The following is a 144,179-nucleotide window of genomic DNA, read 5'->3' as shown; positions in this document are numbered from 1 at the left end:
CTTGTTTACCCCCGTAACGGTTGTGCCACTGTGGCACTACTGTGCCCATCTTGCTTGGCTGTTCAGTTGTGTTACTCACTGCTGATTTAAGACTGTTGATGAGGGCTGCAGACATGGCTCAGCGGTTAAGGCACTTGCCTGCAAAGGCTAACGACCTGGGTTTGATTCCCCAGTGCCCACGTAAGCCAGACGCACAGAGTATTTGGTTTGTAGTGGTTAGAGGCTCTGGCATGCCCATTCTCTCTCCCTCTCTCCCTCTCTCTCTCTCCTTGAAAATAAATCAAGTATTCTTTTTTATTCATTTTTTATTTTTATTTATTTGACAGCGACAGACACAGAGAGAAAGACAGATAGAGGGAGAAAGAGAGAATGGGCGCGCCAGGGCTTCCAGCCTCTGCAAACGAACTCCAGACGCGTGCGCCCCATTGTGCATCTGGCTAACGTGGGACCTGGGGAACCGATCCTCGAACCGGGGTCCTTAGGCTTCACAGGCAAGCGCTTAACCGCTAAGCCATCTCTCAAGCCCAAGTGTCCTTTTTTAAAGAAAAGACTGTCAGTAAACTTTCCAGCACTGTCACAGCTTAGCCAGCAAGGAAGAGCCTTCCAGTTCAGCTCCAGCCTGATTTCTCAGTGTCCTGCAAACACAGTATGTGTGGCCACCCTAGCTTTTATGATCCCTTGGAACTGCTCCACTTTAAAATTATTTATTTATTTATTTATTTGAGAGAGCAAGAGAGAAAGAAAGAGAGAGAGAGAGAGAATGGGCGCTCTAGGGCCTCCAGCCACCGCAAATGAAATCGAGACACATGCGCTGCCTTGTGCATCTGGCTTATGTGGGTCCTTGGGGAATCGAATCAAGGTCATGTGGCTTTGCAGGCAAACACCTTAACCGCTAAGCCATCCCTCCAGCCCAACTGCTCCACTTTTGAAACCTTAACCTGCCGTAAGAATTTTTTTTTTTTTTTTTTTTTTGGTTTTTCAAGGTAGGGTCTCACTCTGGTCCAGGCTGACCTGGAATTAACTCTGTAGTCTCAGGGTGGCCTCGAACTCGCGGCGATCCTCCTACCTCTGCCTCCCGAGTGCTGGGATTAAAGGCGTGCGCCACCACGCCCGGCTTGCTGTGAGAATTTTTAAACTAGTCTTGACTTTTTTTTCTCTTCGAGGAGATAGTACATCTGTCAGCCTCGCTCTAATGGCAGTGGATGGAACAGGGAGCGTTAACAGTGTCTAGCCCTCCATTACCAGCTTTTACTTCCTGGGGGTCAAACAAGATAACACACAGAGTTGACACCATGCGGCCACGTGGATTCTTTTATCTTTCATCAAAGACCTCTTAAAGTTATTTGAGACCAACTCACAGAATAATGGCGTGGTGGTATAGGCCATAACCCCAGATCTTAGAAGGCTGAAGGAGGTGGATTGGAAGACAAGCCTGGGGTACGCAGTGAGGGACAGGTAAGCTGGGGCTACGTGGTGAGTTCCTCGTAAGCCTGGGCAAGATCTTGTCACCTATCTCAGAGGGAAAAGAAAAGTAAAATCAGACCCAAACATCGTGATTGTGAGAAGAACATCGTTCAGGAGAAGGATCCCGAATCATCCGACGGGAGAAGTCACTTCCAAAGCCGGGCTTCCATGCGCAGAGGAGCGCCTGAGCGGGCTGGGCAGGTAGAGATCTTTTGTACCATGCAGTGGCCCTGGGACGTGGACTTCCTGACCCAAGGACCCAAGAATGTTGGGCACGGAGCAGGGAGCGATGATGTGTTTAGGGATTTTCTCCTCCATCCTTTTGGGGCTTTGAATCCTGCCTCTGGTTTAGGCTGCTCTCCATCCTCCTCTCTCCGTCCTCCCTCCTCTCTCCCCTTGCTCACTAAATGTCTCCACTTCCAAAAGCCCCTCTCCCCAGCAAAGCCAAGGCCAGAGAAACCCAGCTGACCTAAAGCACTTTGCAGAAATGTCAAATACGAGTTCTTTGTTCTCGGGCTGGCTCCTCCTTCTAGAATGAGATGCTCAGGATCACGTGGGTTTCGGCCAAAGTGTTAACATGCTTCCAAAGGGACACGGCTTGCCGGCGGGGCATCTGAAAGCCGTGCAGGATGAAAGAGTGCTGAGGGCAAGTAGTACGTCTGCTTCAAATGATGTTTTTTTTCCAGAATGTTCTAAAAATACTTCTCGATGCTGGCCAAAAACACATCTATTCTTGGGTTCATAAACATGCAATCCATGTGAAATATGTAGGAAGGGGCGTGCACTCTGGCAAAACACATCGACCAAAGGAAAGAGAAGGCTTAAATAAATGTTTAAAATCTTATATGAAAGGGGAAAGGACGAGATGGGAATGGCTCAGCCTTGGAGGGTGACGGGGAAAACAGAACTGAGAAGGCTTTGTCTTTGGAGAGAGAAAAGCGCCTGGAATCAGGCTGCCCTCCATCTGAAATGGAAAATTTTGGGTTTCTTGTCAATACTCCCATATGTCAACAGAGCAATATATTTAGGGTGCCTCAGATTCTTGGCTTATGAATTTAAAGAATTGCAATCCATAGAGCAGAGGGTTAGGTTTAGAGAGACTTTCTTAGGTTAAAAGCAGGGAAGAGAAAGTGCAGAGAGCTCCTGACATGTGGAGGGGGGAGGGGGGAGTAGAGAGCCAGGGTGAGAGGAAGGGGTGCAGAGGGTTACCAGGAAGGACCCGGAAGTCCAGGAGAGAGGAACAGGTAGTAAAAAGACAGCTGACCACTGGTACGTGTCTATTTCTCACCTTATTGTGGGGCGGGGGGGGGGGGCTTACCTTCAGGCCAAAAATGCCAAATTTGGGGGGGGGGCTGAGCTTAACCAAACCACAATGTCAGGATCAGGCTTAAATTCTAAGAAAGGAGAACTGCATCCCAGGAGGGGCCTAGGTTGTTTATGGCAAAAGAGATCTAAGGTGGGCTGGAGAGATGGCTTAGCGGTTAAGCGCTTGCCTGTGAAGCCTAAGGACCCCGGTTCGAGGCTCGGTTCCCCAGGACCCACGTTAGCCAGATGCACAAGGGGCCGCACGCGTCTGGAGTTCGTTTGCAGAGGCTGGAAGCCCTGGCGCGCCCATTCTCTCTCTCTCCCTCTATCTGTCTTTCTCTCTGTGTCTGTCGCTCTCAAATAAATAAATAAAAAATTTAAAAAAAAAAAGAGATCTAAGGTAACTCCCTTCGGTCTCCCAAGATGGAGTCACCAAGGTCAGCAGAAGGGTGACAGAGGCATAGGAAAGTGGATTGCCCACATTTCCCAAGAAGCCACCTGGTCCTTATCCCCTCCTTGCCTAACAATGCCCCAGGTCAGGGTTTCCTGGCCCTTATCTCGTAAGTCACATGGTCGCTGCTCTGGTGTCCTGCCCTAGCTGTTTTACATGGTTAACGTAATGATCTCCCCTAAAGGAACTTTTCTGTTCAACTTAACAGACAAGTTCTTTTCCCTTCCTCACAGTCCCCCCACTAAAGAAGCCCTGAAAAGCCCACTACCTGAAAACTCAGGTGGGCTGCACCCCTTTCTCATCAGTCAGCCTTGGCAGCTCCTGCCTTTCCCCAGTAAAAGCTTTCCTCTCTGCCTCAGAGTGGTGTGCGTGGTCTTACACTTCAGTCAAGAGATAAGGAGAGAAGCGATCCTTCTCTGATCTCTAGTAAAATGGAGATTGTAAGGACCGACTTAAGACATTTCTGCTTTTCACATTCAGGGCCCAGTCACCCCAAACTACCTAACAGAGCTATCTGACTGCCTCTGACTTTCTCCTCCTATCCCGGGAAGATGCCGAGCGACTGTGGACCAGAACGCCTGCCTCAGGCCACTTTGGAGTGAGTCGTAAAGCCAGAGAGGAAAGGCTCCACCCCAGCACAAGGCATAGTCTCCATGATCTTTGTAGTGATTCTTTTTTTAAAATTTTTTTTTGTTTTATATATTTATTTGAGAGCAACAGACAGAGAGAAAAAGAGGCAGAGAGGGAGAGAGAGAGAGAGAATGGACGCACCAGGTCCTCCAGCCACTGCAAACGAACTCCAGACAAGTGTGCCCCCTTGTGCATCTGGCTAACGTGGGTCCTGGGGAATAGATCCTCAAACTGGGGTCCTTAGGCTTCACAGGCAAGCGCTTAACCACTAAGCCATCTCTCCGGCCCCTGAGGTGATGCTTAAAATGTCTGTAATGAAGAACCAAATTTATTGTTCTTTTCAGTTCATAGTAGGCCAATACTTATGCAAAGGAAAAAAAAACAACATAACAAATCACTAAGAAAGTAAATACAAATGACATGTAAAAATGAATTCCCATTTTAAAAATTGTATCAGCACTTTGCTGGGTTTTGATTCTCCTTTGTAGACATTTACATCTGCAGAAGGAAACTTCTCTACAATGAGAGAGCAAGAGACTTTTTAAAAAAAAAATTTACTTATCCATGTATGTATTTATTTGCAAGCAGAGACAGACAGAGGGAATGGACACATCAGGGCCTCCAGCCACCGCAAACGAACTCCAGATACATGCACCACCCTGTGCATCTGGCTTACGTGGGTTACTGGGGAATCGAACCTGAATCTGTAGAAAAAGATCTGGATCTTTGCAAGCAAGTGTTTTAAGCGCTAAGCCATCTCTCCAGCTCTGCTTAATCCTATTTGAGTAGTATTTTCTGAAGTATTTTTGTGTGAAGATTAAAGTGCTTGACAAAAACCAGGGTGAACCAAAACCCATGCACGCGACAAGATGGCTGACTGCCCATCACGGGAGGAGCCCCTCTTGAACATCAGCCAGGGTCCAGGTGAGGCTGGAGAGGCAATGTCAAGATAGGCGTGAGCGCTGCTCTCACTGCCAGCCTGACAGCCTGCACTGGGGGATGGCGACAGACACTCACAACTCATTAAAGCAGGAATCCAGAAGTTGCTAAGAGTTCCACATTAAAGCAGACTGACCACCTGTGAAAGCTCAGGGGGCCTTGTGGAAGAAGGGCAGAGAGACTGGAAGAGCCACAGAGCGAGAAGCAGCGTCCAGATGCTTTTCCCTCCACAATGACTCACCGCTGCTCTTAAAACACAGAGCCCCATGCTGGAGGCCAGGAACCCCTCTGAGGAGGGCCCTCCGTGGAATGGGGGCACCAAGAGGGGATAGGACAGGACGGCACATGGGGAATGGGACCAACACGTGATTTGTCCATGCAATGAAGTTTCCAATTATTAAAAATTTAAGGGCTGGCGAGATGGCTTAGCCATCAAGGAACTGGCCTGCAAAGCCAAAGGACCCAGGTTCGACTCCCCAGGACCCAAATAAGCCAGATGCACAAGGGGGCGCATGCATCTGGAGTTCATTTGCAGTGGCTGGAGGCCCTGGCACGCCCATTCTCTCTCTCTCTCTCTGTCTCTACCTGCCTATTTCTGTATCTCTCTCTCTCTCTCAAATAAATAAATAAATAAAATATTTTTTTTTTAAATTTAAAAATAAAAACAAGCCACCCTGAGACTACATAGTGAATTCCAGGTCAGCCTGAGCTAGAGCGAGACCCTACCTCAAAAAATAAATTAATTAATTAAATTAAAATTAAAAACGATTAGGCTCTTGAACACCTACCTTCAGGAGGTATCTCCCATAGTTGAAGCCAAGTGCACAGCCAAGAGGTGGGTCACTTACAACCCACAGCAAATGGAAGACGCCATAGGGTCACACAGGTGGACTGAGAGGTGCCAAGTGTTCGTGAGCACAATAACACAAGAGACTTCTCACAGCCAGTCTCCCAGATCTTTTATAAACCACTCGGTGGAAAGAAGCTCAGGATAGAGCTATCATTCCCCCATTTACAAATGTGAAAAAACAAAACAAAACAAACCCACAGCTCAGAGCGTGACTCTCCCAAGGCTACGTGGGCCTCAGCTTTCCAAGGCTCTCTGGCCATCCGGAGGCCTTTTTCTCTGAACCAGCTGACCTGATCCATCCCAGAAATTCAGGGAAGGGTGTCCAAGGAGCAAAAGTCTTGGCCAAAGAGTGGGAAGAGATGACATAATATGTTGATTCAATAAATTTTCCTCTGCAGAGAAAGTTGTTTACAGCTTTTGGATTTGGTCAGAAATGATTTAGTTTAAGTTGAAAGCATGCAAACTTTTATAATGAGCCTCTCATGCGCAAGTGTTCCTCTAAGGCGTTTCATACATTAACTTCCACAAGAGCCAACAGAGTAGATACCATAATTACTTATTGGGGTGTTTGTTTGTTTGTTTGTTTGTTTGTTTGAAGTAGGGTTTTGCTGTAGCCCAGGTTAACCTAGAATTCACTATGTAGTCTCAGGCTGGCCTCGAACTTACAGTGATCCTCCTACCTCTGCCTCCCGAGTGCTGGGATTAAAAGGGAGAGCCATCTCGCTTGTCTAATGCTCACATTTAATGGATGAGGAATTCAAGAACAGGGGAGAATTGCATTTCTAGGAGGGAATTCAGTCCTGAAAGTACTCTTCACAAACTTTTCTCACCCAGGCCTCAAAAAAAAAGAAAGAAAGAAAAGGAAAAACAACCCGAAGGTATTCCTGTCTCCATTTTCAAGGATGAATAAAGTAAATCTAAGAGTTTAGATAACATAGGCTTGATTTCAGAGCTAATAGGTGATAGATACACATTCCTGGTTCTACCCTCAGGAACCCCACACGGCCAGTTTGAGAGAATTAGCTTTTACATGTAGGTGGGGCTTTCTGAGAGATAGATGTTAGCCTCAAACTCCAAATACCTCTTAAGTTATTTCTCAGAATCACAAGTCTCAAGACAGAGGCACGTGGCTAGCCATCCTCATGCTTTCTAGAGACGTGTGAGTCACTAACAGTTCTCTGGACTTTAAAAAACAAGCAAACAGCTGGGCGAGCTGGCGCACGCCTTTAATCCTAGCACTCGGGTAGCAGAGGTAGGAGGATCACCATGAGTTTGAGGCCACCCTGAGACTACATAGTGAACTCCATGTCAGCCTGGACTAGAGTGAAACCCTACCTCGAAAAATAAAATAAAATAAAATAAAATAAAATAAAATAAAATAAAATAAAATAAAATAAAATAAAATAAAATAAACCAAGCAAACAAAAAAGAGGATTTAGTGTCATTCTAGTTAAGCTGCAACAACCTAAAACATCAGAGTAATACTTAAGTAAATAAAAAAATATTTGTGTTGGGGCTTGGTGGGGAACGGCTCAGTGTATAAAATGCTGGCCGCACAGGCATGAGGACCTAAGTGCAGATCCCCAGCACCCATGGAACAGCTGGGCATGGGGCTAGGGAAATGGCTTAGTGGTTAAGGCACTTGCCTGCAAAGCCAAAGGACCCAGGTTCGATTCCGCAGCACCCACGTTAGCCAGATGCACAAGGGGGCGCACGCGTCTGGAGTTTGTTTGCAGTGGCTGGAGGCCTTGGAGCGCCCATTCTCTCTGTCTCTCTATCTCTGCTTCCCTCTCTCTTAAATAAATACAGCCTCCAGTCCACTGTTGGTCAGGAAGGCCCATGAGACCCCAAAATCAAGAAAGGCCATTGTCAGAAACACTTGGATACACACCAGAACCAGACTATAGGACCCTATTGCTGAAGACATCACAGGTCGAAGTGACAGGACATTTAGAAATCAAACGGGAAAGGAGATCGTGGTGCAAAGAGCTATGCCAACTGCTGGGCTGTAAAAGTCACCAACAGTGTGAAGTAGCAGTGGACCCTGCAAGCTACCAAGTCCACCAGCCAGGCAAGTTGTACCCACCAGGGCCACAGGGGGTCATCAACTGCCCTCTGACTGGGCATGAGGCCCTCTCAGGGAAAGTCGAATTCATGCCTGGAACTGAGAAGCAAGTTAAAAGCCTATGGTTTGAAAGGTCACGGACCCTAGAGAGAAGCTTCCATTGTTCTCTGGCTAAATGGAGGCATTATGCACATCAAATTGTCTATGCCCATCCCCTCCGATTAAACTTGCTCTCACTTTTGGCTAAAGAATCTTGTTTTTGTTTTGTTTTGTTTTACTCTAGCCCAACCTGACCTGGAATTCACTATGTAGTCTCAGGGTGGCCTCGAACTCATGGTGATCCTCGTACTTCTGTCTCCTGAGTGCTGGGATTTAAGGCGTGCGCCACCACACCCGGCTAGAATCTGCTTTTTATAGGTGGCAGTGCAGCCCAAGGAGCCCCAAGACTCCTCATTAAAATGAGAAGAAAATCCGAGTGCCTAACTGCAAACATGTCATTTCCATCACACAGCGAGGGCCCGGAGAACATTGCAGAGAAAGCGGCATGTTGAACACTAACGCTTTCTCACTGCTAGCCAAAGAACTTTCCTCATGGAGCCTTGGGTTACGCACACCTGGGAGACTCAAAACTCCTCATTTAAGCTGCTGAGAGCTTAATAATAGAGAATATTTCTTTTGCCTTGGTTTTTCAAGGTAGGGTCTCACTCTAGCCCAGGCTGACCTGGAATTCACTATGTAGTCTCAGGGTGGCCTCAAACTCACGGCGATCCTCCTACCTCTGCCTCCCGAGCGCTGGGATTAAAGGCGTGCACCACCATGCCCAACAGAAAAGAGTATTTATCTATTTTTTAAAATTATTATTCATTCATTTATTTATTTGACAGAGAAAGAGGGAGAAAGAGAGAATGGGCATTCCAGGGCCTCCAGCCACTGCAGACAAAGTCCAGACGCGTGCGCCCCCTTGTGCATCTGGAGTACGTGGGTCCTGGGTAATCAAATCTGGGTCCTTTGGCTTTGAAGGCTAATGCCTTAACCGCTAAGCCATCCCTCCAGCCCTATCCCAGATTTTTATACAGACCAGTGTGACATTGTGCCAAGTGTCAGTCACGGTTCCAGATGCTAAATACACAGTAGATTCCATCTGTGCAGGGTGCCCAGAGGGGCTGAGACCACAGACATGGAAAGGCTATGGTAGTTGCCAAGGCTGGGAAGGTGGAGGATGAGGGAGTTAACATTGAATGGCTACAGAACTTCAGTTTTATAAGAGTTCTGGATTTGCATGACATCAAAATAAAAGAGAGACTGATTGAGAGGGGGATGGGATATGACGGAGAATGGAGTTTCAGTGGAGAAAGTGGGGGGAGGGAGGGCATTACCATGGGATATTGTTTATAATCATGGAAGTTGTTAATAAAATTTTAAAAAAAGGGCTGGAGAGATGGCTTAGCGGTTAAGCGCTTGCCTGTGAAGCCTAAGGACCCCGGTTCGAGGCTCGGTTCCCCAGGTCCCACGTTAGCCAGATGCACAAGGGGGCGCACGCGTCTGGAGTTCGTTTGCAGAGGCTGGAAGCCCTGGCGCGCCCATTCTCTCTCTCTCCCTCTATCTTTCTCTCTGTGTCTGTCGCTCTCAAATAAATAAATAAAAAATAAAAATAAAAAAACCTGAAGAAAAAAGAGTAAAACTCAATGGGAATATGACCAACATGTGATAGGCTCATAAAGAGCACAATTAATAAAGTAAAATAACGTATTTAATAAAAAAAGAATTCTGAGTTCTGGATTTGGATGTTTGAGACACAACAATGTGAGTATCTTAATGCCACTGGAACTGACTAAAACAGTAAATTTGGGGCTTGGGAGATGGTCTAGCAGTTAAGGCTTGCCTGTGAAGCCTAAGGACCCAGGTTCGATTCCGCAGCACCCACGTTAGCCAGATGCACAAGGAGGCGCACGCGTCTGGAGTTCGTTTGCAGAGGCTGGAGGCCCTGGCGCGCCCATTCTCTCTGTCTCTCTTTTGTCTCTCACTTTCTGCCCCCCTCTCTCTCTCTCTCTAAATAAATAAAATATTTAAAATAGTAAATTTCATGTTTCGTTTTAAAATCTAGTGCTTAAGTGAATTGAAAACTCCTAAGCGTTACATAACGCAGTGCTCTCGGTGCAAGTTCAGAAAAGAGGCCGCGGTGCTGGTACACTGTGGGACGGTCCTGCCCCTCTGCTTTCCCATGGCTTAGGATGAACGCGGTGCGCCCTCCTCTGTTGACCACCTCTTTGTGAATGAAAGGGAACGGAGGCAAAAAAAAAAACCTCTCCCATGTCGTTAAGTGGATGCAACGAGACAGCGGGAGTCAGTGAACTTGACCTTTCTTCTCTCTCCTCAAATCCAGTCTTTCTCAAACATAACGTGCTGGATGTTCACTTTCTTTTTTGTTTTTAATATTTTTTGTTCATTTTTTATTTATTTATTTGAGAGTGACAGACACAGAGAGAAGGACAGATAGAGGGAGAGAGAGAGAATGGGCGCACCAGGGCTTCCAGCCTCTGCAAACGAACTCCAGACGCGTGCGCCCCCTTGTGCATCTGGCTAACGTGGGACCTGGGGAACCGAGCCTCGAACCGGGGTCCTTAGGCTTCACAGGCAAGCACTTAACTGCTAAGCCATCTCTCCAGCCCTGGATGTTCACTTTCTAGAGCCTTCTCCACAGATGAGACCTGATGTATGCATTCCTAGTTCATACCTCAACTCTTAATCCATAAACCCAGCCTCTGGGCTCTCTGGTAGCTACGATTTAAATCCACTGCAGAAAGATTACATGTGATACATTTATTCATTTATACTTTCCTTCTTCTGTGTTTTGAGACCTCAAAAACGTGTCTGTATAGATAAAGGAATTGTCATTAGATAGCTATGAAAATAACTAAATGCTATAACCTTTAGCTATTGTTTAAAAAACAAAAAATAAGCCAGGTATGTTGGCTAGTGTTTTGTTTGTTTGTTTGTTTTAGGTTACTCCAGGTAAGGTCTCACTCTAGCCCAGGCTAACTCTGGAATTCACTCTGTAGTCTCAGGCTGGCCTCGCACTCACAGCGATCCTCCTACCTCTGCCTCCCGAGTGCTGGGATTAAAGGCCTTTGCCACCACGCCCAGCATTGGCGGCTCATGTTTTTAATCCCAGTACTAAGGAGGATCGCTGTGAGTTTGAGGCCAGCCTGGGCCACAGTGTGTCTCCCAGGTCAACCTGGGCTAACGTGAGACCCTGTCTTAAAGTACCAACTCCTCCTCCAAAAAAAAAAAAAAAATCCCACTGAAAGTAAAAATCACTCTAGAAATTTCCAGATATGTGGAATTAAGCTTTGGTTTGCTGTTGTTCAAAGTTATCATCACATGGAATAGACAATGTTCACATTTCTTGGACTGCCCATATGGGAGTCAGTAGAGAATTATGCCAGGAAACACATCTTGAAAAATGGTCTTTCACCTCATAGGCTTTCCTTGAAGTATATATTTAATTCATGGATATATATATGTATGTATATATATATATATATATATATATATATATATATATATATATATATATATTGTATTGCTTTCTCTTGAAGATACTTTTAGCAAATTAAGTTAGGGTAGTTACAGTGGATCATAGGTTTGTTTCTTCCATCTAGAACACGTCCACACCTCTCTTTCTCAATAACACACTGCTTCCCTGCCCCAAAAGGCTTACTATCTATCTGGTGCAGCACAATGAACTGTGAAGGACCCTGTGGTTTAAAAGCACACATTATCTACTATCGCTCATGGGTGCTGTGAGTCAGGGATTCGGCCGGGGCAGAACACAATGGTTTGTGTCTGTCACACAATGTCTGGGGCCCCTGCAGGGAAATACTATAATCATGGGAAGGCTCGTTGACTCCTATGTCTACTGGCTGCTGGCCAGAGCACCCGCATGTTCCCTTTTTGTGTGGCCTGGGGTGCCTTGTGACAGGAAGCTGCGATCCAAAGATGACCGTCACAGGAGCACTATAGTGCATATGTGTGTCTCTGCCTCCTTTTGACACCCTGGCCTCAAAAGTTACATGTCATTAAACCATAAAAAAGGAGGGTGTCTGTGATGGCACATGCTTTTAATCCCTGCACTCAGGAAGCAGAGGTGGAGAACTGATGTGAGTTCAAGGCCAATCTGAGATGACAGAGAGAATTCCAGGTCAGCCTGGACTAGAGGGAGACCCTACCTCAAAAAAACAAAAAACAAACAAACAAAAGTTACACATCATCATTTCTCCAGAACTTTGTTAGCTCAGGTTATCCACAGCCTGAGGCTCAAGGAATCTCACGGTGAGAGAGGCATCAATGACATCGTGAGCAGAACGTATGGATGAGAGTGGACGCGCCCACGTGGCTATCCTTAGACGACACTGCCCACCACAGTTGGACGAAGCGGAGTCAAAACAAGTATTTCTCCTGGGACTCTGGGCCAATGCTGGAAGGTGAGGCGAGAAGTCAGAGGCTCCATCACTGTCCCTCCAGCATCTGGCTCCATCACCAGCCATGGTGAGCACTCGGCCATTAACCATCGAACGCATAAACGAAAAGTCTTTGCACCCTCAACACATTCAAAAGTCGATAATAACACTTAAATTATAAGTACAACAACCCTGGCAATGCTTATTGCCCTCGGGCACGTTCCGTTTGTCTATGTGTTTCCCTGCTTGTTGGATCTAGAGTCACCCATCGGTCCAGCATCGACCGCAACTGGATCCCCTACGCAGCCTGGACACGACAAACTTGTTCATTTGCATGGAAGCCAAGATGCCCTTCCTAGAAACAGCGGTCTTGCTCCAGATTTCTACAAATAAGGTATTTATTCGGGTGCTTGGCACCTCTGCCTGGTTTTGCATCCCTCTGTCTCTTAAAAATGGCTGTCTGGGGCTGGAGAGATGGCTTAGCGGTTAAGGTGTTTGCCTGCAAAGCCAAAGGATCCCAGTTCAATTCCCCAGAACCCACGTTAGCCAGATGCACAAGGGGGCGCATGTGCGTCTGGAGTTCATTTGCAATGGCTGGAGACCCTGGTGCACCCATTCTGTCCTTCTTTCTCTCTTTCTCTGTGTCTGTCTCTTTCCCTCTCTTAAATAAATAAATAAATACAGTTTTTAAAATGACTGTCTTTACCTTAGCGATGTAGATTTAAGCCTAAAGTAATCTCCCCCATTCTTAAAGGGAGTCCTGAAGTTTAGGACAGCTGAGAAAACCAACAAATATGAATCACTACAAAATGTTGAAAACGCCATGTGAAGGCCTTCGTTGCCACGTGCAGAATCGGAACACTTTTGCTTAAAATAAATAGACAGAAAGGAATACTTGGGAGGTGGAAAGGAGGTTCAATGATAAATGCACTTCTTTTTTTCTCAATTTTTTTTAATTTATTTATTTGAGAGTGACAGACACAGAGAGAAAGACAGATAGAGGGAGAGAGAGAGAAGGGGCGCGCCAGGGCTTCCAGCCTCTGCAAACGAACTCCGGACGCGTGTGCCCCCTTGTGCATCTGGCTAACGTGGGACCTGGGGAACTGAGCCTTGAACCGGGGTCCTTAGGCTTCACAGGCAAGCGCTTAACCGCTAAGCCATCTCTCCAGCCCTTTTTCTCAATTTTTATTAACATTTTCCATGATTATAAAAAATATCCCATGGTAATACCCTCCCCCCCCCACTTTCCCCTTTGAAATTCCATTCTCCATCATATCCCTTCCCCATAAATGTACTTCTTGCATAAACATGAGGCTCTAACACTGCACCAGTTTGAATCTCCAGGACCCATATAAACACTGAGTGTAGCCATGCACACCTGTGACACAAGTCCTGTAGGGGAGGAGAGATTCAAGATTCACCAGAGATCATGGGGTGGGGGGGGATAAACTCCAGAATCGGTCAGGGTGTCCAGCTCAAACAAGAAGTGGCTAAGGCGATTGCCTGCCAAGCCTAAGGACCCAGTTAGTTTGCAGTGGCTAGAGGCCCTGGAGTGCCCATTCTTTCTATCTGCCTCTTTCTCTCTCAAATAAATAAATAAAGTTAAAGAAAGAAAGAAAGAAAGAAAGAAAGAAAGAAAGAAAGAAAGAAAGAAAGAAAGAGAGAGAGAAAAAAGAACAGCCAGGCGTGGTGGTGCATGCCTTTAATTCCAGCACTCAGGAGGCAGAGGTAGGAGGATTGCTGTGAGTTCAAGGCCACCCTGCGACTACATAGTGAATTCCAGGTAAGCTTGGGCTAGAAAGAGACCCTACCTTGAAAAACCAAAAAAAGAAAGAAAGAAAGAACAGATGGAAGGGTGATAATGGGAATCTTCTTACATGGGAATCTCCTTATATTCTGTCTGGCCTCCACAGTCAAGGAGTCGTGTATTGCATGGGGTATCACAAAGGCATGTTCATGTATATGACACACAGAAACACACATCCACATCACATCACTCACACACACACAGATACACAAGCCAAAAATAATAAGCTATACTCAGGTTTGACATAGCAATTATTACTTTAATATGTACTCAAGAGCCCCCAGAAGTAGGGTACTTGGAAGTAACCCGTACATCACCCTTGATGAAACACTCTTGGTGCAAAGTTTCCAGGGACTTTAAACAAATCTCTCTCTCTCTCTCTTGCTCTCGCTCTGTCTTTTTGGTAGGGTCTCACTGTAGCTCAGGCTGACCTGGAATTCAATATGTTGTCTCAGGGAGGCCTTGAACTCACAGCAATCCTCCTACCTTTGCCTCCCAAGTGCTGAGATTAAAGGCGTTCACCACCATGCCCAGCAAGTCTCCCTTTTTAAAAAAATATTTTATTTATTTGAAAGAGAGGGAGGGGGAGGCAGATAGAAAGAAAGAGAATGGGCACTCTAGGGCCTCCAGCTGCTGCAATGCATGAGCCCCCTTGTGCATCTGGCTTAAGTGGGTCCTGGGGAATCAAACCGGGGTCCTTAGGCTTCACAACCAAAACGCCTTAACCACTAAGCAATTTCCTCAGCCCTGAACAGATCTCTTACCCTTTCCCTTCCCGATGCTCAAGCCAAAGGAGCAGATTCCATCATCCGCACTGGGCAAGGGAAAAGTCCCCTGTGTCTCCCGCAGGACGGGGCTGGGAGCCCTTGGAGATGGGGTGCTGAGAAGCTGGCCTATTGCCTCGCCAGTAGAGACCATATGGGGTGAATATGATCCACTTTCTCCTTTTTCCCCTTTCCCCTACAGGGTGAGCCTTCAGACTGAATTCCAAGTGTTCCGTGTTCCACTAAGGAGACTGTGAGGAGATGAATGTGAGGCCAGAAACGGATTCTTGGGCAGCAGACACAGCCGGAGCGCCAACTTTCCAGGGTGACTGCTGAGGGGTGCGGAGAGGGATCGTGGCCACCAGCTGGCTCTAAGCAGGCAGAGGTAGGAGGCACAAATTCCAGAACAGAAACTACAAGAACAGATCTTTTAAACTTCAGCTTTCCTTTTCATCCTGTGTGACTGGAAACAAGCCAACTGGGAAATAGACCTTTTAAAAATTTATTTATTTTGATGGAGAGAGAAAGAGGCAGAGACAGAGAGAGAAAGAGAGAGAGAGAGAGGGAGATTGGGCACACCAGGGCCTTCAGCCACTTAGAACGAACTCCAGACACATGTGCCTCCTTGTGGTGGATGTGTGATATTACATGTTTGTATCACTGTGTGTCTGGCCACGTGGGAACTAGAAATCGGAACATGTTTTTAGAATTCACAGGCAAGGTCCTTAAGTGCTAAGCCATCTCTCCAGCCCCAGACCTCCCTCCCTCTCCCGCCCCCGGTCGGTTTTTTGTGTGTGTTTTTCGAGGTAGGGTCTCACTCTAGCCCAGGCTGACCTGGAATTCACTATGTAGTCCCAGGGTGGCCTTGAATTCATGGCAATCCTCCTACCTATGCCTCCCAAATGCTGGGATTAAAGGCATGAACCACCATGCAAGGCCCAACCTTTTTTAAAAAATAATTTTTTTAAATTTACATATTTGAGAGAGTGAGAAAGAAATGCAGATAGAAAGACAATGGGCGTACCAGAGCCTCCAGCCACTGCTAACAAACTCCAGACACATGCGCCACCTTGTGCATCTGGTTTATGTGGGTCCTGGGGAACTGAACTGGGATCCTTTGGCTTTGCAGGTAAGCACCTTAACTGCTAAGCCACCTCTCCAGTCCAACTTTTTTTTTTTTTTTAATTTCCCTCTGTAAATGGTCAGTGGAGCTGCAGATTTAGAATAAGTCTAGCAGGCTGTGGGTCTCTTAAGGTCCTGCAAGAAGTTTTTACAGCTGAGAAAGGGAGTTTTCTGTGTACTGGCTGAGCTTGAGAGGAGTCTTGACATCATCGGAGCTTCTAAGCATCAGGAAAAGCTCCACACCCTCTCCCAGGACTCAGAGAGCCCCTCCCATTGCACCGTGGCTTTTGTATTCAGTTGCAGAGCCTTCTGGAAAGTACCAGCATTCTTACTCAGAAAAAGAGAAACTACTGGGGGCTGGAGAGATGGTTTAGCAGTTAAGTGCTTGCCTGTGAAGCCTAAGGACCCTGGTTCAAAGCTCGATTCCCCAGGACCCACGGAAGCCAGATGCACAAGGGGGCGCACGCATTTGCAGAGGCTGGAGGCCCTGGTGTGCCCATTCTCTCTCTCTCTCTCTCCCTCTCTCCCTCTTTCTCTGTCTGTCTGTCACTCCCAAATGAATAGAAAAGAAAAAGAGAAACCATTGCAAGGGATGGGTGGAGCCCAGCAGGGGGCTGGGAAGAGAGACATACCTTTATTTTTTTATTTTGGCTAAGCTGACTGAGGGAGCCCAAAAGACTTTGTGGTGGCTGGAATTTGGCATCAGACTTTTGTTTCCATCTCTGTTTTGAGCTGATTGAGGAAGTTTCTTTTAAAAATAGGAATGTATTTTAGATGTGTAAAGTCTGGCCACCAGATTCTAGTTGCTTCCAACGAACTTCAAAAAGCCCACGTTGTTCTAAATTGTGCCAACTTGTAGACCACCCAAAATGTCAAGTTTCCCAAAAATTCACAACTGGAGAAGAAAAGATAATTAGATCAGAAAGATGTACAAGTGGAGGTGTTTCTTTTCTTTTTTTTTTTTTTAACAGCAAATGGATGCTCACTGGATAACGAGAATCGAACTTGGCTGGGTCACAGTGCTGGCCAGGCTGTTCCCACACAGAGATTTGAGCTTACTTCAGTCACCCTGTTCTTTCTGCTCCTGGCTCATCACTTTTCTGTTAGGGATCACCCACTAATATGAGTTACTGTATCTAACCCTAGCAAATCGTTTAATTGGCTAGGCACTCCATTTCCTCCTTGTAAAACAAAGGTGACAATTTCTGATACAAGATGATAGTGTAAATGTTAATGAGACCAGACAAATGTTATTAAACATCCAGGAACAGATGAATGGGATTATAGAGGGACATTCCAAGCATTGCTGGGACCTTATAAATCGTACATGCAGATGACTTTTATAGACTCCTCAACCCTGTGGAGAAATGGAAGGACCCAATTCGACATGTTACAACGGGGTAAAAGACATGCTAGTGCGAGCAGACCTCGTTTCTTTTCATGGCTTTTGCTTTTTGGAGCTCACACATCTAGGAATTTAACATGGTGTCCCTGCCTCTGGTTCCCTCTCATCTCATGTTACTTTGTTCCCTGCATCAAACAAGAAACAACTCGATTCTTCAAGCCAAGAATGGACCTGTGAGACCATCCTCTCTAGCTGGTGGAGACGCTGGGAGAGGAAACCTTGCTGGAGCAGGTGTATCATGGGGGAAGACCTTGACGTTTATTAGTCTAGCCCCACTGATACTGATGGCTAGCTCACTCTTTCGACTTCCTTCCTGCTGCTGTGCGGAGATGTGACGTCTGGCTGTTGACACGTTGCCTCCCCTCTCCACTCACCATCATGAAACTTCCCCTCAAAACTGTAAGCTGCAACTAAACCCTTTCCTTCTATAAAATAAGCTGCTTCTTGGTTTTGCCCCAACAACAAGAAGGCAGCTGCGACAGACTTCCTTTTTTTTTTTAATTTTTTTTGTTCATTTTTTATTTATTTATTTGAGGGCGACAGACATAGAGAGAAAGACAGATGGAGGGGGAGAGAGAGAGAATGGGTGCGCCAGGGCTTCCAGCCTCTGCAAACGAACTCCAGACGCGTGCGCCCCCTTGTGCATCTGGCTAACGTGGGACCTGGGGAACCGAGCCTTGAACCGGGGTCCTTAGGCTTCACAGGCAAGCGCTTAACCACTAAGCCATCTCTCCAGCCCGACAGACTTCCTTTTTGTCATCAGTGAAGCTGGCTTCTTCTTACACTGTGATATTCTCAGTGGGGCGTGAAAGAAGATTCAAGGAGTATAAAACGGAGTTGTTGCCTCCTTTCCACCTCCCCAGGGTCGATGCTTGCTTCTTGCCACCTGCGTTCCAAATGAGGAGAGCCAAAGGGAAGTTTTCCGAGAGTGGGCCAGCGTCACACATACCTGCCCTGAATTAATGCCACCCTGAAGGACTTTCCTACCAAACACTTAACGCTGTGTTGCCCTTAAAGAGACGAGACTGGTGGAGAAGATTCTGAGGGTAAATCTTCAGTCACCGGTGGCATGACCCTTTCTGAGTAACTCCTGAACAGAAAAGACGGAATCCTTTTAAGGGGTGGGCACTGAAATCTTCACCAACAACAGTCCATACCCAGGCAGTAGACAGCCGCCTCTCCTCACCAGGACTGGACACATACATGTATATACACACGTGTCCTTCCCCCATGACAACACTCAGGTAAACGCTGAGGATCTGTTACCTGTACATTTCAGCTAGCATAGCCTCACACGCAGGGTTTTTTTTTCTGAGTCCCAGAGCAATGTCTCACACTCTAAAGGGGAGAGCTGGGGGCGTTGGTAACCAGTCTCCAAGGTGGGCCATCAACAACTCTTTCCCCCTGGCGTCCGCATCGGTAGTGAATCGGTTTGAATGTTTTTAGCCTGTTGAAGTCTGTTTGCAGAACACTCTGTGATCCTGCGGACACCGTGCGTTTAGAAGAAGGGCACCTGTGACTGACCCTGGAGTTCTGGGAGCGGTGTTTGCAGCGTCCGTTCTCCAGCTCTTAGGGAGGTCTAACGTTCATCTATAACCTCAAGGTACCCCAAGATGTCTGCTGCTTCCGAGATAGGGGAGTTTCTGTCTACTTTGTTTTGCAGAAGCCGTTACCTGCATAAACTCTGCAGGAACGCTGCACACGGGGCTTTTCTAGGGAAACGACCACAAGCTGCTGCCACTGGGCTCCTGGGCAGCAGAAGTCACCTGGGGTCCCCTGGTTCTGCTGGCGTCTCAGCCCAGCTCCTGGGCACTCAGTCAGTGGCCGCTGTCATTCAGGACCTGGCAACGGGTTCAGTCGGCTCCAGCAGGTGACCACGCCAACAGGATTCTTCCTGTCACCTAGATCGTGAACAACCGTGGACCCCACCCTCTGATGCATCCTTTCAGCCTTGTCCGAAGCTGCGTGAGATGTGGGTGTGCCACCCAGGATGTGTGTCAGTGACTGTCCACTGGGAGGTGTCTCTGAAACCAGACCCCAGCAGCTGAAGGGAAGGGACACACCCACCCAGCCTCCGTCAAATAACCAGGCTGCTGTGGGCACACCAAGGCTTTAGTGCCAAGAAATACAATGACATCATGGCCGGTCAGCCAGGATTCATCAGAGGGCCAGCAGCCCACTCCCAAGCCCCGAACCACCCAGAGATAGCCACAAAAGTAGCAGCCCAGCCAAGAGTCTGTCCTGCCTTTGTCTCCTCTGTCTCACCGCTGGAGCCACAGATGTACCCAGCCGGGGAAGGTAATGTGGGTTTCCAGTTCCCCACAAGCTCGCTGTAGTTGGAGATATGAAGTGGGGAGACCAGAGGTTTCATAGAGAAGTGACAATGGGGCAGTTCCTCCTGTCAGTTTCTGGCGTCCCTGTGGGAAGAGCTGCAGCTGTGCGCTGGCCACGTGGCTGCAACCCACCCCTGGGTGCACAGACAGCTGAGGGAGCTCATGGGCGCTGCCTGACCCGGGCTTCTCTCCCTGGGGTCCCGACTTCCCAGGACAATGGAAGGGAGATTCAACCGGCAACTGTCTTTCTTGTTTCAGCCTTGGCACCCCTGCCGTCTCTCAGCATTTCTACATCTGAGTTAAGTAACAAATATCCCTTGGATAAACACCGGGTTCTCTTTGATTTTTCTCCAAATGATGCAGTCATGGCACACTGGCTCATTACGTCCAACTTATCTAGAAGTTTGGGGACCTGGGCTTGTGAATACAGGTTGTCTAAAAAGTCACCTTCTGGGCTGGAGAGAGGGGCTCGGAGGTTAAGGCTTGTGCCTGCAGAGCCTAACGACCCAAAAGACCCGGGTTCGATTCCCCAGTATCCACTTAAAACTAGATGCACAAAGTGGCATATGCAGCTGGAGTTTGTTTGCAGCGACTAGAGGCCCTGATATGCCCATTCTCTCTCTCTCTCTCTCTCTCTCTCTCTCTCTCTCACACACACACACACACACACATACACACACACCTTGAAAATAAGCAAATACACAAATAAAAAGAAACTTGGCATTTGTTTTTTTAAATTTACTTGTATTTATTTATTTGAGAGTGACAGAGAGAGAGAGAGAGAGAGAGAGAGAGAGAGAGAGAGAGAGAGAGAGAGGGAGGGAGAGAGAATGGGCACGCCAGTGCCTCCAACCACTGCAAACTAACTCCAGATGCATGGGCCACCTTGTGCATCTGTCTTAGGTGGGTCCTGGGGAATCAAGCCTCGAACCAGGGTACTTAGGCTTCACAGGCAAGTGCTTAACCACCAAGCCGTCTCTCCAGCAACCCCCCCCCTTTTTTTTTTTACAGTGAACTCCTGAAACCTGTGTGGCTTAAGAGAGCCATGGCTTACTTCCTACTCACATGAAGTCTCATAGAGGTTGGGAGGATTTTCTGCATCTTGCCTTCATCTTGTAGCTGTGAAAAATGTTCTACCTGGTCTAGTGAATCACTGCAGGTATGGGGAGAGAGGGGGAGGGACTGAGGGCCACTGATCTAAACTCACTAGCCTGGAAGATGCATGGGCTCCTGCTCACAGACCCGTGGCAGGGTGGTGGCGGGATTCGAACCTGAGCCCAAACAAAGCTGGGGAGTGCCGGGGGTGTACCCAGAATGGAGAGCCCATGCCTACTGCCTGCCTCAGTCTGCTCTGCGTCCCTGGGGGCCTGACTTCCCAGAAGATTGGAAGGAACATTCAACCAGCCATAGCCTTTCTTGTTGCCGTTGCGTATTCGTAATAATTGGAAATGCTTGTGAAGATTTTTTTTTAAATATTTTATTTATCTGCTAATTTAAGAGGAAGAAAGAGAAAGAGAAAGAAAGTGGGGAATGGGCACATCAGAGCCTCCAGCCACTGCACAAGAATTCCAGACGTGTGTGCCACCTTGTGCATCTGGCTTATGTGAGTCCTGGGGAATCGAAACTTTGGTCCCTTGGCTTTGCAAGCAAGTGCCTTAACCACTAGGACAGCTCTCCACCCCCGCCTAAAATTTGTGAAATTTTTTAAGAGTAGGAGGGCAGGGCCATAGAAAGAACGCTTGCATGGCACCCAAGCCCAGGGCCCCAGAACCACATCTGTCACTAACTGGCAGAATCCTCTGCTCTTCCGTGCTCCTGCGTCCTCATCTGGGAGATCGCACGGCCTGTGGCGTCCTTCCCAGGTCGAAAAGACAAAATTCTATGAGACTTGGCTTTGTGAAGTCAACACTGATATTCTTTCATTGTTCCCCAAAGATGCCACATCAGGAAAGACCCAACAGATAGGCAGTGGTGGCTTCTGTCCTTTGCCTGGTGCCTGTCACTTAAAAAAGATATTTTATTTATTTATTTAAGAGAGAGAGAGAGAGAGAGGAAGAAACAGATAGAGAGAAAAAGAGAATGGGCACACCAGGGCCTCCAGCCACTGCAATCAAACTCCAGATGCGTGCACCCCCCTTGTGATCTGGCTAACGTGGGTCCTGAGGAATCAAACTGGGGTCCTTAGGCTCTGCAGGCAAACGCCTTAACAGCTAAGCCATTGCCTCAGCCCCTGTCACTTTTGGAGTCACTCAAGGGGCTCTCAGTTCTCAGGAATTAGACCTTTGCTGAACCTAAACTCGTTAGAAATTCACCAGGAAACTGTAAAGGGCCTCAGATTTTAAGGTAAGAACATTGACAGATCTCTCCTCAAGTTGCGAATCCATGTGGCTCCAGGGGTTTCTGCTAATTGCAGAGCCTGTACACGCATGCGCTCACCTCCTCTCTGCTCACAGCGCATCATGAGCACATGTTCTCCCTTTGGAGCACACGACGATGTTCAGGCGCGAACATGGACTTGTTCCGTCTTCCTGCTGTGGTCCCTCCAAGGTGGACACGGTAGTTAAGAACCCGAGGGACCAGATGGCCCCGGCTCCAGCATGGTCAAAGCTTCTATTCAAGAACAGAGTCCAAGCCGGGCGTGGTGGCGCACGCCTTTAATCCTGGCACTCGGGAGGCAGAGGTAGGAGGACGGCCATGAGTTCAAGGCCACCCTGAGACTCCATAGTGAATTCCAGGTCAGCCTGGGCTAGAATGAGACCCTACCTCAAAAAACCAAAGAAAGAAAGGAAGAAAGAAAGGAAGGAAGGAAGGAGGGAGGGAGGGAAGGAAGGAAGGAAGGAAGGAAGGAAGGAAGGAAGGAAGGAAGGAAGGAAGAAAGAAAGAAAAGAAAGAAAGAAAAGAAAGAAAGACAAAAGGAACAGACTCCAAGTCAAAGTTCAAAGGCCAGTAGATTTAACAGGGAGTCTTCCTGGGAAAGAAAAGAGGGGCACAGGGTTGGGCAGAAGGAGAAGCTGGGTTGCAGGGCAGTCTTAGAAAGACCCGAGTCAAGACCATCCCCCTTGTGCCCCGCGGGGAGTATGAAGCCAAGGTGGACCCCCAGAATTATCCTCTGATGGAACAAGGGGCCGGCTGGCTGAGCCTTCATGCCTATATGATTCAACTGTTGGACTGTGGGCTGCCGGGGAAAGAGCCGTGGGCCTCTTCAAACAAGGTCATTCTCAAAGAGGACCGACTACTGACTGCTGTGGTTTCTCCGCCAGCACACCCCAACAGCTGGAGTCATATGTTCTTCATAAGGAAGATCTAGGGGCCCCGCCACCACATTTCTCTAAGGGTCCTGTTTATAAGACCTTGAACGAGTTAGCCTCTTGAGATAACCTTTACAAATGAGAATCTACGCCATGGAGTGTTTGCGATCTTTTTTCTTTTTTAAGATTCATTTTTATTTATTTGCGCGAGAGAGACACAGAGAGAGAGAGAGAATGGGCGAGCTAGGGCCTCTAGCCACTGCAAACAAACTCCAGATGCATGCGTCACCCTGTATGTCTGGCTTACGTGGGACCTGGAGAATCGAACCTGGACTCTTAGGCTTCGCGGGCAAGCACCTTAACCACGAAGCCATCTCTCCAACCCTTGTTTGTGATCTTTTAAGAAAACTAGCATCTGACTCATAGTTTGAGTATGGAATGTCCCCCGTGGTTCAAGCGTGAATACTTGGTCTCCAGCTGGAGGTGCTGTTTTAGGAGGAGGGGAACCCTGGGACTCTTGGCCTTAGCTAGCGTGCGTGAGCCGCGGGGGGCGAGGGGCGGGTAATGTAGGTGATTTACACCTCTCATGTCAGCCTGAGCTCTCTGCTTCCTGAGGCTGTAAATTCTCATCATCCTGGGCCAAGCCACTTCATCGCATCTCCCTGCAGTGATGGGCCAGCTGGGTTCCCTGAGACCATAAGCCAAAAGAAATCCTTCCTCAAGGTGCTTCTGCCGGGTATTCTGTCACAGTGATGAGAAAGTCATTAATTAGCTTCACGAGAACAGAATTGTTCCCACTTTAGGAGTTCAATGGGACTGCTACACTGTTTTTCTGCTGCACAGAAAAGAGGGTTTCAGTCTGTTGTTGGTTCCCCAGAAAAACAGATTCCTAGCTAAAAGGCCCATCTCCCACCCCTTCCTAATGTCACAACCAGGAAAAGGCACAGGAAGAGCTTACTATTGTAATTTCACCCCAAATATCTTTTTATTTGTAATTTTTAATCATTTTAAAATATTTTATTTATTTATTTGCGAGCAGAGTCAGAGAGAGAAAATATGGGTGCATCAGGGCCTCCAGCCACTGCAAACAATCTCCAGATGTGTGTGCCACTTTGTGCATCTGGCTTACATGGGTACTGGGAGATTGAACCCAGGTCATTAGACTTTGCAGGCAAGTGCCTTAACTGCTGAGCAATCTTTAATCTTTCCACAGCCCTTTTTAAACATTCTGTTGACAGCCTGCACCCATATATGCAATGTTCTCTGATCATAACCCCATCCCTCCATCGTCCATTGTCTCCCCTCCCATACTTCTCCTCCACTGAACCCCTTCTTTTTCCAATTAGTTTCTCTTCTATTTTGATGCCATCACTTTTTTTTTTTTTTTGTCCTCCTATTATGCAGGTCTTGTTTGCTTAGTGTCAGCCACTGTGAGGTTACAAATGCAAACAGCCGTTTTATGTCTGGAAGACAGGAATGTAAGCACTCCTCCCCTTCCTTTGGCTCTTGCATTCCTTCCCTCACCTCTTCTGCAATGGTCCCTGAGCCTTGGAGAGTGTTGAGAGAGAGGTGTCTCACTTAATGCTGAACACTCCTCTGTCACTTCTCAGCAATAACGGTTAAGTTTTGAGTTACTCCAGTGGTCACCACCATCTGAAAAGAGAAGGTTCTCTAACCAGATGTGAGGCTAGTATTAGTATACGGGCATAAACATTAATAATTAGAGGCCAATTTGATGGGCATGATATATCCATTTAGCCAAATAACAATAGTTGTTCCTCCCCCCCCCCCCCCCCATCCCCAGGATAATGACCTCCTCAGCCACAGGCTTTTGATTACATTTTCAGTACCAGGCAAGAATTCCCTTCTACGGAGCAGGCCTCAAGTCCAATCAGAGAGCAGGTGGATTCCCCCATAGCAGACACACCGCCATTGTTCTGGTGAGCGCATTGTGGCTGGCTGGCCAGCCGTGTAGTTTGCAGGGTCCGCTCCTGGTTAAGACGGCTGATGACTTTCTTCCCTCAATAGCCTGCGTAGGTCTTTCCAGCGTCCTGACAGCCAGTCAGCGGGGAGGAGGCCTCCAGCTCTGCCCCAGTTTGATTTCTCAGTGACCTGTAGCCCAAGTATGGGGAGCCTTCTGCAGGAGGGTCTCACCATCCCGTTCTGGTGGGCAGTGAAAGCCATGGCGATAGCCTGCATTTCTGCGGGAGACATCAGAGGCTTCCCTAACCAACAACTCGCTGGAATGTGACCCACCCGTAGCACTGAAATTCTCTCATTACCCACCCCGATACAAGGAATTTTATCTCGCTGCTGTAATGGGAGGGAATCGTTTACATTTGGAAAGGCATCTAAGTGCCCTGTCTTCTGAAATTAGTTATCAGGTTCTCTGTATTCTTCGAGGTTCTGGAGAATGTATGGTCTACTGGAGAGCCCCTCTCCCTGTCTGATTAGAAGATACACTGCTCAACTGGAGAGATGGCTTAGCGGTTAAGGTCCTTGCCTGCAAAATAAAAGGATCCAGGTTCGACTCCCCAGGACCCCATGAAATCCAGATGCACAAGGGGGTGTATGCATCTGGAATTTGTTTGCAGTGGCTGGAGGCCCTGGTGCGCCCATTCTCTTTCTCTCTCCCTGCCTATTTCTGTATCTCTCTCATAAATAAAGAAGATCCTGTGCTTACAGATAGACACAATGTGAGCATGGGCCTTGCTGGCAGAGATGTCACTGGCATCTGCTTGCTAAGCAAAATTATGATTTGTGAAGAAACTTTAGGGCAGGGCTGGAGAGATGGTTCAGCAGTTAAAGGTGCTTGCTTGCAAAGCCTGATGGCCTGGGTTCGATTCCCTAGTACCCACAAAGAGCCAGATGCACAAAGTGGCACAAGTGTCTGGAGTTCCTTCAGAGGTGGAAAGAGGCTCTAGTGTGCCTATACTCACTGTCTCTATTTGCCTTTTTCTCTCCATCTCTAATAAATCAATGAAAATAGTGGGTTTCGGGCTGCAGAGATGGCTGAGCGGTTAAGCACTTGCCTGTGAAGCCTAAGGACCCCGGAACATTCTAGTCCTCCTGGTTGAAGCTGAGCCAGTGACTGGGCAGTTAACAGGACACTCCTTCTGAAAGCTGAGAGTTGCCACTGCCTGTGTCTTGCTCAGACCTCTGAGAAATCTATTTCTACTTGTAAAAATTTTTTACTTATTTATTTATTTGACAGAAAGGTGGGGAGGGGAGAGAGAGAGAGAGAATGGGCGCGTCAGAGCCTCCAGCCACTGCAAACGAACTCCAGACACATACATGTGTCCCCTTTGTGCATCTGGCTAACCTGGGTCCTGGGGAATCGAACCTGGGTCATTTGGCTTTGCAGGCAAACGCCTTAACCGCTAAGCCATCCCTCCAGCCCTCTCTTTCCATTTCTTAAGATGGCTGCCTCGAACGGACCTGGAGAAGAGGTCCCAGCTGGCTCTGAACTAGCCTTGTGACCTCCTGGTTCCTTGGCCCCTGTGGTCCCCTTAAAATCTCACAGCTTTCCTAGTCCATGGTCTATTTTGCCATCAGAGCAGGGCACACTGAATTGGAATTTATCTTGCATGGAAACAGCAAACACATTTCCTTTCCTCTAACCTACAAACCTTGTCCGTCTGTCCCCAGACCAACTCCTACCTTGTCCTCCCCTTGCCTAGGCTAGCCCTCTGCTCAGGCTGCCTGGTCACTTGCCTGTGCTGGCTCCAGCGGCCCCCTTTCCCCCCAGTTCTGTTGAAGCTGGCCAGAGGTTTCGGATTACATTCCAAAGTACAGCAGAGAATTCTCAGAACTCTTCCTGCTTCTCAACTGACCGCAGCAACAGCAGCCTGAAAGAAGAAAACGCCTTCCAGGAAACATGGGACCTCACCAGAGATCAGCGTGGGGCTTCTTTTCCCATTGCAGATGCACACAAAAAAATTTGGGGGTGAGAGGGGGTGGGAATCTTCCTGCGTCTATTAGAAAAGGCTGTCCCCACCCAAAGGTCTCGATGGCAAAGCAGGGATCTGAATGAAGGGGTTTGTGAGGTAGACTCCGGGTTTGTAGGACTGGGAAGAAACCCAAGGAAAACACAAGAAAACACTCAAATCTTTCTCCTTTGAAGACTGTGAAATGAAGGCCAAAATAGGCTCCTCATAGTTTAGTAAAATAAAATCAGTGAGACGTATTTCTTTATTTTTTATTTTAAGTTTTAATTTAATTTAATTTAATTTATTTGAGAGAGAAAGAGACAGAGAGAGAGAGATAATGGACACACCAAGGCCTCCAGCCACTGCAAACGAACTCCAGATTCATGCACCCCCTTAAGCATCTAGCCTACGTGTGTCCTGGCGTCCTTTGGCTTTACACACAAATGCCTCAACCACTAAGCCATCCCTCCAGCCCTTGTTTTTATTTTATTTTATATTTTATTTTATTTTGGCTTTTCAAGGTAGTGTTTCTCTCTAGTCCAGGTTGACCTGGAATTCATTATGTAGTTTCTGGGTGGCCTCGAACTCACAGCGATCATCCTACCTCTGCCTCCCAGATGCGGGGATTAAAGGCGTGCGCCACCACGCCCAAAGGTTTACAAAACTGTCAGCTGTCCCCTGTGTGCCTGCAACATGAAAATGAGGAGATGGCCTTGTGATGAAGTGGAAAGATCATAGAGAGTCAAGTTTACAAACCACATAGAGATTCAAGGGAAGGGCATAGAGATGCAAGTCAAGAAAGTGGGCTTTGAACCCCCTTCAGAAGCAGGTGTCTGCGTCTGTCTCGAGCCAGACATCTGCCATGTCTACCCACAGCCCCTCCATCTGCCCTTCATGCCGCTGCCTGACCTGGGCAGCTACTCATTAGGGATTAAATCGGGGACAAGCAGTCTCTGCTCTCTGGCCGGATTAGAAGGGAGGTGGGCAAGATGGGAGGATCGGCCTCCAGACACCCTCTCTCCAGCATTCCGGGCCTCTGTCTACGAAGGCCACAGGCCCCACCGTGTGACCCCGGCTGGCCGCTTGGTTCCAGGGATAGCAATGACGCTATGCCTTCCGTACTCTTCCCAAGCTCTGCTCTCATCTTGATCAAGTCTGTTATTAAATGTATCTCAACTACCAGCCCAGGCTGACCTGGAATTTACTGTGTGGTCTCAGGGTGGCCTCGAACTCACAGCGATCCTCCTAGCTCAGCCTCCCGAGTGCTGGGATTACAGGTGTGCACCACGACACCCAGCTGTTTATATCTTTTTTATTGACAAATTCCACAAATAATAGACAATATACCATGATTATAAATAATCCTTTCCCCAATCCCATCTCCTCTGAATCCCTTCTTTCCAACTAGCGTCTCTTCTGTCTTGATGTCATCATTTTCTCCCTCCTGTGACACAGGTCTTAAGCAGGTGCTGCCAGCCACTGTGAGGTCATGAATGTCAAGGCCACTTTGTGTCTGGAAGGCGGTGTGGTGGGCACTCCACTCCTTCCTTTGGCTCTTACATTCTTTCTGCCTCCTCCTCTACAATGGTCCCCGAGCCTCGGAGGGTGGGATGGAGATGTCTCACTTAGTGCTGCCCACTCCTCTATCACTTCTCCTCAGCACTCTGGTGAGTTTTTAAGTCACCCCAGCGGTCACTGCCATCTGAAAAGAGAAGCTTCTCCAACCAAAACTAAGAAGGGTGTGCTACTGGCGCACACCTTTAATCCCAGCACTCAGTACTCAGGAGGCAGAGGTAGGAGGATCACCTTGAGTCCGAGGCCACCCTGAGGCTACATAGTGAATTTCAGCTCAGCTTGAGCTAGAGTGAGACCCTACCTAGAAAAACCAAAAAAAAAAAAAAAAAAAAAAGAGCAGCGGGGGCTGGAGAGATGGCTTAGCGGTTAAGCGCTTGCCTGTGAAGCCTAAGGACCCCGGTTCGAGGCTCGGTTCCCCAGGTCCCACGTTAGCCAGATGCACAAGGGGGCGCACGCGTCTGGAGTTCGTTTGCAGAGGCTGGAGGCCCTGGCGCACCCATTCTCTCTCTCTCCCTCTATCTGTCTTTCTCTCTGTGTCTGTCGCTCTCAAATAAATTTAAAAAAAGAATTTAAAAAAAAGAGCAGCGGGTACAATATTGGCAAGTCTGTTGTGGGGGAAACCAACCGCTCTCTAATTGGACTGAAGACCATGGGAGGAAATACATGCCTGATACTGAAAATTTTACCAGGGGAGGACATCATCCCTAGGGGAGTAATGCATGTTATTGTGTTGATAAATGCATATATTATGCCCACCAAACTGCCCTGTAAGCACCCATATGTTTTTTAAATTATTTATTTATTTGAGACGAGAGAGAGACAGAGAATGTGCATGCCATGGTCTCTAGCCACAGTAAATGTACTCCAGATGCATGCACCATCTTGTGTATCTGGCTTACATGGGTACTGGGGAATTGAACCTGGCTTCATAAGCAAGTGCCTTAATCACTAATGCATCTCTCCAGCCCAATGCCAAAGCAGATAGAGAGAAGGAGAGAAAGGGCGTGCCAGGGCCTCCAGCCATTCCAAACAAACTCCAGACGCGTGCGCCCCCTTGTGCATCTGGCTTACGTGGGCCCTGGGGAATCGAACAGTGGTCCTTAGGCTTCATAGGCAAACGCCTTAACCGCTAAGCCATTTCCCCAGCCCATATGGCTGCCTTTTAAAAACACAAGCTCTAATATGGTTTTTCTGAAATTCTGGCCATCTGTCGTGCATAATTTCTTTGTGGGCGCATTCATTTTGCCATGGTCAGGCAAATGCAACTTTTGTTCTGATATTCACTTCCTTTTTGCTCATGCCACAGGAATCCAGCAATCCCCTCGCATCTCTGTGCCCCGTAATACCCTTCTCTTTGACAGGACCTGAAATGACCCGTGCCAGCCTGCCTGATGAGTCCCCAGATGGTCCACAGGACATGTCCCCATATTCACTCGTTAGCCTCACAGACTCTAGAAGAGTCGGCCTCCTGTCCCATTGTATGCCATCAGATGGAACGTTCCGTCCACCCTTTAAATGATGCTGTCCTCACATGCAAGGGACACACATTAAGCACCCTATGTAGGCTTCTTGAGGTTCAGGTGTTTAAGCACTCCAATCCTTTCCTTTTCAGAGTGGTGGTGGGATGGTACTTATAGCAAAAGATTTTTCTAAAGCTGGGTGTGGTGGCGCACACTTTTAATCCCAGCACTCGGGAGGCAGAGGTCGGAGGATCGCCGTGAGTTTGAGGCGACTCTGAGACTACAGAGTGAATTCCAGGTCAGCCCGAGCTAGAGTGAGACTCTACCTCGAAAAGCAAAAATCAAAAAGACAACAAAAGATAGATTTTTCTAGGCCGGGCGTGGTGGTGCACGCCCTTAATCCGAGCACTTGGGAGGCAGAGGTAGGAGGATCACCATGAGTTCGAGGTGCCACCCTGAGACTACATGGTGAAACCCTACCTTGGGAAAAAAAAAAAAAAAAAAAAGATTTTTCTGAAGGTTCCCTCCCCCACAATTCTTGACTCTTCTATACCCAAAATGTGAATGGGGACTGTCCCAGCCTGTTTTCTACCACTTCCTTTGGAAATATTGCACCAGGGTGAAATTCTCTGAGCTGAGATTATCCTGGTATGGTAACAGAATTTTTTTTTTTTTTGGCAACTTGTAATGCTTGCATATCACATCCTTATGTTTTGGAGCTTGTGTGATACTTCTGGACTCTCGGCTTAAACCACCTAACCTCTGATGCTTGTGTGTGGTGGGCGGGCCAACGTCAGGGGCAGCCACAGGAAACAGAAGAGCCTGACTGACTCCATCAGCAATGACTTGGTTAAGACTCTTTGCTCAGGAGTCTTTTTATTTTATTTTATTTTCAGGAGTCTTTTAAAATGTCAGATACTTTCCTTTTTTATATTTATTTGCGAGAGAGAGAGAGAGAGAGAGAGAGAAAGAGAGAGAGAGAGAGAATGGGCATGTCAGGGCCTTCAGCCACTATAAACGAACCAACTCCAGACACACATGCACCACCTTGTGCATTTGGCTCACTTGGGTCCTGGGGAATCAAACCTGGGTCCTTTGGCTTCGCAGGCAAGCGCGTCAAACTGCTAAGCCATCTCTCCGGCCCTCAGCTACCTTTCTACATACCATCCATATGCTACACCAAGACAATACATCTCTGCCTCGTCTCCGGAGACTCAAACATGCTAAAGCTAAAACATGCTTGGCCGGGAGGGGAAGGGGGCCGATGTGGTGTTGACAGCTCAGTCCCTGCGCAAGACAGAGAACGATCAGGGCCCTCGGAACCCCAGCCTGCTCCCGGGAGCGTTCCTGGCGGATCTCTTGTCCCTTCATCCATTTTCTTACCAAGTCTCCATGTAAGGATACGTGAAAAGAGCCTTTCTAACCCACAGCTGGAGCATTTGGAAAATATCTTCTTTTCTTTTCTTTTCTTTCTTTCTTTTTTTTTTTTTTTTTTTTGAAGGGTCTCACTCCAGCCCAGGCTGACCTGGAACTCACTCTGTAGTCTCAGGATGGCCTCAAGCTCACGGGGATCTTTCTATCTCGGCCCCTTGAATGCTGGGATTAAAGGCGTGCGCCACACACACAGCCAGGAGTCTATTTAGAACACTTCCCCTACCCAGATCTAAACCACACACCGAGGATCACACAGCCTCTGGCTTGCTTAGCGACTCAATGTCTTAGTTCTCCAAAAGGACACTAGAACCTGAAATTAAAAAAAAATTCCTTTGTCACAGTTCGTACACAGTGCCTGGTGCCCTGAGGATGCTATATGAATGTTATCACCCTGCTGTGAACATGGGGTGATTATATCACTAAATCCTAACAAAACACAAACACGTGGGAGCTAATATTATTGTTCTCACTTTTCAGGGTAGGTGAAGTTGCATAATCACTCAAAGTCACTGGGGTGGTTTTTGAAAATTATTTTTATTTTTGAGAGACAGAGAGAGAGAGAAAGAATGGGCACACCAGGGCCTCCAGCCACTGCAAACAAACCCCAGATACGTACGCCCCCTTGTGCATCTGCCTAACGTGCGTCCTGGGAAATTGAACCTGGGTCCTTTGGCTTTGCAGGCAAGTGCCTTAACCACTAAGCCATCCCTCCAGCCCCTGTAGTGGTTTGAATTAGGTACTCCCCCGCCCCCATAAACATATGTGTTCTGAATGCTTGATTCCCCAGCTGATGGCAGTTTGGGAATTGGAGCCTACTGGTGTTGTTGAAGGTGGACTTATGGATGCTATAGCCAGCTTCACCTTGCCGGTGTTGGGCACACCCTCCTTCTGCCGCTGTCCACCTGACGTTGGCCAGGAGGTGACGTCCAGCCTCTGCTCATGCCCTACTTTCCCCTGCCATCACAGAGCTTCACCTCCAGTCTATAAGCCAGAATAGACCCTTTCCTTCCATCAACTGCTCGGGGCCGGGTGCTTTCTGCCAGCAACGAGAACCTGACTGCAACAGTTAAGACTGTCAGGAAATTAAGCACCAGACCCCCAAAGAGACGCCAGGTCTGTTTACTTAGTCACTCTGCTGCACTGCTAGGATTGGCGGGAATGGGAGGAAGGCACACGTGCACAGACAGGCAGCCCAAGGTTGGACAGAGCAATGTGGAGGTTGGTGGGGACACCTCACAGTGGGCCAGTGTGTACCCCAATTCCTTCTGTGCTACTAGATGGGCAGTCTGAGTACTTCAAGGACAATCCCAAACCTTTTCTAAGTTCTTGCTCTTTATTTTTTGGCTTTTTGAGGTAGGGTCTCACTCTAGCCCAGGCTGACCTGGAATTCACTATGGAGTCTCAGGGTGGCCTCAAACTCACAGTGATCCTCCTACCTCTGCCTCCCGAGTGCTGGGATTAAAGGCATGCGCCACCACACCCGGTTTGCTCCTTCTTTCTTTCTATTTATTTATTTGAGAGAGAGAAAGATGGAGAGAGAGAAAGAGGGAGAGAAAGAGAGAGGGAGAGAATGGGTGCTCCAGGGCCTCCAGCCACTGCAGACGAAACTACAGAGGCATGTGCCACCTTGTGCATCTGGCTTATGTGGGTCCTGGGGAATCAAATGGAGGTCCTTTGGCTCTGCAGGCAAGTGCCTTAACTGCTGAGCCATCTCTCCAGCCCAGGAGTTATCTTTTATTTTTTAAAACTGATAATAACTAGAATATCTGAAACGGAGATCTCTGAAAGATAGAGGAGGTAGGTTACCCAGTCCTGTCCCAGGTTCAGAGGGTATCATCTGACACATACCATCACCTAACATTACCTCCAAATGTGGACAGTTTCAAGCTCCACAGATCTAAAGAGCCAGAGAAGGTAAGGGCACTCCTGTGCCGTGCCCACCAGACTGTGAGGGAGTTTATCAAAGAGGGATCCCTAAATGCTAGCACCGGCTAGCATCTCCTGACATGAAAAAATTATCTTTCTCTCTCTCTCCTTCTCTCTCTCTCTCCTTCTCCCCCCCCCTTTCTCTGTCAAATAACTAAATAAATGAAAGAAAAACACTTTTTAAAAAGTTGGGCTGGAGGGATGGCTTAGCAGTTAAGACATTTGCTGCAAAGCCAAAGGACCCAGGTTCGATTCCCCAGGACCCATGTCAGCCAGGTGCACAAGGGGGCGCACATGTCTGGAGTTCGTTTGCAGTGGCTGGAGGCCCTGGCATGCCCATATTCTCTCTCTCTCTCTCTCTCTCTCTCTCTCTCTCTCTCTCCCTCTTTCTCCGTCAAATAAATAAGTAAAATAAAAATATTTTAAAATGTATATAGTTGTGGGAAGTTGAGGGGTAAAAAACGACCCTCCACTCCAGGCTCACTCTCCATTCTCATAGGCAGAATGAGCCACTGTTCTGATATTTGCCTCTGGGACACCTTATTACTCACATTTATTTGTTAACCATTGAATTCATTATGGCAAAGAGTTAAACTTACTCAGTTATAGCCTTGCCTATGGGAGAGTCCATTTCAGACTCATTTCCAATTTCCAAAAAGCCTCAGTGTGCAACACGGAAGGAGGCCTTGCCAGAACATTTTATTTCATGCTTTTCTGTGAGCTGGCACCGAATGGCAGACATTGTTCCTTTTAACTGAATCCATCTGCAAAAATCAGTATTCCAGGGGCTCTGGAAGCGAACGATGCAGACCTTGCCTAGTTAGTTTCTGGCTTCATCAGCGAGGTTGGGCGTGCGGATGGCGCGCACCGTCGTGGCTCCAGCTGGCACGCTTGCAACAGAGGGCGCAAAGGATGCTGACACCTTCCAGGATCGCAAACTTCACAGGAGGAGAGACGGAAGCGCAGGCTTTCTGTTTGGCCTGGCTGGTAAACCTCGTTCCAAAGGTCTTAGAGCAGATGCAAAGGAGACGCCAGGGGACTCGGCGAGCCAAGGATAACCAACCGGCTGTGCCACGAAGACCTGACACCGCCCAGCCCGGGAAGAGCAGAATCGCCCTCGCTGGATGCCAAGATGGTCCCTGGCCTGCGCCTGCCTTGGGGGTGCGGAGCTCAGCGCGTGCGCCCTGCTGTTCCTGGGCTGAAAACTCAGCTAAGACGAAACTCCAAACTACATCCAGATCAAGCCAACCCTTCTTGCTCCTTTAGAAAACAGCAGAGCTGGGCGGGAGAGATGGCTTAGTGGTTAAGGCATTTCCCTGCAAGGCCAAAGGATCCCAGTTCGATTTCCCCAGGACCCACGTTAGCCAGATGCACAAGGGGGCGCACGCGTCTGGAGTTCGTTTGCAGTGGCTGGAGGCCCTAGCTCTGCCTCTTTGCCTCTCTCAAATAAATAAAATATTTTTTAAATTTATTTTTAAAAAAGAAAACAGCAAGCCAGGCATGGTGGCGCACGTCTTTAATCCCAGCACTTGGGAGGCAGAGGTAGGAGGATCGCCATGAGTTCAAGGCCACCCTGAGACTACAGAGTTAATTCCAGGTCAGCCTGGACCAGGGTGAGACCCTACCTCGAAAAACCAAAAAAAAAAAAGAAAAAGAAAAAGAAAAAGAAAACAGCAGCGGTAGAAAAGGGCAATTTATAATTGAGAATTTCACAGACACATGGGAGGGAAGCGCTTTTGGAAGGAGAGTAGAACAGTTTTCTTTGCCGCTAGCTGTCCATTGTCAGGGTTGAAGTGCAAGGGTCTAAAACAGCAGTGAGGGCTGGAGGGATGGCTTGGAGGTTAAGGTGCTAGCCTGAGATGCCAAAGGACCCAGGTTTGATTCCCCAGGACCAACATAAGCCAGATGCACAAGGTGGCACATATATCTGGAGATCGTCTGTAGCGGCTGAAGACCCTGGTGTGCCCATTCTTTCTATATATCTGCCTCTTTCTCTCTCTCAAATAAAATAAATAAATAAGTTTAAATAAATAAAGGAGCAGTGAATATTGGGGAAGTGTCTCTTAGAGGAAATGAGAGCAGGCAAGAAACATGTCTTTTCTATCAGAAGCTCGCAGAGGCACCACACCTCTGGACCTTGTCTATGTCTTTGTAAATATTTTGTTTTCTCCTAAAGAGTTCTACCTGTTCATATAAGGCAGGATCTTTTTTCCTAGATAAACAACACATAAAAATGATTTTGCTGGGCTGAAGGGATGGCTTAAGCAGTTAAGGCATTTGCCTACAAAGCCAAAGGACCCAGGTTCAATTCCCCAGGACCCACGTTAGCCAGATGTACAAGGAAGGGCACACATCTGGAGTTTGTCTGCAGTGGCTGGAGGCACTGGTGCACCCATTCTCTCTCTCTGTTTCTGTGTCAAATAAATAAATAGATATAAAATATTAAAAAATGATTTTGCTAACAAGTTTTCTGTTTTTTTTAAGGAATCATTTTTTAGTATTTTTAAACATTTTTATTTAGTTAGTTAGTTGAGAGAGAGAGAAAGAGAAAGAGAGAATGAGCACACCAGGACCTCTAGCCACTGCAGACGAACTCCAGATGCATGTGCCACCTTGTGTATCTGGCTTATGTGGGCCCTGGGGAATTGAGCCAGGTTCCTTAGGCTTACACATGCAAACACTTTAACTACTAAGCCATTTCCCCAGCCCCCTTTTAAAAAAATATTTTATTTTTATTTATTTATTTGACAGAGAAAGAGGAGAACGAGAGGGAGAGAGATAAAAAGGGCGCGCCAGGGCTTCCAACCAATGCAAATGAACTCCAGACGCTTGCGCCCCCTTGTGCATCTGGCTAATGTGGGTCCTGGGGAATCGAACCTAGGTCCTTTGGCTTTGCAGGCAAACATCCTAACCGCTAAGCCATCCCTCCAGTCCCCCAGCCCCCCTTTTTTTGTTCATTTTTGTTTATTTGTTTGAGAGTGACAGGACAGAAAGAGGCAGAGAGAGGGAGAGAAGGAGGAGGAAGGGAGGGAGGGAGGAAAGGAGGGAGGGAGGGAGAGAGGGAGAGAGAACAGGCGCGCCAGGGCTTCCAGCCACTGCAAACGAACTCCAGACGCGTGGGCCCCTGTGTGCATCTGGCTAACGTAGGTCCTGGTGAATCGAGCCTCAAACTGGGGTCCTTAGGCTTCACAGGCAAACGGCTTAACTGCTAAGCCATCTCCCCAGCCCTCCAGCCCCTTTTTAAAAGTACTTTTTATGAGAGAGTGTGAGAGAGAGAATTAGCGCCAGGGCTTCCAGCCACTGCAGTCAAACTCCAGACACGTGTGTCATCTTGTGCACGTGTGTGATCTTGCACACTTGTGTCACGTTGTGCATCTGGCTCACACGGGGACACGGAGAGTTGAACATGGGTCCTCAGGTTTCGCAGGCAAGCACCTTAACCGCAAAGCCATCTCCCCAGCCCTAATGAATCCTCTTTAAAAGAATGTTCATGCACACCATTAGCCAGGGTTTTAAATGTACTACGGAGTTTTCATGCCCTTCATTCTGTTTTTAGGTTGAGTAAAAGCCTTCATTGCTTATATAAGAAAACCCTTCATGATAGCTTAAGTCAGGGTTTCTCAGCCTCAGAAATTCAGCAGTACTGACATCTGGGACCAGGTCCCCATAATTCTTCAATGAAGGGAGGGAAATTGTGGGGTGTTTGGCAGCCTCTTGGGCCTCTACCCATTCAATGAAAGACATACCCTCTCTCTAGCCATTGCCCAATGTCATATACCCAGCCATCACTACGCATGTCCCGTCCCTCAGATAGTTTGATAGAGCTTCTGAAAACAAAACAAACAACAACAACAAAACCACTGACTCCTCACTTGGGCCCCCAGGAGTGAAAAGCCTGGCTTTCATTTCCCATCTGTCTCCTTTCTGAAAACTGTGGGACCGACTACTGCCTAACTGCATTCAGGCATGCAAACCACCCAAGGATTGCCTGTGTTAAAAAAAAAAAAAAAAAAAAAAAAAAAAAAAAAAAAAAAAAAAAAAAACAAGAGATACCGGCTCATCTCCTCTCCCTTGAGGCACAAAGATAAGAGGATTCCAGGTACCTTACCATCATGCCTGGTCCAGACTCCCAAACAGGTGCCCAAAAGTCTCCGGTCCTTGTCCTAAACTTACAGTCACCTCATATCCTAGCAACAGCAGGGATTCAAAGACACATCGCTCACCAGTGAGCTCAGACCCCAGCAGCGTCACCTTCCTCATGGGAGCCAGCTGTCCGTCCCCTTGAGCAACAAGGACTTCTGAGAATCAGCTTGCAGAATCAGAACAGAGAAAACGGCGAGCAAGCCTGCTTTCTGGGGCACCCTTCTTGTCGCCGGCCTCAGCGCTTCCCCTACTCAAACCCCATAGCTTAGACAGTACCCCGAAGGACCTTACCTTGGGGCAAAGGCTCACTCAAAGCCTTAATCTGTTTTTTCCAGTGTGGCTGACTTGACTCCATCACATTTCTCTGCTATCACCACTAGCCTTCTCTTTTATCTTTCTTTCTTCCTTTTATTTTATTTTTCTTTTTATTGTATTTTTATTTTTGGGTATTTAAAAAATATTTTTATTTATTTATTTGAGAGTGACAGGCAGAGAAAGAGGGAGAGAAAGAATGGGAGCTCCAGGACCTCCAGCCACTGCAAACGAACTCCAGACGCGTGCGCTCCCTTGTGCATCTGGCTAACGTGGGTCCTGGGGAACCGAGCCTCGAACCGGGGTCCTTAGGCTTCACAGGCAAGCGCTTAACCACTAAGCCATTTCTCCAACCCTTCCCCCCTTTTTTTTGAGGCAGTGTTTCACTCTAGCCCAGGCCGCCCTGGACTTCACTCTGTAGTCTCAGGGTTGCCTCGAACTCAGGGCGATTCTCCGACCTCTGCCTCCCAAATGCTGGGATTAAAGGGATGCACCACCAGTGCGCCCGGCTTTTCTTTCTTTTTCTTCTCTTGGAATTATGGCCATGCCAGGGCCTCTTGCTGCTGCAGAGGAACTCGGGACACATGTACTGCTCTGTGCGTCTGGCTCCACGTGGGTACTGGGTATCCACGTGGTACCAGGCCAGCAGGCTTTGCAAGCAAGTGCCTTCAACCACTGATCCACCTCCCCAGCCCTCTTTCCTGTCTTCCTCCATTTCTTTTTCGTTCTTCTTTACTTCCTCCCGCCGCCCAACCCACCCAGCCTTTCTTTCCTTCTGAGACAGGGTCTCATGCTATGGCCCAGGCTGGCCTCAAACTTCAAGTGATCCTTTTGTCTCAGTCTCCAAAGTGTTGAGATTTCAAGCAGATGCTAGCATATCCAGTTCTACTTAATTCTTTTGTTTTTAATTTTATTTATTTATTTGAAAGAAGGGAGCAGAGGAGAGAGAGAGAGAAATGGGCGTTCCAGGGCCTCCAGCCGCTGCAAACAAACTCCAGATGCACCTTGTACATCTGGCTTATGTGGGTTCTGGGGAATTGAACCTTGGTCTTTTGGCTTTGCAGGCAGGTGCCTTAACTGCTAAGCCACCTCTCCAGCCCTACTTACTTCTTTTAATGGTTTTATTGGGACAGGTGGCTGAACCTTGCCTGTTGGGACTTTTCCTAAGGCCCTAAAAACTTGTGCCCTAAATTTGCATTACATCCCCATCCTTAAAACACTGGGATCTTCAGCTCTTAGAAAATCATGAAAAGGTTGGTGGAGGGAATCATGTTGCCCATTTTATAGACACTAAGCCAGAGAAGTGAATAAAATGCTTGAGGGGAAACTCTCCTTATAAGGATAAAATAAATAGGGGGCTGGAGATGGCTTAGCGGTTAAGGTGTTTGTCTGCAAAGCCAAAGGACCTCGGTTCGATTACCCAGGACCCACATAAGCCAGATGCACAAGGGGGCGCACGCGTCTGGAGACTGTTTGCAGTGGCTGGAGGCCCTGGTGTGCCCATTCTCTACCTCTCTCTCTCTCTGTCTCCCTCTTTCACTCTCTCAAATAAGTAAATAAATAAATAAAATATTAAAAAGAAATAAAATAAATAAACAACAGCAGCAATAATAATAAAAATGGGTCTCGCGTTCCCCCACCCCCATGGCGACTTTTGTATTGATGCTTGTTTCCCTTGGGGCTCTGGTAGCCATCTTATAGTCACCGTGAACTAAAGTAGGAAAGAAGTTACAACACAGAGGATGGAAGAGGGTTTTGGTCTTTGACGACATCCTTGAACTGCTGAACCACCCTTGAAATGCTCCCTTCCAGAAGGCAACTGGAGATATTTCAACACTTCCATTGCCTAAACCAATGCGGACCAAATTCAAGAGCTAATTTTTTTTTTTACATTTTTATAAGATTGTTAAGGAAATAAAAATGAAAATGAATGGCGGAGACCATGCGGAGTCCATAAAATCCTAAAAATCTTTACTATGCTACGCATTACAGAAAATGTTTGCCAATCCCCAATCTAACTGACTCGTGGTAGGTATCTTGCAATCTGTAGTCCAAGGGCTTTCTAATACAAAACTTCTCATAGCTTCATTTCCCAGCTATGGAAATTAATGCTTGAGTTGGACTATGGTGGGCTCAATTTGACGATTCAAATACACATTTTCCTGTTATTTCAATTCACTGTGAAATTAAGCCACCCTGAGGCACCAAAGAGGCATGAAACAAACTTCTGTCCCTCAAGACCTCTAATAATATTTCTTGATTTATAGATCAGAATAGTCAAAGGTTCTCAGTGACATACAATGCGTTCAGTGAATCTCCTCAAAGGAGGTCAGAATGTCAAGTTCTCTGGAGCAGCAAATGCAGTTTCTGCATTAGGACACCAGACCTAGAGCCTCCAGGGAAGAGAGGGCAAGACAGACAGACAGTGCACACATGCTCAGACACGATCCAGTCGGTCTCCTGCACTTCCCGCAGGTTCACTCACAGTGGGAGCCCTCCGCCAACCATCCCCGTGACTGCCCCCCATCCCAGTGTCTATCTTAAAGATATTTTTATTATTTATTTATCAGAGACAGAGAGAGGGCGAGAGAGAGAATGAGTGCGCCAGGGCCTCTAGCTGCTGATAATGAACTCCAGATGCATGTGCCACCATGTGCATCTGGTTTACTGTGGGACCTGGAGAATCGAACCTGGGTCCTTAGGCTTTGCAGACAAACGCCTTCTCCGCTAAGCCATCTCTCCGGCCCTCCAGCGTCTGTGAACCTGTAACTCTCACCAGCTGGCCAGTGAGAGGCAAGAGGCCTCCGTCTACACCCAGTACTGGCTGGGCTTCAGGGCGGGGTTGGTTTGTCTGCACAGCCTGGCCATGTTGGGGTCCAGGTTTGCCCACGCCTCCCAAGGAGCGCATTGCTCCAAGGGTTCAGCCCCCTGACAGACCGTGTGCTCAGATTGTGGGGCCCTAAAAACGCTGGGAGAGGAGCTGCTGGGGCTTCTTAGAAGGGGTGTCACTGTGACTGTGGGAATGGCAACACTCCTTTCTGGCCTACAACTTGGAGACCTGGGTTCTAGGCTGGTCTGGGGCTTGATCAAAGGTCTGGGCTTGTCCTTCTTCCAGCCCAGCAGCCAGACACACAAGGCCACTGCGGTCACGACCAGCAGGAGGGACCCAGCTGTCAGAGGAATAAGGACCGCCAAGGAGTAGCCGCTGCTCTCGCTGAGCTCAAAGGGTCCACCGGGGCTGACTTGGGTGGCAGCCTGTGGCCACACGACGCTGGTGGGGGAGACCTTGCCATCCCCATGGAGCCCTTTGCCCCTCTGCTGTCCCCGGGCATTTTCTCCCAGCCATCTGGTCTGAGTAGTGTCCACGTGTGCTGTGTGTCCTGATGCAGCCATGGCTTTTCCACGAGAGAAAACCGAGGTCACGGGGTTCTGGCCAGTGGCTGATAACGGGACACCGGGCGTCAATGCTGGCAGCAGTGACGGGTCAGGTGGCATGATGGTGAAGGAGAGAGAGCCCGTTGCTGGCTGTACACGGTCTGCCCTGAGCAAGAAGGAGAAGGAGTCGCTCACAGGGTCAGTGCCTGTTAGATTCACAGCGTGTGGCTCCAGCACCAGGAGTCCTTGATCAATGTCCCTCTGGGTGAACACAGTGACCTCTTCGATGCCACAGCTGTCAACCGCTCTTCGGCCAAGTCTCCCATGGGCCGGGGGCGTCGTGACTTCAAACGTGGGGTCACTCTGCGTCACGTTGGCAAGCGCCGTCGCGTCCAGGTCCTTCCTTCGCAGCTGATGGGCCTCGCTGTAGCTGAGCCGCAGGTCGGATGTCACCTGCAGTAAAGGCTGCACTCTGACGCGCAGTGTCTGTCCCGTCAGGTTGGCGTGTGACGTAGACAGCGACAATTGCAGTCTGTCCTCTGAGGCCGTGAGATCTGTCATGTGGTAAGAGAGCCTTCCTGAATCTACGTCCTCCTGTCCGAAGCTGGTGACCGCCCGGTTTTCCATCAGCAGGTGCCCATGTTGGAGGGGCCACGTGATCCTGTAGGTGATCTGGGAGCTGTTCCCACTGGTCACCGCAGACAGGTGAGCGTTGGTGATGGGCACAGTTGTGTCACCTTGAGGGATGAGCAAGTCTGTGAGGTTCACGAGGGTGATGGAGATGGGAATGACGTCCAGGCGGAAGAGCTTGTAGAGAGGGCGGTGTTTGCCATCAGTGGCACTAAAGTAGAATGCCCCCGAGGACGGGCTTCCGTCTTGCAGGAACCACACCCGACAGTTATCAACGTCCGCCTGTGTAAAGTGCTGAGCAGGTGTTTGGGGCTCGTGGGCCATTGCCAAAAACCCATTCTGAGGCTGGCGGATGATTGTGTATGTGATTTCACTTGGAGGACTGTCCAGGTCTTCCACTTTCAGGATTTCAGGTCCCACCACTGCCTTACTGCCCTGCAGGACTTTCAACCGGAGCCCTTTTGTCTTTAATTCTGGGGCCTGGTCATTCACTGGAGTGATGGTGATGTTAAACATCTCCTCGAGAAAGCCTGTCTCCGGCTTGCTAGGCGACTTGCTCTTTGCGTTTGGCCAAACGACGAAGGTAAAATGATCGGCCAGTGACTCGGAGTCATCATGAAGGTACGTGATTCCGAATTTATTAACTACGTCCTGGGAGAAGTTAGGTTTGCCTGGGGTTACATTTCTTTCTCCGACCAGAATGGTCCCATGGCGAGGAAGAGATGTAACCTGGAACCAGATTTCATACGAAGGGCGTTGAGGTTCTGTCAGCTGAAATAAGAGGTTGGACGCATCCAGCTTAGATTGGTCAATGAGAACTTTGTCTCCTTCCTGGACAGCAGCTCCTACGAAGGCATAAATATCAAGAATGAGAGGGCACTGTATTCGAACTTACGATGATTATAAAGCTTTCTCCTTCAAATTTACCTCCTAGTTGATTATTTAGCTTACTCAACTTAGGTTGCTTAAGTCACTGAATTAGCCTGTGCAAAACAATAAAATTTTCAAACAAATATGCCTCTGTGGAAATCAGTATAGAATTCCTCGAGGATCTGAAAATAGAGCTACCATAGTAGCCAGCTTATGAGAAAGAACAGAAGAGGGTATGTAGAGAAATGATTCATGGGCTGGAGAGATGGCTTAGCAGTTAAGCGCTTGCCTGTGAAGCCTAAGGACCCCGGTTGGAGGCTCGGTTCCCCAGGTCCCATGTTAGCCAGATGCACAAGGGAGCGCACATGTCTGGAGTTCGTTTGCAGAGGCTGGAAGCCCTAGCGCGCCCATTCTCTCTCTCTCCCTCTATCTGTCTTTCTCTCTGTGTCTGTCGCTCTCAAATAAATAAAAAAATTAAAAAAAATTAAAAGAGAAATAATTCATTATATCAGGGTTTAAAAAATATATAATAATGGTTTGTTATACAACCATGGCTTGTTGTATCAGAGTTTATTATCTAATAATGGTTTGTTATAACTTGATAATAACTATATCAGTTTCATTTCAAAGGTTGGTGACACTAACAAAAAAAAAAAAAAAAAGAGACTTATTTCCAAATGATTTCTCCTTTGACACGGATCATCTGTTAGTGGCCTTACCTGCATTTGCAAGCAGACGGCTCTGGCGGCCAGGCTCGTTAATTTCATATGAAATGGTAACGCAGAACTCTTCAGGACCCAGAACTGCCGGTGCCGAGGACACTGTGAACGTGAAACAATCTTCCGCAGTCCATCCTGTGTTCTCAAGATCCACGTGCTGGTATAGTATCCGCCCTCCATTGACCTGGACAGGGGGTCAGAACAGTTACCCCCCGGCCTCCGGCCACTGCAAAAGAACTCCAGATGCGTGCGCCCCCTTGTGCATCTGGCTAACGTGGGACCTGGGGAATCAAGCATCGAACCAGTGTCCTTAGGCTTCACAGGCAAACGCTTAACCGCTAAGCCATCTCTCCTGCCCCATATATGTAATTTTTAAAAAGATAATACAACACGCACACTGAAACAACAGAATAAGCTGCTATTCTGAAAAGAGCCAGAGCTCACATTTTGGCTCATATTCTTCCAGGGTTTTCTATGCATACTTCTTCCTTTGCCTGCATGACTGACATTCTTGTTTTTTATATTGATTTTTTTTTCTTAAATATTTTTTATTTATTTATTTGCAAGCAGAAAGAGATAGAGGACAGACAGAGAGAGAATGGGCACATCAGGGCCTCTAGACACTGAAAACGAACTCCAGATACGCACATACATGACATACATCTGGCTTCATGTGGACAACGGGGAACTGAACTGAGGTCGTTAGGCTCTGCGGGCAAGCGCCTTAACCGCTGAGCCAGCTCTCCAGCCCCGCGCTTGCCATCCTTCCAATGGTGTGCTGCCTAAACACTTATGTTGGAGCATCAGCTGGTCTGTCTCATACTTGAAGCAGGGCTTGGCCCAGCTTAGCACCAGTTTCCGCTTCTCCTCCGTCAACATCGGTGATCCGGATACTCACCTGCTGCAACCACCCCGTGGAAAGCACCTCTCTAAGGGACAGCTGATGCGGCCTGTGTAGTGGCCCCACTGACCCTCACGCCCCACCTGGGCTGCGCAGGTATGCCATCATGACCTCCTATGAGTCACTACATGGCCTCCTGAAACCTGTGCCTGTCATGTTTAAACCTACTGACTCAAATCCTCTTCAAAAATCTTGGACTACGCTCTAGCCAGATTCAAAGAGGCTTGGCCTACACGTCCTTCTCTCTCTCCCTCCCACCCCGTCTCCCCAAGCGCTTCCTGACTTCGGTGTGCATATGATCTCTAGATGTGCTAGGGGACTCTAGGATACGCTAAGCAAGAACACATCTCCGTCTTGTGTCTCTTCCAGTTACTGGAGAATTGCTCTTCATCTCCAGGCGCCTAAAGGAAAGAGTGTGCTAAGCATTTTTTTTTTAAAAAAGATTTATTTTTATTTATTTATTAGATTCAGACAGAGAGGGAGAGAGAGGAAAATAGAGAGAGAGAATGGGCGCGCCAGGGCTTCCAGCCTCTGCAAACGAACTCCAGACGCGTGCGCCCCCTTGTGCATCTGTCTAATGTGGGACCTGGGGAATCGAGCCTTGAACCGGGGTCCTTAGGCTTCACAGGCAAGTGCTTAACCAGTAAGTCATCTCTCCAGCCTCATGCTGAGCATTTTACATCTAGTACTGTCTTATCCACATTTAGCCACTTAGGAGGAAGCCATGGCTCGGTTGGCAGGAGCTTGACCTGGAGTCTGTGGCCAGGGGCTCAAGTCCTGGCTGCACTGCTTAGAAAGCTGTGGACCTCTGGGCAAGTTGTGTGAATTCTAGTGTTTGAGATCCAGGTGTGTGTGTGGACAAGTAACCTGGAGGGCTAACAATACTCGGTCTATGGTGAATGTGAAATGGTTCCAACAATCATCAGTACAGTTTTGTTTTTTGTTTTTTGGTTTTTTTTTTTTTCATTTTAAAGATAAGAAAATGGAGGCTGAAAGGCCATATATATATATATATATATATATATATATATATATATAATCTGCTAACCAACATCTGATTTTAGAGGCCAAGAGACCTGTGTACTGTTCACTAGTAGCCAGTAGTAGATCAAGAAGCAGAAACAGGGTGCCCGCTTCCTAAATGATAAGTTCTCTCCACACAGCAAAGGTACTGGAGGCATAGGCTGCTGTATTCACAAACTGAAACTATCTCTGAGATGTTATTTTCAGGAGAAAGGAGTTTTCATCTCAGGGGTGTGCCTTATTTTAAAAGCCTGCCCACGGCCTTTGTAGACAACAAAACCACCTTTCCCTTGTCCTTTGAGCCAAAACAATGGACCAGACCTCTGGTACAGTAGGTGTTTGTTCTGGATAGGAAAGGGCTGTGGAGCAGAAGAGACAAATGTCCCGGTCTATTTGGTTCACGGCCCTTGACTTGTGGGACCACCCTGATAGAATTTCCAGACCACAGCCCGCTCCCATCTCTGTTGTGGACAGCAGTGAACAGCCCCTTGCTCTGGTGACACCTGTCACTGCTAATAAGTTTTCTGGATACCCTTTGTTGGTTCATATAGCCCAAAGGAATTATGAGAGGAAAACGCTAAACTCTTAGAATAACTGGACTTTAATCAATCAAGAGTGTGTTTACCCTGGGGTTTTGCAGTTGGTTTCGTGTATTAACAGCCTGCTTACAAATGGGTTATGTTTGAAAGGCTTGTTTTCATAGAGAAACATACTTTGACTTACAATATTACAGGTTTGGTTTTTTTTTTTTTTTTGATTGCCAAGTCAGCACATCATGGAAGAAAGTGTAGTGTTCCTATCATTTCAGCGCCTCGTTGCTGAGACATTACACGCTTCTCCCCCCTCTGGCACCAGCCTAGCTCATGTGGTCTTTTCTGACTCATGGAACGCGCTCAAGTGACCCTCTAGAATGAAGCCATAGTCCCACCTTCCTTTCTCACCCTCTGCAAACACAGCAAACGCCCCAAGAGAAAATGTTTTTTCTATCAAGAGATTCTGAAACAAAGAAAGCAAAGAGAATAGGTCATGGCCAACCCAAGTGTGTTGGTTTGAGTCAGGTGTCCCCCATAAACTCAGGTGTTCTGAATGCTAGGTTCCCAGCTGATGGCAATTGGAAATTAAAGCCCCTAGAGGGAGTGTATTGTTGGGGACGGGCTTATGGGTGTTGTAGCCAGTTTCCCCATGCCAGTGTTTGGCACACTCTCCTGTTGCTATGGTCCACCTTATGTAGGCCAGGGGGTGATGTCCACTCTCTGCTCATACCATCGTTTTCCCTGCGATTGTGGAGCTTCCCCTTGAGCCTATGAGCCAAAATAAACCTCTTTTTCCCCACAAGCTGCTCTTAGCTGCAAGATTTCTTTTTTTTTTTTTAAATTAATTAACTAATTTATTTGAGAATGACAGACACAGAGAGAAAGACAGATAGAGGGAGAGAGAGAGAATGGGCACGCCAGGGCTTCCAGCCTCTGCAAACGAACTCCAGACGCGTGCGCCCCCTTGTGCATCTGGCTAACGTGGGACCTGGGGAACCGAGCCTCGAACCGGGGTCCTTAGGCTTCACAGGCAAGCGCTTAACCACTAAGCCATCTCTCCAGCCCAGCTGCAAGATTTCTATCAGCAATGTGAACCTCACTGCAACACCATGGCTCCCATACAATGTAAGATAGACAGAGCTGTTGTTATCATAAGCCACTGTGACTTTGGAGTTGTTTATTACTGCAACAAAACCTAGTACATCCTGGCTACTATATCCACGAAAGCATTTTTATACCATATTGATCTAAAAATATCACAGATATTGTAATCAAAAGTAATTACAAATAATGCTTGCAATGATCACAGTTATAATTTATTTGTTACACCCTTATGTGAATAATATCTTTTTCTTTTTTATTTATTTGACAGAGAAAGAGGGGGGAAGAGAGAGAGAATGGGTGTGCCAGAACCTCCAGCCACTGCAGATGAACTCCAGACATGTGGGCCCCCTTGTGCACTTGGTTAATGTGGGTACTGGGGAATCGAACCTGGGTCCTTTGGCTTTGCAGGCAAACACCTCAACTGCTAAGCCATCCCTCCAGCCTTGACTAATATCACTCTTGTTAGTATTCAAAAGGCAGACTGACCCTGGGCATGTTTTAATGCATCTGGGAATATTCAACTCTGCCACACAATGTAGTTTTCAGCCTAATACTTTTTCCCTGTCTTCCAGAAAGCATCTGCATTGTACTTCTTCTTTGCAGGTTTACAGTCAAGGCTGGGGCTCCTGAACTGCTCCCTCAAATACATCCAGAGGCCAAGACACTGCACAGCAAAAGTCCAACCCTAACAAACTAGAGAGATGGCTTACAGGCTAAGGACCGGCCTTCAATTTACTCTTGTCATTTATTCTGAACTTGGTTTTTTAATTATTATTATTATTATTGTTTGTTTGTTTTTTGAGGTATGGTCTCACTCTAGCCCAGGCTGACCTGGAATTCACTATGTAGTCTCAGGGTGGCCTTGAACTCACAGTGATCCTCCTGCCTCTGCCTCCCGAGTGCTGGGATCAAAGGCATGCGCCACCACACCTGGCCTTTTCAGGGTATTTTTTTGGGGGGTGGGTTCTTAATTCTTTAACCACATAAAGCCAAATAAATTGTCAGATCCAGTGTCTCTGAATGGAAAAAGGAAGGTTAGTGGTGAGTTAGAGGAAGAGATATTTAAGAATTCTATTTGGAAACACAAACTTATTTTGTTGTTGTTGTTTTGTTTTCCTTTTTCAAGGTAGGGTCTCACTCTAGCTCTGGCTGACCTGGAATTAACTCTGTATTCTCAGGGTAGCCTTGAACTCATGGCAATCCTCCTACCTCTGCCTCCCAAGTGCTGGGATTAAAGGCATGCGCCACCATGCCCAGCTTTGAAACACAAACTTAAAAAAAAAAAAATCTTATTTATTCATTTATTCAAGAGAAAGAGAGAGGCAGATAGAAAGAAAGAGAATGGGCGTGCTAGGTCCTCCAGCCATTGCAAATGAACTCCAGACACATGTACCACTTTGTCCATCTGGCTTACATGGGTCCTGGGGAATTGAACCTGGATCCTTTGGCTTTTCAGGCAAGCACCGTAATCACTAAGCCATCTCTCCAGCCTGAAACACAAGCTTTTATAAAATGAAATAACAAATATGCAAATATGTTTGGTCAACTCAATTCCTGGCTGGGATACCGAAATACTTGAGGGCTCATTCATTTCAATAAGAAGGTGCATGAATGGTGGAGTGCGTAATAAAACACAAATGAGGGCTGGAGAGATGGCTTAGCGGTTAAACACTTGCCTGGGAAGCCTAAGGACCCCGGTTCAAGGCTCGATTCCCCAGGACCCATGTTAGCCAGATGCACAAGGGGGCGCACGCGTCTGGAGTTCATTTGTAGTGGCTGGAGGTCCTGGCGCACCCATTCTCTCTCTGCCTCTTTCTCTCTCTGTCTGTCACTCTCAAATAAATAAATAAAAATAAACAAAAAATTTTAAAAAACCACACAAATGAAGTCAGAAACACTGGGCTCTAGATATATTACACACACACTCATACACACACATGCACACGTCATTGTAATATTAAACAATGTGTATAATGTTACAAATATTTTTAAATATTCTTATTTATTTATTTGCAAGCAGAGAGAGAGAGAGAGACAAACAGAAAAAGAGAGAGACAAAGAAAACTGGGTGCACCAGGGCCTCCAGCCACTGCAAAAAAAAAAATTCCAGATGCATGCGGCACTTTGTGCATCTGGCTTGATGTGGGTCCTGGGGTATCAAACTCTGGTCATTAGGCTTTGCAGGCAAGTGTCTTAACTGCTAATGTAATAGATTAAGTATAAATGTACACACAGTTTGGATTGCTTTTTAAAGGATCCTTTTTATATTAGCTGCGGAGTTTAAACTCACAGTATTGCCTGGCAATTGTGTCTCACGTAGAACTCCTTCAAAGTGCCTTGTTTTAAAACCAGCCCAGCCTGAAAGGAAGACTTGCCTAGGCAGTGGGCACGTCGACTTGGTTTAGCACAATGAGGGCAACCGAGAGGCCCGCCCGTGGCCCAGCGCAGACATGGGACTCACCAGGTCCTGGGTGAACACGGACGCGTCTTCTGTGCAGTTGTCAGGGTTTATTCTCAGCAACCTCCCGAGTCTAGGGGATCTCACAATTGTAAAGGTGACTGTTCTGTTTCCCGGGTTGTCATCGTTGGTCACAGCTTGCAGGTCGTGAGATGAAAGAGGCTTTGTGGAACCTGAGATTTAAAAATGCAAATAAGGGCTGGAGAGATGGCTTAGCGGTTAACTGCTTGCCTGTGAAGCCTAAGGACCCAGGTTCGAGGCTCAATTCCCCAGGACCCAAGTAAGCCAGATGCACAAGGGGGCACATGCATCTGGAGTTCATTTTTTGCTGGAGGCCCTGGCACGCCCATTCTGTATCTGCCTCTTTCTCTCTCTCTCTCTCAAATAAATAAATAATTTTTTAAAATAAGTAAAAATGCAAATAAGCAGGTAGAGTAGAAAGGCTGCCAGCTACCCTAGAACAATCCTTACAGACCGCCGAAAACCCACCTGGAAAATGCATGGTTATGACTGGTGCACTAAATTGAATTTGAGCTGTGAGGGGCTGTTTACTGATCACCCCGAGATGTCTTTCTGAGGGCAGGATTTGCTCCTGTTGAAAGGGAGAGGGAGTTAGGGTGACTAGACCCCTGAAGGTAAAAAGGGCAGGAACGTTTTTCTCACTTTTGGCTAGTTCCAAAGAACTGTTTTTCCACAGTCAGGACTCCTCCTAGGAGGGAGGTCTTTCATAGGCTTTAAACATTTTGGCTGATCAAGTTAAGCTAATCTCTTCCCGAGACAGCCCCTGGTCCTAACCAGTCAGCTGTGCCCGTGGTCCACCTGGGCCAAGGGAAGGGCAGCTCTCGGTCGCTGATCTGATCATCTGGGAACTTCCACTGTGGTAAGTTTTTTCCCACAAGGTCCCCCTAGCCTAACTTACTCTCCACGTGGGTTCTTTTTCCCCTCCAGCTCCTTGCGTGGAAGGAGCTCCTTGAACTTTCCTTTTTCTTTCCAAGCTCCCCGCCCCCCAGATCCCTATCTGGTCACCTGAACTACACGTGGCCCACATGGGCTTTTGGGCTCCACGTGGGGTACTTCTCTTCTCCCCACTTTATCTCCTTACCTCTCAGCCTTCCCCTTTCCGCACTCCTTGGTAAAATCTGAATAAAATGTGGTGTTTAAAAAAAAAATCATTCTCTTGAATCTGGAATTGCCAATTCTTTGGTTAGTTTCCAGATAGGAACTCAGGGCTTGGGGTTCCAGGAAGCACCCCAGAACCCCAATTTCCCCCATTACACTGTTACTGCCTGACTCGGGTCTGGATGTCTATTCGATCCCTGGAGGAAAAAAAAAAAAAAAAAAACCACAGCAAGGCAGTTGTGAGTTCTGGCTTGGCTCAGGATATGCAGAGAAAAAGCACATTGTGTGTTGCTGAGAACACAAGAAACAGGAATCTGTAGGGGCGTGGGGCTGGCTCTTGAACAAGCATGATACCTCTCCCAGGGTCCGTGATACTGGCATGTGATGGATAAGTTTTGCGTCAACTTCATCAGATTAGGAATCCACAGACATTTCTTTTTAAATGTTTCATTTATTTTAGAGAGAGAGGAAGAGAATGGGCACATCAGGGCTTCTAGCTACTGCAAACGAACTCCAGATGCACGCGTCCCCTTGTGCCTCTGGCTCTACGTGGGTCCTGGGGAACCGGACCTGGGTCCTTTGGCTTTATAGGCAAGTGCCTTAACCATTAAGCAAACTCTCTAGCTCCTGAAGTATTTTTTTAATTTTTTTTGTTGATTTTTATTCATTCATTAAGAGCGACAGACAGAGAGAGAAAGAGGCAGAGAGAGAGAGAGAGAATGGGTGCCCCAGGGCCTCCAGCCACTGCAAATGAATTCCAGACCCGTGCGCCCCCTTGTGCATTTGGCTAACATAGGTCCTGGGAAATCGAGCCTCAAACAGGGGTCCTTAGGCTTTATAGGAAAGCGCTTAGCTGCTAAGCCATCTCTCCAGCCCTCCTAAAGTATTTTTAAGAGACAGACACAGAGAGAATATGGGAGTGTCAGGGCCTCCAGCTGCTGCACTCGAACTCCAGATGCATGTGCCCCCTTGTGCATCCGGCTTTACATGGGTTCTGGGGAATCAAACCTGGGTCCTTTGGCTTTGCAGGCAACCACCTTAAGCCATCCCTCCAGGCCTACAGACATTTCTCTTGAGTGGGTCTCTGAGGTTGCTTCCAGGAAGGATTAACTGAAGGAGGAAGTCCTTCCCTCAGAGTGGACAGCCCCTCTTGGAGGGGGGCTCTGGGAGAAAAGAATCCCTCCCCACGCGGCTGCCGGTGCTGCTTGCTGCCTTCCAGTGTGGACTGAAGACCAGCGTGGACTGAAGAGCAGTATCAACTGATGACCAGTGTGGACTGAAGACCAGGGGCTCCTCAGGACGCCTCCAGACCTTCACTGCCGGATGGGGACTGCTGAGGCAGCCAGCCTCGTGGACTGAGCAGCTGCCGGCTTCCTTGACACTCAGGCCTGCAAGCTGCTCTTGTTGGACTGCTATAAGCTAATCCAATACATTCCCTTTTTTTAAAAAGTATTTTTTATTTATTTATTTGAGAGAGAGAAAGAGAATGGGCACACCAGGGCCTCCAGCCACTGCAAACGAACTCCAGACGCGTGCGCCACCTTGTGCATCTGGCTAACATGGGTCCTGGAGAGTCAAACCCGGGTCCTTAGGCTTCACAGGCATGTGCCTTAACCGCTAAGCCATTTGTCCCACCCCCAAATTCCCTTTTAGGACACTTCATTCTGTCGGATCTGTTCCTCTACAGAACCCTGACGATTACACTGCATGCTGCCTGGACACGGCGGGGACCGGAGGATGTGTGAACCCGGAGTCTCCGTGCGCTCATGAGATCTCACTGTAAGCGCAAGGCCAGAAACGCTGGGAGACACAGGCTAGAGAAACGCTCCTCAAAGAAGTGCTCCGAGGGCTGGAGAGATGGCTTAGCGGTTGAGTGCTTGCCTATGAAGCCTAAGGACCCCCGTTCGAGGCTCGGTTCCCCAGGTCCCACATTAGCCAGATGCACAAGGGGGCGCACGCGTCTGGAGTTCGTTTGCAGAGGCTGGAAGCCCTGGCGCGCCCATTCTCTCTCTCTCCCTCTACCTGTCTTTCTCTCTGTGTCTGTCGCTCTCAAATAAATAAATAAAAAATTAAAAAAAAAAAAAGAAGCACTCCGAACTTATCGATCACCGTTTCCTTCCTATTCCACCATGGACCAATCATTTTGTCAAGCACGATAAAAATGTCAAATTGCTACAGAGCTTTCTCGGTATTTCCTCTGGCTCCCCATTCTCGTCGGCGCGCAGACCAGAAGGTACGCAGGCCACACTTTTAGGAAGTTGGGGGTCAGAGCGATGACTTCAGGGTATGTCCTTAAGCTCCTAGGATGGAAAGTCTGAAATCGAGACGTCCTTTTTCCTAACCAGGACTTTCCCTCAGCTTCTCCGTCTTAACCCTTGCCCGAAAGGCATCAGCATGAAGCCTTTCTCAAGGTAGCCCTCTGTGAGTCATGAGTTGAGTCAGCTATCCATTAATAACTACGCCTCCTAAATGGGATTGTTTTCCCCCCTTGATTACTCGTTCAGCCACTGCAGTCTGGGATAGCAGGGGTCACTAGATGTTGTGTTTACACCACATCAGGCTTTTGCTAATTCTGAGAAGCCAGCTCTGAAACTGGATGACCTTCAAACTTACAAGGCTCGTTCTTAGCCCACAATCTGCAGGCTCCACTGCAAAGGCCCGAGGCTGTCAGAAGAGTGCTGGGCTCCAAGGTGGAGGCAGGCAGGCGGGGGAGCCCGTGAATAGCAGCCCCAGCAAGCTGCTCCATGCCAGGCGCAGGGTCTCCTTCACACACGTTTGGTTTCTGCACGAGATGCTCACGGGATGTTTGGGACTGTTGCCACATTCCTCAGACTTCTTGCCACTGGCATTTCTTTTCTTTTTTTTTTTTTAAATTTTTATTAACATGTTTCATGATTATAAAATATATCCCATGGTAATTCCCTCCCTCCCCACCCCCAGGCATTTTTTTTTTTTTTTAAGTCACTGCCACTTCTGTGACTTCTGGAGCTGGGTGACCAAGATCAGAGGTCACACCAGGGAGGCCAAGGGGAATGTTTACTGCATCCTTGGTAAATATTCTGAAGCCATATCAGAGGCCCTTCCTCGCTCACATGTTAATGTGGGGTCTCTCCTGTCAGATGTATTGTGTCTCGTGTGTGTGTGTGTGTGTGTGTGTGTGTGTCTCCTGGCCACCCCAACATCTATCTTCTCCATCCTCATTTCCCCACTACGCCCTCTGCCCTTCTTATAAAGGCCTATAATTTATAATTCACTTGTTTCTTTACCTCCCAGGCTATCCTTAGAGGGTGAGAGGTCAAAGGGACTCTTTCTAAAATTATGTTATTTATTTTTTTTTCAACTTACAGGAAATGAAATCAGTATGTTGAGAAGATATCTAGACTCCAAGGTTTATCACAGCAGCTCACAAGAGTCGTGATAGGGAATAAACCCTCATGCCCATCACCAGGTGAATGCATGAAGAAAACGTGGCACGTGGACAAAATGGAGTGCTATTCTGTCATTCAAAAAAATTAAATAAATAAAAGATGCATGCTGGAGAGATGGCTTAGCAGTTAAGGTGTTTGCCTGCAAAGTCAAAGGACCCAGGTTCCATTCCCCAGAACCCACGTAAGCTGGATGCACAAGGGGGCGCATGTATCCGGAGTTTGTTTGCAGTGGCTGGAGGCCCTGGCATGCCCATTCTCTCTCTCTCTCTCTCCCTCTCAAATAAATAAACAAATTAAATTTAAAAAAAATGAAAAATTAAAAATAATTTTTTAAAAATCTGATTTCAAGCACAGGGACGTGAGCCGCAGCTGACAGCTGACATCCCGCACTGCGGCCAGACGCGGCAGGCCTCCCTGCCCTTAGCGGGACGTGCTGGCCTGGTGAAGATGGAGGGGCTGTAGGGGAGATGACAGGGGGCCCCTGTTATCACCTCAGAGCATTTCACAGCTGCAGGGGCTCAACAAACCAGCTGCGGTAGAAGCCAGGCTGAGCAGGACCCCGCTGGGTCCCGGGAAAGGGGGCGATATGACACAGCCATCAGCGTTGGAGCGGTGCTCATGCTGGGGTGTTCTGATACACAACAGGTGGGCCGGGGCTCCTTGGGGAACTCAAGATAGGAAAACACGCTGGGGACAGCCAGAGCAGAGGGCCCGCAGGTCTGCTCTAGGACTTCTGATTCCACGGTCATCAAGAGAGTTCAATCAAAAGCAAGAGCCGGGCTGGAGAGATGGCTTAGCGGTTAAGCGCTTGCCTGTGAAGCCTAAGGACCCTGGTTCGAGGCTCGCTTCCCCAGGTCCCACGTTAGCCAGATGCACAAGGGGGCGCACGCGTCTGGAGTTCGTTTGCAGAGGCTGGAAGCCCTGGCGCGCCCATTCTCTCTCTCTCCCTCTATCTGTCTTTTTCTCTGTGTCTGTCGCTCTCAAATAATAAATAAATAATTAAAAAAAAAAAAAAAACAAGAGCCACCCAATGGAAATGTGTATGAAATTTCACTTTGCCCCTGGACGGGAGCTGAAGCAGGAAATAAGTCACAGTGTGGACATGGTGGGAGACAAGGGAACAAAGAGCCCACAAGCCAGTGGGGCTCAGGGGAAGAGCTGGCTTCCTTTGGGGTTTTGATGTTCCAGTAGTGAATCCTTACACATGCAGGGTAACGCTGTAGCAGACGTTGGGCTTGCTGGGAAAGGAAGACAGCTTCTTGGAGTTGTGTTAAGCAGAGCTATGGAAACTGTCCATTTTGCATGATCCTATGAAGATAACAAAGGGCGCTGGCCACTTTAAGGCATTTCTCCTGCAAAACTGATTGTAAGTAAATAGTCTCTAGAAACTCAAAGTTTCTCTTTCTTTAATGCAACTGCCTTCAATTAAGCCAGAATCTGTTCGGCTGGAATACATGAAATGTACTTAATGGTTTGCAGCAGCCAGAATGACCCTAGTTTGGGTATTTAAAAAAAATAATAAATTATAGTATTTTTCAGATTATTGGGATGTGGACATTTGCTTGGTTTTTTTTTTTTTTTTTAAGCACAATGGCCTTGGAAACAGTAATTGTCTTCAAATCAAAAATTACAGAAGCATTACATTTATTCTCAGAGGAAAACTTATTCCAGAGCAGAAAAACGATGTTTTAGACTAGAAGAATACTAGGTAGCATATCTTGTTTTGCAATTTTTTTTTTTTTTGCTTATTTTATAAATTTGAGAGAGAAAGCAGAGAATGGGTGTGCCAGGGCCTTCAACCATTGCAAACAAACTCCAGACGCATGCGCCACCTTGTGCATCTGGCTAACGTGGGTCCTGGGGAATTGAACCTGGGTCCTTTGGCTTTGCAGGCAAGTGCCTTAGCCACTAAGCCATCCCGCCCTTGTTTTGCATCTTGAAAAGATTTTATTTTATTTTATTTCAGCATTAACATATGAGGCAGGAAATCGGTACTACTGTTGTCTGGCTAAATGCATCTATTATGCCCACCAGACTGTCCTCTAAACACTTATGTTTATGCCTCTATATGAATGTTATTCCCACTTTTGTAGAGCTTCTCTTTTTAGGTGGTGGTGACCACTGGGGGGACTCAGACATACCACAGTTCTGAGAAGTCACAGCAGGGAGCTCAGCAGTGAGACATCTCTATAACACCCTCCAAGGCCCAGGGACAACTGTGGAAGAGGCGGCCGAAAGCATGAAAGAGCCAAAGGAAGAGGAGGAGTGCTCACAACACTGTCTTCCAGACACAAGCGGCCTTGACATTCACGACCTCACCGTGGCTAACGCCACTATCTACCTGCACAGTAGGAGGGGAAAAAATGATGACGTCAAAACAGAAGAGAGACTAGTTAGAAAGAAGAGGTCTGGAAGGATGGCTCAGCGGTTAAGGCGCTTGCCTGGGAAGCCTAAGGATCCAGGTTTGATTCTCCGGATCCCACGTAAGCGAGGTGCACATGATGGCACACGCGTCTGGAGTTCGTTGACAGTGGCTAGAGGCCCTGGCGCACCCATTCTCTCTCTCCACGTCTCTCTTGCTCTCTCTATTAAATAAATAAATAAGAAAAATAAGAAAATAAGGAAAGAAGAAGAGATCCAGGGTAGGAAGGAGGGGTAGGATGGGATTATGATCATGGTATAGTGTCTATATTCATGGCAGTTGCAAATAAAGTTTTAAAAATTAGCATATAAGGGCTTGGGATATGACTCATTGGTAGTTGCCTTGCTTATGTGAGGACCTGGGTTCACACCTCAGTGTAACCACCAAGGGAAGAACATGCAAGATCCAACAGTTTTTGGTTTGTTTTTAGTTTTTGTGTTTTTTTTAATAATTAGAATCATGTTCCTTGATGTCTGTTATGGAAGCCTGAGTTCTCTCCACCTTTCCCGGGTTACATGGCCAACCTGCATTTCCTCTTCAAGCCACAAAACTACTAGAAGCTTCCAGGGAATACGTCAGCTGTCTTGCATCACCGTAGGTCAGGGCTGTCCTTACAGTGTCCAGCCCTGTGGATCCCAAGCTTGGCTCCTGTTTATGACCGACTTAATTTTTAACATGAGTCAAGGGCTGAAGATAGGGCTTAGTGGGTTAAGGTGCTTGCTTGCCAAGCCAAAGGACCTTGGTTCGGTTCCCCAGGACCCGCATAAGCCAGATGCACAAGGCTGCGCATGTGTCTGGAGTTCGTTTGCAGTGGCTGGAGGCCCTGGTGTGCCCATTCTCTCCTTCTGAAATGAATGAATTAATTAATTTTAATATTTAAAATAAGGCAAGCAGGCTGGAGAGGTGGTTTAGCGGTGAAGGTGCTTGCCTACGAAGCCCAAGGACCCGTGTTTGACTCTCCAGGTACCACATAAGCCAGACGCACAAAGGTGAGGCAAGTGCAAGGTCGCACATGCCCGCTAGGTGGCGCAAGCTTCTGGAGTTCGATTTCAGTGGCTGAGGGCCTGGTGGGCCAATTCTCTTTCTTTCCGTCTCTATCTCTCTGTTTCTCTCTGCCTCTCTAAAAATAAATAAATAAAGTAAAAATGAAATGAGGCAAGCCCATTCCAGAGACTTCCATTCAACCGGTACATAGGGAGCCAAACACTGCTATTTTTAGAACAACTGGCACTATGGCCAGAATAAGTGTTAGTTTTTCTCCACCTATGTTTGACGAGTAACATGTGTCATTTATCAGGTACTTTTCTCCCCCCAACATTCAGGGCATGTTGAAATTTTATTATTTCCTGTGTTTGCACCTCAGTGCTGTTTTGGGAAATAACAAATTCAAGCTCCCCCCCCCCACACACACACCCTTCCATGTTACTGCCCTTGCCACTGGGCGATTCTTTCCCCTTCCCTGCCTGCCACGAGCGAGCGCATTGGATGGAGGGGCTCACGTGCCTTCAGCCAGGTCGGCACTCTTGGCAGACAGCCTTCCAGAGGCGGCCGGGCCCCAATGAGCGCTCTCAGAAGCCACTTATTTTTTTTTTTTTAATTTTTTATTTATTTATTTGAGAGTGACAGACACAGAGAGAAAGACAGATAGAGGGAGAGAGAGAGAATGGGCGCGCCAGGGCTTCCAGCCTCTGCAAACGAACTCCAGACGCGTGCGCCCCCTTGTGCATCTGGCTAACGTGGGACCTGGGGAACCGAGCCTCGAACCGGGGTCCTTAGGCTTCACAGGCAAGCGCTTAACCGCTAAGCCATCTCTCCAGCCCTCAGAAGCCACTTATGACCCCTGGTGCTTTACACGGGGGTTTTTATATTTAAAATCCCCAGAAAGTAAAAGGCCGTGGATGCTGCACAGTCTGGCTCTCGGCGCCCTGCAAGAACTCTGTGCAAGCCGGGCGTGGTGGCGGCACGCCTTTAATCTCAGCCCTCGGGAGGCAGAGGTAGGAGGATCGCTGTGAGTTCGAGGCCAGCCTGAGAATACATAGTGAATTCCAGGTCAGCCTGGGCTAGAGTGACACCCTACCTCACAAAACCAAAAAAGAAAAAAATGAGAGAGAGAAAGAAAAAGAAAGAAAGAAAGGAAGAAAGAAAGAAAGAAAGAAAGAAGAAAGAAAGAAAGAAAGAAAGAAAGAAAGAAAGAAAGAAAGAAAGAAAGAAAGAAAGAAGAGAACAATGTGGGAAAAGGAGGTAAAAGGCTCATAAACAGTAAAGACAGCTGCCTCTGTGAGTCCTTGCTGCTGCCCTTCCAGCTCTCTCTCTAAGGAAGGGGACAATAGAAGGGATGCAGACAGCCCTGGCTGTTGTTAAATTCCTGCGAAGACCAACTTCGCTGAGAGACTTTATCGACACCTGCTGTAGGGCTGGGGATGCAGCTGAGTGGTAGAGAACTTGCCTACCACAAGCGAGGATGTGAGTTCAATCCCCGACACCAAGCAAACAAAAAGCAAAACATCGAGCACCGAATTTAGAGATGTTTGCTGGTATCATTCTACAGTAAAAGGGAATATTTTATGCCATCTCCAGGAACCTTTCCCTATGATGGTTTATATCGTCAACTTGACTGGACCGCGAGCTACCAGTGAGGGACCGTGGAGGTCATGTTTACCCCTGTGCTCCTGTGTGAGGGATTATCTTGATGACCTTAATTAAGGTGGGATGACCCACCTCGAGACTGTGGATGGCATCACTTCACGGGCTGGGGTCCTGGACTGTATAAGAAAGAAAGGTCTGGCGTGGTGGCACACGCCTTTAACTCCAGCACTCAGGAGGCAGAGGTAGGTGGATCGCCGTGGGTTCGAGGCCACCCTGAGACAACATAGTGAATTCCAGGTCAGCCTAAACTAGAGTGAGACCCTACCTCAAAAAAAAAAAAAAAAAATCTGGAAGAGCTTCCTCGCTGTGATGAATGTGATCAGCTGCCTCAGGATCCTGATGCCAAGCCTCAGCTACCCCCACCCATGATGAACTCTAGCCTGAACTAAACTGAAATAAACCCTTCCTACTTTAAACTGATTTTTTTTAAAGTTTTATTTATTTATGAGAGAGAGAGGGCGAGAGAGAGAGAAAATGGGCATTCCAGGGCCACTAGCCACTGTAAACGAACTCCAGATACAAGCGCCCCCATTGTGTATCTGGCTTATGTGGGTCTTGGGGAATCGAACCTGGGTCCTTATCTTCGTAGGCAAGCACCTTAAACCACTAAGCCATCCCTCCAGCCCATTAAACTGATTTTTTGTCAGGTACTCTGTCCCAGCAAGGGGAAGTTGGCTAACACAGAGAGACACACACACGCACGCGCACTAAAACCTCTTACCTGGAAAGATGCTCAGGCCTCTCTTTCCTTCCAAGCTAATGAGCAGAACTCGAGCCGTCACCCGAAAGACTTGTCGAGGTGCGGGATTCCAGCCGTCAGTCACCTGGAAACTGAAGTTCCCTGCCAGCGCTCCTTCAAGAGAAGAAAACACGCTCGCGTCAATCTGACGGCGCGAAAGCCACCCTCTTCCGCCTGTTCACCCCCACGGCCCCCTGCAAAACCGCCCTGAGCAACTTGACGAGTGTGTCAATGCAACCACCGTGCTCCCTGAATCAAATGCGGCCATGTACCACGTCGTTGCGTTTCGACCCACAACGGTGGGCACGCTCGACTATGGTCCCATGAGATCATATCACCCAGAGATGTCATGGCCACTTAGGATGTTTTCACAGTGACGGATTCACCCAGCAAGTCCTCCCTCCTCCCAGTGTGCCCCCTGGCTGCGTGATTATGGACAAGACACAAAGATAAACATCTACAAATGAAGGCTGAAAATGATGAGTCCTCCAACCCAGGATACGATAAAATATAACACAGGTTTAACTCCAAGAAAAAATTTTAAAACATTAGGGGCTGGAGAGATGGCTTAGCAGTTTAAGGCGCTGGACTGTGAAGACAAAGACCCAGGTTCGATTCCCCAAGACCCACATAAGCCAGATACACAATGGGGGAGCATGTCTACCAGAGGTGCACACGTCTAGAGTTCATTTGCAGTGGCTAAGGCCCTAGCGTGCCAATTCCCTCTCCCTCTCTCCCTCATAACTAAATAATAAAAAAAAAAAAACAGAAAAGAAAAATTTAAAGCTTAAAAACATACACATCACCTGTGTCTTACTATTTTGAAATCAACCTATACTGATCAAGCAATACACGCCTGAGACACACACATGAACACTTTCTGAAATGTTCATAGTACGGATAAGGGAAATCAAGAGGAAAGGAAGTAAATACCAAAACACGTCCTCACCACAGAAAGCAGTCACACGTTTCCTTACACGTCCATCTGAAACTAACCGTGCTCTGCTAAGAGGGGAAAGGAAAGGACAAGGAAAGAACCTGCTTGATTTCCTTCCTTTCCTGCTGGATGCTCCCCACCCCCACACTTTTGTCAATTAGTGACATGGGTCAAGTTAAAAAATTAGCTGATGTGCATCAGTGAAATTGAGATGGCCTGGCATCGATCCCGCTTCCCAGGGTGGTGCCTTACCAGTCTGAGCGCAGACAAGGTCACTCACCACCGGGGACGCTGATGGTTCCGGCCACGCTGCACTCTACTCTGAAAATGCCCAGCCAGCGGTAAGCGTCTCTACCTCATGCCCTGTATCTCTGTTTCCCTCAGGGGCACGTGGAAGGCAACAAAGAAAGTGGGGTCAGACTCTGGAATGATGCATGATTTCTCCTTTCATAACGCAATTTAGCAAGAGGCGGGGCGATGACTTGCAGTCTCTCAAGTTTGCCATCTAAGTGAACTCCGAGGGCTCTATGTTCTCACAGAAATGTCCACAGATGGTTAAATTTTATTCCCAACACACTCAAAATTCGCCATTAAACACAGAGGAGGGAGAGAGGGAGAGAGAAAAGGAGGGAGAGAATGAGGGAGGGAGGGAGGGAGGGGAAGAGAGGGAGAGAAAGAGAGAGAGAGAGAAACTGAGTGTGCCTAACTCATAACAGGGATCTGGGACCAAATATTTTGCATTTGCTTATTTTTCTAGAAACAGCTGTCTTCAAGTTGTATCTATTGAAACATGAAATTAAAGACAGGACACTTTTTTCTACCATTAGGCACTTTACATTTCTTTTCTTAAAATATTTTATTAGAGCCGGGCATGGTGGTGCATGCCTTTAATCCCAGCACTCGGGATTAAATTTGTTGTAAATTCAAGGCCACCCTGAAACTACATAGTGAATTCCAGGTCAGCCTGGGCTGGAGTGAGACCCTACCTCAAAAAACCTATATATATATATATGTTTAGTTAATTAATTTATTTATTTGAGGGGAGGGAGAGAAAGAGGCAGAGAGAGAGAGAGAATGGGCATACCAGGGCCTCTATCCACTGCAAGGAACGAACTCCAGACCCATGCGTCACCTTGCGCACCTAGCTTACTTGGGTCCTGGGGAATTGAACCTGGGTCCTTAGGCTTCTCAGGCAAGCACCTTAACCGCTAAGCCATCTCTCCAGCTCCAGGCACATTAAATTTCTTATAGATCCAGAAAAAAAAAATTAGGAACAGAATCAAAACAGAGAACGTTATAGAGAGTGTGTGACCTAACAGACTAAACAGGGCCAAAGGAAGACGAAGTGGGAAATGGAGAAACCAGGCTGGCCAACACATCTTCCACTTTACAGTCTGATTCCCCCCCCCCCCCACATTGCTTCCAGAAGGACAACTGAAGGACACGTAGTGGCCTCTCTCTTCCTCGCTGTAACCACCTACTCACGTGGAAGAGTGAGTCAGATTCATGGCAGGGCACTTTACAAACGTGAAATGCTAAGAGGGACTAATTAAACCTTAGTGCTTGGGGCTGGTAGTGGACAGATGTGCCCGGGGAGGACCAGCTGGCCTCAGCAACACTACCATGCGCAGCTGGCTCTCTGAGAGCTATTACCCTGCCCCGGTGGCCACTCAGGAAATGTAATGAATTGGCCCTCCCATTAGCCTTGCCTCTACCTAGGCTTTCTGCCTTCTTCTACTCACCAAAGTCAAATATTGATCTGACAGTTGACAAGTCAATCAGCCAGAGAGCTACGTTTTATTTTAATCCTCTATGGCAAACGGTAACTCCAGGTCTCCAAGCTGCTGTGCCCTTCAGTGGTGGGGGGGGGGGTGACAACTCAGCTTTAGGGTCAGGCCAATCTAGTCTTTCTGAGCCTCAGTTTCTTTTTTTTTTAATATTATTTTTGTTTGAGACACAGAGGGTGAGAGAAAGAGAAAGTGAGAGAGAATGGGCACACCAGGGCCTCTAGCCACTGCAAACGAAGTCCAGACGCACGTGCCACCTTGTGCACCTGGCTTACCTGGGCACCTGGAGAATCGAACCTGCGTCCTTGGGCTTTACAAGCCAGCAACTGCTAAGCCATCTCTCCAATGCTGAGCCTCAGTTTCTTAAACTACAAAATGGGATCGTGACTCTCTCCTGCTCTTAGGACTTGCGGAGGGGAGATGAAATGGGCAGTGATGACCGTTCCTCCCACGGTGCCTGGTAAACAGGAGAGATTTAGGACAGGCTGGAAATGCCTCTAACCCTCCCTCGCAGGCCCTGGGCTCCAGGACTGGAGCCACAGGAGGAATATCTACAAGGCAAAGTGTTTTCAGACTCTCTGGGGAATCCTTTGTGTTGCGTGCTACAGACAGGAGTTCGAAGATGGCTTACCATCTTCTTGATTACATGTGCAAAGAAGCTAGCTTACAGTAACTGAAAACAAACGACGGTTTAGCTTGTGGATCACGTCTTCCTGGTTCACACTCCGTCCCATTCCCTCCCAGCTCCCGCCTCTCTCCTGCTCCACTGACCAGGACAGCCTGGGAACAAAATCAGGCCACCCTGACAAAGCACTCGGGGTTACCCATTTTTGGCAGATTTCCAGCAGCTGTTGGACGTGCCGATTCATCAATGATTACGAATAAGCCGAGAAAAAAATCCCCTCACCAAAGTCAGGGTCCCTTAGAAATATAGTTTCACTCGTTCATTCATGCATTCATTCCTTGGATCAAAATCTGTGTTGCTTACTAATGCTCCTTAACATCTGGAATGTCATTACTTGGCGCATAACAGACATTCAGTATTTTTTTTAAAGTTTTTTTTTGTTCATTTTTATTTATTTATTTGAGAGAGAGAGAGAGAGAATGGGTGCACCAGGGCATCCAGCCACTGCAAATGAACCCCAGACGCGTGCGTCTGGCTAACGTGGGACCTGGGGAACCGAGCCTCGAACCGGGGTCCTTAGGCTTCACGGGCAAGCGCTTAACCACTAAGCCATCTCTCCAGCCCAGATACTCAGTATGATTTCATTTGTTCAACCGTTTTATTTATGAAGCACCCAGTCACTGTTAAAGGGCTGAGGATACAACAGGCAGGCCCTTTAGGGTGTTTATATTCCCATGGGGCTAAGGAACAACAGAGATTCAACTGAACCCACAGCAGGCCAGGCAGAGAGGGGGAGACGTGTAACGTGACAGAAGAGATGCTGTGGTAGTGAGGAAGCCCTGGGGGCGTCACAGACCCCCTCCACTAATGTTTGCTCTTCTTCGCTTTACCAAGCACGCCACTTTCAAAACGTGGCCTGGGCGCTTGGTTTCTACAGGGTCCGTGGTTTCCTGTCAGCAACCCTTAGATAGGACAATGACGTCGTCCACTACTGGAAACACATTTGGTTTCACACTGTTTTCTTTGTTCGGTGACTTACCAGAGTGGACAAACATGAGCTGGCCGTCATTGATCTGAGCCTGGGTGAAGTTCTGGATGCTTCTGCCAGGAAAGGCCTTGAGAGCCAGGTGTCCGTTGCTGGGCGGAGTGACCCAGTAGACCAGCTCTTGCGGGGAAGAGTCCCCGTCTTCTGCGCAGAGGTCGAGCCTGCTGAGCTCAGTGGCAGAGCCCGCCCACACCTTAAAAAGAAGTCCACGGGCCTCTTGAGGACCAATTCCACTAGTAAACAGTACAGTTAGTTCATCTTGGCTCCACAAACAAACATTCAAGAAATAACCCAATTTATCAGGTGCTACAGTTTGTTTTTTTAAAAAAAAAATACATATATATATATATAGATAGATAGATAGATAGATAGATAGATAGATATAGATATAGATATAGATATAGATATAGATATATAGATATAGATAGATAGATTTTTTTAATATATATATATTACTGGGCTGGAGAGATGGGTTAGTGGTTAAGGTCTTTGCCTGCAAAGCCAAAGGACCCTGGTTTGATTCCCTAGGACCCACATTAGCCAGATGCACAAGGGGATGCACGCATCTGGAGTTCATTTACAGTGGCTAGAGGCCTTTGTGCATCCATTCTCTCTTTGTCTCTGTCTCTCGCTTCCTCCTTCTTTCTCTGTTAAATAAATAAATTAAAAAAATAAAAATATTTTTTAAAATTTTACTTTTATTTTTTGAGAAGCCTAATTACATGATTTTTAAAAAATATTTATTTGTTTATTTATTTGAGAGAGAGAGTATGGGTGTGCCAGGGCCTCTAACCACTGCAAACGAACTCCAGACGTGTGTGCCACTTTGTGCATCTGCCTTACATGGATACTGGAGAACTGAACCCGAGTCCTCAGGCTTTGCAGGCATGTGCCTTAAACACCAAGCCCCCAGGCCAATTTTGTTTTCTTTATGGGTGTAAAGCAAATGATTCCACCAGCTTCTAACTCGCCGAGGAGGAAACGTACACCTTGTCCAACTTCAATTTTCTCTGTTCTACCTTACACAAGCACAAATATCTGGTTTCTCTGTCCTTATAGCACTTGCTACACCGACAACTCACATCCATGACTATATCGAAGCAGCATACTATCTCCCTTCTCATTTAAAATGTATTACCCGGGCTGGAGAGATGGCTTAGTGGTTAAGCGCTTGCCTGTGAAGCCTAAGGACCCCAGTTCAAGGCTCGATTCCCCAGGATCCACGTTAGCCAGATACACAAGGGGGCGCACACATCTGGAGTTCGTTTGCAGTGGCTGGAGGCCCTGGCGCGCCCATTCTCTCTCTCTCTCTGCCTCTTTCTCTCTCTGTCGCTCTCAAATAAATAAATAAAATGTATTACCCAAGCATCATAATCCGACAAGTTACCAGGCATTTTATTAAGCATCCACTGTGTTCCAGGCAGTATTGTGGAGGCCTGCAATCGATCAGTGAATGAAACAAAAGAGGGCCGGGGAGGTGCCTTCGGTAAAGTGCCACAAGCATGGGGCCCCCCAGGACCCACGTAAAACCCTATGCACAGCATGCCGTGCACACCCGTAGTCTTGGCGCTGAAGAAATGGGGACCGCTAGGTTTCAGGAGTTAGGAGGCAGGCTGGGCGGCCAGTCTAGCTTCAACTAGGGAGCTGCAGGTCAGTGAACGACCTGCCTCAGGAAAAGAGGTGAGGGCCCGGGAGACACGCTCAGCGGATCTGAGTCCTGCCCAAGAAAACACGAGGGCCTGACGTCAACCTAGCTTGAATCCCAACACCCACAATACACAGCTGGCCACATCCATAGGAACCCCAGTCCTGTGGGGAGCAGAGACCAGAAAATTGCTGGGGCTTACAAACTCAGCAAGCTCTGGAGCCAGTTAGAAACCTCATCTCATCTCAGCCAGGCGTGGTGGCGCACGCCTTTAATCCCAGCACTCGGGAGGCAGAGGAAGGTAGGAGGATCACCATGAGTTTGAGGCTACCCTGAGTCTACACAGTGAATTCCAGGTCAGCCTGAGCTAGAGTGAAACCCTACCTCAAAAAAAAAAAAAAAAAAAATATCTATACCTATATCTATATATGGTTTTCCAAGGTAGGGTCTCGTTCTGGCTCAGGCTGACCTGGAATTCACTATGAAATGTCAGGGCAGCCTCGAACTCACTCACGGCAATCCTCCTACCTCTGCCTCCCGAGTGCTGGGATTAAAGGCGTGTGCCACCACACCTGGCTCAAAAACTATTTCTGTTTGAACACTTAACCACATTAAATAGGATCAGGAAACAGGGGAGTGGGTGGCGGAGGGAGACACCAGTGTTCTCCTCTGGCCTCCACTGGGCACCACATCCGCACATACATGTGCATACACCATGCTACACACACCACCCACACAGGCACATACGCGTACGTGCTCATGCACCTATACACGCATGAACACACGTGCAAATACCCCCCCCCCACACACACACAAACGAAGGAGTTCTGCCCTCACATCTCATCAGGAGCCAAAAGGACCCAGAAAAGAGACAATGGGCGCAGCATGGAAATTATTATGTAGCAAATTATAAAGTCATTATACTAAGGAAAAGATAACAGCAAGAAAAAGGGGTTTCCAGAATGGGGAATGTGAAAGTAAAACGCTGGTGGAAGGGAAGGCTGGGAGGGGGTGCAAGAGAAGCCACGTGGGTGTGTGACAATTCAAGGAAGGAAGGGGGCGGAATGGCGAACAGCCCCAACTGTGGAATGAATGGGGAAGAAGTCTGGCTTGGCAGAAAGAAGCGATGGGAGGTGAAGAATAAAAAGGGACTGACTGAAACCATAAAGGAAGGCCAAATCAAACCAGGGGCCGGAGAGCCAGCCACTGACTGAACACTAGCTTGTCCTGGAGGGCAGGGGGGAGAAACCACGCCGAGCCGCATCCTGATGGACAAGATACACAGTCCTCCTGGATTCTCTATTAAGAATGGAGCGATGGCTTAGTGGCTAAGGTGCTTGCCTGTGAAGCCCGAGGACCCATGTTCGACTCTCCAGGTCCCATGTAAGCCAGACACACACAAGTGAGGCAAGCGCAAGGTCTCACGTGCCCACTAGGTGGCGCAAGCGTCTGGCGTGCAAGTTCAGCGGCTGAGGCCCTGGCGTGCCAATTCTCTCTCTCTCTCTCAAAAATAAAATTAAAAAAAAAAAAAAAAGCCAGAATGGTCTGTGGGCTGTCTGCACCAGGGTGAACATGAACAGGCAAGTCAGCGGATGACTACAAGAAATCCAGAGAGGGATGAAAGAGAGGACTGGCTTGAAGCTATAGCAACTGGGGTAAGTTGTCCAGTCCTGCTGAAAGTAAAGCCAACAGGATTTGAGGAATAAGATGTGGGGGTGTGCAGGAAGAAAAGGTGGCAAGCATAAGGCCATGTTTGGCTGGGGCATGCACAGTTAGAAAGAGGCATCCCCCTCCGTTGAAATGAAGACAGCCCCATGGCGAGGCCACTGGGCAGTAAGCTCAGAATTGAAATATGCTGAGTCTGAGAAATGCTTATTTGAGCCAAGCACACCTTTAAGTCCCAGCACTTCAGGAGGCTGAGGTAGGAAGACGGCTGTGAGTTCGAGGCCACCCTGACAATACATAGTGAATTCCAGGTCAGCCTGGCTCAGAGTTAAACTCTACCTCAAAAAGAAAAAAATTTTTAAAATTTGAACTGCCAGTCAAAGGCACGGTTTTCCTCAGCAAACCAGTAACCTAGTTCCAGGCACCCTCATCATCTGGCAGCTACTTAAAAGAACTTGAAATGGCATTGAGCAGGCGTAGAAGACTCACGTTTTCATACCTCGCGGGATGCGGTTAGCAGATAAAAATGCACCCTGATTCCTTCTGCTCCACCAACTATTTAGTTACAGCACCAGGGGAAAACCCACTTGTGAATCAAACAGTTGAGATCATACCATACCGTAATGGCACGTAATAAACACACGCGTGATCCACACATGCGCATGTGAATTTACACAAGTGGAAAAAGTTTAATTCATCAAGGCAACTAACCTGAAAAGGGACGCATGCCGGTGACAACAGAGCTGCTTAAAGTTCCTGGTGTTCAAAATATTTGCAAGTTGTTCAAAAGCATGGTTCAAGCCGGGCGTGGTGGTGTGCGCCTTTAATCCCAGCACTCGGGAGGCAGAGGTAGGAGGATCGCCGCGAGTTCAAGGCCACCCTGAGACTACAGAGTGAATTCCAGGTCAGCCTGGGCTACAGTGAGACCCTACCTCGAAAAGCCAAAAAACAAAAACAAAGACATAGTTCAATAGAACCTTGGCAAGATTTCTGAATTTCTCTTGGCCTTAATTTCTTCATCAGTCACCAGGAATGGCCAAGTAATTATGTACACTGAATGAGTTAATCCAAGTGATGCACTTAGTGCTTTTCCTGGCATACAGTAAGCCTTCAGTCAAGTTTTTCATTACCCGTCTTTTTCGTCAGGTTGGCCTTTGAAGATAGATGCCATTTGTCACTGTTGTTTTCTGGTGCTGGGGACCAAACCCAGGGCCTCTCGTGCGTTAAACAAATGGTCTACTACTTTCCATTTCCAGAGCTACACCCCCAGTCCTGATGTGTGATTCCCCCCCCCATTTTCTGACACTTTTGTATACGTATAAATGCATTTTGATATAAACTTTGAAAAACATTAGTTAAGCGGGGCGTGGTGGCGCACGCCTTTAATCCCAGCACTCGGGAGGCAGAGGTAGGAGGATCGCCGCGAGTTCGAGGCCACCCTGAGACTACAGAGTGAATTCCAGGTCAGCCTGGGCTAGAGTGAGACCCTACCTCAAAAAAAAAAAAATCAAAACAAAAAACAAAAACATTAATTAAAAGTCACTCCAGAGCTGCAGAGATGGCTCAGTTGTCAAGAGCACTTGCCGCTTAAGCACGAAAGCCTGAACCCACCCAAGTTTAACTCCCCAGACTCTGAGTAAAAACCTGGGCGTGATGACACACGTCTGTAACCTTAGTAGAAGGGGTGGGGGAAGAGAGAATCACTAGGGCTTGCTAACTGAGATCGGCAGCTCTGGGTTGAGGAAGCGACCCCATCTCAAGGACGTGCAAATACAACAAAGTACACAAGGCCACCCAAAGTTCCCTCTTCTGGCCTCCAGGTGCGCGCACACACCACACACCATGCATCCTATGCACACACACACACACACGTATACACACATGCTATAAACACATATACTATACACACACATACGTACTGTTACGTTGAAATGGGCTTCCCAATAGGGAGTCACCAAAAGAAAACAGGATGGCTACAGGGAGATATAAGGAAACGGGCCATCCACATCCTTCAAGGAATTGCCCAACCATTAAGGATGCCCCAGGAACAGAGATTTACCGCCCCCTCCTTATCTCTCACCAGGTCACTTCTGGTCTCATCCTAAGATCAAAGATCTCCTGCCCACTTATCTCTCACCTCGTCACTCCGGGTCTCTCCATATGGCTAATGTAAGGAACAGAGATTTACTGCCCTAACAAGAAAATTCCTTCCCTTTCTCACCTTCCCCCAATTGAAAAGCCTATAAAGCCTACTATCTGTGACCCCAACCTCACCTCTCCACTCTTGAGAGTCATTCCTGGCAGCTTCTGTCCCTCCTCACCCCATCCCGAATAAAAACTTCCATCTTGACGGGCATGACAGGGTGGTGCACGCGTGCCTTTAATCCCAGCCCTCGGGAGGCAGAGGTAGGAGGATCTCCATGAGTTCGAGGCCACCCTGAGACTACATGGTGAATTCCAGGTCAGCCCGAGCTAGAGTGAGACCCTACCTCGAAAAACAAAAAACAAACAAACAACAACAAAAAATAAACTTACATCTTTGCCTCAGAGTGGCCTCCGTGGTCCTGGTCACTCCTGAACCTTACACATACTATACACACAGATACATACTATGCACACACATGCACACATGCCACACACACACGCGCATGCATACTTCCCATAATGCACCACACCATACCATATGTACTACAACACTTCCCATAACACACCACACCACACACACACACACATACACTCACACACGAGTTATTCCGATTGTGACAGCTGTCACACTAAATCTGTTCTGTGACACAAATGGCAGATCTCGTCTACCCGTGCAGCGTCGGTGACGGGGTGACTGTCTTAGCTGCTCAGTGACTGTGGTCAGTGTTTCTAGTTCTTTCCATTTGGAATATGCCCGCTAAGGATTTTCATCACTAACTTCTAAGGACACTGACTTTTTCATAACTTCTAGAGTTCTCAGACTGTGGGACGTTTACTGCACTGAAAGGTCAGGGTCTCGATACAAGTCCAAGTTGGGCCACATGGGGTGGCACAGGCCTTTAATCCCCGCACTCGGGAGGCAGAGGTGGGAGGATTGCCGTGAGTTCGAGGCCACCCTGAGACTCCATAGGGAATTCCAGGTCAGCCCGGGCTAGAGTGAGACCTTACCTCGAAAAACCAAAAAAAAAAAAAAAAAAAAAGAAAGTACAAGTTGTCCTGCTTAACAGAATGCCAAGTCCACTCATTCCCATTTTCCTTTTTTCCCTTTTTCCATTTTTAAATCATTCCATGTGGCTTGTTTTTATTTCTCCGGGAACTTAAATTGATTTGGAAACGTGCTACACTTCTCTCCCGGTAACTTGGAGGTACTCATTTTTCTTTTCTTTTTTTTTTCAGAAGAGTGGGAAATCATGGTTTCCACTGAGCTATTCTACCTCGGAACACTGCCTTTCCCCTACTTTGCCTCTGGAAGAGGCCATCTTCCAAAACAAATAGAAAACCTGCCACTTGGAGCTGGAGAGATGGTTTAGCGGCTGAGCGCTTGCCCATGAAGCCTAAGGACCCCGGTTCGAGGCTTGATTCCCCAGGACCATAAGCCAGATGCACAAGGTGGCACATGCATCTGGAGTTTGTTTGCAATGGCTAAACACCCTGGCGCACCCATTCTCTCTCTCTCTACTTGCCTCTCTTTCTCTCTCTCTCCCTCTCAAATAAATAAATAAATAAATAACAGGTAGGGGTAGTTAAGCTGCATTGTTTGCAATGCCTAATGACCCGGATTTGATTCCCTCAGTACCTATGTATATGTAAAACCAGATGCACAAGTGGGTGCACGCATCTGGAGTTTGTTTGAAGTGGCTGGAGGCCCTGGCGTGCCCATTCTATCTTCTTTATCCTCTCTGCTTACAAATAAGTAAATAAAACAAATAAACAAAACAACCCAAGCAGGGCAGAGTATGTAGCTCAGAAGTGCTTGGTTAGCATGAAAAAGGCCCTAGATTTTATCCCCAGCAGAAGCATGGGCAAACCAACCAAGCAAGCAAGCCAACAGAAAAATAAGTAAATGGTTCTATTCTCACAGGATAAACAAAGCAAAATATATAGTGTTCTGGAAAAGGGAAACTTGAAAAATGAGCAAACGAAGCCCCCTTGTGGCCAGAAGTATATTTTATCAGATGCCAAGAAAAAAATCACCAGTCATGCTTGAATGCAAAGGTACTGCGGATAGACTAACATTTCAGAGGAAAATGCAAAGGAGTTCCTCGGGGTAATTTAACTGTAATCTGACTGTGAGTCCTAATTCCAGCTCGTCAAGGCACAAAGGAGCCCTCACGCCACGGAACAGCCTTAGAGAGGTGAAACTGAAAAGCCTGTGGCTTTCGGAGAAGTTTTCCTGCTTTAGAAGAAAGACATGCATGTCCTTGAAATGCTAGAACAGAGACATCCACGCTCAGGTTTCTGGCTTTGAGCGGCCCGTGCAGAGCAGGGGACGCTGTCAGGAGTTCTAACCCTGCCATCCCGTCTGCCTCACTAGTGGACTCCGGGTGGACCTTCGCAACAGGAGTAGGGGAATGGGTGGTCAGTAAGGCCACCTGAGGGTGCGACCGTGAAGGCTGAAAGCCAGAGAGGACATCAAGGCCAAACTGCTTTCAGCCTCTGCCACTGCTTAGCTGCTATTTGGGAAAGTCACCTGGTCGTTCCCTCTCTTTTTCTCTTTCTTTTTCCCTTCCTCCCTCTACTTTTCTCCCTCACCCCACCTCTCCAGCCCAGGGCCAGGCCGTAAATTCTCTGCCGCTAAGCCACACTTCCAGCTCATCACTTAATCTCTTAACGTTTAATTCCACCTTCTTTTATTTTTTTTTTTTAGTATTTTTATTTTATTTATTTATTAGAGATAGAAAGAAAGGAAAAGAGAAAGTGGGCACACCAGGGTCTCTCACCACTGCAAACTAACTCCAGACTCATGCACCGCCTTGTGCTTATGTGGGTCCTGGGGAATCGAGCCTGGGTCCTGAGGCTTTGCAGGCAAGCTCCTTAACCTCCAAGCCATCGCTCCAGCCCTTGCAATGCCTTTTTTAAATTTTTTTTTTTTTTTTTACTTTTTATTTATTTATTTGAGAGCGACAGACACAGAGAGAAAGACAGATAGAGGGAGAGAGAGAGAATGGGCGCGCCAGGGCTTCCAGCCTCTACAAACGAACTCCACATGTGTGCGCCCCCTTGTGCATCTGGCTAACGTGGGACCTGGGGAACCAAGCCTCGAACTGAGGTCCTTAGGCTTCACAGGCAAGCGCTTAACCACTAAGCCATCTCTCCAGCCCATGCAATGCCTTTTGATTAACACCCAAAGCAAGCGGTACGCATTCGTGCCGATCTGGACATGAGTGTGTACTCAAGACGTTTGTGTGGCTAAGGTTTCACAAATCAATACTCACTCTCATTCGACATTAGTGTGCATTTCCACACTCCCCATTCCATTCCATTTCATACTTTTTAATCTACCCATCATTCTGGAAGCCATGGGGTACTAGTTGAAGATCCCAGTGCCTGGGGTGAAATGCCTTCCAGTGATGACTTGTTGGTCGGGAAGGCTTCTGCCTTTGCTCTTGGTGGCCTGTCAAAACCAGACGTTGAGGGTTGGAGAGATGGCTTAGCGGTTAAGCGCTTGCCTGTGAAGCCTAAGGACCCCGGTTCGAGGCTCGGTTCCCCAGGTCCCACGTTAGCCAGATGCACAAGGGGGCACACGTGTCTGGAGTTCGTTTGCAGAGGCTGGAAGCGCTGGCACGCCCGTTCTCTCTCTCTCCCTCTATCTGTCTTTCTCTCTGTGTCTGTCTCTCTCAAATAAGTAAATAAATAAAAATTTAAAAAAAAACACCAGACGTTGAGTCCCTGTTGCTGAAGACACCACATGCTTTGGTTTCAGGAAGTAAAGAAAGCAAGCTGCAACTGATCATCGGGAAGCTTCCTCCCTCCCTACCGGACATCTTTCTTCATTCCAGAAAGTGCTACACAAGCTGCCGGGGCAGAGAAGGCGCTGACAGCCCCGCACAGCTGTGGACCCCGCACACTTCACAAGCGACCACCTGCAAGGCAAGACGCGTCCGCTGGCGTAGTAGCGGCAGGAGGGTTACGGGAGTAACCAACCGCTCGCTGATGGGACCCGAAGCCCGCTCTACAGGAAGGAAACCACGCCAAAGACTGCGAATTTTGCCAAAAAGGCTGTGGCTAAGGACACAGACCCTACAAGATGAGCAGATACTGTGGCTGTGCTAACAGAACAGGACAGTAACTACCTCCCACACGTCTATTTTAGTTCCCATAGACTGGCTCTGCTCTCAGCCTCCCACAACGACATTTCTTTAGGTCATTACAGAGATGTACAGATGGCAAAGCTACCCAGAAATAAGTCACTCGAGTGTGCTCGGCCCTAAACGTGACATCTAAAGAACACCATCCAAGGCTCAGGAAAACTCACAGAAGGGGGGAGGAAGAATGTAAGAGCGGGGGATGAGAAGTGAGGCTGCCTCCTGGATAGAAGCCTGTTACACCCTTGGACTCACAGAAGACAAGGTTCCCAGTTCATGACTGAGCCTGCCCATCTCTCATCACAGAGGAGGAAGGGTCTAGGAGACCCCACATCTCCCAGAGTAAATGGTGGAAACTGATGTTTGCTGGGAGAGGAGAGTCGTGTCCTTTAGACATGACAGACTGGAGGATTTCTCATTCTCCAATAAATTAAGCAAGTGATGCTAATTTAAATCAGTGGGCCAAAAAAAAAAAAAAAAGATAAATAAGGCATGGAAGAAGGATGTGGATCTAATGGGTTAACTGGGAGAGAAGAAAAGTGTTGGGAGTCTGGTGTGGTGGTGCGTGCCTTTAATCCCAGCACTCAGGAGGCAGAAGTAGGTGGATCTCCGTGAGTTCGAGGCCACCCTGAGACTACAGAGTGAATTCCAGGTCAGCCTGGGCTAGAGTGAGACCCTACCTCGAAAAAAAAAAAAAAAAAAGTATTGTATTGGGCTGGAGAGATGGTTTAGCAGTTAAGCGCTTGCCTGTAAAGCCTAAGGACCCCGGTTCGAGGCTCCATTCCCCAGGACCCACGTTAGCCAGATGCACAAGGTGGCACATGTATCTGGAGTTCATTTGCAGTGGCTGGAGGCCCATTCTCTCTTTCTCTCTCTCTGCCTCTTTCTCTACTGTTGCTCTCAAATAAATAAATAAATAAAAAGTTTTAAATGTATTGTGTACATACAGGAAATTGTCAAATGGACATATTGATCCTGACTCAACCTCCAGAGGACCCCTGCTGTGGATGGCAGTATGGAGATGCTCTACACTGAGTCACCCGGGCTCAAATCCCATTTTTAGGAACTTTATGACCTTTGTCAATGACTTAACATTTCTGTGCCTCAAGTCTATTGTAATCCTCATTGGATCCCAAGAGTTGCTGAGAGAAATCATCCCACCACATATGTGATATATTTCAACACTGAGCCTGACTCATAACAGGGGCTCAGTGAACGCTGGCTGCTCTCTCATTACGATCCCTGGAAGCCAAGAGAACAAAACAGCATGAGGCTAAGGGGTCCTTATGTCCGAAAATCAACTCTCAGCAGGAAAACCAATAGCTGACTTTCTTTTATCCTCTGCCCCCTGCTCCAATCACTCCAGGGTTTTCATGCCTTTGAACACATCAAGCTCACAATAGACCCCTCTCCACTGGCTCCAAAGCACTCCTTGATCAGGAATGCTCCTTTCTCTAACAGTCATATGAATGAATCATTTAATCATAACACCCTCACTTTCATTCAGCGCCCCCCCAGGAAAAAAAAAAATCTCAGGGGCTGGGGAAATGGCTTAGTGGTTAAGGCATTTGCCTGCGAAGCCTAGGGACCCCGCCCGGTTCGATTCCCCAGGGCCAATGTAAGCCAGATGCACAAGGGGGCGCATGCGTCTGGAGTTCGTTTGCAGTGGCTGGAGGCCCTGGTGTGCCCATCCTCTCTTTCTCTCTATCTGCCTCTTCCTCTCTCTCTCTCTTAAATAAAATACTTTAAATTAAGAATAAATAAATAATAAATAAAAATAATTAAAAAATAAAATATTTTAAATAAAAAAATATCTCAAACACTCAGCGTATAACTCGCTTCCCTGGCAGAAAGCGCATTGCATTTACTGTCATAACTTGCTGAGCCAACTGCCGGCCTCCCGTGTGACTTCACTGGAAAAGCACTCTCGGAGTTTGACCTAGTTTTTCTGGACTTCACTCCGTGTGGCCTTCCCCTTTGCTTCATTTGATTCACCGAAGTAAATCTGACCCATGAGAATGCCAAGTCCTGGAAGTCCTGGCAGATCCAACCAACCCTAGGGATGACTCTCAGTCACCCTGACACACAGGCCTCCTCGTAAAAGTCCCCTCCTCAGAGAGAGCGTCCTTACCGGCCTGCTCTACATGTCACTCTCCTTCAGACAGAGTCATTTTTTTCTTTGTTGTTTTTTTCTTGGTTCTTCGAGGGAGGGTCTCACTCTAGCCCAGGCTGACCTGGAATTCACTATGGCGTCTCAGGGTGGCCTTGAACTCATGGCGATCCTCCTACCTCTGCCTCCCGAGTGCTGGGATTAAAGGCATGTGCCACCATGCCCGGCTCAGATAGAGTCATTTCCATCCAAGTGCTTTGCAAAACAATACAGCCAGTGCCACTCCATTAACAAAGTGACTGCACTGTCTGCCCCACTGCATGTGGCTTTGGTGAGGACACTTAGCTATCAATGTTTATGGAGTTCTGGGCTGGAGAGATGGCTTAGCGGTGAAGGCGTTTGCCTGCGAAGCCTAAGGGCCAATGTCCAACTCTCCAGATCCCAAGTAAGCCAGGCACACAAAGGTGAGGCAAACGCAACATCACACATACCCACTAGGTGGCGCAAGCATCTGGGGGGTTCCATGGCAGTGGCTGAGGCCCTGGTACACCAATTCTCTCGCTCCCTCTCTCTCTGTCTCTCTCAAATGAAAAAAAAACTTCTTTAAAAAAAGAAAAAAAGGGCTGGAGAGATGGCTTAGCCGTTAAGCACTTGCCTGTGAAGCCTAAGGACCCCGGTTAGAGGCTCGATTCCCCAGGACCCACGTTAGACAGATGCACAAGGGGGCGCACGCATCTGAAATTCGTCTGCAGCGGCTGGAAGACCTGGTGCGCCCATTCTCTCTCTCTCTCTCTGCCTCTTTCTCTGTCTGTTGCTCTCAAATAAATAAATAAAAATAAGCTAAAAAAAAATTTAAAAAAAAAAGAAAAAAAAAGCCAGGCATGGTGGCACATGCTTTTAATCCCAGCACTCAGGAGGCAGAGGTAGAAGGATCACCATGAGTTCAAGGCCACCCTGAGACTACATAGTGAATTCCAGGTCAGCCTGAGTGAGAGTGAGACCCTACCTCAAAATAAATAAATAAATAAGAAAAATATATTTATAGAGTTCCTATAATGTGCCAGACTCTATGCTAGACACTGAGGTTACCACAAGGAAAACACAAGTAAAGTCCCATTACAAATGAAACTTACATTTATCAGTGGAGACAGGCAATAGATTATTGATGTGTCTATATCAGAGCTGTGTGAACTAAGAAAATAAAATCGGGGTCCAGTAACAGAGCACAGAAAAGTGCTGCCTTCTCTAGGGTGCTCAGAGAAGACCTCTTGGAGAATATCATTGGAGTCATAGTAAATCCAGGCTTCCCGGAGGTAGGAACACACCCTCATGTATACAGAAGTCCTCTAACTAAACTCTTATATCTCATAGTCCTAGAAACAAATGAAATCACATCTGCCATAATTTAAACAATGAAAAAACATCTTCTTTGGCAAATGGGCCCAAACAGCTTAGGCTAAGCAGGCGTTTATTGCCCGGCATACCTTGACCACTGCTTGCAAGTTTCCGAGATTCCTTCCATTTTAAAACAATTGCCCTTGTGTTCCTACTGGGATAGTGTGAATATTCTCATAGCCTCATGTGTTTTGAATAGCTGGTCCTGAGCTGATAGGCCCTGGGGAGGTGGGACCTTGCTGGAGGAGATGTTGCTGGAGGAGGTGTTGCTGGAGGAGATGTTGCTGGAGGAGGTGTTGCTGGAGGAGATGTTGCTGGAGGAGGTGTTGCTGGAGGAGGTGTTGCTGGAGGAGGTGTTGCTGGAGGAGGTGTAGCAGGGAGTGGACCTTGAGGTCTGTTCACCTAGCTTGCTGGTGCTAACCTAGCTCTCTCAGACCACTTCTGCCTGCATGGGACAGCTTCTTGGTCTGCCATGCCTTGTCCTGTCCTAATAAAATGTCCCCCTCAAAGCCGTGAGCCCGAAATAAACCCACTCCTATGAGCTGCTTCCAGTCAGGTCCCAGCAACAAGAGGCCACCTACTCAGCGGAAGTTTTATGTGACCCTGACAGTCCCACACCCTAACTGCTGGGTTGAAGTGCAATAATGGCTCCTTCACTCTCAAAGACACCCCAAATTCCCATATCATACCAACTTTAAAGCCAAAATTACGCTTCTCAATCAAAGAGAAGGAAAGGGGCCAGGCGTGGTGGCACACGCCTTTAATCCCAGCACTTGGGAGGCAGAAGTAGGAGGATCACCGCAAGTTTGAGGCCACCCTGAGACTACATAGTGAATTCCAGGTCAGCCTGGTCTAGAGCAAGACCCTACCTCGAAAAACCAAAAAAAGAGAGAAGGAAAGGGTTCCCTCTCCAATGTCAATCCTCCACCTCGTCTAGGCTGCAGCAAACTGATCCAAGAGGAAAGAACACTATGGTTTGGCCATCTGTCCAGATCTAGGTGTATGAGACCAGAGAACATTAGCGAGAGTATGACCCTCACATCCCAGGAGACTGGGAACTCACAGGAACTGAGAGATAAGCAAGTGAAGTCACCCCTCCCTGTGGCTTTGCTCTTCAGGAGCCTGAAGCCCCGGAGAGATTTTACTGAAGTTTACAAACCTTAAACTGCAGTCTCCTGGTCTGAATTTTATCCAAAACCTTCAAAGCACAGAGGAAATTTTTTTTAAAGAAAAAAATAGATAAATTAATAAAACAGATAATAAATAATAAAATAATCAAAGAGAGCCAGTGTCAAATACCACATCCATCAAAGCGAGAAGTTGCGTGTTCACTGGACTAGATCTGGGCCCTCAGGGAATGAAGGAAGAGTAAAGGAAGGGGCCCTTGCCCTCATGCTATTCCTTTTCTTCCTAAGAGAAGCACTGTTATAGCAAGGCTGGGTGATGGGTGATATGACCAAGCTGCTGGAGGGACGCCACAGCTCCTGCCTGAGTCTGTTTCAGAAACAAAGTCTAAGGCTTGCTTTTTTCCATCACATTTTAATGATTCTTAAAATCCAGTTGAGGGCTGGAGGGATGGCTTAGTGGTTTAAGGCATTTGCCTGCAAGCCAAAGGACCCGGTTAGATTCCCCAGGACCCACATAAGTCAGATGCACAAGAGGGCACACACATCTGGAGTCCATTTGCAGTGGCTGGAGGCCCTGGCAGCCCATTCTCTCCCCCTCTCTCCCTCTTTGTCTGTCAAATAAATAAATAAAAATAAAGTATTTTTTTAAATTCAATTGCCAGGTTTTTTCCCCCTTTTTTGAGGTAGGGTCTCACTGTAGCCCAGGCTGACCAGGAATTCACTATGTAGTCTCAGTGAGGCTTCAAACTCAAGGCGATCCTCCTACCTCTGCCTCCCAAGTGCTGGAGGTATGTGCCACCATGGAGGAGGTGTGTGCCACCATGCCTGGCTGATGGGTATATTTAATAACAGTAAACTGGAAGAAGATGTGAAGAAGTTGATGATTCACCTTGAGACCAAAAGCTGAGCCCAAAGCAGGAGAGATGGCTTAGCAGTTAAGGCACTTGCCTGCAAAGCCAAAGGACCTACGTTCAATTCTCTAGGACCCATGTAAGCCAGATGCATAAAGTGGTACATGTGTCTAGAGTTTGTCTGCAGTGGAAGGAGACCCTAGTGTACTCATTCTCTCTCTCTCTCTTTCTCTTTCAAATAAATAAATAAATAAAGCTGAGCCCAGTGTGGGGCTTTGAGTCTCGTTGTAATATGACCTAAGCACAACTACGTAAGAATGGTTGTGAGAAACCCTTAGCTGGAACTTGAACCAAAATCATGGACTCTTTAGCCAACAGAGAGGCTACACCCACCTAAATCTCTCTTAATTTATAATGCTTATCCCATTGAACCTATGCTGACCTCAGTGTCCTTTGGGGAATCTGTTTTCCTTTTTCAGAAGGCAGCTAGAATGAGGAGACAAACCACCCCTCACACACCAGCCAAGGGTGCGGGTGAAACCACAGAGGAGCCGGCAAGGTGAGCAAGAATGCTGCTCCCATGGTGAGCCTGACAACCAGCACCAGGGTGATGGAGACACGAAGGACACTCAAATCACAGCAAAGCAGAAATCCAGAACCTGCTGAGAGCCCAACACTAAAGTACACTTCAAACACACCCACCACGGCTCAGGGAATTTTGCAAAAGAGGGGGAGGAAAGATTTTAGGAGCCATGGGGTGGAAGGGAAGGTCCAGAGGCACTGCCTGCTCCCACAGTGACTGAAGCTCTCTCATCTCATAAACCACAAGAGTAGAGTGAATACCAGGGATCCCACCGAGGACGGCCCTCAGGAGAAGGGGGCAGGGAGGATGGAAATGATGGTACTAACATATAATGTATCCATCCAACTTTCTTTGCTGTTTTATATTTATATTTATTTATTTGAGAGAGGGAAAGAGGTGCAGAGAGAGAGAGAGGGAGAATGGGCGCCTCAGGGCTTCTAGCCATTGCAAACAAACTCCAGACGCATACGCCACCTTGTGCATCCGGCTGACATGGGTACTGGGGAATTGAACCGAGGTCCTTTAGCTTTGCAGGCAAGAGCCTTAACTGCTAAGCCATCTCTCCGGCCCTCCATACAACGTTCTACAAAAGAAAAATAATTAAAAAAAAAAAAGAATGGTCCTGAGAGATGAGCATGTTGTGGTGGTCTGAGTCAGATATGTCCCATAAACTCATGTGTTCTCAATACTTGATCCCTAGCTGGTGGCAGTTTGGCAGGCGGAGGCTTGCTGGAGGAGGTGTGTTTCTGGAGATGGGCTTAGGGGTGTTAGAGCCAGCTCCCCTTGGCAGGAGTTTGGCTCACTCTCCTGCTGTTTGCCACCTGCCGGGGCAGAGGTGACGTCCGGCCTCTGCTCATGCCAGGCTTTCCGCTGCCATCATGAGCCTTCCCCTGGAGACTGTGAGCCAAAATGGAAACACTGTCCTCCCATCAGCTCCTCTGGTCGGGTGCTTTGTGCCAGCCGTGAGAAGGTGAACTGCAATCCACGTACCCTGCCCCAACCAGCAGCCCACAGACCTCATTCGACCCATGGACCATAATGTGCAAGTTTCTGATCTGGAATGTTTTCATGTTCTCGGCTGTCCCACACATGATGAGCCGTTAAACAGCTCTGGCTCTCTGGCATGGAGTGAATGTGACAGTAACCACAACAAAGTGTCCCTCCATGCTTGCAAACTTTCCACAAAAGGGGAGACGCCGCCTCCACCCGGGTCTGTGAAATCTCTTCTGCATCTCCCTGCACAGCCTACATTCTTGGACCTTCCTTAGAATTCATCATTATTTGTCATCCTGTGCGGTGAAAACCAGGCCGACATGGTCAAAAAAATATATATATATATTAAAAAAAAGGGCTGGAGAGATGGCTTAGCGGTTAAGTGCTTGCCTGTGAAGCCTAAGGACCCCGGTTCGAGGCTCGGTTCCCCAGGTCCCACGTTAGCCAGATGCACAAGGGGGCGCACGCGTCTGGAGTTCGTTTGCAGAGGCTGGAAGCCCTGGCGCGCCCATTCTCTCTCTCTCCCTCTCTCTCTCTCTCTCTCTCTCTGTCAAATAAAAATAAATAAATAAATACTTTTTTAAAAAAAAGAAAGCATATGTTAAAACCAGGAAAATCTATTAAACAAAAGCTTCAGGGCGCTTAAGCGTAAATGGCATCCATGAGCCGGAAGTGCTGTCGTGGGGGGCCACGTGTCTAAGGCGTCAGGAGGCTCCTGCACGCTTGCCCCCTTGTGCAGGCAGCAAAGTCAGGCAGCATATGCCACCTCAGCTGAACCCCACATCAGGAGAGGAAGCAAAATGGAGAGCCCTCTCCCCCTCCAGCCACGAGACATGTACCTCTGAGCACTTAAGAACTAACCCTGGGGTGGGGGATGGGGTGGAGAGATGGTTCGATTCCCCAGGACCCACGTAAGTCAGATGCACAAGGTGGCGCATGCATCTGGAGTTCATCTGCAGTGGCTGGAAGCCCTGGTATGCCCATTCTCTCTTTCTTTCTCAAACAAATAAATAAAGTATTTTTTTTAAAAAAAGGACTGACCCTGGAGAGATGACTCAGCAGTTAAAGGTGCTTGCTTGCAAAGCCTGATGGCCTGGGTTCCATTCCCCAGTACCCATGTAAAGCCCGATGTACAAAGTGGTGCATGACTCTGGAGTTTGTCTGCAGTGGCAGGAGGACCTGGTGCATCCATACACACACACACACACTCACTCACTCACTCTGTCTCTCTTTCTCTCTCTCTCCCTTTCTCTCTCCCTCTTTCCCTCTCTCAAATAACTAAATAATAAATTATACTGTCACATAACCATGCCCTATTTTTTTCCCAGACTACAGAGGTCAACTTTTTTTGAGTAATAATGAGTAATATTGAGTGCTAATCCTTTTAGGTACTATGTGAAAGCTTTATATCATCTTATCAATTAACCCTCATAACTCTGCTTTCTTCCCCCATCCAAATGACAGCAAAGTTCCCAAGGTCACATAGCTCACAGCGTGGACAGCGAGGACATCTAGACTTGTTTGCTGCAAAGTCCACTCTCTTAGCCATCATGTGACCAGCTTAACAGGAACTGCGTGTCAACACTTGGAAGGGCTGCGCCTCAGCAAGGACGCTATGGGTTCTGTCGCAGACAGGTCACATTGCTGGCAGAACTCACCTGACCAAGAGCAGCTTGTGGGGAGAAAAGGGTTTATTTTGGCTTACAGACTAAAGGGGGAAGATCCATGATGGCAGGGAAAATGATGGCATGAACAGAGAGTGGACATCCTCCCTTGGCCAACATCAGGTGGACAACAGCAACAGGAGAGTGTGCCAAACACTGGCAAGGGGACACTGGCTATGACACCCATAAGCCCACCCCCAACAATACACTCTCTCCAGGAGGTGTTAATTCCCACATCTCCTTCAGCTGGGAACCCAGCATTCAGACCACCTAGATTTATGGGGGACGCCTGAGTCAAACCGCGTGGCTCCAGAAATGCAGAAATCATCTTCCAGCAGATCCCAGCAGCACGTTCTGGTGACGATTAATATTTATTCAAGCGCTGGGGGCGTGAGGCTGCGGAGATGGCTCGGTGGACAAAAGAACTTGCTCCACAAACCTAAGCACTTGATCTCCAGACCCTACAAAACCGCGGGGAGCCATGGTAGAGTTCTGAAATGCCAGCAAGCCGTGAGGTGGAGACAGGAGAATTTTCTAGAAGCACACAGATGAAATGGAAAATGTGGCAGTGAACAGCAAGAAGCAAGAAACGTCTCAAAATGAGAAGGAAGGAGAAGACTGACCCCTAAAAGTTGTCCTCTGACATCCACATGCACGCGTGCACCAATAACAATAATAACAAAATTAAATTAAATTTCAATGGAGGCACGTCAAGTATCTATAATAATATAAGTGAAAAATCTGTTTTGTACTCCTACAAAACCAGAGATCCAGAGACACAGAGGCTCCCAAGACCTCATCACTGAAGCAGACCTAGAGTGAACCCAACATGGCTCAGGGAAATTCATAGAAGAGGGGGCGGAAAGATTGTTAGAGACACATGTTGGAACCTAACTGATGGCTACCCCCACAATGCACGACCCACCTTCCCCAACGAGAGGGTCCCTGCGGGGGAGGGGGGAGGACAGGGAGGAGGCTAACGATGGCACCAACGTGGCTGTATACACACTGTGTACATAGCTAATTAAAAAAAAGCATGGAGACATGCCAAGTATACATAACAATGTAAGTGAAAAGCCTGTTTTGGGCGCCCCGGAGTGCTCCTGTCCCATAGAGCCACACGTCACTTACTGACCTGCAGGATTCTGTTGGCTGTTATGACGGGCGCTTCGGAATTGACAGATCTAACGGTCACAGAGAGAGTTCGGGGCAGACTCTGCTTCCCCAGCTCTGGGCAGCTTGCCGCAATGGTGAGACTGTCCAGCAGCTCCTGGCTGTCACCATGGACGTAGCGAATCAGCTTGCTTTCCACCTACGACCGGAAGCAACAAGACCACCAGCTGGATAAAACATGGCCCAAAAGCTACGAATAAGGGCTGGAGAGATGGCGTAGTCATTAAGGCGCTTGTCTGTGAAGCCTAAGGACCCAGGTTCGGTTCCCCAATGCCCACATAAGCCAGATGCATAAAGTGGCGCATTTGTCTATGTAGTCTCAGGGTGGCCTCCAGCTCGCGGCAATCCTCCTGCCTCTCCCTCCTGAGTACTGTCTTTCCCTACCTTCCTCATCCCTCACCTAGGAAAAAGATTCCACGAGAAACAGAAACCATTGCCTGTCCCTTTTACCTACATCTAGCAGCCCTATCCCTCACCAGGCAGTGACAAGCTACTTCTTGAATGAATGAAAGCCAAATATGGGCGGTGACTCCCCATCCAATCTTTAAAGGCTATATCCACAAGGTCCCAGGGACTCATGGCACTTTAAGTCAAAAGGACAAGGTCTCCTAACCTGGAGACTTCAGAGTTCAGTCAGAAAGAGACAGTGTGGGGCTGGAGAGGTGACTAAATAGTTAAGGCACTTGACTGCATAGACTAATGACCTTGGTTCGATTCCCCACGACTCACATAAAGCCAGATGCACGAAGTGGTGCATGCACCTGGAGTTTGTTTGCGGCAGCTGGAGGCCCTGGAACACTTGTCTTTCTGTCTTCTTCTATCTTTCTCTGCTTGCAAACAAATAAATAAAAATAAAAAGTGTTTTTTTTTTTTTTTTTAATAAAGAAAAGGAAAGACAGAGACAGAGTGAAGGAGTCAACTTGGCAAGCAGTGACCTGAGACCTCCGTCAGTCCGCTTGCTCGGGCACGGCGGTGCACGCCTTTAATGCCAGCACTTGGGAGGTAAGGTAGGCGGATCCCTGTGAGTTCAGAGTGAATTCCAGGTTAGTCTGAGCCAGAGCAAGATCCTGCCTCAAAAGCCTTAAAAAGGCTACTAGAGTCTTCTGACAGGTTGACCTAGAGAGATAGCTCAAAAGTTCCCATCATCCCCAAAAGTTCATGGATCTTAAAGAGCCGCCTTCCCCTGCCCCCCACCCACCTTTTGGTACAACACACTCAAAATCCATTAAACGACACTCATTACCTGTTTCCTGGCAAATTTCACCAGCTTCGCTCCTGGAAAAGTCGAGCTTTCAACATGACCGTGCTTTGGGGACTCGAGTAAAACAAACTCACAGTCAAGACCGTCAAAATGTCTGCTGGGAATTTTGAGGTCGTCTTCCAGCAGCACCACAGAGCCACCTTCCTGAACTGTGACATTCTTCACTTCGAGAGGAATCCACCTGGGGACGATATCCAACAGCACTTCCACTCCACTCACAACCTGGGAGTCCTTGGTCACGTGCAGGGAAAATCGGTCCCCGGCTTGGCCAGGCGCGGTCTGCACATACAGGACGCGGCCAGCGTCCACGTCCTGCAGCGTGAACCTCCCGAGGGGCTTCTCCTCCTCCTCCGCGCCCACGCTGCCTTCCCCGGGCGTTGACGTCCGCAAGTGGCCGTGCGCTGGCGGGGTTCGGACTACGAACACTGCCCCAGGGGGAAGACTGTCTTCACTCCCGGCCTTTGGTTCACGCACACAACACAGACACACACACACGTGAAACAGCAAATTAATAATCGCTGGAGGTAAGACTATGAACCAAATTGTCTTCTATTGCTCTCCGCGAGTGGCTCCAGTGTTAATAGGCAGTTTAAGGCTGAGTCTGATCTAATGTTTATGCCACTAATTTTGGACGTCACCTCTGGTCACAGAGCAGAGGACTTGTCAACAGCACCCGAGTAGTTATGAATGCATTCACAAGGCACCATACACACACTGTAGCAAAAAGCCCCGGTGGTGCACGCCTTTAATCCCAGCACCCAGGAGGCAGAGGTAGGAGGATCGCCGTGAGTTCGAGGCCACCCTGAGACTCCATAGTGAATTCCAGGTCAGCCTGGGCTAGAGTGAGACCCTACCTCGAAAAACAAAAACAAAAAGGTTATAAGGGGCTGAAGAGAGGGCTTAGCGGTTAAGGCGCATGCCTGTGAAGCCCAAGGACCCAAGTTCGATTCTCCAGGTCCCACGTAAGCCAGATGCACATGGTTGGTGCATGCCAGCCCTGGCCTGCCCATTGTCTCTCTCTCTCTTTCTCTCTCTCTCCCCCACATCTCTCTCTGACTTAAATAAATAAATAAAAATAAAATCTTTTTTTTAAAAAAAGGTTATAAGGAAAACAACAAAAGATCTGGAACTGGAATGGCAGAGGAAAGAAATGTTGAATCATTAAAATTATATGCCTTTAGAGGAAAAGGTTTTTTTCCTCTTTATTTTCACTAACACTATATTTTCTATATATTTTTAAATGTATTGATTCAGCAAAATCCATTTCAAAATTATGAAGGCAACTGGTTTACAGTCAGTAGAGCAAACATGCCCCCTTGTGGTGAAATGTACGAATTGGGAAAAATGCTGGTATTCCCTCCGCTTCATTAGTCAAAACTCATTTAGTAAACTGATTCGTTTAAACCCGCGTCTAGTTGATATTATTGGTTTCACTTTAGTAAACATTTTCGGGTCCTGAAGGTACATGCGGGACAGCCTGTGTCTGCGGCCAAATGTCATCAAATACAGCTTTTGCGTTCGACCGTCTCTGGAGTTCCCATAAAAAGAACTGCCTGCCAGGGCTGGAGATGTGGCTCAGAGGTTAAGGTGCTTGCCTGCAAAGCCAACAGATCTAGGTTCGATTCTCTAGTACCCAAGTAAAACCAGATGCACAATGGTACGTGCATTTGGAGCTCATTCGCAGTGGCTGGACGCCAATGGCGTGCCCATTCTCTCTCTCTCTCTCAAATAAAGAAATAAAAATAAAATATTATTTAAAAAAATAAAAAGAATGGCCCCGCCAAACTGTGATCCGCAAGGCTGTGCCTCCCGGAAGCTTTCTTCGGACTTCTGCTTGCAAGGTGGCTGTGGCCTCAACCTTGCATTGCTCTGGTCTAAGCCAGTTTCTGCTGTCCGTTCAGGAAACTAAACAAGACCACGTCCATCAGTAAAGCAATAAACTGTGTCACCCTGCTGTTTTGTGAATCCTTACATTTGAGTTTCTGTTTCTTCACGTGGCTGTAACCCAGGAAATACTGCTAGCGTTTCTATTAGCAATAGCTATCATCGAAGATTTCGTAATTTGCCACAAGATATACATCCTTTCCTCATCCCCAGTTCATATTACACTAAACTTAGACATGCATGTGAATGCATGTGTGAACAGAGCTTTAAAACACAGTGGAGCATTCAAATTATACACATTACGGGGCTGGAGAGACAGCTTAGTGGCTAAAGCGCTTGCCTGCAGTGCCAAAAATACCAGGTTCGGGTCCCCAGGACCCAAGTAAGCCAGATGCACAGGGTGACTCATGCATCTGGAGTTTGTTTGCAGCGGCTGAAGGCCCTGGCGTGCACATTCTATCTATCTATCTGCCTCTTCCTCTCTCTCCAATAAATAAAATAAATATTTCTTTGTCAAAAATTACACACATTGCATACAAACATTAAAATCACTTCCAAGAGATACATCGACACAGAAAACAGGTCTCAGAAGTAAATAGAGGGATTATTCACTTCTGTGATTCTGAGAGAGGAAGGATGCTCTGTGCCCAGGACGGCACCTACCTGGAGCCTTCGTCTATCCAGTCTCACTGGTTTTCCTTCGTCAACCACAAGGGTCTTGCTGTGCAAAGTCTCCACGTGATGCCGGTGACTCTCCAGGGACACGTGAACCCAGACCGCCACGTCTAAGTATATATCTTTAACTTTCACTGTCAGGTTAAAGGCATCAAAGCTGCCGTTGCCATGGTGTCTGTAAATCACATGACCCTGCTTCAGGTCACGTTGGGAAAACGAGGGAGACGCAGAATTGTTGACCAAGACTTGGCCATGCTTTGGGGGTTGTACGATGTGGAACTCAACATCTCGGTCTGTTCTGACGTCTTGGTTCGTGGTGACGCTCAGGTTGGCTGTTGTGAGGGGACCGTCCTCCCCTCTGTGCACCAGCAGCCCCGTGTTGTTGACTATGTGGACGTACGGCTCCGACACACTGACCTCGAGAAGGGCGGGCACGTAATGGATGCCATCCGTGACGAGCAGCAGGAATCGGGCAGAGTCTGCGCCCTGGTGCCTGAAGAGCACGCGCCCTTCCCTCATGTCCTCTTGCCTGAACTGGTAGAGTTTCTGGGTGGCATCACCGGTTTTTACCAAATCTCCATTTGGGATGCCCCTCCGGGTATAGAGCAACTGGCCGTCATCAAAGTCTATGTCGGGGTCATGGTAACGAAGATCTTCCAGGGTCAGTAAGCGCTGGCCGCCCCGTACAACGTGGAAGATTTTGTCCACCACACGCACTGGCCCCTCGTCATTCTGTAACTCAACAGAAATGGTGACTTTGATTTCTGTAGACAGAGGCTCACCGTCAAGACCTGGGGCCCCTCCATCTTGGCCGGGTCCTGTGGCAGTAGCCACGACAGAGAATTCATCACCGAGGGTCTCAGAGTCGTCGTGAATATACATGAGCAGTCCCCCCGCTAGGTCTTGGTTTGTAAATGTGGTGATGCCGGGGTGACTTTCCAGAGACCCCAAGGAGCTCACGAACATCAGCTTCCCGTGTCGAGGATGGTCGGTGACATTATATCGGAAGGTCTGATTATCCAAGGTTTCCACAAATAATTCTGACCTGGTAATTAGTTTCCCTTCTCCTTCTTTCACACGTACCCCCGTGTTCGTTAAAATAATGTGTGTCTCAGCTGCTCGAAGACTTACTCTGAAGGTATAATCTTCCGACTCTGTGTGTCCTACAACAATCACAAACCTGAAACTATCCAGAGAATCTTGCCTTGGCCTCCTGTGAGGCTCATACATTATCACAGAGTCCGTGACGTTTTTTTGACTGAAAATTGAGCCTTTTCTTAGGACCTGATCACCAAGGCGCAACCTCCCTTTCTTAGGTAAGGTCAGTAGCTTAAAGTAGATTTCCCCTTCGGCTGTTTCCACGCCCTCTGTGGCTGCTTGCAGCTGACTAGAGCTCAACACTTTCTTGTTTCCATCACTAATCTGCAGGGGAACATTTTTCTGAAGTGCAAATTTCAGCGGCTGCACAGTCACGGGAAACAGCAGCTCGCTGCTGAGCGCTCCTGCCACGCGGACGTTGAACTGGAAGTGATCTGCGACGCTTTCTCGCTGCGGTTCTTTGAGCGTGCTGTAATAGCGGACCTGACGCTGGTCCACAGAACGCTGAGGAAAGGTATTAACTTGCTGCCATTGTCCATTTGATCCCCGACGCTGAATCTGACCAAACTGAGGTGGACGGGTGATATCATAGTGAACGTCCGTGCCGGGTTGTTCACCGTTAACCTCCACCGACAAATTACTCCGTGTGATCAGAACAGTACCACCTTGTGGTGCAGCCACACCGGTCATGTTGACCACTTCAAAATCCCGAGGAACAGCCATGACACGTAACACCACAGTATTGCTAACCAGCTCACCATCACTTGCTCTCAGAACCATCCGTGAGTTTCTATGGCCCCTGTGCACGTAGAAGATGAGGCCGTCTCTCAAATCCTCATGTGGAAAACCACTGATGGGTCTCCCGGGGTCGTTGGCATTTTCTAAAAACCCAGCGTCGGAATGGAAGTCGCTAAGAATGGAAATCCTAAGACTCGGTGAATCGGTGTCGGGGTCTGACACCTGTATCAGATCTGGGGTCAAGCGTTTCTTGGAGTTCTCAAACAGGAGAAGTAAGTTTCCTTCCGGGAGCCTAAGGCATGGGGCGTCATTCACTGGGATGACGATAATGTTCAACGCGCGTGGAACCCGGCCCTGTAGCAACGACGGCACCTCCTCGCCATCAGAGGAGAGCGAAAACGTAAAGCAATCGGTTGGCTCTTCTGAGCCATCGTGGACATACCATACTCTGCCCTGCCTCACATCTAACATGGTGAAAACCTTCTCCGCTTCCTGCTCAGGAGAGGCGCCCACTTGAAGGGACCCATGAGCCGGCACTTTCTCTATTTTAAATAGTATCTGAGAATAACCGACGCCCAAATCCATAAGGGGCATATTCAGTTCCATGTGTCTTTGCTCCAGCAAGGCTCGCCCACCTTCTTGGACTTCCAAGTCACTCAAAACCAAAAAATTGCCACGTTCACCTTGAAGGGAGGAAGAATTGCCAGAGGGGGTGAAAGGAGACAGCGTGGACTGGAGCAAGTGTCCTACCGTTAAGGAAGGATTTGCATGACCGATACTGTCCATTTCACACCCGGCCGAAATGTCTTTGGAGACAAGCGCGTCCCGTAATGCTTTCTTGCCTGAGTTGGCTTGCAGGCCTGCTAAGCAGCCTTTCAAAGAGACTCCTCGGGCTGCTTTCCCAGCCAGAGAGGCGAGGTCTAACCTCTTCACTTGCTCCCACGTGCCCCGATCCAGGCCGCCCACGAAGAGGGGCCCTTCAGACACAAACAGCTTGCTGTGCGCGGGCAGGGAGGTCCTGACCCCTTGCTTGTCCACCATGAGGTCCAGGTACCTTCCTGTGACTCTGAGTTGAATGACATGCCACTCGCTGTCGCTCACTGAGGCAAGAGAAGAAAGCTGAGTTCTGGTCTCGCCCCTCCCGATGTGAGCCTTCAACAGACCTTCATGTACCTCCAAGGCGACAAAGTCTCCCTCTTGGCCTGATTGAAATAAAAGCAAGGCTTGCCGGCTCCCGGTTTGCATGGCGAATCGCAACGTCCCTTCCCCTTGTACCTCCCATTCTGGAAAGGTGACATAGGATCGAGAGCTAAAAAAACTGATGGCTTCATTCTCCCCAGCAAAAAACTCATCGTTGCATCCTAGAGAGACCTCATACACCTTCTTAAAACCAGGGTACGATCTAAGGGATGCTAGGATCTCCCTCTGGTTAAAGACCACGTCCTCCATACAGCCCCGGAAGTTGGGAATCCTTTTGCCCAGGTAAGGCACATCCAGTCCTCCGTGGCCACCTATGTAGATGCCACGGTGAAAGGTAAAATTATTCATGCCCCCAGGAACTTGGGCAGTTGTCTCATGATGTTTGTCAATAACCAAGACAATCTTAGTCTTCACACAGGACAATTCCAGCAAATGCCAAACCAAGTCGTCCATCCGGAGGCTTTGCTCAGAAAGAAGCACTGGTTCTGCTGTACCCAAATTGACTTTCACCTAAAACAGAAAAAAATAAAAAACCAACTACTGAACCTCATCAATGTGCTCAGCTCATACTGTTTTACTTTTTTTTAATGGAATTGCTAGAGCTTGACCCCAAAATTCACATTGAAGCTTTAATCTTTTTAAATTATTAAATTAAATATTTATTTTATTTAATTATATTTATATTATAAATAAAATTATAATTATAATTTTATTTAATTTTAATATTATATATTATTTATTTTAATTATTAAATTAAATATTTATTGAGGGAAGTACAAGCCAAGGAATAGCACACATGAGGCTAGAGATACCATGTGGAGGGCCTGGGAGGGGGGGAAGCATGGGGGTTGGAGAGATGGCTTAGCGGTTAAGCGCTTGCCTGTGAAGCCTAAAGACCCCAGTTCGAGGCTCTGTTCCCCAGAACCCACGTAGCCAGATGCACAAGGAGGCACACATGTCTGGAGTTTGTTTGCAGTGGCTGGAGGCCCTGGCGCACCCATTCTCTCTCTCTCTCTCTCTTCCTCTTTCTCTATCTGTCACTCTCAAATAAATAGATAAAAATGAACAAAAAAAAAAAAAAGCATGGGAAGAAAGGAGAAAAGAAAGTTCAAGGAGCTCCTGCCATGTGGAGGAGGGCTGGGGGGGATAAAGGAGCCCATGTAGCAAGTCAGGGACAGGGCCCCTTCCGGCTGGAAGGAAAACCCCATCCACAGCTGAAGTTCCCAAGGGGTCAGAGATGAAGCTTAAACCTTTAACACAGCAGTGCTGGGCGGTGGAAAGGCCTTAAGGAAGCAATTGGCTTGTTGAGAGAGATGAGTGATCTCCCCGCCCCCCACAGGAGCAAGTTCTCTCACAGAAATGGATTAGTGATGGCAAGAGTGCATTTTTCTGAACCAAATTTGCTTCTCCGTTGCTCCCTGTCCATGCGGTTTTTCTTCTATGAAGTCCTCAGAAGTCAAGCAGATGCCAGCACCTAGTACGTAGGCAAGTACCAGGGACATCTTTGCTGTATAAATTACCCAGCCTGGAGTACTTTGTTACAATGAGAGAGAGAGAGAGAGAGAGAGAGAGAGGGAGAGAGAAAGAGAGAGAGAGGGAGAGAGAGGGCGGCAGATCTAAACATGAAAACTCTTCCTGCACTTACAAGTTTCATATTAAAGTCAGAAAGTTTTAGAGTCAGAAGCCGGGTGTGGTGGCGCACGCCTTTAATCCCAACACTCAGGCGGCAGAGGTAGGAGGATTGCCGTGAATTTGAGGCCACCCTGAGATTACATAGTGAATTCCAGGTCAGCCTGGGCTACAGTGAGATGCTACCTCTAAAAACCAAAAAAAAAAAAAAAAAAAAAAAGAAAAGAAAAAGAAAATTTTAAAGTAAGAATATTTAAAGCATGGGCTGGAGATAGAGCTTAGCAGTTAAAGGCACTTGACTGCAAAGCCTAATGATCTAGGTTTGATTCCCCAATTACCCATGTAAAGCCATATGCACAAGGTGGTACATGCATGTGAAATTCATTGGCAGTGACTAGAGGCCCTGGAGCACTCATCCTCTGTCTCTCCCCTTGCAAATCAACAAACAAATAAGTAAAAAAAAAAAAAAAAATTTAAGTATAATACATATGGCTGGAGTGATGGCTTAGCCATTAAGGTACTTGCCTGCAAAACCTAAGGACCAAGATTCCATTCCCCAGGACCCACATAAGCCAGACGCACAAGGTGGCACATGCGTCTGGAGTTCGTTTGCAGTGGCTGGAAGCCCTAGTATGCCCATTCTCTTTCTCTTTCTCTCTCACAAAAAAATAAATAAAATATATTTTTTTAATTTTTTTTTGTTTATTTATTTGCAAGCAACAGACAGAGAGAGAAAGAAGCAGAGAGAGAGAGAAGGGAGTGGGCACACCAGGGCTTCCAGCCACTGCAAACGAACTCCAGATGCGTGTGCTCCCTTGTGCATCTGGCTAACGTGGGTCCTGGGGAATTGAGCCTTGAACTGGGGTCCTTAGGCTTCACAGGCAAGCACTTAACCGCTAAGCCACCTCTCCAGCCCCAAATAAAATATTTTTAAATATATTTTTTATTGACAGCTTCCATAATTGTAAACAATTTCCCATGGTAATTCTCTCCCTCCCCTCACTTTCCCCTTTGAAACTCCACACTCCATCATATGCCCTCCCCCTCTCAATCAGTCTCTCTTTTATTTAAAAAAAAATATATATATACACACATATATATATTACAAAAGAACATTTAAGACATGCTAGCAAAATAGGAGAAGACCCCACCTCATATAAATGACATGTCTAGGGAGAAATAGTAGCCAGTACATATAGCTGTTTTTTTCTTTTTCTCTCTTGCTTTGTTTTCTGCCAACTGAACGCTTATATAGTTTAAAGATTTTAAAGAAATTGTACCTGTAAGATTCCTGATAGAAGTTCTATTATGCAATAGTCAAGTTTCCCAGCTGCAAGGAAAAGTAACCCGTGCGACTTGCTAGTTTGAAATTTTAATTGAAGAGATAGCTCGGAGGAAACTTCAATGTTGTTGAGCTCCACATAGCTTTCACCATAAAAAGACGCTGTGGGGAGAAAAAGCAGAAGTCAGCAAATTTATTACACCATTTACTACTTCATTTTATGTTGTTCTCCCCTTTCACAGACTGACCCTACCTATCCAAAGGCCACACTGGCTTTCTGGGGTGACTCACAGACACAACATGGACGTACAAGACTCACGGTTTTCCCGTCTAACTCAGGACAGCTCTGACGGCTTGTGTCTTCATCATAGGGGAGCAACCTAAGGCTTTCGCTAAAGATAATCTGTGAGTCAAATTCTCCATCTCTCCAGTCAGTTTTCCACAGGGATTAATTCTAAACTCTCTAATAAACCTGTGTGCTACGTTGTAATTCAGGTATGGCTTCCTCAGTACTAGAAGTGGCCTGAGAAGGAAGATGCTATAGTGGGATTTGCACACCAACCAAACCCAGTTGAAATGGCCATTAGGAGGCCACCACTGGCCATAGGTAGATAGCATGAGACCCTGGTAATGAGTGCTAAAATTGTACTGTTGGTGAACAGTATGGAATGGGAGTGCCAGGGGATGCATTGGCACAGCTGCGAAATACCAAGCTCTTGGCCTGGAGAGATGGCTTAGCAGTTAAGGCGCTGGCCTGCGAAGCCTAAGGACCCATGTTCGACTCTCCAGATCCCACGTAAGCCAGACGCACAAAGGTGAGGCAGGTGCAAGGTCGCACACGCCCACTAGGTGGCGCAAGTATCTGGAGTTCGATTTCAGTGGCTGAGGCCCTGGTGCACCAATTCTCTCTCTTTCTCTAAAATAAAAAATAATAACAAAGGAAAAAAGAAAGGCCAAGCTCTGAAAAATACAAGGCAAATGCAGCTGCGAGGACAGCAGAATTTGGTGCCTACTGACAAGCCTGAAGGAAGTTTTGGAAAAGGATAAAGTGGAAGTGGTGAGTGTTAATAATGACAAGCTAAGTTTCTCGAGTCGACCATGGTAAAACACACACTGCTGCTCACTGCCCACAGCAGGAGGTCAGAAGGAAGCTAACATGCACACCAAGAATTAATCAGCGGGTCATCCAAGCCCCAGATAAAACCTCACCACAACAGGCTTGGCCTGACAAATTCAAAGCCCAGGTTGGAAAAACGCAGGACCCCGCCACCATATGAAACTGGAACATCTGGTTCAAACCTCCTGACTCCCCAAGACCCACTTGAGCCCCCCTGTGGCCTAGTATATGAAGGCCAGCACCTCCCCCTCAAGAGAGAATACAGAAACACCTCTCCACAAGACAGCCCAGGACCTCCAAGGACAAGACCCCATCTCTCCCCTTGCAACCAGATCAAAACTAACTGTTAAGCCAGGCATGGTGGCGCACACCTTTAATCTTAGCACTTGGGAGGCAGAGGTAGGAAGATCACCGTGAGTTCGAGGCCACCCTGAGAATACATAGTGAATTCCAGGTCAGCCTGGATTAGAGTGAGACGCTACCTCAAAAAAACAAACAACAACAACACCACCACCAAAAAGAACTAAAGGTTAAGTTGCAACGCAACTTGTGTGGGCACAAGTCTGGCTCAATATTGGGGGAAGAACTAAGCCCCAAAGGAGTTTCAGAACTTACTCACAATGTACTAGTATCTGGAGCACAGCAGAGGGACTGATGGGATCCAACCAAGGGGCAGGAGCTTGAAGGAAGAATCTCTAGATTCGGGAGCACTCTCTGGGGAGATAAGGTGTCACACCCCGGAAATGACTTCTGGAAATAATATGAATTCAGTGCTAAGGTGGCTCGTGGGGGGAACACAGACGGATCAGTGGTCCAATCTCTGCAAGACAGACCTGGAGCACGGCAGAAGAGATTAAAGGCGTGGAACGGGCACGCCCTGCACTGAATATGAGGACCAGAAGGCAAGAGCAAGTCAGACAAGGTGTTTCCACAGTGACGTCTCCTTGTGCCATCCTTTCCCTCGGTTCACGCATGCAGCTACTTGAGAGACCCTTGATCAACAGACGATGACAGAGAAACCCAGTGGCACAATAGTCCCCAGAATGCCCAGATATCACAACTACACTTCTCTTATCTAGTTACAATGGCCACTTAAGGTGGAGGGATGGAGAGACTAGACTGTTTCAGAACAGCCAGATCCTCCTTGCCCTTCTGAGCCCTGACCCTCGAGATTAGGAAGGAGGGGCTGGGGAGATGACTCGGTGGTTAAAGGTGCTTGCTTACAAAGCCTGCCAGCCCAGGTTTGATTCCCCAACCATCCATGTAAAGCTAGACAGGTGTTCTTTGGCAAATGTAAGGGACCCTGGTGTGCAACATGCACACATGCAAATAAATAAATTTTAAAACATTAGAATGTCGAGCTAAGGTCATTAGCCACGAGACAACCATAAACTTACTGTTTAGCTGACTTTATTCTCTTTGTCTTTACATTACCGAACCCCATCATCCCATTTTTCTGACAGGCTTTGAGGATGTATTGTTAACTGTTCAAAACCAGAAAATGTTTTCTAAATCACAAGATCTACTGCTGAGAATGACTAATAAGCAAGCACAAACAAGATCCCTACATCTTCCCACATTCCGCTTCTCTGGCTCCAGATGACTTCCAGTCCCAGCAGGTGGCCAAAAATTTCCATTGCCTTGGGAGACAAACAAGGAAGTGGGTTTAAAACCTTTGGTTTAGGGGCTGGAGAGGTGGCTTAGCAGTTAAGGCATTTGCCTGCAAAGCCAAAGGACCTCGGTTTGATTCCCCAGGACTCACATAAGCCAGACTCACAAGGTGGCGCATACATCTGGAGTTCGTTTGCAGTGGCTGGAAGCCCTGGCGTGCCCATTCTCTCTCTCTCTGTCTGCCTCTTTCCTTCTCTTGCTCTCTCAAATAAATAAATAAATAAATAAACAAAGACCCTTTGGTTTAACAGCCCCAGGTCACCTCATGTCATCACATCACCTCCAAGCTGACTGAGCCCCATTATCAGCCCCTAAAGCAGTTCTCAAGATAACAATGAAGAAGAAACAGGAAAGGAGGTGGAATCCATTCCTGGAAAAAAGAGAAGGAAGACCCTGCCTATGACAAAGGAAGGGTTGTGATTTCAGGTCAGTGGGACAGAAACCAAAGATGCTTCCTGGTTCCATGCGCTGAAACAAGAGATAAAACGCCGAGTGGAAGCCAGCGTTTGGTAGTGAGGGAGCCGAGGGCAAGCCAGTGCTTGGGAGTCAGGGAGCTAAAACAGTTTTCCTGGAAGACAAATACACTGGCCTGCCATTTCTCCCGCAAGGTGACTTTTCTTCCTCATATTCATCTCAAAACTGGCTCTCATTCTTTCTCTCTTTCTAGTTCAGCATGAGCCCAGGATTGCCCAACACCCTAAGGCAGAGCTCATCCAATCACCGTCACAGTAGAATACCCAGAAAGTGGAGCACCCCCTAGCGGCATTTGAAAGCTGATAATTTGGGAGCCAGTTTAGGAAGAGCTAGGGTGTGAGTGAGTGAGTGAGCAATCTAAGCAAAAATTTCCTTTCAGGGATGGAGAGATGGCTTAGCGGTTAAGGCGCTTGCCTGCAAAGCCTCAGGACCCATGTTCAACTCTCCAGATCCCACGTAAGCCAGACTCACAAAAGTGAGGCAGGCGCGAGGTCGCACATTCCCACTAGGTGGCGCCAGTGTCTGGAGTTCGATTGCAGTGGCTAAGGCCTTGGCATGCCAATTCTCTCTTGCACGCCCTCTCTCTAAAATAATAAGAAAAAAGGTCCTTTCAGGTGGACATGATGACACACGCCTTTAATCCCAGCACTTGGGAGGCAGAAGTAGGTGGATCGCTGTGAGTTTGAGACCAACCTGAGACTATACATAGTGAATTCCAGGTCAGCCTGGGCTAGAGTGAAACCCTACCTCAAAAAACAAAGTGGGGGGGGGGCTGGAGAGATGGCTTAGCGGTTAAGCGCTTGCCTGTGAAGCCTAAGGACCCCGGTTCGAGGCTCGGTTCCCCAGGTCCCACGTTAGCCAGATGCACAAGGGGGCGCACGCATCTGGAATTTGTTTGCAGAGGCTGGAAGCCCTGGTGCGCCCTTTCTCTCTCTCTCCCTCTATCTGTCTCTCTCTGTGTCTGTCGCTCTCAAATAAATAACTAAAATATTTAAAAAAAAAAAAGTGGGGGAGTGCCTCTTCAAGGCATATTTAAGTGTCCCATACTGTGTGCAGGCTGATCTGTCCACAAATGAGACCAAAGCTTTTCTTTGGAACGCAGGTTTCAATGGTGACACAGCCAAGATTGCTAACCAAGCAGTCAGAGTCATAGTGAAGACTTCCCAGTTAATAGTGTGGCAACAGCTGAGGGTGCAGCTGCCACAAGACTCTGGTCCATTACATGTAAGTCACAATAGGACGCCAATGAGTCAAAAGATATTCGCTCCATTGATGCCCAGTGGGAGGCTGGCCAGATGCTCTGGTACATCATCCCTCTGCTAAGCGAGTTGCTGACGCTCTTGAAGGAAGGCAGAGGGCAGGAGACCCAGCAACAATGTGGAAATGTACCTCTTGAGTTTCCAAACAAAGCCAAGTTCAGTTGTCGATAGCCCTGGGCTTTTGGCTTTTATAGACCACCACCTACCAGGCATTCAGCTAGAGTGAGACCCTACCTTGAAAAAAACAAACAAACAAACAAAAATTCTTCCAAACAAAACATACATGAACACACACAGGGCTGGAGAGATGGCTTAGCAGTAAAGACATTTGCCTGCAAAGCCACAGGACCCAGGTTCAATTCCCCAGGACCCACATAAACCAGATACACAAGGGGGCGCATGAATCTGGAGTTTATTTGCAGTGGCTGGAGGCCCTGATGTACCCATTCTCTCTCTGTCTGTCTCACTTCTATCTGTCTCTCTCTCTCTCTCTCTCTCTCTCCCTCTCTCTGCTTGCAAATAAATAAATAATTTTTTAAAAAGAAAATACATAAAATGATATAAAGAGCAACGATGGCCAGGAACAACCAGCTCTGGCTCTTCTCTTCGCGGACCAGCCTCGTCAGAATGCGAAAGCACCGATGTGCCGTGAGACCTGGCCGCAAGGTGAGTTCAGAAACAATGCTCTGGTGACAACATAGACCCAGTGCCATGTGTGTAAAGTGGCCAGTGAGAGTGGTATGGGTTCACAGAGAGCAGTGCATGGAGGGGTGTGTGTGTGTGTGTGTGTGTGTGTGTGTATACATACATGCTAAAATGCTGCTTTTTTACTTTTGTCTTTTTTCGAGGCAGGGTCTCACTCTAGCCCAGGCTGACCTGGAATTCACTATGGAGTCTCAGGCTGCTCTCAAACTCACAGTGATCCTCCTACCTTGGCCTCCCAAGTGCTGAGGTTAAAGGCATACACCACCACACATAGCCTTAAAAAAGCATGGTGGTGTTTTTTTGTTGTTGTTGTTTGTTTTTAAATATTTTTATTTATTTATTTGCACGCAGAGAGAAATAGAAGAGAGACAGACAGAGAGAATGGGCTCACCAGGGCCTTTAGCTGCTGCGAGAGAACTCCAGATGCACGTACCACTGCATCTGGCTTTATGTGGGTACGGGGGGTGGGGGGGATTGCAGCCCAGATTTTTAGACTTTGCAGGCAAGCGCCTTAACGGCTGAGCCATCTCTCCAGCCTAAAAAGCGTGTTTAATGAAACAATATGTCTTGCCAGGCAAAAGTGGCTTCGCACTGTGACTTGCCAAATTGAGCTATAGGTCACCCAGTGTCTTTCAAGGACTGGAAAACAGAGGTTCATTGAAAGCTTAAGCAATCAGGTTGTTCAAGGGAATTCCATGAATCACAAGAGAAAACAACCAAAAAGCGCATTCTCTTCCACGCACCACAAAGTGGATTCTGGGAAGACTTTGGTTTACAATATCCATCATGCCATCCGTCACGGATGAAGAACATGTATGTGAAAGTTTACGCCGCGCAATTCTTTATTCAATAAAGCGCCTTAAGTCACAGTCCTCTCTGGTAAAGGAATATATAACCTATTGTCTTACCCACGGTTAATTGCATGGAAGTCAAGAAAGGTGGGGTGGTAAAGAGTGGGAAAGGATAGGAATGGTTCTGGAGTGTTCTCCGGCCCAGCACGTAGTCTCTGTGTTTTACTTAAGCCTCATCTGAAAAACCTATCGTCATCTCCAAGTTCCGGAGGCAAAGCTCAAGCCCTAGAGGAGTAACTTGCCACTGAAAGGCCCAAGAATTCAGAAGCCCAGAAATACTATCACGCTCCAAAGGGAGCTTAAGCGGGCCCCTGCATACCTCAAACTCCAGGCTTTACTCTCTGTTGAAAGCAAGTAAAGAATCCCTCTTCTCATTATATCAGAGCCCGCTCCTAATATAAAACTAGGTAAAAAGGGCATGAGATAGCCCTCAAGGATGGGAAATGAGTAATGAAGTGAACCACTTATTTGGTTTCTGTAAATAGCCTGCACCATAAGCCTTAATAGCCCACACTGTAAGCCTTAGTAGCCCGCACCATAAGTATAGCAGCCTGCCTCAGACCATCAAGGTCATAGGAGGCTGATACCACACTCTGCTACCCCCACCCAAGGACCTGCGCAAATGCTGACCTCCAAGGTCATAAGAGACTGATTGGTCCACGAGAGGCTTGAACAAATTAAACTAATTGGCTTAGAAACTATGGAGTGGCACAAACTGACTGGCTCGCACCCCGCGGGCTCCTGATATTAAAAAAATGATTGGTCTAATACACAAGCTTTATTAGAAACCCTATAAAACCTGTCCCGTTCCTGCATTCGGGGCTCTGCAGTCCTCTACCCCTGTGCGGTGTACGACTGTGGGCCCCAGCGCGCTTGGAATAAAAATCCTCTTGCAGTTTGCATCAAGACCGCTTCTCGTGAGTGATTTGGGGTGTCGCCATATCCGGGCAGAGCGTGGGGTCCCCCTCCTGGGGTTCCTTCACCACAAGTCACTCGGGAGACAGCATGGCAAGTGAAGACCCAGTCCAGCCCACCCCTCACCCACCACCCGCCTCCCTGCACCAAACACTGGTCAACCGTGTTACTGGCTGCCCCACCCCTGTCTGTCCCAAGAAGCCATTCAGCCCTTGCATCTCACACCTTCTCCCTCAAAACCACACTCAAGGGCCCCTGGACTCCAGCTGCTTGTCCAATCTCCCCTGGGAACCAGGCAGGAAGGAGACAGGAAGTAGGGAGGAAGTAAAGGAAGACGCGCAGCCTTTCCTACTAGCCCGCTCCCCACCTGAGCGTGCAGCAAGGGGAGGTAAACATCTACTGCGGCTTTACTCCAAGGCAGCCAATGGAGATCACACGATTAGGGGCTGGAGAGATGGCTTAGCGGTTAAGGTGTTTGCCTGCAAAGCCAAAGGACCCAGGTTCGATTCCCTAGGACCCACGTAAGCCAGATGCACAAGGAGGCATACACATCTGGAATTTCTTTGCAGTGGCTGGAGGCCTTGGCATGCCCATTCTCTCTCTCAAATAAATAAATAAAAATAAGTGTTATTTTAAAAAAATCATACAATTACTGCTTGCAGAAACAATAACTATTTTGGCTATGCCTTAAGCCAAACTAAAGTCATCAGAATTTAAGCTAAATGACAGATATACCCAAAAGGGCGGGAATTTAAAATGTGGATGGATGGATGGTTGATTGATGATAGATAGATGATAGATAGATAGATAGATAGATAGATAGATAGACAGACAGATATGCAGACAAACAGATGAAAAGGGAATCTTTCCTTTAACTGAATTCATTTTCAGTGACTAATGAGGGCAGACGGCTCAGTGGCTAAAGGCACTTGCTTGCAAAGCCTGGTGACCTGTGTTTGATTCCCCAATAGCCACATGAATCCAGATGCACAAAGTGGCATGTGCATCTGGAGTTCATTTGCAGTGGCAGAAGCCCCTGGCATGCCCATTTCTCCACCTCCCCTCCCCCCACCAATCCTCCATCTCTCTGCTTGCAAATAATTTGTGTTTTGGTTTTACAAGGTTGGTCTCACTCTAGCTCAGGCTGACCTGGAATTCACTACGTAGTCTCAGGATGGCCTTGAACTGACAGCGATCCTCCTACCTCTGCATCCCAAGGGCTGGGATTAAAGGCATGCGCCACCACGCCTGTATAAAATATTTTTTTAAATGTTTATTTGAGAGAGAAAGAAGCAGAGAGAGAGGGGGAGAGAGAATGGGACACCAGGGCCTCCTGCCCCTGCAAACGAACTCCAGACACATATGCCACCTTGTGTATCTGGGTACTGGGGAATCAAACCTGGTCCTAAGGCTTTGCAGCCAAGTGCCTTAAACGCTAAGCCATCTCTCCAGCCCAATAAATTATTATTATTTCTTAATATTTTTTGTTCATTTTTATTTATTTATTTGAGAGTGACAGAGAGAGACAGATAGAGAGAGAATGGGCGCGCCAGGGCTTCCAGCCACTGCAAACGAACTCCAGACGCGTGCGCCCCCTTGTGCATCTGGCTAACGTGGGTCCTGGGGAATCGAGCCTCGAACCGGGGCCCTTAGGCTTCACAGGCAAGCACTTAACCGCTAAGCCATCTCTCCAGCCCAAATTATTATTTTTTTAAAGAAAAGTTTAATGAAGGATGAGAAAGCCTAAGAACCGGGGTTCAATCCCATGAAGTCTAAATCATTATGTTCTTAGTGATTTTTCAAGCCTGGAAACGCCATAGACAAGTAGAGCCCTTCTGCCAAATTGCACACACACACAATGTTAAGCTCCTTCATGCCTTCGTGGTGGGATTTAGGGGACAAAGACTACCCGATTGGAGTGGAAGACTCCCCGCCCGATGAGGGGGAGCCTCCAAGAGTGGGGTGCTAGGGTTTGTCGCGAGGCCTGGGGGTGAGCCACAGGCCTGGAGGGAGCTTCCAGCTCTGGAATGCAGCAGGTGAACCCTCCCCGGAGGGGGACCCGGGGCTTCCCACGCCCATCGGAGCCCCGCAGTGCGCCCCCACCCCGGCGGCGGCACCACACCTCCTCCACCCTCTAAGCCTGGGATGGGAAGTGGGGGGGCGCATACCTCCGAGCGCCCCGGGCGGCCCGCAGAGCCCCAGGCAGGCGGCGGCGAGCAGGGCCAGGCGCAGGGCCCCGGGCCGCCCCATCCCGCCGGTGGCCCCGCGCGCGCGCGCTCTTCCCCGGCCAGGCCCAGCTACCTGCGCCGGCCTCCCTCCGCGCACGCTGCGCCCCGGGAGGAGCCCCGAGAGGGGCACCGCCCCCAGACCGCTCGGGCCTGGGCTGGGCTGGGCAGGGCAGGGCAGGGCCAGGCCCGGGCGGGGACACTTGGGTGATCTGCAGCTGTCGTTCCCAGGCCCCGCTGTCCCAACTCCCTGGGCGCGCAAGGGGACCCGCCTCTCCCTGGCTCTTAAGGGGCCTAACATGGGGAGAGGGGGTGGTGCCAGCTTGCAGATCTGCAGTGGAGCTCGTTGTGCTTGCAGCAACAGGTGACAAAGAGGGTTGAGGACGACGGGACAGCTGGCTGGGGAGATGGTCAGGCAGAACACAGGACCTCATCTGGCCTTGAGGCGTTTGTCCTCCTGGCCAGGGTGCACCTTGGGATGGCCCCAGGGTGGGGAATATCTTTATTTTTGGTGCATCCCCAGTTGTAAACCTCCTATGTAGACGTTTGTAAATGTTCTTTGGAGGCTTAGCAGAGGGAGAGATGGCTCAGGGGTTAAAGACGCTTGCTTGCAAAACCTGACGGCCCCAGGTTCGAATCCCCAGTACCCAAGAAAAAGCCGGATGCACACAGTGGTGCATGCGTCTAGAGATCGTTTACAGTGGCAAAAGACCTGGTGGTTCGTTCTCTCTCTCTTTCTCTTTCTTATTACAAATAAATACAAATATTTATGCAAACATTACTTTTTTTTTTTTTTTTTTTTTTGGTTTTTCGAGGTAGGGTCTCACTCTGGTCCAGGCTGACCTGGAAGTAACTCTGTAGTCTCAGGGTGGCCTTGAACTCACGGTGATCCTCCTACCTCTGCCTCCCGAGTGCTGGGATTAAAGGCGTGCACCACCACGCCCGGCTTGCAAACATTACTTTTGAGTCCTTAAAGCACAGCCCCTAAATTGGATCTTTTAGTTATTTATTTATATATTTATTTTGAGAGAGAGAGAGAGAGAGAGAAAAGAGGCAGAGAGAATGGGTGTGCCAGGGCCTCTAGCCATTGCAAATGAACTCCAGAACCATGTGCCACTTTGTACAACTGGCTTTACATGGGTACTGAGGAATCGAACCCAGGTCCTTAGGCTTTGCACGCAAGCACCTTAACCACTGAGCCGTCCCTCCAGGCCTGGATCTTTGAATTTTTGGATCAACTACCTGTAAGAAGAATGAATCAAGGTCCCAAGATCGGATACGTGGGTGGGCAGCTGTCGCCTGCTGCCGTGACCCTGTGTGATCTTATATCACAGAGAGGCGACATTCCCCCAGGTCCAAGGCTGCCAGTGAAAAGGACTTGTCCACCTTCCAGGGTCAATGTCACTCGGCCCTGTGTCTTCTGCTCTGATCTCCCCAGGATTGGCTTCTGTCAAAACGCCAGTTCATGGGCTGCCAGGACAGTTGGTGTTAGTGAAAGTCGTGGCTAATAAAATTAGCAATGATTTCATTTCCTTTTCATTTCTCTCTTTTTTTTTAGTTCTGAAATAAAGTGCTTTTTCAAGCATAGAATCGTATTTTGACCTTTTCTTCAGCAGATAATGTGGGAGGCCACTGTCTGACTGCTGAAGAGACTACTATGCTTTGTCTTCCCAGCAGCCTCTCTCAGTTCTCCTGGGCATTTCACCATTCTCCTTTTTCTGAGCTCCGCCCCTGCCCCACCACATTTGGGGAATAAACACTCATATTCACGATGGCTACCGTTGTTACTTGCTCTCTCTCTCTTGCTGGGACAAACACAGGGCCAGAAGCAGCTTGTGGGAAGAGAGGGTTGATCTCAGGCTTACAGAGTCCAGGGGAAGCTTCATGTTCATGGTGGCGGGAGAAGCTGGCTCTCTTTGTCACACATCCACAGCAGAGGGACGACCAGGACCCACAAGCTCACCTCAGGACCTTAGGCCGGAAGCTTAATGTTAATCAAAAATACCTGAGGCTGTGGGGGACATTTACATTTAAACTGGACCCTTCCCTCCACAGTGATGGACAGAGGGTTACAGATTTGACCCAGCCATTTTCAAACTGAAGACTTCCACACGCAGCTCCGAGGGGAAGAGCTGATGTTCTGCTCCACACAGGGAACAGGGAAGCTATATCTACGCTTCCAAACAAGCTAGTGGGCAAGACAAAACAGAGGTGTGGAGCTTGGGCCTGGGATCTATGATCGCCTCTCACCCCCGAGGCCAGCGATACCTCAATTCTGTCTAAGGCTTCTTTTAAACTCAGCTGTTTGGAACCGGATTCTATAGGTGCCGGCCATGCCTGAACCCTGAATGAACGACCACAGATGCAGACATCTCTGATGGATAAATAGTCAAATTTCCTCGCTGTCAATGTTACGCCCAGTTCTCGGCACCCCAGTGACCCCCAAGGAGGACCAAACATGTGTGCAAGGGCAAGGAGCTTTATTTCAGGCTTAAGCTTGGTCTATTGACTTTACCAACGCAGTGGATCCGTACAAGAGCCCTGAGCAGAAGGGGGTAGGTTTTTTTTTTTAATAGGGATTTGAACAAAGAAGTAGGGAATGGGTACGTGATTGGTTGATTTGACATTGGCAGCAAGGTTGGCAGGCAGGAGCTAGGTAACTAAGCTACCTCTGCTGCGATTGGCTAAACAAGCGGCAATAACATTTGTATGTATTTCGATTGACCGAGACAGGGAGGTAGGAGGGACAGATCTCTTAATTGGCCGGGGCAGGGAGGTAAGAGGGACAAGTCTTTGGCAAGTCTCAGGTGTCCTGGGCAGGGCAGCTGCCCCTTTGTTCCTTTGTTTAAGCTGAAACTTGTAACTTAGGCCTAACCAGGGCAGCGCTCTGCTGAAACCTTCCATGGCATCGTTCAGTTTCTGGGTCCTTCAGTCAACAGCTCCAAAGTGGGCGCTCATAGGTCTAGAGGCTTGCATTCTAGCTGCCCATGGTAGTAACCTGTTGATTAATGTGGGCACTTAAAGGAAATTTTTCCTTATATTGCTACCAAACCAACCAAACAAACAAACAAACAAAACCAGAGTTAAAAGGTGTTTCTGAGACTGATCTAAAAGCAACAATGCCCATGAGTTAAAAATACCTTGACAACTGGTTTTGCAGCCCAGACTCACCTGAGTGCTTGACGTCTTGGAGAACCGCCTTACCCTGACGCGCCCTCAGTTTCCTGCAAGCCGCATTGTTTGTTTCTTGCGAAATGGGCACAGTGATGGCTTCTCCCTCCCAAGATTGCTGTGATGGTTCGTTAAGATATTTTAAAGTCCCAGAATGGAGCCAGAGTGGAAGAGGGATCCTGTGGAGACCCAGGACGGTTTGGTGCCTGAGGTACATGAGTTTGGCTCCCTTGTGTTTATGTAACTCCTTCCCCTTGGAGTCACAGCACCGACCATGGAGGTTCTTCAGCCACAAAATGGATATACTGTGCTTATCAAACTGCCCAGCAAGCACTTCTCTTAATGTTCACACCCTTATATTAACGCTACTCTCACTTTTGGTAGAGAACCTTCTCATTTCAGATGGCAGTGACCTTGGGACGACTCAGAAGGCATTATGGCACTAGAAAGAAATGACAGGAGTGCTCAGCACTGAAACATCTCCATCACACCTTCCAAGGCTCAGGGTCTAATGCAGAAGAGGTGGCGGAAAGAATGTAAGGGCCAAAGGAAGGGTAGGACTCCTTACAACGTGCTCCTCCAGACACAAAATGGCCTGGATATCCATGACCTCACAGTGCCTGACACTACCTACACAAGACCCTCATAAGAGGAGGAAAAGACAATGACATCAAAATAAAAGACACTGATTGAGAGGGGGAGGGGATATGATGGAGAGTGGAGTTTCAAAGGGGAAAGTTTGGGGGCGGAGGGAGGGTATTACCATGGGATATTGTTTATAATCATGGAAGTTGTTGATAAAAATAAATTACAAAAAGAAGTTCTTCAGCCTCAGACCGAAATGTTTAGGGCATGCAACTAACACCCATGGCAAACACCCCGGATGCTCCTGGCGAGGGGCGTCTACCCCTGACCTGGCTGTACTCCACATGTCTTCTAGTTCCCCTGTGTCTCCCAGCCCAAAACACACACACCAAATGGGTTCCTTTTATTTTTCATGTATTTATTAGAGAGAGAGAAAGAAAATGGGCATGCCAGGACCTCTAGCCACTGCGTATAAACTCCAGAAGCATGCACCACCACGTGCATCTGGCTTACGTGAGTACCGGGGAGTTGAACCTGGGTTCTTGTGCTTTGCAGGCAGGCAAGCGGGGTAACTGCTAAGCCATCTCTCCAGCCCTCGAGAGTGTTATTCACCACTGTCATCGGTCCAACGAGCTAGAAACACTGATCGGTGAGTCAAGAAGCAGTGAAGAAAGGAACCAGACTCCCCTTGCACACGCACGCATGCACACACACACACACACACACACACACACACACACATAACCACGGAGCTAGGTTTTCCAAGTCCTGTGCAAAATCTTTGTTAGCAGGACTTCCCACCTACAGCACAGCATAAGCCAAAACACAAACGTCTTTCATCCTTGAAATAACAGAGCGCACCAAATGCAACTCTAGCTTTCTCCATTTCTGCATTTAGATTGCGAGATGACGGGTGCAGAAGCTGACCCAGGGCACACTCCCTCCCACCAAAGCGCCGGAGGGGTGCTGCTCGTGGATCAATGCAGAATCCGCATCCAGCCGAAGACACAGGAGAATTTTATGAAGTGTTGTAGCAGTCCAGTTCGCATTGCTGGTAGACATCACTCAACCAAGAGCAGCTTCTGGGAAAAAGAGATTTATTTTGGTTTATAGGCTCGATGGGGAAGCTCGACGATGGCAGGGGAAAATGATGGCATGAGCAGAGGGTGGACATCACCCCTTGGCCAACATCAGGTGGATAATAGCAACCGGAGAGTGTGCCAAACACTGGCAAGGGGAGACTGGCTATAACACCCATAAGCCCGCCCCCAACAATACAGTCCCTCCAGGAGGCATTAATTCCCAAATATCCATCAGCTGGGAACCTAGCATTCAGAACACCTGAGTTTATGGGGGACACCTGCATCAAACCACCGCAAGTGTCATCTCTGATAAAGAATATGGGCTTGGTGTCTGGGGAGACCTAGTACAGATCTTGGCTCAGGTACTCACATGACATTGACATGTGACCTTAGAGAAATCACAGGAGTGCCCCGTTTGTCACCTTGTCTAAAATGAAGGGAATTGTGCAAATCCCACAAGGCCTGTAGGACAGTTCAGCAAACTTAGGGCTAAGCACCGAACATATGTTTCATGGTAATAACTCACCAGACACTGGGACATGTGGGATCCCTACCAGGCCGATGGGGCTCCTCTCCAAATGTCCCCCGTGTCTTTCCTTCAGGATAGAGACTGTTTTTTTTTCTTCTTCTTCGTCTTTCTTTCTAGGAACTTAGCTACACGTGCTGCTAAATTTCAGTCACGTTACCATGCTGGTGGCGTGTGGCATTCTCTATGTGCCTTTACTAGGGTTGATGTTCCCATAGCTGTCTTAAGAACTGTGAACCAGGGCCGGAGAGATGGCTTAGCAGTTAAGCGCTTGCCTGTGAAGCCTAAGGACCCCGGTTCGAGGCTCGGTTCCCCAGGTCCCACGTTAGCCAGATGCACAAGGGGGCGCATGCGTCTGGAGTTCGTTTGCAGAGGCTGGAAGCCCTGGCACGCCCATTCTCTCTCTCTCCCTCTACCTGTCTTTCTCTCTGTGTCTGTCGCTCTCAAATAAATAAATAAAAAATTTAAAAAAAAAAAAAAAGAACTGTGAACCAAGGAGGTGGGAACCATTGGTGCTGGTCCTAAGTGTGTGACAACTCACATCACTGTACCATCCTGTTTCCTCCCCTATAAGATGAAAGAGGTTGATGAAATAAAACCCCAGTTGGGCCCAACGTGTTATGATTCTAATTAGTTGTCGTTGATTCTGGGGCAGCTTCCCCAATTAAATAGAGCCTTTTTAATTAGCACGTCGGGAAGCTTGCAGTGTTTGGATTTCTTTACACGGGCCAAGGTGCTGGTTGCTAATAAACTTGGAGCTTTTAATTCAGAGAAAACATCCAAACTGTCAAAAAAAAAGACGACTCAGAATTATCTTCCCGTAGAGCCTCGCTTGCCTCTCTTTATAAAATTACTTCTAATTTATCACTTAGATGCTTCAAAGATTAAATGTGGCCCCCGGACAATGTCCATGGCAGTGAAGATGGCTCTAAACTAGTGAGAAATTAAGACTTTCACGGTTTTTGTGGGAAATTCAGTTAATGGTGAATTTATGTCTGTTTCTTTAAAGGGTGTACTGAAGAGATGTCCCTCCACAAAGGTCATGCTCTAATGTAGTCATTTTAACTAGCAACAGCTCTGGGAATTACACTTTTCACTCAGAAACAATATAAGAAGCAGAGAATGAATATAGGGATTTGCATTTGATTCAACAAATATTCAGTGAATTTTTCTGCATGCAAAGGGATAGGAAAGGTGTCACTTAGAGTCCCTGCTTTCAAGGAAATTGCGAAATACAGAGAGGTCTCAGACATGTAAATAAGAACTTTTATTTATTTATTTAATTTATATTTATTTATTTATTTTCAGAGGAAGGGTCTCACTCAATCCCAGGCTGACCTGGAATTCGCCATAGTCTCAGGGCGGCCTCAAACTCATAGTGACCCTTTTACCTGTGCCTCCTCAGTGCTGGGATTAAAGGTGTGCACCACCGTACCTGGTCTAAAGGTGAACTTTTTTTTTTCCTTTGCTTTTTTTTTTTTTAAATTTAATTTATTAGTTTTCATTTCAGTGAATACAGGCAGTTTGGTACCATTATTTAGGCTCATCTGTGATCTACTCCCTCCCATTAGACCCTCCTTGTTAATGAAAATGGGTCGTGCATTGTGGAGTTAGCCCCCAGTTATTAGTATGATAAATGTCTCTGCAAATCATGACCCAACATGTAACTCTGACATTCTTTCCGCCCCCTCTTCCGCAAGATTTCCCTGAGCCATGTTGGGTTCATTTTTGGTCTGCTTCAGTGCTGAGGTGTTGGGGCCTTTTTTGAGGCAGTTCTTCCAACTCCACATCTGGGTCCCTGGGCAGCGACGACTGTGCGGGGCGCCCTCCAGTGGCCAGTGAGGACAGTGCACCTGAATCTCCATGAATGTCTCGTGATCCACATATCCTTTCAAATGTGGACCATCTTCCTCGCTCTCCTAAGAATGCTCATGAGGATAATAACAAAGTCTTTCTCATGCATACTAAATCGATGCACCCCCTTTCTTGTGCATAAATAGTCGTGGCATCCTGCTTAGGTGGCCTTTCTTTTTTTTAATACTTTATTTTTATTTATTTATTTATTAGAGACAGACAGAGAGTTGGAATGGACGCGTCAAGGCCTCTAGCCACTGCAAACGAACTCCAGATGTGTGTGTTAGGTGGCCTTTCTTGATTAAAGCAATTAAAAGACAATTCACTAAAGCTTTTCATTTCTTATTCCTATGATCTAAAGCTCTTAAACAATTGCTTTGACCCTTCTATGGAGTCTGTATGAAACACCAAAAATTACTGTGGGGCTGGAGAGATGGCTAAACAGTCAAGGCGCTTGCCAGCAAAGCCAAAAGTCCCAGGTTCAATTCCCCAGTACCCATGTAAAACCAGATGCACAAGGTGGTTGATGCACACGATTGGAGTTCGCTTGCGGTGGCTGGAGGCCCTGGCGTGCCCATTCTCGCTGCCTGCCCCCTCTCTCTGATTGAAAATAAATACATTTAGAAAAATGGTGTGTGTTTTTTTTTTAATTTTTTATTTGGTTTTTCAAGGTAGGGTCTTGCTGTAGCCCAGGCTGACTTGGAATTCACTCCGTAGTCTCAGGGTGGCCTTGAACTCACAGAGATCCTCCTACCTCTGCCTCCTGAGTGCTGGGATTCAAGGTGTGCGCCACCACACCCCACTTAGAAAATATAATATTTCTTAATTAGTGGGAAAGTATAAGCATGAGACTCATTCCAAGTGGTTCCCCTGACAGAGGAGGTGGGAAGCAAATTGCCTTCCCAACCCCCAGACGGCCTCTGCATGTACCAGATTTGGTCAGACTGCTCAGCCTCCTTAAGCAAAGGGAGCTGGTTATTGGGCAAAAGGCATTGCATCTTGCCAGCCACAGCCCTGTCCTCCGGTCCGCCGCCTTACCCTTACTGCCCTGGGAAATGTGAGGAGTCCCGGGGAGTGGTTGTTCAGCCGGTGGGAATCTGTAGACTTGAAATGCTTCAAAGAGTTTACGATCAAAGTCAATATTGAGAAATAATGACCAAAGTGGTTCTTTTCCAATCCCACCAGTAATGCCCACTGTAGTGATAGTATAGAGAGACTGCAACTTGAAAAGCACGAGTCATTGGACCTCCTTGAAAAATTGCATGTGTGGAAGGGAGAAGGCCAGAGAATGGTAATTTCAAGTCATTTGCCTATTTTCCTAAGTGTCCTCCCCCAATCCTTGCTTAAACATCAGCTTAACTGGAATCGCTGATTCTAAGTCAACCTGTCCTTCCCACGGGAGTATTGGGAGAAGGCACCAAGCATGCTCCGTAGCATCCATGCCTAGATCGAAGTTTCACTCTCAGAGCAACAAGCAGCAAGAAACGTAGAATAAAGAGAGCAAAATGTTCTATTTCTCTACATCTCTTTATACCTAGCCTGGCGAATATAGAAGTCAGGAGGCTCTGTTGATGGCAGATAAAAAGGAGGCTCTGCTGGGATGAACAGCATTTCCTGGGGCCTGCACTGTTGAGCAAACTCCTTAAGATAAGCGGGGCTCCTGGTCACAGGCCTGCCTCGCACCCCCTAGATGGCGCTTCCTGTAACTGACCAACAGATCTGTTTGCAAATTCCTTTTTTTTTTTTTTTTTTTTTTACTTTTATGGCTGTAACTGTCACATGTAAATTGTGATTTAGAGTTTAACTCACATCCTGTATTTTTTTCTAATATCATGTGGTTATTTCCAATAAAAGCTGACACTCTATAAACAGTTCAGGGCTTCTCTCAGAATCTGCAGTGGAGACCTGGTATACCAGACTTTTCTTTTTTGACTCAATAAAACTTTGCCTCACATTCCGTGAGTCGATGGTCTTTACTTGTGTGACACCAGACCCCCATAATAATCGCAAGTGCTCCCCAACAATGGAGAATTTGCAAAGGCATCTTAAAAAGAAAATAATGGTATTGTATATATGTAAGTAGAAGAATAGATTAACAGGGGTGAAAAGGCCCAAAGTGAAGTCAGGGGAAGAGACTGAGTAAAGGAAAGGTGGAGGGCGGGCTAATCAAAATCTAAGAGTGTATGAATAAGTCATATGGAAACCTACTTTTTTTGGACAATGGAACACTCAGAAGCCATAGATTGTTACTAGAAAATTTTCAGTGCCAGGGATGGGATACCTTCCAGTGAGTTGTTAGCCAGGGAGGTCCCTGATGCCTCCAAAACACTATAGGCCATTGCCAAGGCCCTTGGTTTTCCACCAGGAATAGATGGTAAGACCCTATTGCTGAAGACTCCACATACTTGGGCTGCAAAGCTACTGAGAAACTCTGCTGTAACTGAGCTGATAACATCCTCCATGTAGACCAGCTGACAGAAAGCTGGAAGAAGCCATTCTATATGCAGTTCAATGGGAGAAAGAGAAATCACCAGTGAAGATACTCAACAGTAGACACTGCAAGCCTTATAACTGGCCAGCCAGGCCAAATGAGCCAACGGGTGCAATAGTGGCATGTCTGTCATGGTAGGAACCAACTGTCCTCCAATTGCACTGGAGGCCTACTCCATGGGAGGGAATACATCCCTGATACTGAAAACTTAAAACAGGCTAGTCATGAGCCCTAGGGGTATAACATCTGCTGATGTCTGGCTAAATGTATATACTATGCTTATCAAACTGCCCAGTAAGCACTTCTCTTAATATTCATACCCTTATATTAATGCTACTCTCACTTTGGGTAGAGAATCATCTCTTTGCAGATGGTAGTGACTTTGGGATGACTCAGAAGGTATCATGGTGCTGGAAAGAAGTGACTGGAGTACTGAATAACATCTCTATTACACCTTCCAAGGCTCAGGGTCTAATGCGGAAGAGGTGGCAGAAAGAATGTATGAGCCAAAGGAAGGGTAGGACTCCTTACAATGTGCTCCCTCCAGACACAAAATGGCCTGGATATCCATGACCTCACGGTGCCTGACACTACCTACACAAGATCATCATAAGAGGAGGAAAAGATGATGACATCAAAATAAAAGAGAGACTGATTGAGAGGGGGAGGGGATATGATGGAGAATGGAATTTCAAAGGGGAAAGTGGGGGGGGGGAGGGTGGGTATTACCATGGATTTTTTTTTTAATAATGGAAGATGTTAATAACAATTGAGAGAGAGAAAAAGAAAATGAACCTGAAAAGAGCTAGCACATACTGGTAGCATGCATGGTTAGCCTGCACAGGGTCAGACATTTCATCTCTAGGAACAAAAAGTGGTGGTGGGGGGGAGGTGTACTTAGCCACGAGCTTTGATCATTGAATCAAAGACAATCCCTCCAACTTCTAAGAAGGGAAGCTTCCCAAAGGGCCTTGTCATGAGATTCAGGATCTAGAAATGTGACGGGCCACTTGGGGGCGCTATTAGGTTTGCGAAAATCGTTTTCTGCTCTTTCAAAGAGTCCTGCATCCCTTCTTGTACCCAACAAACTGAAATAAAACTGGATTTAGATTTCACTTCTAAGAAAAGAAAGAGACACGGTGAGCTTGCCTCTTTAAATTCAGTTGGGATGAACCAAGGTTGAGTGGACAGTCTCTCAGTTCTCTTGTAGCCTTCGCCCGGCCAAGTGAAATAAAAGCAGTGTTGTGTTAAGTGACAAGCTGTATATTTTAGTAGAAGAAACAGTTGCTTAAGATCAACACTCCCGTGTGAAATGAGAAAAACAGTGGGAACAAATTGCATAATAGGAATCTTCTGACTCAAAACCTGAAACCTAAGATGTCTGGGGAGATGGGGCATTGTTGCTTTACCAGGGTGTTTGAAAATCACAGAGAAAAAATAAAACTGATAAGTGACTCGGCTTCTTGAGCCGCCTTTGTGCGTCCAACACAAATCCTACTTCGGTCCAGGGACAACAGACATTGACCGGGAGGGTTGCAATTCCCCACGGATTGCAGAAGGCTTTCCAGAAGGAGGCTCAAAAATAAACTTGAAGGGCTGAAGAGATGGCTTAGCGGTTAAGGCACTTGTCTGTGAAGCCTAAGGACCCGAGTTCAATTCTCCAGGTCCCACGTTAGCCAGATGCACGTCATGGCACATGCGTCTGCAGTTCTTTTGCAGTGGCTAGAGGTCCTGGCATGCCCATTCCCTCTCCCTCTCACCCTCTGTCCCCTGTCCTTCTGTATCTAATAAATATATAAAATGGCAAAAAAATAAAATAAAATAAACTTGAAGATTTGCTAGAGTGTTTAATGATGCTAAATCTTCATTATCACCAATTTGCAAATGAGATAGTCAATAAGAACATAGACTATGCAAGTTAAAATGGAAGAAAACCTCACTGGTCCAAACTGGAGTTTCTTTTTTCCTAGCTTTCACTAACTCAATCTATCCAATCTTTGGTACTCAGTATGAGTTCTATGGTTCTCTTTGGGATATATATATTTTTTTCCCAATAATTATTTTATTTTAATAATTTCTCTTATAGTTATATTGCCATAATGATTTCACATATGAATCTAGTATCGACAACTCAATTCTAAGGCCCTTAGAGAAGACAATATTATCGTTTTGTTATCTCCCATTGTCTAGCCTAGGGACATATCAGGCCCAAAATACTTTCAAATTTAGTGAATTGTCTAAAGAGAAATGAGAAAGAAAAAAAATATATCTTCCATTTTCTTGGATTTCTTTGCCTGTTTGCTTGGTTTGGGCTTTGGTTTTGAGATAAAGTGTCCCAATCCATAGCTGGCTTTCAACTCAGGGCCCTTCTGCTCAGCTTCCCAAGGCTGGCATCACAGGAATGCATCACTATGCTCCTTAAAGAAAGAGACAGCAATTTCTTTTCTTGTTTGTTTGTTTTTTTCTAATATTTTTCTTTATTTATTTGCAAGCAGAAAGAGAGAGAAGAAAGACAGAGAAAATGAGTGGCCTTTAGCCACTGAAAATGAACCCCAGATGCATGGACCACTTTGTGCATCTGGCTTGACATGAGTCCTGGGGAATTGGACCCAGGTTGTTAGACTTTTTAGGCAAGTGCCTTAACCTCCGAGTTATCTCTTTCCAGCCTGATGGGATGACTTCTTTTTCTTTTTTGTATTTTTGAGGTAGGGTTTCACTCTAGTCCAGGCTGACCTGGAATTCATTCTCTATTCTCAGGGTGGCCTCAAACTCATGATGATCCTCCTGCCTCTGCCTCCCGAGTGCTGGGATTAAAGGCGTGTGCCACCACACCGGCGCCTATGTGATGATTTCTATAGGTGAAAAGTCTGAACTGATGTCAAAAGCTTAAAGAGGTGTGGGTGAATGTTTACAAACATGCCCATGGATCACAGCCCTGAGATTTAGGCATTTTCATTGCTAAATTACCATGAAGCCAGTTTAATAAATCGATATTTGAATCCGGGCCACAGTTTAGACATATCAATGACACCAAATACTAGGGACATGCAGATGCTGGCCCTGGGAGAGCCACTTTATGTTTGTTGCCCTTACATTTCAGGGAACTTGCATGGAGAGAATGAAGCTACTCCCTTGGGGTCCAGGAGGGCATGAAGGACAGAGCTGAGAGTTAGGCCCTGAGGCATCTGAATCCGGAGCTGGTGATCCTTCCAATCACTGAGTGTTGATATCTCTGGGACAATGGCTTATGGGCCTTTTAAGGTGCAGGTCGAAGAAATGACTAGAAAGACGTGGGATGCGTGAGCATCGGACATGCGCTGCAGGTCCCGCCTGCTAGCTCAACATCTGTGGGTGGCCTGTCCTTGGTGTGACCCGAGGGCTGGTGTCCAAGCTTTCTGGGGACTCTTAGGGACCAGCTAGGTGCTTTTCTGTCTCACTGGCACCCCTTCTCATTATTAGTTAATTGTTGAGGACCAGGGCCGCTTCTGACTCCTCTGTGGGTTTGCAGAAGCGCCCTGCCCATCAAAACGTACTCAAGTGTTTATGGAATTGGATCTTCCAGAGAGAGAAAGAGAGGGAAAGTGCATTTGCTAACTATTTGCTATGGAGACCGAGGGAAGTTTTCATAGGGTTCTAAGGTACTCCATCACAAATAATAGCAACAGAAGCTGGAGAGATGTTTCCTCCAGTAAAGTGCTTACCGTATAAGCAGGAAGACTTGAGTCTGATTTCCCAGCACCCACGGAAACCACAAGTGTGCGCTGAAGAGGCAGACACTGAAAAACCCTTGGGCTTGCTGGCCAGCTCTTCTAGCAAAATTGGTGAGTTCCAGGTTCAGTGAGACATGCTGTCTCAAAAAATAAGGTGGAGAGCTAGAAAGATGGCTTAGCAGTTAAGGCACTTGCCTGTGAAGCCCAAGGACCTAGGTTTGATTCCCCAGTACCCAAGTAAGCCAGCTGCACAAGGTGGTGCATGCATCATCAGGAGTTCGTTTGCAGTGACGGGAGGCCCTGGCACACCCATTCTCTCTCCCTGTCTCTGTTTCTCTCTAGTAAATAAAAGTAAAAACGAAGATGAAAAAAAAAATAAGGTGGAGAGAAACTGAAAAAAACCCACCTCACTTAACATCAAACTCTGGACTCCACAAACACATACACACACACACACATACACACATGCATGCCACACTCACTGGGAGTGGGCTTAAGGAATGATTGTTCGGGACAGCATAAACTTGAAGCATTATGAAGGCGTCTGGGTTATGATCCTGGTATATTGTCTATACTTACGGAAGTTTCCAATAAAAAGTTAAAAAACAAATGAAAAATTATTGAGTCAATAGAGACTAATAACTATAGGTCTACAACTACCAAAAGCAAGTACATTAAAAAAAACAATTGAGAGGAAAATAGGGCTATGAACTACACTCGAGCACAGGAAGGTTGGATGAGGGCTGGAGATATGGCTTAGTGGATAAGGCACTTGTCTGCAAAGCCAAAGGACCCAGGTTCGATTCCCTAGTACCCACATAAGCCAGATACACAAAGTGGCACATGCATCTGGAGTTCGTTTGCAGTGGTTGGAGGCCCTGGTGTGCCCATTCTCTCTTTCTTTCTCTCTTTGCCTCTCTCTCTCTCAAATAAATAAAATTTTTTAATAAAAAAGAAAGGCTGGATAAATGGATCACCCAGTGTCTCACAGCTGAGCAGGGGGATAAATTCATCTTCTGACCCCTCAGCCAGTATTTAACTAAGTCACCGAGCAGTCTTGTGTCCAAGAGATCCAGAGCCCCATGCCAGTGACAAAGATGGAAGGAGAGGACAGTGTTAACTGTGAGGGAACATCTCGGCCCTACCTGGCCTTGGAAAAAATAAAGGATTATTTATCAACCTTTGGCAATGGGCACTGCTTAGCATGTGGTTGCTTCAGTTGTGGGAGGTAAATCAGAGATTTATAACCTCATAGTCGCTGTCGTCCTCAGGAGGACTCTTTAAGACGGGACAGGAACCACAGCCAGCTCCAGATGTGAGCGTTGATTGATTGGAATGGAGCATAACTGACTCAACTGCACCACGGCGCCCGATCTACTTTCAGTACTTTCTCCAGCCGCCCCAAGAGCTGGGTGACTGGCCAGAAGTGGGGGCTGCAGGACCATGCAGTGACCAGCCTGTTTCACCCGGCTTTCCTCACAGATCTTCTGGCAATTGGCTTGGCAATTTGGCTGCAAGAGTCAAGGTGGCCATGTGTCTTCAGTCATAAGATATAATCCCTTGTTGCTCTCTCTGCAAACCCACAAGATAATTTCACGAGACATCAGCCCGCCATTGAGTCCCGGGAAAGCTTATTCACTAAGAGAGAGATGTGTGATGACTTGCTTGGGGGCAGCCCAGACTCAGCCGTCAGATCCCTGCTCCGCCAACCAGCAAGATCCCCTGCAGCTAATCTGCTGACTGGATCTGTAGTCGTGTGGCAAATTGGGAAGCCAGAGCAGAGCCAGATTGGCGGGATGTGATTGCCCACTCATTAGTGCATCAACGCACGAGAAGACCTCCCAAGAGCATCACTTGAATACTGGCTAGACCCTCTCAGTCCCAGCAACACTCAGGCAGCGAACTTTGTGTGTGAGAAAGTCAAGGAACTGGGGCTGGAGAGATGGCTTAGCGGATAAGGTGCTGGCTTGCAAAGCCAAAGGACCCAGGTTCGATTCCCCAGGATCCATATAAGCCAGATGCACAAGGTGGTGCATATGTCTGGAGTTCGTTTGCAGTGGCTAGAGGCTCTGACACATCCATTCTCTCTCTCTCTCTATCTATCTCTCTCTCCCTCTTTCTCTCTGTAAAATAAATAAATAAAAATAAACTTCAAAAAAGATATATATATATATATATATATATATATATATATATATATATATATATGGAGGGGCTTAGACAGGGTGGAACCTCAAAGTGAAAAGGAAAGAGGATTGGCTGAAAAGAGAAAGAAAACAAGGGCTGGAGAAATGGCTTAATGGTTAAGGCACTTGCCTGAGAAGCCTAAGGACTCGTGTTGGACTCTCCAGGTCCCACGTAAGCCACATGCACAGTGACGCAAGCATGCAGGCCGCACATGCAAACAGAGGGTCACAAATGGCTGGAGTTCAATGACAGTGGCTGGAGGCCCTGACACGCCAACTCTCTCTCCCTGTCTCTCTTTCTCTTTCTCTCTCTCTCTCTCTCTCTCTGTCTCTCACTCTCTCTCTCTCTCACACACACAAATAAATGAATAAATAAATAAATAATAAATAAAGTATTTTTAAAAATTAAATTAAAAAAATCAAATTGAATACATCTTTGGGATTGGTGCAGATGGAGTAAGCAAATGCCATTGTTGACCAAGAACGCTATTTCAGAAGGGAACAATGAAAAAGATCTGAAGGCCTGAGGGCTGCAGTTTTGGAACTCTGCAACATGTTTCGTTTTGCTTTGGCTACCCCTTATCCTCCGTGTAAGGATTTCAGTCAAGGTGTGACCCAGGCTAGCTTCCCTTCCGAGGCCATCAAAGACAGTACAGGTTATAGAACGATTGCTTACTCTGTAGCACATTACACCAAAACTCACTGGCTGAAACGATAATGATGTATTTCTTTTTCCCAATGTGGTGGATTGGGTACAGAGTTAGTACTTTGGGTGTGCCAGGCCCCGCCGGCGGGGGCAGGTAGTGCCCAGGAAGGACCAGGCCTGCTGGTTCCTCCCGGGGTTGAGGGGATGATGAGCCTCGGACGACCCAGACCTCTCCTGGCCACCGGAGGAAAACCACACTGAGTCGGGCGTGTTTTCGAAGCAGGATCACACAAAAGACTCGCTTTATTGCTATGAGCAGTTGCCTATATCATGTTGGGGATGAAGGCGGGGATTTTAGGATGGGGGAAAGGTAAGGGCCAGTAGTATACTGTGACTATTGAAATGGTAATTACAATTGCCATGCAGAGGTGGCAGGCCAGAAGCCATTAGGCGCCTTGCTGAGTCCTAGCTGGCCAGAGACAGCTCGCCAAACTTTAGCTAGACTCAGGAAGTTCCACTAGGCCTCATGCCTGGGCCTTTCAGAGCCCAACAAGGGTACTGAGTTAGCACTGGACTAAACAGCCCTCCTCTGTGAGGTGCTGACTTAGCACTTGACTAAACAGTGAGGCATTGGCTGGAGTCATTGACTTTAGTCATTAGTTGCATTGAACAGCAGATTGACTTAGCTAGAAGGTTCAAGAAGGCTTTGGTCACATACCTTAACATCCCCCTAAGTTGCTCTTTCATTTCCCACATAGTCACTCCTCCTATGACAGTCTAGCCTGTGATTTTTGCCGAATAGATGGATGGATGGATAGATAGATAGATAGATAGATAGATAGATAGATAGATAGATAGATAGACAGATAGATGGATAGACAGGCTATAAAGAGAAGGTGTGGTGGTTTGATTCAGGTGACTCCCATAAATGCATGTATTTGGAATACTTGATTCCCAGCTGATGGAAATTTGAGAACTGGAACATTGTTGTACATGTGTTTTGGGGGACAGCTGTACGGGTGTTACAGCCAGTGTCCCCTTGCCAGTGTTGGGCACACTCTCCTGCTGCTGTGGTCCACCTGATGTTGGCCAGGGGGTGATGTCCAGCCTCTGCTCATGCCACACTTTCCCCTGCTGTTGTGGACTTTCCCCTGAGCGCATCCCGGGCTCAGGGGGAAATGGACTCCTCTCTTGACGGGTGGGCACAAGGGGCACAAGGCATAGGAGCAGACGATGGTTCACGTGCTTGGGGACCCCACCCTACTCCATCACGCTCTGCATGTCACAGCGCTCTCATAAACTCTGTACGAGTGTCGCAGTCAGGCTCGCATTGCTGGCAGAAATCACAACCAAGAGCAATTTGTGGGACAAAGAGGTTTACTTTGGCTTACAGGCTCAGGGGAAGCTCCACACTGGCAGGGGAAGACGATGGCATGAGCAGAGGGTCGACATCTCCCCCTGGCCAACATAAGGTGGGCAATAGCAACAGGAGCTTTCTACAGCACAGTGTGCCTGCCATGATTTTCTGTCCACCCAAGGAACAGATCAACAAGACCAACCAATTTTGGACTGAAGCCTCCAAATCTGTGAAAGCTGATGATCCAGAACACTTTCCAGCAGCTAAGGCCAGTCTGGGACCTTCTCAGCATTTTCTCAGCCACATCACACAGCAGGTCCATCACCAGCATCTCTATGACAACAGCCACACAGCAGGTCCATCACCAGCGTCTCTATGACAACATCCACAAGGCAAGCCCGTCATCAGCATCCCCATGACAACATCCACACAGCACGCCCATCACCAGCCTCTCTATGACAACTCTCATCAAGGTGCATACGACACAGCGTGTTCAAAACGCTCCCTTATTCTAGGCTCAAGCTTCATTGCTGCTGTTCACTAACTGGATGATCTGGCTTAGTTTTTCCCCTATTGTTCCAAAATGTACAACATAATATTTCCTTCTTACAGGGTACAAGCAAGAATTAAACGAAAAAAATAAATGCAAATGAATGTAAATAGCATTTTATTTGCTGTAAAAACACTTCTGCTCTTTCTATTTCTTTCTATTACATATCTCTGCATATATGGTTGCCTATGAAAAAGAGAAGTCAAATGACCCACCTTAGACCTCTAAATTATATTATACAAGTTCTTGTGGTATAATGCATGAGCCTCCATGCTAAAATCTAAATATTATGTTTTTCTTCACAAGATTGCTAAAATGAACTGTATCATTCTCGTTTATAGGTGGCAAACCTAGGCATAATGAAGTTAGAAAGCCAGATTACTGTTTTCTAGGTGGAATACTACAGTACTTGGACTGGAATACAGGAGACCTGACTGTGGAGCTCATAAGCACTATTTCACAGCGTCCTGTACCTGAGGCCAATGACGACCATTGTCACTGACTGCACAGAAAAGCCCTTCCTAAATCACGAAGACCCCACAGTCACAGTAAGTGCATTGGTCAGGGAGGTTTTTGTTTTTGTCTTGGTTTTTGTTTTGTTGTTGTTGTTTTTCGAGGTAGGATCTCACTCTAGCTCAGGCTGACCTGAAATTCACTCTGTAGTCTCAGAGTGGCCTTGAACTCACGGCACTTCTCCTACCTCTGCCTCCCAAGCGCTGGGATTAAAGGCGTGCGCCACCACGCCCGGCTAGTGGAGGTTATTTATTGTAACAAGCAATTCTGCTAAACTTCCCTTCTCTCAATAGTCCAGAACCAGTAATGTATCCTGATTGAGTAGCTACCTCCAATCATCAACTCCATTATACATTTTCCATCTTTTATGAATTTTCTTTCTTATTTATTTATTTCCAAGCAGAGAGAATAAGAAGAGAGGCAGGGAAAGAGAGACACACACACACAGAGAAAGACAGAAAGGGAGGGAGGGATGACAAGAGGGAGGGACTGGGAGAATGGACACGCCAGGGTTTCCAGCCACTGCCAGCAAACTCCAGACGCATGTATTACCTTGTGTATCTGGTGATACGTGGTTCCTCAAAGCCTAACAACCCAGGTTCGATACCCCACTACCTATCTAAATCCAGGTGCATAAAATGGCACATACATCTGGAGTTCGTTTGCAGTGGCTACAGGCCCTGGCTCACCCATTCTGTCTCTCTCTCTCTCTCTCTCTCTCTCTCTCTCTCTCTCTCTCTGCTTGTAAATAAAAAAACAATACTTTTGAGAAGCCTAAACAAATGATTCGGACACCATAGAAACAATGCACAAAAATTATTTCGCTATATTAATTTCAAACTCCACCAACCGTTTCTACCTTTTAAATATTTTTTGTTTATTTTTATTTATTTATTTGAGAGTGACAGAGAGAGAAAGAGGCAGAGAGAGAGAGAGAGAGAATGGGAGCGCCAGGGCCTCCAGCCACTGCAAACAAACTCCAGACATGTGTGCCTCCTTGTGCATCTGGCTAACGTGGGTCCTGGGGAATCGAGCCTCGAACCGGGGTCCTTAGGCTTCCCAGGAAAGCGCTTAACTGCTAAGCCATCTCTCCAGCCCTGTTTCTACCTTTTGAAATGAGATTGGGCCAGGTGTGTTGATGCACACCTGTAATTCCAGCTAATTGGGAGGCTAAGCCAGGATGGTCTGAAGTTCCAGGTTGATCTTCACTGCATAGCAAGTGGAGGCCAACCTGGAGTATATGAGACCCTGTCTCAAAACACAACAAAGCAAATGGATAAGCCCAGCTTCACATAAACCACCAAAGGTAATGGAGAAAAGATGTATAGTAAAAGCCAAGATGAACTGCACGAGAAGCCAAGAGACCCTCACAGGACGCTGCTGCCACCTGGAGACCCCTTCCAAGGGTCTAGCAAAAAGTGTGGGTTCAAGGACCCAAGTAAGCCAGATGCACAAGGGGGTGCACGCGTCTGGGGTTCTTTTGCAGTGGCTAGAGGCCCTGGCACGCCCATTCTCTACCTCTCTCTCTCTCTCTCTCTCTCTCTCTCAAATAAGTAAACGAAAATAAAATTAAATTAAAAAAAACAATTAAAAAAATATGTTGGGCTCTGAAAGGCGCAGGCGTGAGGCCTAGTGGAACTTCCTGAGTCTAGCTAAAGTTTGGCGACCTGTCTCTGGCCAGCTAGGACTCAGCAAGACGCCTACTGGCTTCTGGCCTGCCACCTCCGCGTGGCAATTGTAATTACCATTTCAATAGTTACACTTTACTATTGGCCCTTACCTCGTCCCCCATCCTAAATCCCCGCCTTCGTCCCCAACATGATATAGGCAACTGCTCACAGCAATAAAGCGAGTTGTTTCTGCGAGTTCCTGCACTCAGTGTGGTTTTTCTCTGGTGGCCAGGAGAGGTCTGGGTCATCCAAGGCTCATCATCCTCCTCAACCCCTAGGGAGGAACCAGCAGGCCTGGTCCTTCCTCGGCACTACCTGCCTGACCGGGAAGGAGCCCTGCAAAAATATATATGGGTAAGAAATTCTCTGGGCTAAGCACCTCAGTGACTCACAAACGGCACTGCTGGGGACCAAAAATCTGCGCTCTTCCTTCGGATCCAAGACCCAGAGCCAAACTCGTACGATACGAGGAATGTGATACCACCCTAGGCCCATCAAGGACATCAAAGTGCTTCCTGAGGAGAAAGACAAACACTGTCTCAAATGCCAAACACTTCTGGGACCATTTCTTTCATTTTTCTCCTCTGTTTCACATCCTCGAAGCGAACCAAAGGCTTTTTTTTTTCTTATGAATCAGTTCTGATTCATGTCTTTGCTATTCTGTGATATGTATATATATATATATATATATATATATAATTTTTTTTTTTTGCTTTTCTTTTGGGTGATGTTTATCTACCTTCTATAATTTCCTGAAGTTTAGATTTTTCTCCACCAAGGGACTTAGTATAAAATGGCTTTAAAAAAACAAACAAACAAACAACAGACACTGCAAGCTTGTCCAGAGGGAAAGCCTTAGAATTTAAAGGATGTTGGATTTGCCATCTGCTCCATTCATAAGATAATAAAACTTCTGTGTCCAGGAGCCAAACATTTATGGTCCAGGGTAAGGTTTCTCATCCTGAGAGAAAGTATTCTACATCCTAGGGATTGCAACTGAGCATGGGCTTTTCTCTCTGTCGGAATGGGGCCATGAGGTGCAACATGTTGGGGTCACTCAGGGATTCATCAGACCAACACGAATACATTAATAAATAGAGGTGTTGATTTCTGACCAGGATTACACTTCAAGCCGGGAACTCGAGAATGCAGCCACCAGCTACAGCTGGTCAAGGCTCATAAGGACAAATTGCTACACAAGTCTACGTGACAGTGGTCACAAGGCAAAGAGATAAAAGGACAGGTTAGTGGATTCCTCATTCAAGCAGTTGGCCTTGGTATTCTGCACACTGTAGGGTTGGGGAGTGACCAAGAGCACGCACACCACTCTGAGGCAAAGATGAAACCTCTTCTTCAGGAAAGTTCCGAGCTGTCAGGGCTGACTCACATGAGAGAGGAGCACAGCCCACCTGATGTTCAGATAGTGGGCTTTCTAGGGCGTCTTCACGGGGGAAGGCTCTTTACAGCCATTTCAAATAGCCAGGGTGTGAGACCAGAACAGTGAACAGGCGACTCATGAATTAAGGGGACAGGAAACCATGGCCTGGGGGCATTGTTAGGCAAGGAAGGGGTAATAGCTGGCCGGTTTCTGGAGGAATGTGGATAAGTCTCTGTCACCATCTCGCTGTCCTTGGGAGCCTGTCCCCACCTAACACATACCAAAGGTAACATTTGCAGGGTTCCACATCCTGCATGCCACAGGTGCCATTTTTTCAAATTATTTATTTATTTGAGAGTGACAGAGAGAGAGGCAGATAGGGATAGATAGAGAATGGGTGCGCCAGGGCCTCCAGCCACTGCAAATGAACTCCAGACGCGTGTGCCCCCCTTGTGCATCTGGCTAACGTGAGTCCTGGGGAATCGAGCCTCGAACCGGGGTCCTTAGGCTTCACAGGCAAGAGCTTAACCGCTAAGCCATCTCTCCAGCCCCACGGGTAACATTTGCAAGACACTACATCCTGTACGCCATTGGTAACATTTCTTTATAACATTTCCTTAACCATCACATTCCCTTATCCATCGCAAGAGGGACCGCAGTCCTGCTCCCATATAAGATTTATATATAAGGGTTATAACTTTGGAGTTCTTCTCCTGTGACTCAAGAGACACTTCTCTGTCCGTATGCTCTGTTTGTTTTTGTTTGTTTGTTTCGGTTTGGGTTTTGTTTTGTTTTCGTTTCCGAGCAGGGTCTTACTACCACCCAAGATGACCCGGAGCTCACTCCGGAGTCCCAGGCTGGCCTGGAATTCACAGTACTCCTCCTCCTGAGCGGGTTAAAGTTATCTGCTTCACCACACCCAGCACTGCGCTGTGGTTTTAACAGGAATTATATTGAATCTGATGATCACTCTGGGGGTTTATTGTTATTTCAAGTGTTTCAGTCCATCAAATTAAAGGTCATGGAATTTACCTCGGTCTTTAACTGCTTTCAACAATATTTTGTTGTTTTCAGGATAGACAAATCTTGTCCTTCTTTGCTTTTAATTTATCCCCAGGAATTTTGTTTTCTGAGGCTACTGTTAAGTGTGACTTGCTTTTTTGAGTTGCTCATGGCCAGTATACAAAAATGTAACCAATTTTTTAAAGTATTTTTTTATTATTTTATCTTACTTATTAGAGAGACAAAGAGGCAGAGAGAGAGAGGAAAGAAAAAAAAAAAGAAGAGAGAGAATGGGCTTATCAGGGCTTCCAGCCACTACAAACAAACTCCAGATACATGTGCCACTTTGTGCATCTGGCTTTATGTGGGTACTGTGGAATTGAACCTGGGTCCTTTGGCTTTGCCGACAAGCGTCTTAACCCCCTAAGCCATCTCTCCATCCCTTTACATTGATTTTGAATCCCGCGGTGCTGTCGAAACAAAGGCTCTGTGTTACCACCACGTTAAAGAGCCCAGTTCCGAGAAAGCAGCAGAAAGTGACGGGGCAACTGTGTGGGGAGGGGCAGAGCCGACATACACTATGAGCTGTCAAGCTCGCCGCTCCTAAACGTCAGTGATGAGCAATCACACCGACTTATCCTCCCAGAAACCTTTTAACATCATGGGGCCTTTGAGCCACGGGAGGAAAGGTCGTTCGCTGGTCCGCGACCCGTCAGGTCCCATTTGCTACAGGGTCACCTCCCTCATTTCTCTACATCCTTAATAGGTAGGACTGATCTGCATTCCATGCTTAGGTACACCTGGGAACAACAGAGATCATGAAAACGCTCATGCCTTGAGTCCCACGCCAGAGAGATAGGCGGCTATGTGGACTAAACAGTAGCAGAAAAAGGGAAGCTGGTGTCATGACAGCGGGTGGGGTCTTAGCAAGATCCCCTAGACACAGATCCCGAGACAAATAATTTGGAAGGCGATTCCAAGAACCTTGGGCTTAAGTAAGAAAGCCAGACAGGGAAGAGGAGTCAACTTAGAGCCGCACTCAAGGCTCGAAGCAAGCGGCTGGTGCTCATTTGCTGGAGGTAGAGGATGGAGAGCCTGTCTGTTTGTCCCCCGGGGACTTGGTTAGAGGCTGCTGTTTGGGATATCAGCTGTCTGGTGTTCTGGCTGATCGTTAGCATAGGCCGATCATGCACGGGGTGAGAGAATTCCTCAAGAGAGTCATATAACACTGTTGAGGACAATCATGTGTGTGAGGGGTACCAAGAGCAGTTAAAAAAAAAAACAAACTGGGGCTTGTTTTCAAGACAAAGTTGAGCGGAAATTGTCAAGCCTGGTCATATGTACCGTAGGGGGTTTGGAAGGTTATGGAAGTGACTCACGGACGCAGATTGGGGGCCGGAAAAACTGGGGGTCTCACAGCATTGGTAGTCAGTCCCACGCTGCTGGGATGAACTTCCCAACAGACACAGTTTATGGGAGGAAAGGGATTTGTTGTAGGCTTGCTGATCCAAGGGGGAGGTTCCATCGGCGGTGGAAGAGGTTGGCCCACATTCATAAATCCAAACAAATAGAGAGACACAAGCAGCCACCAGGCACACGCAGGAGCCTACAGCAGCCAGAGCCCCAGAGCTCACTCTGCTCACCTGAGGCTGGAAATCAGACGCAGGAACACCTTAGGGCTGGATCTCAGGATCTGCCCACCAGTGGCGCCTCTTCCAGCCAGGCAGCTGGAAAGACGAGTTACAAGCTTTGTTTATTTATTTTGGTTTTCCAAGGTAGGGTCTTGCTCTAGTCCAGGCTGACCTGGAATTCACTATGTAGTCTCAGGGTGGCCTCGAACTCCTGGTGATCCTCCTTCCTCGGCCTCCTGAGTGCTGGGATTAAAGGTGTGCGCCACCACGCCCGGCTTCTTTATTTACTTTTGATAGACAAAGAAAGCGGCAGAGAGAGGAGAGAGAGAGAGAATGGCCACACCCAGGCCTTCAGCCACTACAAACTAACTCCAGACACGTGCACCCCCGTGTGTGACATTGCGTGCTTACATCACTGTATGTCTGTCTATGTGGGACGTGGAGATTCGAACATGAGTACTTAGACTTTGCAGGCAAGTGCCTTAACCACTAAGCCATCTTGCCAGCCCGTTACAAGCTTGTTAATAAGAACACCTGAGTCTATTGGGGGAACATTTGAACTACCACAGAGGGTAGGTGATGTCACTCATCTGGCTGTGGGGAAGGTGACCCAGGATTAACCAGAATTCTCGGTGTTTCAGAAGTTGGAAATGCAAATAGTCATTCTAAAATTCCTCGACGTCTTACTATGACCAAGTGTTTAACTTAAGAAGAGGAGCCTGCTAACTGAAAATAAATAAATAAACAAAAAAGGCTGTAGATTGGAAACAAACAGGCCACAGGCTGCTTGATGTGGAAGTGGAGCTGTGTGGGAAACATTTTGCAAGACTGTACGAGCCATGTGATAAACGAACTCAGTTTTGAGGCTTGGGAATGGGTGCTTTTGCTGGTTTTCAGTAGGAGATCAATAAACAATTCTGAATAGGAACAATCAAGCCATAAGAGCTCTACTAGGAAAAGACGAACTTGGTGATGAGTGAAGGACAGACAGGAAAATGGTTTCAGGAGAGGACAGACGGCGGGGGTAACTCAGGAGGCTAGCCCTGCATTTTATATATGAGATCGTGAAGGCTGGGTAAGATTCAGGTAGAAGTTTGAAATGGGCACTCAATGAGAAGTAGAGATGAGACAATGAAATACAGATACATATGCCCAAAAAAATACCCTCTTTTAAAAAAAAATTTTGTTTGTTTATTTATTTGAGAGTGACAGAGAGAGAAAGAGGCAGAGAGAGAGAGAGAGAATGGGTGCGCCAGGGCCTCCAGCCACTGCAAACGAGCTCCAGACGCGTGCGCCCCCTTGTGCATCTGGCTAACGTGGGTCCTGGGGAATCGAGCCTTGAACCGGGGTCCTTAGGCTTCACAGGCAAGTGCTTAACTGCTAAGCCATTTCTCCAGCCCTAAAATTACCCTCTTGATGGAAAAATAAAAACATTCAAGGGAACTTAGTCTCCCTGGAAGCTGGGTGAGAAAAAAAAAAAAAAAAACAAAATAAGAAGGGAACAAAGTGCTAACCAGCTTTGGTGCCCTGGTCCAGACATGTGCGTGGAAACGTGGGTCCCACCCACACACGTGTATCAAAATAACAATGAACAAGCGAGCTGGCATTGAGCGATGAGTCATGGGACCAAAGTGGACCAGTGAAAGAGAGAACTTACTCATGATGAGATGGTGAGGACAGAACCAGTGGGGCTGGAGCGATGGCTTAGCGGTTAAGGCGTTTGCCTCCAAAGCCAAAGGAAATCGGTTCGATTCTCCTGGACCCACATAAGCCAGATGCACAAGGTGGCACATGCATCTAGAGTTCGTTTGCAGTAACTGGAGGCCCTGGCACATTCTGTCTCTCTCTCTTTCTCTCTCTCTCTCACACACACTTTGCTTCTTTCCCTTTCTCAAATAAATAAATGAATAAATAAATAATTTTTTTTTTAAAAAATTCAGAATCAGTGAAACACTAGATTAGCTCTTGAAATTCAGAAAGACCAAAATGGTCAGGGCACAAGCAGATACGAAACATGTCCTCCGCAGCCTCTTTCTAGCTCCTCCCGGGTCCTCACCTCCGAAGCTTCAGATGCTGAAACTCCACCTGGGTTCAGGAGCAGCGCCCTAACCCTTGGCCATGCTCCCTTCCTCACCCCTCAGCCTGCTCTCCAAATCAACCTGGGCCTGACCTCCGCATTGGCCCATCCCATGATGGCTCTAGATCACAGGATGGCGCAGGTGGTGCAGGTCACGTGCCAGCCCACGCTCTCCCTCTCCACCCACAGTCCCCTGAGCCGCAGGGAATACAGTCTCATATGCTGCGGCCACATCAAATACCTCCGTCCTTCTGTCCCCTGACTCGGGGCTTTCTCCTGTGTTATAGGAGCGCGTGCAGTCCACACATGCTACCTTCTGTAGAATGTATGCATTGATACCCCCAAAGGAAAGCCCTTAACCAAGGAGGGATGGATGCCAGGGGGCAGGTCCACAGTTTTCAAAGGGCTATTCCTAGGGGTCTGTTCTCACACAGCCTTGGAGGATGTTGAAGCAGGGGGGGCCAAGCAGGTGCCAAGAGCAATAATTCTCTGTCTGGCACTTTTACTGCCTGGCCTGACTCTTCCCTCCTCACCTCTGGAAAACCATCCTCCAAACAAAATGCCAACACCAGAGTGCTTGTCTCAGGACGATCTGATCTGTGAAGGACTCAAAAAGACACCACCAATTCTATTCACCTCTAATTGTTGGGTTCTATTTTGAGAGCTTGCTGACTCCCCTGGACAGAGGTATCTTTTAATGTAAAAAACAAAACAAAAAAACAAAAACATGAAAGTACCATTGAAGATTTGGAATCCAATCATAGCCCCGTAAGAGAGGTGCTTTGAAATACATAACATTTATAGTTAGTCCTGAAACAACTACCTAAATACGTATTATGAGCCATAGCTCTCAGTGAAGACGTGAGGATGTCCTACCCTACTTAGATTTCCGACCACAGTGGAACAAACTTAAATTGAGGTTCCATGCCTGCACCAGCTGCTTTGTTCATTTGGTGAAAATATAATCTACCTTTTCCTCCATGGGTATTCAATTTTAATTGCAAATGATGATTGTGATAACGGCTGAGGAGAGCCGAAATTAGTGCCACTACATAGAAATGAGTGCCAATGCAGTTCAACCTGTTATGAACCAAAATAGTAAAGGCATATTCAGAAAAGTCTGTGAGCCTCACAACTGAATTCAGATAGGGGGGAAAAAGCAAACAAATTTCAGACACGTGTGCCACCTTGTGCGTCTGGCTTGACGCTGGTCCTGGGAATTGAAACTGGGTCCTTTGACTTTGCAGGCAAGCACCTTAACCGCTAAGCCATCTCTCCAGCCCAGGGATGTCTTCTATAGAACCATTGCCTGTTATTGGAGTAGAAATGAACCCCAGAGGGAATATAATTTGTCCAGGATCATACTAACACTACACTTTACTTACTACCTCGTTAAATGTTCTGAGAAGATGGCTTTTGGAGCCTTAGCTTGCCTGTCTCAGCCTCTTGCTTGATGGCTTTAGGTTAAATTCTAGCCATGTGGCTCTTAAGTTCCTTAACCTCACTAGACTTCCATTTTTTCATCTGAAAAAAATCTAAAAAAGTATCAATGTTAAATCGACAATAATGGTGTCTCCCGCAAGATCTGAAAATTGATGGAATAAGATTGTCACTGAAAAAGCCTGGTGCCCATAGCAAAGGAATTGGGGCGAAGTGGCAGAATCAGAATCAGAATCAGAACTCAGTTTGTCCACATGTCTTTCAGCTATGACATGCATCAGAAATGCAGCTGAGAGAGAGAGAGAGAGAGAGAGAGAGGGCAAGCATTCCTCTTAATGATGACCGTCTTGGGGACAGGGAGGTCCTATTGATGTATTACTGCCTTAACCCTCAGACTGCCCCTGTTCTACACCTTGTCTGTAATGCAATGTTTCTTGTATGAAAGTCTCAGAATTTCTGTTCCAGGGGGTCTTGGGGGTGAGGAGAGTCAATCTTTGCTGCATCTGAGTGCAAACTGAGACCCAGAGGAAACGGAAGGGATGGAAAGCGGAGGCTTGACTCCTTGGATATCTATACTCAGGAGATCTACGGGGCTCAAAAATCGAGAGCAAGCTGGCCTCTCTGATCCCAGCACTTGGAAGGCAGAGGTAGGAGAATTGCTGTGAGTTCCAGGCCAGCCTGGGACTACAGAGTGAAGTCCAGGTTATCCTGGGCTAGAGTGAGACCCTACCTCAAAAACAAAAACGAGCAAAAAAATAAATAAATAAAAAATAAAGCAGGTGGAGAGATTGGCTTAGTGGTTAAGGTACTTGCCCAGGAAACTTAAGGACCCAGGTTCGACCCTCTAGAACCCAGAGATGCTCATGGCAACACATGTGCATGTATCTGGAGTTCTGCTGGAAGTCTTGGACACCAACTCTCCCTCTCCTGCTCTCTCATTTAAAAAAAAAAGAAAAAGAGCTGGAGAGATGGTTTAGTGGTTAAGGCACTTGCCTGCAAAGCCAAAGGACCTAGGTTCAATTCCCCAGGACCCAAGTAAGCCAGATTCACAAGGGGGTGCATGTCTTGGGAGTCTGTTTGCAGCTACTGGAGGCCCTGGCATGCCCATTCTCTCTCTCTCTCTCTTTGCTTCTTTCTCTCAAATAAACAAAATTAAATATTAAAAAATATTTTAGGGCTGGAGAGATGGCTTAGTGGTTAAGCACTTGCCTATGAAGCCTAAGGAACCCGGTTCGAGGCTTGGTTCCCCAAGTCCCATGTTAGCCAGATGCACAAGGGGGCGCACGCGTCTGGAGTTCGTTTGCAGAGGCTGGAGGCCCTGGCGCGCCCATTCTCTCTCTCTCCCTCTGTCTGTCTTTCTCTCTGTGCCTGTCGCTCTCAAATAAATAAATAAATAAATAAAAATTAAAAAAAATATATTTTAAAAAATTTTTAAATTAAAAAACCCAAATCTAAAGCAATATTAAAGACCAAAAGTATTATACTACATTTTTTTTTAGTCACCTGTCAACAGCGAAATGACTGTTTTATTACTAATGGGCGACAAGCACGATCGCTGAGCCCGAAGAGCTGGAAGCGACAAAGAAGGCGGTCCTGTGGCAGTGGGGTTCTCATCCCGAGCTGACGTTCAGAGTTACCCAGCGGCTTCATGAGGCACCTGTCTTCGGCCTCCCCCCGAACCTCACTGCATCTAAAAGCCCTGGGGATGGAGTTTTCACCTCATTTTTAGACGCCCGAAGTGATTCTGATGTGGGTCCTGCTGTTCTAAAATTAGGACTCAAAAGTTGAGCAATCCTTGTACAGACGGAACAATGCCAGTTCATATAAAAAGGAATCTTGAATCTGTATTTCTGTGTGTGTGTGTGTGTGTGTGTGTGTGTGTGTGCGCCACAATGTGTGTGTAGAAGTCAGAGGATAATCCTGGAGGGTCTTTCCTCTTTCCACCTTCTCTTTTTAAGATTTATTTATTTTATTTTATTTTGAATTTATTTGAAAGAGGGAGGCACATAGACACTGAAAGCAGAGAGAATGAGCATGCCAGAGCCTCCAGCTGCTGCAAACCAACTCCAGAAGCATGTGCCCACCTTGTTCATCTGGCTTGCATGGGTCCTGGGGAATTGAACCTGGGTCCTTTGGCTTTGCAGGCAAGTGCCTCAACCAGTAAGCCATCTGTCTTAGAGACAGGGTCTCTGTTGTTGTTTTGCCACTTAGTGTGCACCAGTCTAGCAGACCCAGAACATTCTCTACTCTCCTGGCTCCTCCTCCCAAGGCTGTAGGTGTCCCGGGAACCCCGGTGCACACACTGCCTTGCATCTGGCTTCACGCGGGTGCTTGGGAATTGAACTCAAGCTGGCAGGTTTGCAAGCAAGCAGTGCCTTTAACTGCTGAGCCAATCTCCCCAGTGCCTGAATCTCTGTTAGTTTCATAATATTGTTGCAACAAATTATCATAAGCTTAATGTGCACAAGTGTATTATGTTGCAATTCTATATGTCAGAAGTCCCATTTGGGTCTTCCAAGGTTAAAGTCAAGGTGTTTGCTGTGTTGCTATGGAGACTCTAGGAAAAAGTATGTTATTTTTTTTTTCCCCAGCTTCTGGGGGGCCACCTGGATTCCGTGCCTCATACTCCGTTTCTCCATCTTCAAAGCCAGCAGCATCGACTTCTCAAAGCTTGCTATCTTTCTGCTTCCAGCATCACATTTCTTTCTGAGAGTCCTCTCAAGAGCCTCGTAATTACATGGAATGCATCCAGAAGCCCTAGATAATTTTTAAAACTTGGAGTCCTTAATTTCATCACACTTTCAAAGTCTCTTTCATCATGAATTGTATTCATAAGTTCTATAAGTTAGGACGTGGGTATTTGGGGGACGGTGCATTATTCTGTTTAAGAAACGGAGAGATGACAGTCAGAGTAATCTATGTGAGATCACCTTCAGCTGTGTAAAGAGACACATTTTTGAAAACTGTCTAGACACTGAGACTGTGGCTCAGAAAAAAAGCATAGATATTTCAGGCAAGAGTCCCACGTTGACTCTTTTCCTGCAATACTCTGGTTTGTTTCGTTGTCGCTTTGGCGTTTTGGTTTGAGGGTGGAGGCTGTTTGTTTGTTTGCAATATCCTTTTCTCTTAAAGCCTGTGACTCCTCTCTTACTCTCAATAAAACATTAGTTTCTTTGCAGGCTACTTGTGAGGAAGGGTTTTGATGTATTTTATAGCCAGTAGAATTTTTTTAAATTTTCAAATTTTTGTTTATTTATTTGAGAGCTACAGACAGAGAGAGAAAGAGGCAGAAAGAGGGAGAGAGAGAATGGGCGCGCCAGGGCCTCCAGCCACTGCAAACGAACTCCAGACGCGTGTGCCCCCTTGTGCATCTGGCTAACGTGGGTCCTGGGGAACCGAGACTCGAACCGGGTCCTTAGGCTTCACAGGCAAGTACTTAACTGCTAAGCCATCTCTCCAGCCCTAGCCAGTAGATTTAGAGGCAGTACTTGGTTTTCCTCAAGTAAAACATTATTTATAATTTGTTTTTAAAAGAGAGAGAAGAAAGAAAGTCCCTAATTATATTGAAGCCACTCATTTCTTTCCTTTGCTGGACACAGGCTGACCTGCTGTAGCTGAAATCCTTTTCAAAAAGATGGAAACACACACACACACACATATATGTATATATATATATATAATATATATATATATATATTATTTATTTATAAAATTTTTATTTATTTGAGAGAGGGATAGAGAGAGAGATGGAGGGAGGGAGACAGAGAATGGGCACTCTAGGGCCTTCAGCCACTGTAAATGAACTCCAGATGCATGTACCATCTTGTACATTTGGTTTACGTGGGTCCTGGGGAATCGAACCTGAGTCCTTTTGGCTTTGCAGGCAAATGCTGTTACCACTAAACCATCTCTCCAGCCCAGATCAACTTTTATTCCCTCTCTCTTTCTCTCTCTCTCTCTCAATCTCTCTCACTCATCACCCATAGGAATAAAACCACAAAGAAACAGGTGTCATGACACAAAGCTTTTTGCCAGAAGCTTTTCGGAATGAATGTTTTGCTATCTCTGCGGCTTCCAATCACCCCAGGAGGACGAGGGGCGTCTCTACCTCCTGGGGTTCCACGTTGCACGGCGGTGGCAATCGGAGAGGATGCTTTGATGGGTTACACACGGTTTTCAGCAGCTGACCCAGACGTGACATGGCCACTTCCTGAGTATATTGATACGTGTTTCTATTATTTGCTTATTTGCGCCTCCAGAAACAATTCTTTTTTGTTGTCGTTGGACTGTAAACAACGTTGCAAGGCCCCTGTATTAAATCATAATTATTTACCCATGCAGTTCACGCGCCTTTGTCCCTGAGGAATCTAGTGACGTGAACTTACAGGAACATCAGGGTATTTCTCACCCAACAGTTTCCTGTTATTGATAGGCTTTTGTTTAGTTTCGATCTTGTTTTTTTTTTTTTTTTTTTTCACTCATTCGGTTTCTCAAGGGAAAAACAAGCAGGCACGTGACAATGATCACAGTCATTGCTGGCCTTAGGCAATTCATCATAGCTGCTACCAAGTACCATGGCGTGTCCAGAAGATGGCATTCTACAGCGCTGCTCCCCCTCCTTCAGCCCCTTTCATTATTATTAATTTTTTTTGAGGAAGAGGCAGAGAGAGAGAGAGAAATGGGTGCAATGGGTGCACCAGAGCCTTTCCGATGCTGTAAACAATCTCCCAACGCATGTGGCCTCCTGCTGCGTCTGGCTATAGGTGGCATCTGGAGGATTTGAACAGGAGTTCTTAGCAAGTGCCTTAACCGCTAAGCCATCTCTCCAGCCCCTTTTCTTTCATTCTTTTTGTTTCTTTGTTTTTCGAGGTAAGGGTCTCACTCTAGCTCAGGCTGACCTGAGTAGTCTCAGGGTGGCTTTGAACTCACGGCGATCCTCCCACCTCGGCCTCCCGGGTGCTGGGATTAAAGGTGCGTGCCACCACGCCAGTCCTCCCTTTTCATTCTTTCTATCGCCTCTTTTGTGTTGCTCCTTGAGCCTTGGAAGGGATGATACAGATGGGCCCATTTAGGACTGAGCGCCCAGTAGCTACTGATTCTCAGCACTTTGACAGGCTATGAGTCTCTGAAATTGCTTCTTACTGAAGAAAGTTTCTCCAAACAAAGCTGAGAGCAGCCCTAATCAATGGGCATCAACACGAACATTTAAAAGACAGTTTGGGGCTGGAGAGATGGCTCAGCGGTTAAGGCGCTGGCCTGAAAAGCCTAGTGACCAGGGGTTTGATTCCCCAGTACCCACATAAAGCCAGATGCACAAGGCGGTTTATGGTCTAGTGTTCGTTTGCAGTGGCTGGGGGCCCTGGGGCACCCATTCATTCCCCGCTCTGTCCTTGACTGGCCCGTTCTCTGTCTCTCTTTCTCTCTCAAAATAAATAAATAGGGCTGGAGAGATGGCTTAGCAGTTAAGCACTTGCCTGTGAAGCCTAAGGACCCCGGTTCGAGGCTCGATTCCCCAGGACCCACGTTAGCCAGATGCACAAGGGGGCGCACGCATCTGGAGTTCATTTGCGGTGGCTGGAGAGCCTGATGCGCCCATTTTCTCTCTCTCACTCTCTGCCTCTTCCTCCCTCTCTCAAATAATAAATAAATAAACAAGATGCTTTAAAAATAAATAAATATAATTAATATAATAAAAGGCAGTTTGAGAGACTCAACATGCTCTTTAACAAAACAGCAGCAGTTGCTTCACCCTCAGGGCGATCACCCTCCCCAGCCTCCGGCTTTTGACCAAGTTTACAGTACCAGAAAACGGTTCCCTCCGGGGGGAGTAGACCTCAAATCCAACTGGAAAGGAGCGGATCGCCTTATAACAGCCACTGCACCGTGGGGCTTTTTAGTATTTAAAGGGCTACAGATGTTGGGGATATGGATGGGGAAGAAGGACACTCTACGTTGGTGAAACGCAGAGAGTAAAAGCATGGGTGACAGCGTGATGGGCTTTTAGGACTCGCGGAAGAGCCACAGGAGCTGGAAGGCGGAGCTGTGCAGAGGGAAGGCAGGCAGGCACTCTGCCAAGGCCCGGGAGGTGAAGCCGAGAGTTTGACCCGGGAAGAGTGGAATCTCCTCCGCTCCAAGCAGCCAGGACAAGGGAGGCATTTGGAAACGGGGTGTGGTCAGCACCCGAACTTTCCAGTCCTTGGCCAACATTCCAAACCATAAGCACATGTCAGTCCAGGTCCAGAAAGCGGTGGATGTCCATTGGGGGGGGGGGGGAGATATCATTATGTGTTGGACTTTTGTTTAGTCTCCTGTTTACAAAGCTAATTGTTTAAACGAGGGTGCCTGGCTCAATAATATATTGGAATACATACAAGTAGCATTTGTTTGTAATCCAGTTTCCTGATGGGAATGGCAAGACTCGTGAAATGAAAACATGTGCATGTCTGAAGGGCCTGGGCCACACCGTTGCTCTTACAGAATGAAAAGGTTACAAAGTAAATTTAGTAATTGTCCAAAATGCAGAGTTCTTTGCTTAGATTTCATTCTTTGGCGATCACATTTATTCTCAATTATTTCTGAATTCTTTGTAGGGAAAATTTGATTATGTACACAAAGTTGAAAATTATAAAGGGAAATTTTATTTTATTTACTTATTTATTAGAGAGAGAGAGAGAGAGAGAGAGAGAGAGAGAGAATGGATGCGCCAGGGCCTCCAGCCAGTGAAAATGAACTCCAGATGCATGTGCCACCTTGTGCATCGGGCTTCACCTGGGTCCTGGGGCATTGAACCTGGGTCCTTAGTCTTCATGGGCAAGTGCCTTAACCACTTAGCCATCTCTCCAGCCCCAAGGGTCAGATTTTTTTTTTAACCTAATTAATTAATTAATTTTAGGGAAGGGATTTTATCCAGCCTGGAAGAAACACCTGAGTTCTGTTTTCCCAACCATTTAGGTGTTGAGGAATCTATGCCTGGCAAGACTATGCAAAGGTTACCCAGAATGCCTAGGAACGTTCAAGCACTTCAACTTTCCTCTCTGTCTCACCCTATCGCTGCCTCACAGGAAGGCCTATTGAACAGACCTGTCATGCACAAGCCTAGTGAGTAAAAAGGCAAAACTTTCGGCCCCAAAATTAAAGCAGAAAGTCACATTTTAATTTTGTCTATACATCAATTTCATTGAAGAAAATGAAGCTGATGCATTTTAATATAGAAAATACTCGATGATTTTCCTCTTTCATATTTTGGTAGTTGAGATAAATTCTTAACTCAGGTGATACTCTTTCATTGTTATACAACTAACATCAAAGACCTTTTTTAGGGCTGGAGAGATGGCTTAGCGGTTAAGCGCTTGCCTGTGAAGCCTAAGGACCCCGGTTCGAGGCTCGATTCCCCAGGTCCCACGTTAGCCAGATGCACAAGGGGGCGCATGCATCTGGAGTTCGTTTGCAGAGGCTGGAAGTCCTGGCATGCCCATTCTCTCTCTCCCTCTATCTGTCTTTCTCTCTGTGTCTGTTGCTCTCAAATAAATAAATAATTTTTTTTAAAAAGACCTTTTCTATATTTTATTTTTATTTATTTGTTTGAGAGAGGGAAAGAGGGAGAGAAAGAGAGAGAGAGAGAGTGACCAGGGCTTCTAGTCACTGCAAATGAACTCCAGATGTATGCGCCACCTTGTGCAGCTGGCTTACATGGGTCCTGGGAAATAGAACTGAGGTCCTTTGGCTTTGAAGGTAAGCACATTAACTGCTAAGCCATCTCTCCAGGCCCCATTTTTCTCTTTCAAAAATATTTTTATTTATTTGAAAGCAGGAGAGAGAGAGAAGAGACAGGCGAGAGAGAGAACAGGTGCGCCAGGACCTCCAGGTGCTGCAAATGAACTCCAGACACATGCGCCACTTTGTGCATCTGGCTTACGTGGGTGCTGGAGAATCAAACCCAGGTTGTTAAGGCTTTGAAGATAAATGCCTTCACTGCGGAGCCTTCTCTCCAGCCCCACAAAGACATTTTTTTTAATTAATTAATTATTTATTTTTTATTATTTATTTATTTTATTTATTTTATTATTATTTTATTTATTATTTTTTTATTTTTTTATTTTTATGTGGACTCCCAACTGTTACTGCAAAAGCAGTAGGAGAAAAAATGTTAGAGTTGAAAGTGGTTTTAGACTTAAGAGCAGTAGGATTTGATAATTAATTAGATGTGAAGAGTGAGGGCTGGAGAGATTGCCTAGTGGTTAAGCGCTTGCCTGTGAAGCCTAAGGACCCCGGTTCGAGGCTTGATTCCCCAGGACCCATGTAAGCCAGATGTACAGGGGGGTGCACGCATCAGGAATTCATCTGCAGTGGCTGGAAGCCCTGGTGCATCCATTCTCTCTCTCTCTCTGCCTCTTTCTCTGTCTGTTGCTCTCAAATAAATAAATAAAAATAAACCAAAAAAAAAAAATAAAAATAAAAGAGTGAGACACCGAGATGATTGGCTTGGAAAGGAAGATTTAAAATTCTACTCGGCTCTATTAAAGATTCCTTTATGTTGAGGATACGGATTTAGACATCTACTATAGGTCATACAACTGAGTCAGTCTATTCTCAACACAAAAGCAGTTTGTCAAGCGTGGTGGCGCATGCCTTTAATCCCAGCACTCAGGAGGCAGAAGTAGGAGGATCGCTGTGAGTTCAAAGCCACCCTGAGACTACATAGTGAATTCCAGGCCTGAGCTAGAGTGAGACCCTACCTTGAAAAACAACAACAACAACAAAATCAGATGTAGTGACTTGGAGCTGGGGAGATGGCTCAGTTGTTAAGGCACTTACCTGCAAAGCCAAATGACACAGGTTTAATTCCCCAGCACACATGTGAAGCCAGATGCATAAAGTGGCGCATGCATCTAGAAGCCCTGGTGCTCCCTTTTTCTTGCTCTCTCCTTGGAAATAAATAGATTTTAAATAGATTTCATATATATATATATATATATATATATATATATATAGTTATTCGAGGTAGAGTCTCACTTTAGCTCAAGCTGACTTGGAATTCTCTATGTAGTCTCAGGGTGGCCTCGAACTCACAGTGATCCTCCTACCTCTGCCTCCCGAGTGCTGGGATTAAAGGCGTGAGCTACCACGCCCGGCCTTAAAATATTTTTTGTAAAAAGAATAGTGGGCTGGAGAGATGGCTTAGTGGTTAAGAAACTTGTCTGTGAAGCCAAAGGACCCACGTTCAATTCCCCAGGACCCACGTAAGCCAGATGCACAAGGGGGCACATGCATCTGGAGTTCGTTTGCAGTGGCTGGAGGCCCTAGCACACCCATTCTCTCTGTGTCTGCCTCCCCCACCCTCTCTCTCTCTCTCCTTGCAAATAAATATATAAATAAAAATTTTAAAAGGGGGCTGGAGAGATGGCTTAGTGATTAAGTGCTTGCCTATGAAGCCTAAGGACCCCGGTTTGAGGCTTAATTCCCCAGGACTCACGTTAGCCAGATGCACAAGGGGGCGCACGCATCTGGAGTTCGTTTGCATTGGCTGGAGGCCCTGACACACCTATTCTCTCTCTCTCTCTCTCTCTCTTTCTCTTTCTCTCTGCCTCTTTGTCTGTCGCTGTCAAATAAATAAAAATAAATAACAACAAAAAAAACTAAAAAAAATTTTTAAAGAACTAGTGATTTTTATAGATAGAATAATTAAGAGTAATTATAGTATGAAGCAAATTGTGTACTTGCTGGTAAAGAAAAGGAAAGGATGTGTTACATCTTTGCATTATAAATGTGCATTATAAATGAGGAGGTTAGGAGACAAGAGGCTCTGGTATCTATGGTTTGTACCCAATGTCACAAAGCATCCCAGAATGACCATAAAACAGGTGTCCTATGTTCATTTTTTATTTATTTGAGAGCAACAGACAGAGAGAGAAAGAGGCAGATAGGGAGAGGGAGAGAGAATGGACTCGCCAAGGCTTGCCTCCAGCCACTGCAAACAAACTCCAGCCACGTGCGTCCCCTTGTGCATCTGGCTAACGTGGGTCCTGGGGAATCGAGCTGAGCTTCGAACCAGGGTTCTTAGGCTTCGCAGGCAAGCGCTTAACTGCTAAGCCATCTCTCCAGCCCTCAGCTCACTCTTAATGCTCTCTTCCACCTGCTGTGCTAAGAACACGGTGTCCAAGGTGCTCTCCCGTCCTTTCCCCTTCACCGTGAAGCTACCCTTAGGACCATAAGCTGAAATAAAGTCTTTCCTCCCGCCCGCTGCTTTCAGACGAGTGTTTTGTCCCAGGAATGCATCGCTAACTACATGATTTTGCAAGAGGCCTATGTGCCTGCAGTCTCTTCTGCTTTGTGGGTGAACCCAGACATAAAATTAGCTCCTTCTCCGAGTGACCCCACTAGTGAACCCTCACTCACACTTGGGACAGAAGATTTTGGGGCTTCTTGAAGGTGATGAAGGACTCCTTTGCTGTGGTGCAGGAGTACAGACAACTGTAAATTAAATGGCACGTCTTGCTATCCTTGGAAAAGTCCCCTGGCTAACTCATGGGAGAGGGGTTTGGGGGTTCATGTCCATTTATCCTTAGCCGGGCCTTGCGTCTTGCCACCTTGTTCATTCATTTCTTCTCCTTTGTCTCATCTTTCCCGCCCTACCCAGTCAAGGTTAATTACTGACATCATCATTTCCAACATGCGTCCATATTGTCCTCCAACGGACCTAGAAACTTCCACGCTCATGGGCATTGTGTAAGCAGAGACTGCTCACTTAGAGCACAGAATGTGGGATGTAGGGAGCTTCTCAGACAGCCAGATCAGCAGCCTGCTGTCGCTGAACCGGTGTGGGGTGACACCCCTCTCCTTCCCCTAGGGAAACAAATAAATCTCTTTCCTTCTTCATCTAGGAGTTTTCTCCTTCTGAGAGCCCTGCAAGCTGTGGGATGCCATTGTCTTCTCACTGATGGCTTCTTCCCCCACGGGAAATGCTGTTGTCAGATGGTACAGGGGCAAGAGTTCGTTCCACACCACTACTCCCGTTTACGATGTCTTACTACCTCCCCTTCCAAGCCAAGTTCACATCGGAGCGTGTGGGAGAAATCCTCCAGCGCAGACGGGCCAGTGCTCATGCTGAATGCCAGGACATCCATAGGCTCAGCAAGAGGAAAACCCGTCTCCAGGAAGCAACGTGCACCGGCTGTGGAATGAAGAAATGGCGCGCCACACTCTTCCAACTGCCTTTGCCTGTTTGTGCTGCTATAACAAAATACCTGAAGCTGGGAAATTTTTATGAAGACTAGAAATTTGCCCCAAAACAAAACATGCTTAAAAAGTCAGCATATCTGGTCTCTGCAGAAGCCTGTCCGCTGCTTTTGAAATGGGCCATTATTGTATCTTCATATATCAGAGCTGAGCACCGTCCTCCCTTAGAGGGCAGAAGAGCTCTCATGGCTTAATCAAAGCCCTCCCTCAACACGGAGTCTTCCCTTCCAACATGGGAATTGTTAATGTGTGCGCACGTGTTTGTGTGTGTCCAGGTCCATGTGCATATATGTTCACATGCACATAGAGGCCAGAGGACCACCTTGGGTATCATTTCACAGGAACACCATCAACCCTCTTAAAAATAGGGTTTGGGGCTGAAAGGATGGCTTAGCAGTTAAGGCATTTGCCTGCGAAGCCAAAGGACCCAGGTTCGATTCCCCAGGGCCCACATGAGCCAGATGCACAAGGAGGCACACGCACCTGGAGTTCAGTTGCAGTAGCTGGAAGCCCTGGCGTCCCCATTCTCTCTCTGAGTGTCTCTCCTCTCTCTATCTCTCTCTGCTTGCAAATAAATGAACAAGATACAGTAATAAAGATAGGGTCCGTCATTGGCCTGGAGGTCACTACTTAGGCTAGACTGACTGTCCAGGGAACCACCTGTTTCCGCCTCCCAGAGCGAGGGCTCCAAGTGTGAACAGCTGCACCGGGCACCACATGAGCTCTGCAGATCCCTCAGGACCTCGTGCGTGCACTTTACACACTGAGCTGTGTTCCCAGCACCCCACACCCAGCAGAAAAAATTTGAGGAGACACAAACATTTGAATAGTAGGACCAGTAAAGTCCCTCCTTTCAAAAAATCAAATGTTAGAATCAGACAAAAGAAAGTGATTTTTAAAAAATATTTTATTTATTTATTTGAGAGAGAGAAAGAAGGAGAGAGAGAGAGAGAGAGAGAGAGAGAGAATGGGCACACCAGGGCCTCCAGCCACTGAAAATGAACTCCAGATGCGTGCACCAACTGTGCATCTGGCTTATGTGGGTCCTGGACAATCGAACCCGGGTCCTTTGGCTTTGCAGGCAAACGCCTTAAGCACTAAGCAATCTCTCTAGCCCTTAATTGAATTTTTACAATATCTATTTATACTGATTTCTCCTCTTTCCTACTCCTAACCCGAATCCTCTGCCTTTCTCCTAGACTGTATCTTCTGTTTGCTGAAAGGGCGCACATCCTACGTGCCTGTGAGCTCTCACAGTGCAAATACAGGGCAGCAAACTGTGGACGTATGAGGTGAGTGGATAGTCCAGTGATTTAAAAAAAAAAATGGTTCTTGGGGCTGGAGAGAGAGCCTAGCGGTTAAGCGCTGGCCTGTGAAGCCTAAGGACCCCTGGAGAGATGGCTTAGCAGTTAAGGTGTTTGCCTGCAAAGTCAAAGGACCCAGGTTCCATTCCCCAGGACCCACGTAAACCAGATGCACAAGGTGATGCATGCATCTGGAGTTTGTTTGCAGTGGCTGGAGGCCCTGGTGCACCCATTCTCTCTCTCTCTCTCTTTCCCTCCCTCCCTTCCTCCCTCCCTCTTTCTCACGGTCTGTCTGTTGCTCTCAAATAAATAAAAACAAAAAGTTAAAAATGGTTCTTGATTTTCACTAAGTTAACCCACATGCTATATAGAAGGCAGGTGCTACATACTGTGTTTGAAAACGCAACACCAGGGGCCGGAGAGATGGCTCAGCTGTTAAAGGCGCCTGCTTGCAAAGCCCGATGGCCTCAGTTTGATTCTCCAGGACCCACATAAAGCCAGATGCACAAGGTAGCGCATCCATCTGGAGTTCATTTACAGTGTCAGGATGCCCTGACATGCCCATTCTCTCTCTCTCTCTCTCTTCTTCTGTTGGTCAATCTCTCTCAAATAAATAAATAAAATATTTTTTTAAAGAAACCTTTTAAGTGCAACATCAGATCCGTATCCAACACCTCTTGTGAGTTACCTCAAATCTTACGCACCTCTCCTTGTTTCAGCCACAGCGGAGGAGGCTGGGACTTGGGCACACTTCATGATTGCTCCCCCACAGTGGTGCCAGGAGCATCTCCCCTCTGGCCCTGTGGCTTCTCTAATTCTGTAACACAATGGGAGCTTCAATAACCTGAAACCGTGGGACAGCGTACTGGCGGGGCGTGTTCCTTAAGGAGGAGGAGAGCTGTGGATAAGTGCTTTGATCTGGGTCCTTCCAGGAGCGGCGTTATGAAAGTCTGTTTCAGAGGGCTTTTAACCTCGGGTGGAGCGTCAGACACTCCAAAATGTGGCCTATGCGATTACCCATTCTAACAGCATATTTTCTTGGTTCCATTTGCTTCTTCCATTCCCTCTACTTCCTGGAATTACTCCCTAATAAATAAATACCTGCATGGGTGACTTTGTCTCACAATGTAGGGTACTACACTGATTGCCAGACAATACAGTATGCCAAATGGTTGCTTCTTTTTTAATATTTCATTTTATTTTATTTATTATTAGAGAGAGAAGGAGGCAGATAAAGAGAGAACTGGATGTACCAGGGCCTCCAGCCACTGCGTGCGCCCCCTTGTGCAGCTGGCTTTCATGGGTCCT

General features: G+C 47.3%; 1 protein-coding gene across 1 annotated transcript; it reads right to left on the bottom strand.

Moving 5' to 3' along the window:
• Positions 1–40,273: 40,273 nt before the first annotated feature.
• LOC101614128 (chondroitin sulfate proteoglycan 4-like) lies at positions 40,274–102,488 on the bottom strand. The gene is made up of 10 exons (XM_045138989.1): positions 102,407–102,488; positions 93,245–93,408; positions 87,288–90,845; positions 84,723–85,199; positions 83,442–83,618; positions 63,978–64,176; positions 59,572–59,703; positions 49,239–49,408; positions 43,217–43,400; positions 40,274–42,472 (listed from the first exon to the last, which is right to left on the bottom strand). The coding sequence occupies exons 1-10, from the start codon at positions 102,486–102,488 to the stop codon at positions 40,431–40,433; spliced, it is 7,185 nt and encodes a 2,394-aa protein (XP_044994924.1). The 3' UTR covers positions 40,274–40,430.
• Between the last annotated feature and the right edge of the window lie 41,691 nt (positions 102,489–144,179).

The sequence above is a fragment of the Jaculus jaculus genome, chromosome 20 (genome assembly GCF_020740685.1).
Source record: "Jaculus jaculus isolate mJacJac1 chromosome 20, mJacJac1.mat.Y.cur, whole genome shotgun sequence".
Lineage (NCBI taxonomy): Eukaryota > Metazoa > Chordata > Mammalia > Rodentia > Dipodidae > Jaculus > Jaculus jaculus.
The sequence above is the reverse complement of the archived record's forward strand: the minus strand, read 5'-3'. Positions and strand labels throughout refer to the sequence as shown.

Excerpts from the sequence above, each read along its gene's own strand:
- LOC101614128 (XM_045138989.1), bottom strand. The coding sequence starts at position 102,488 with ATGGGGCGGCCCGGGGCCCTGCGCCTGGCCCTGCTCGCCGCCGCCTGC. Across the intron at positions 93,409-102,406 it reads GCCGCCCGGGGCGCTCGGAG|CGTCTTTTTATGGTGAAAGC; the intron begins GTATGCGCCCCC and ends TTCTCCCCACAG. Across the intron at positions 49,409-59,571 it reads AGGCCTGAGCATCTTTCCAG|GTTCCACAAAGCCTCTTTCA; the intron begins GTAAGAGGTTTT and ends TTTAAATCTCAG.